The sequence below is a fragment of the Xenopus laevis genome, chromosome 8L (assembly GCF_017654675.1).
Source record: "Xenopus laevis strain J_2021 chromosome 8L, Xenopus_laevis_v10.1, whole genome shotgun sequence".
Classification (NCBI taxonomy): domain Eukaryota; kingdom Metazoa; phylum Chordata; class Amphibia; order Anura; family Pipidae; genus Xenopus; species Xenopus laevis.
Window position 1 is genome coordinate 90108650 of NC_054385.1, and position 144179 is coordinate 90252828.

Sequence of the window (144179 nt, forward strand, 5' to 3'; positions counted from 1 at the left end):
GAGACAAATTAATGTGTTGGATGACAGATGAAATACTATATGTATTTTGTGGCTATATATATATATATATATATAATAAATAAATATATATATATATATATTTAATGACCACCCAAAGTAACAAAAAATAAAAAATAATTTGCTGCATTTTGGGAGTGAACAAACAAGACTCCCCAAGGTTGGGTTCTGAATTTACCAAAATTGTGTCCACGGAGACACTGTGCATTTAATGGCTTCTATTTTATCAGGAGGGAAAATGAGAGCTTTATATTCAGCTTTAGCAGTTGGCTCATGACTGAAAGGATTCAGGCTTCTTTGCACAGGGATTAAGCCTTTCTCTCCACTAGTTGTGGGATTGTGTGGATCAATATACATTTCCATAAAGTTCTTCTCCTATGAGACGATGATATTTCTTTGTATTGTTTCTTTATTCGGATATGAGAGTTGTAATAGCAAACTGCACCCTCACTATCCAACATCAAAGCATTAGCCAGGGTCCAACTTCCAGGCTTCCAGCTGTAGTTGAACTCCCAGCAACCTCTGGTTATTGGCAGGTTTCCTACCCCTATTATATGTTTTAGCGTTCCCTCTGATCTGAAACTGCACCTCTAAAATCAAATATCCAATTCATGGCAAAATCGGCTCATTTGTATCTGCATCAAAATCAATTTGCTGAGAGAAAATGAAATTCTGCCTTTATCAGTCATCAGAACCCTCAGATATGTTTCCCTGTATTTCTAGGCTCTTACTTTATATTCAGGGTAGCGTCGGTTTTATCCGAAGATTCTGAATTTCCTCGCTCTCTTAATCTCTACAATCTCTGGTGGGAAACCTTTCTAGGAATATTAAACAAGCAAAGATTTAAAGCACATGAAAGTGGTTCTCCGTACAGTTTGGTAGCAGAAAGTAAATTGTTACAGTAAATATGACACTTTTTCAATGGTTTTGACTGTTTATTAATGTATAGTGTGTATTATTTATTGAAACACTGTACTTGCTCACTGTGAACTGGCACTAAGGGAAAGTACATGCAAATCTTTAAACTCATCATATATGCCAATGAAACTGCACTTATCACCACATTAAATATATAACCGTAGTCTTTTAAAGGGGTGGTTCACTTTTAAATGAACTTTTAGTACATTATAGAATGTCTAATTCTAAGCAACTTTTAAACTGGCCTTCATATTTACTTTTTTATAGTTTTTCAATTATTTGCCTTCTTCTTCTGACTCTTTCCAGCTTTCAAATGGGGGTCACTGTCCCCATCTAAAAAACAAAAGCTCTGTAAGGCGACACATTTATTGTTATTGCTACTATTTATTAATCTTTGTATTCAGGTTCTCTCCTATCCATATTCTAGTCTCTTATTCAAATCAATACATTGTTGCTTAGGTAATTTGGACCCTAGCAATGAAATTGCAAAACTGGAGAGCTGCTGAATAAAAAGGTAAATAACTCAAACACCAAGAATTATCAAACATGAAAACTTATTACAAATTGTCTCAGAATATCAATTTTCTACATCACACTAAAGGTGAAAAACCCCTTTACACACTTCCAGTGCACTGTTACACACAGCGTTGATAGTGTCTTTAGCAACCATTCCTTTGACAGACGTCAGTTGCTTATGTAGACACAAATTACTGAATTTACCACCAGCTCAAGGCAGGTTTTAATTCCAGTGCTTACTTGTGTTCCATTGGACCCTGTACGTTACTCTGCACCCAATTCATTGGAGCAGGCAATTAACCTTTATTAATAGTGTTTAACAGTGCGCATTTAAGCGACAGTTCTAGCTTGCACTTGTAAATCATTCTTATTGTTCAATTTTAGCCGTGCAGACATTGATGGCCATATTGAACAGATCTGATTGATCTGACGCATGGCCTGGACAATTGATTTTATTAGCATAAGAGTGCAGCCCCATCACATTCCTGGTTGGCTAGTGACTCCATATAGGTGCCAGGGTAACTCACTTATCCACCAAGGTTTCCTTTTTGGAGCTCAGAGTCAACTTTTTAATGGATTTATATTATATATCTAATACAGAGAATAATGATCATCCAATTAGTGATCGAAATTATCTCACTACATGATCTGCCACAAGTGGTCAGCATTTTTGTTTTTTTTTTATCTTCAATTCCCCAGAAGAAAAATCCCCATAGTCGTACAAGAATATAAATATATGATGTTAAACACCCCTGGGGCGTATAGCTGTCAGCAGTCATGACCTGCGGGTGGTAGATCACCATCAAACACCAGCCTTCCCCCAGCATTGGACAAGTCTAGTTTACTTACCAGTACAAACTACAATGATACGGTGGCTGTCATGCTGTAAGGCATATTTAAAGAGGCAGCCATTGTATTAAGGGCTCTTACTCACGAGCGGTTGTAGCTGCGCTCCCCTGCGTTCCGTTTTTCTGCGTTCAGCCGCAGGGGAGTGCAGGAATAGACGCATTACATTTTTTCCAATGGGGCTGTACTCACACAGGCGCCAAACGCAGGAAAAATGCAGCATGTTGCATCTCAACCTGCGTTCGGGGCCTACACGCGCCTGTGTGAGTACAGCCCCATTGGAAAAAATGTAATGCGTCTATTCCTGCCCTCCCTGCGGCTGAACGCAGAAAAACGGAACGCAGGGGAGTGCAGCTACAACCGCTCGTCAGTAAGAGCCCTAATAGCATTACTGTCCCCTTTCCGCAGTAAATCCAACTAGTGAGGAAAAAGACTTAAAACCATCAGTGATCATGGCAACACTATTAACTAACATAAATTCTCTATTATAAGCCATATTGCAATTGCATTATTGAAGGTTTTTGAGTTATTTAGCTTTTTAGTCTCTAGTTTGCAGTGTCAGCAATCTGGTTGCTAGGGTCCAAATTACCCTAGCAACCATGCATTGATTTGAACGAGAATATGGAATATTAATAGGAGAGGGTCAGAGCAGAAAGATTAGTAATAAAAAGTAGCAATAACAATAAATGTGTATCTTTAGATAGTGACCCCCTTTTGAAAGCTAGAAAGAGTCAGGAGAAGAAGGCGAATAATTAAAAAAACTATAATAATGAAGACCAATTGAAAACTTGCTTAGAATTGGCCATTCTATAACATACTAAAAGTTAACCTGATGGTGAACCACCCCTTTAATCACCTCAGCTGACAGTACTGCTCCCTAAAAAATTAAGAAAAAAGAGCTCAATAGCAACACACGTGCAACCAACTGAGCAGCAATAAAGGGCATCCCCCTCTGTTGGTATATAAATGATTCTCATAAGCATCAGTGACCGAAAACAATTAATTGTAAAGACTGGCAACGCACAAAGCTCCAGAAACAGGTGTATCCGAATAATGGAACTATGTATATAAGTTGAATAAACAACAGCGCTGCATGATACATGAGAGGAGCTAAAAAGTCCCCATAAAGTTCGGCCAAAGTGCCCCAGTGTGACTCCAGGGATCGCGATGGTCGCAGGCAGGGCCGAATGAGCGAGATGACAGATAGCAGCAAGTGGCAGTTGAGCTCGTTGCTTTCCATGCATTGATGCGCTACATGAGCTCAGTGATTTGCACGGAGCAGATGACAAGAAAGGGCTCGATTCCCTGCCAATAGGTGCGAGAGAAGCCAGTAAGTGTCTGCAGGGGACTCTGCTGCTGGTGCGACGGTGACGTCACGAGCTCAGGACACAGCCCCACTGGGATTGGCTCCTCAACTGAGCGTTGACAGGCAGCAATTACAGGCGCTATCAGTGGTGTTGAGATAGCGCTCCTGAGCCTGGGACTAGTCCCATCACACCGGGGACAGGACCCTCTCTATGCGGGATCACAACAGCAGCCTCCACTCGCTGCTCCTCACAAGCTCCCCTCCTGCTGCTTTTGTTGCACAAACACAGATTATAAGTATTGATTGATACCCACCTGCCTCTTATTGCACGGGCTGCACTTCCATTACCACGTGATTGACTACACGACTAAGTGCTTTCCTTGTAGCTGTTGCGCCTGACTCAAGCGCTTACTTTCCCCACTACCAAGTGCTTTTACTTTGCCTCTGTCTCAGGTGTAGCGATGGCTGCCGACCTTGTGATGGAGACAAGCCCCACGGGCAGAGGCAGGGGCTGGCAGAGCGAGGCACACGTTACACGTGCGAGCGAGTGAATGGATCTTGCTATAGGTGCTGCCGGTGTGCGATGATTTGAAGCGAACGGATGATGCTCTGCTCACGATATCGCACACACTGATTGTACTCACACGTTGGTGTGGCTGCTGATGGATGTGCCTGGAGAGTCGCTCATCGCTCGGGGTGTCCTTGCTGGAGTGGGCTGCAGCCCTGCTGGGACCTGGAAGGGAGTGCTGTTTGGACACTATGAGCTCATATCAAAGGTGTGATTAGGGGGGAAAGTGAGAGTCATCTCGGAGGATTCAGGCATTGCCTCTGGACAGAACAAAAACCCAATCCTACCCCACAGTTCAGCGCAATGAGGGGATAAAACGCGCGTTTGTATCGCTCAGGGAGCAGGATATCTCACACCTAACTATGGCTTGTGATAATTCATCCGATCAGTCTGCCCCGGCAAGGAAAAACCCCAGCCTGCTGGAGATAGGTGCCCTCTGCCTGGACTCAGAGATCATTTTTGGATTTACCAGTCATCTCTTGAGGAGAAGAGGAAAGGTAAGTAAACTCTCTCTGTGTGTATATATATAGCTCAGACCTGGGAGCATTACTCTCTATGCAGTATGTAAGTGTACAGAGCTACTGGGATTATCTGGGTGTGGACCTGGGTGCGTGTAGATTGTGCAGTTCCTGCTGGATTTCAGCACCAGGGATAGCGACTCTGCTGGATTTCAGCACCAGGGATAGCACTGACCCACTTTTACACTAGTAGTACACAAGTAGTGAAATGTAAGGGGCATGTTGGTCACCTGTACTAACCCTTGTAATTCTGCATCGAGGACATAATGCACTTAGTCTACTTCGATTCTCATTGCAAGGGTTAACCTTTATATCTGTCTGAGACCCTTAAAAGGATATGGTACGCTCAGAATATAAAAATTAACTTTTTTTTTTTTAAATCCATAATGATTCCTCTATGTGTTAGAAAAAACAGCAACCTCACAATTCTTCCCCTTATAAATTCATAATGTGTAGCTCTACCAGTTGTCATGTCTCTCCCACCGCTCATGTACTTTCATGCATATTATTATAGGGGCAGAGTGGGAACAATATAGGTGAAAAAAAAGTAAGAAAAAAATGTTAAAGCAAGTAGCTATGTAGGAAACCTCGGCATTAGCATAAAACCAACATTGCCTTGTGATTTGATCAGAGGACTCAGAACCATTACTAAAGGCCATGAAATATTTAAGCAAGTTAGTGCAGCATGGAAGGGCTGAGGTGGTGAGAAGCGTGGCTGCCCGAGCAGTCTCCATCAGGGGGATTTCTGTCTCTGCCATCCCATGGAGTAATCTCTTCCCTGCCACTTATTAATAAAGAGGAATATGTAACTCTAGAGAGAAGTCTGTAGGGACTTGCCCCGGGGGTTTATCCCCAATCATCAATCAGCACAAAGCTCTCTCTGAACTTTCTCTACAGCCACCTTGGGGAAAAGGAAGAAAGCCAAACACTCATTTACATTACAGTCAGGGGGACTATTGTACACACAGAGTTGTTTGTATAAGATGCACATAAATCCTCTTTGATCATACCTCTCTACTGTAAAGGTGATAAATGTTGAATGCGAATCAGCTCCGGCATCTAGAAATGAAGAGAGTTTTTGCCTCAGTTGCTTTATATGATTTATTCCAGTGCAAATGCTGCTGCTTGCCTAAATATAGGCTGTATGGATTCAGCACCTATAGTGCCAAGCCTATTTGCTAGAAGTAACCCTGCTGTTATCTAGTTGTCCACTTGGAGCGCTTTGTGCCGCCCAATCTTATCAGCGCTGCTGCCTGTAGCATGCCCTCTGCAGAACAAGTACATCACATGAGACTACACACCCTCTAGAGGGGTTTCACTTGGTATTTCAACTTTTCTCTCTCCCTGTCTGCTTCAGAATGCTCTTCTCATAGCTCAAGCTTCACTTGCGTTCATAAGTGTGCAACGACTCTTGCCTATTGTATCTCATGTCCAGAATATCCTGTGTTGTGTAATGGCTGCATGAACTTGCTAATAAAGCACTGTTATACTCTACTCATCCTCGGCTACCAAAACATAACACCCTGCACTAACCACGCCCCAAACAATTAACAACAATAATAGTGATTCTAATAATAATTATACCCTGGGGGGACTGGACAATAGTCCAAATGAAATACCTATTTTCAGGGTTCATGTAAAAGAGCCACAGAATCGCAAAATCGTGCACGTTTATTTTTGAAGTATCTCCCAGGGGAAGGCAGCCTTAGAGGACTCAACAGACCATGTAATGTGTGAAGCCATTATTGTCGCTCCGAGATGAATTTAACCTGTAGGGACCACACCACTTGAATGCTTTGTATTGCCTGTATGCAGGAAAATGCACAGGCAAGCTGTTCCTCTCTATAGCAGATCGTTAAATTCGCCCATTGCTAAAGAGATGGCAGCGAGTGGGTTAATAAGACAATGTCTGAGAAATGCACCCACACAGAGGCTGGGAACCCTAAAGATAACTGACGAATATGCCGGGAATTCATAGAAAGAAGTGAGATCATTAAAAAGAGACATTTCTTTTTTTTATAACGATACATAGATCTGAAAAATATCCACTTCTTGAATAATTCATTGGGTTTGAGTGAAAGAAAAGTGGAATTAGAAAGTGTACTGTGGAAAAGGCTGTCCTCCCTGGGGTTAGACTTCACACTGTCATCTTGGCTTAGCGTTAGATTGGATCAGTGGAGCACGAGGGGGGAAAAGGGGGCAGACTGTCATTTGGCCACGAGATGGCGCTAATGCACTGTGGCTTCTGCTTTTGATCCGAGTGGGTGCTGGTAGACTGCACCTACTTCTAAAATGCCAAGTAGTACACAGAGAGGTAAAACATGTAAAGCTATTTGTCTAAATTAATTAGTGTCTTTTTAAATATCCTCAGATGATGCATAATGAAACACATTCCCTATCAAACTAGGAATTCTGCAATAATTCTAGTGAAAGTGCGAAATACAGATTTTGATTGTGTTGTACTGAATCTTTTTTTCTCCAGGATGATTTTTCTTTGCTAGGTGCATCAACCCTGTACAATGTCATTTTTTCCCAGAGACTAGCCCTTACATTAAACAACCATAGATAACTTATGCCATTCACCTGGGCATTTGGGTTCTTGTTTAAAGCAAGAATAAATATTGTGACTTCTCAGTTATAAAGTAGCGCTATAACTGAAAAATATGTAGTAAACATTAGCAACAGCAGAAAACTGGAATTTGCAGTCAGAAATGCTATTTATCTTAGGAAGTGCATGGACGCTAAAACATTGGCAGATTGGTAGAAATCACATTAAGTGCATTATTTTCCGGCCAAACAAAGAAACCATCTTCTTTAAGTTTTTATCTTGGAAGCATGGAAAGAATAAAGTATTATGCTGAAGTCTAATAAGAAACAGTCTACCATGTAACATTTGATTGTTAAATGGTAAGTGGAAAAACATTTATATTAAAATAAAAATGTAATCCCTGCCTGCCAGAGACCCCAGTGTAATTTGCTACCTTCCCTAGAGAGCGAACAAATAGGCTGCACATACTATGTCCTATTCAAGCAGTCAGGTACCTCCAGCCCTTGCCATATGCTTGGAAATCGGCTATGGATAAAGTGATAAAGCTCATGCTGAGTTCATTGGAGTATGGGGGTGTGGCTTCTCTTTCTTGTTCTCTAAGCGCAGACAAAACACATATGATGCTTGTTATACAGAATGCACAAAAAGGACTTATTCACAATGAGTGCAGACATGCCTTGGCAAACAGGAGTGGGATCATTATTCATGGCAGCACAGAGTGGCTTACATTTTGCATGTAGTATATAGTCTTGACAACTGTAATCTACCATATTTGTATACGTTTAGTTTCCACTGGAAATTTGTTGGAAATCTGGGAAAGAACCCACATTTTGCTTTAAGAAGTTCCATTTTCATGGGTTATCTTCTAGGCTGATGCTTAGCCACTATATATTAAATCAAGGCCAGGGAAAAATGCTACTCAGATCCTAACCACAGACAGTTTGTTGTTACTGGGGCTCATCAGTGTAGTGCAGGGTTATCTGATCAGCATATGTGCATGCAGAGAATTGGTTTCACACAAATGGCATATTTGCAGTGAGAAGTACCCCCTGCCTAATCTGTATGCAAAACAGGAGGAATCCTGGGAAGGAAGCCAAGTTACCTTCAAGTTATTTTTTTCTGTCAGAAGCTCACCAACTGGGTTTTAAATCACAGCCATCGCATGTGTTAATCAGATCCTAACTACTAGTCACTGTAAATTCAATTTAGTGCCCCAAAATATTGATAAGTTGTCTTGTTCTACCAAGATATATTTAAAAAATATATGTATTAAAAATACTTAATTAGGGCCTTACTGGGCCCCAGTACTCCTACCCCCCTGCAACTGCTGTAGTTACACAACTGCTAACTAACTTATACGTTAAACCAAACTTAAACCTAGACAGTATTCCATGATATAGAGCTTAAAGCAAAACATGGCTTCCTTTCCAGGATTGTTTTTCTGTACTTTTAAATAAATCATTTAGGGATCTCTTCTGTACAACTCTGCACTGCACTGATGACCCCCAGCAATACCGTGTGGAAGTAGAAATGCAAATACAATATATTTAAAATGGCTGTAGGGTGATGTCTGGTCTAAAAGTGATAAAGTGCAACAAACATAAAAGGCAGTTGTGCATTAAAGGAAAGTTTGCAAAGCTTTATAATCTCCAACTCAGGCTCTGTACCCTTGGCTGTTTGTGGGATCCCCTTCAGTATTTTCAGCAGTGGAAACCTACAGCTGGTTTGTTTAACCTCAGTCCAGCAATGGATAAGGCAAAAGAAAATAAGGATCCCTACAGGTTGCATTCTAACATTCCTCTTTTGAATTAGATAACAGCACTTCCAACAACTATACCTTTTTTTCAGCTTTCCTCATATTCGGACTGTCATACTTTAGTCTTTCTTTCTTATTATGTATGGACACTTGCTTTGCACACCCACCTTTCACCTATTCTCTATCTCCTGGCTTCTGGTAGCCTCACTTAACATTAGAGACACAATAGTATAAAAAAAATCTGTGAACTTCCATGAATGGACTATGCACAGAGCTAATCTTAAAAAGATGCTGTACCAAGCCTTGGTCCTTTTTTTTGACATGCTCAGTATTTTTGGTGACCTTTGGAGCAAGATTGAAGGAAAGAGATGTATATTGACATAAGATAAAAAGATTATTCCTTTATCTCTGACTTTTAGATTTTATCATTCTCTAACATGAAAGGACCCAAAGGTGTAGGTATAGAAGAGCTGTTAGGGCTGCATCAGCATGTTTAATATACTGGCAGAAATGAACATTAAATTGTAACTCCCCATTAAGCCCCAGTATTCAATATAAACTAGAGTCATAAAGTCTAGACTTACTCTATTAGGTTCAAATCTCTCTACCAAGTCCTAAATTTGAGTTCAATAACAGGAACATAAAATAGTTATGACAAAGGTGACTGCAAATGAAAACTCCATGTGTCATATTCAGCATTTCCTCAATGATGACATAAAACCAGCTCATAAAGTTGAAACCTATAACCCTAAATCCATAGCAGTCAATGCAATATCTGCTTCCAGTCATGTGACAAAACTACCTACTCATTGGTTGCTAAGGGTTACAAGATCTGTTTGCAAACTTTGCTGCTTTTATTAATTCCCAAAAGCTCCTCCCTTCATCTTTCTAATAGAGTAAAACGCACAAGGAAAGAGGGACTGCAGGTCCCTCTTTTCACCCTAGCATGTAGGCCACTCCATTTCTAAATATATTGATTGGGGTGTAAATACATTGTATGTCATTTTTAAGCTATAGGTGGTTACTTGTTTACCTTTCCTTACAATTAGGTATCTTCTAAGAATCTTGGATTTTTATATTAGCAGCAAAAAACTATATACAGGTATGGGGTCCATTATCCAGAAACCCATTTTCCAGAAAGCTCAGAATTACGGAAAGACTGTCTTCTATAGACTCCATTTTATCCAAATAATCAGAATTTTAAAAAATTATTCCTTTTCCTCTGTAATAATAAAATAGTACTTTGTACTTGATCCAAACTAATATAATTAATCTTTATTGAAAGCCAAACCAGCCTATTGTTTTTTTTCTGTTTTACATGATTTTATAGTAAAGTTAAGATATGAAGATCCAAATTACGGAAAGATTAGGGGCCGATTCACTAAATTCGAGTGAAGGATTCGAAGTAAAAAAACTTCGAATTTCGAAGTATTTTTTGGGCTACTTCGACCATCGAATGGGCTACTTCGACCTTCGACTACGACTTCGAATCAAAGGATTCGAACTAAAAATCGTTCGACTATTCGACCATTCGATAGTCGAAGTACTGCCTCTTTAAAAAAAACTTCGACCCCCTACTTTGGCAGCTAAAAGCTACCGAAGTCAATGTTAGCCTATGGGGAAGGTCCCCATAGGCTTACCTAAGTTTTTTTGATCGAAGGATATTCCTTCGATCGTTGGATTTAAATCCTTCGAATCGTTCGATTCGAAGGATTTAATCGTTCGATCGAAGGAATAATCCTTCGATCGTACGATCGTAGCATTTGCGCTAAATCCTTCGACTTCGATATTCGAAGTCGAAGGATTTTAGTTCCTAGTCGAATATCGAGGGTTAATTAACCCTCGATATTCGACCCTTGATGAATCGGCCCCTTAGTGTCAGGGGGCCTATCGACTCCCAGCCGGAGTAGTCAGGACCAAGGAGGAAGCCCAGGGGTCAAAATCCAAGTTTGTGGTACAAATAGGTGAAATCGTAGTTCAAATTCAGGCAAAAGTCCAATAGGCAGGCAGATTAGAAGCAAGGTCAAGGTTCAGGCAGGGTCAAAATTCCAGTAATATAAATAGCATGAATTATGAAGCACCCAGGAATGCACCAAGCAAATCCTATAATCAGACATTGAACCCTTGACCTGGAAGAGCTTTTATCTTTGAATTTCGTGCGTCACGTGTTGGCTATGGGCGCCAAAATCTTGGACGCGATGCTGGAGAGACAGCGGTCGTGTTCCTGACAATTAGTTCTCCAGAAAACCCAGGTCCCTAACATTCTTGTTGACAGGTCCCATACCTGTACAATGTTTAACCTTACATTGCAGAAAAATGAAACAAGTGGTCCTTATGCTTTTGAGAGTTGCAGAGAGAACTGAGGCTGCCATAGTAAATACATTGTGGCGCTGGGTAAATGCTCAATAGCAGTTATGCAGCTGCTGCTGAGCGAATACACTTATGGCAAGAAGCAAATTGTGCATTTATTCAGGGGATAAAGTTGCTGTTGAGGAAATCTCTGAGCTTTGCGAACATGCACACATCCAATCTTCCAGGGGATTAGCTTTGCAATCATTGCTCCCTGTGTTTGACATACAGGCATGCTTGCACTAACTGATCATCTCAGAAAGCTAACATATGTACGTGTGTGTGTGTATAGAGCAGTGGAGACAGACAGAGGTGGAGGAAAGAAAACACGGCCTATCTGGGCCCCTTTGTATTAAAGAGAAAGTCTGTCTCAAGGGCAGGTGCATAGGCACAGATATACATTATATGAAAGGTGGTCTCAGCTGCCGTCTGCTACAGATGCTTTGTTTTAAGAGTCAAGTAATACAATCACGCTAAAATCTATCCCACCAGGAGAGCTGGAAGCTGTTGAAATGTCACGTTATCGCATGGCTAACGAGGGAATTTGCTGGTCTGAATTCTGCCTCTTTGAGTGGTGGTCTTCCCTTAAATGATGAGCTCAGAGAGCTTTAAAACAGCAGATTATTTGGGAAATGTGAAGGCAACATGAGATTTCACAAGTCATTTTGCTAAGCCGCCAGTAAAGATTATTCAGAAGCAAAATGTATTGGCTCTCAGCCGCACAGCATATATCTGATTTCTCCTTTTCCCCCCACTGTTTTGTCTCAACTATTTTATTGGTTGATACTCATCACAAATTCCATTATGTTGAATCACAGGAACATAATCTATTGGGAAACGTCTGCAGAATGTTTTAAAATATCCTTTCTAAATTTAGGGCAATTCACTTCTGTTTAGGTTACTTTAAACTGTCTATTCTGTATGAAGGCATTCTGTGCATGCATGTCTGTATACTAGATTAGAGAGTGTTGTCATATTGCTTGCCTTCTCCATAGACTGTAAAGGTAAATATTCTATTTGTGATCATTAGGGGGGGCTGTTTCTAAAGTCCCAACTGAAATCTATGCAAAAAAATCCTTCTTCAGACTGTTGGTTGTTCTGAGATCTAACAAGCAGTATACAGGCCTGGACTGGCCTTCTGTGGATCCTGGCAAATTCCAGAGGGGCTACTGAAAGATGCCCTAGACAGTCATTATTTATGGGGCTGGTGGGGGTTGTTTGGTGGTCATAACATAACAATTACAATTACAATCTTTCCTGCAAAAGATCTTTCCAGGAAAGATCGTTTTGTTCAATACATACGTTTGGAGCTGTATCATCGGGTATACAGGTAGAAACAATAGAATTCTACTTGTAACTGACAATTCAGCAGATTCAGCGGGCGATGCCTTTGAAGGCACCCGATGAAAATTTTACAAAAAGCCTGATCGACGAGCTGACTGATATCCAAGCCTTCCGCCGATATTGGTTGGCTCATCCCCTGCCATACACACACTGACTATTGTACAAATATTTGTTTCGTAGGATAATACTGATGAGTGTATGGCCACCTCAAGTGTACTTGAAATGTCAGGGCCTATCTTGAATCCCATTGCGGACCATAGACAGCAATTCTCCCTGATTGCCAGGTTTGATCTGCACCCACAGCCAGAATTTATGTGGCCATACAGGGACAGATTTAATCTGCCGAATCAGGCTCCTATTCCAATCTGATTGTTTGGATTTAAAGACAAACGATTGGATTAGCCCAATTTCTTCCACTTTAGTTGGGCATATCGAGGAAAGATCTGCTGGTTCGGCGACCTCACCAAACAAGTGAATCTTATAGTGTATGGCCAGCTTATGTCCTCTCTTCCAGTTAATCTAGCAAACAGTAGACCACTTTATAGGATATACACAACAAAGACCTGCTTGTTTGGTCATCTCACCGAATGGGTGGCTCATTTCTCAGCTTGCCACCCTAGAGCCAATGAATGGGCCAAATATTGGCATATGAGATTCTGTCCCTCAAGTGACTTCTGTGATTCTGGAGCCCAAAGCAAATGTCTGCTCTACTGAAACCTAAAACTGTCCATACATCTAATCATGCCACTGACCCCTATGCTGCATTTGGTGAGGCATGCTGCTGTCTATATTCCAAAAGCAGACTCCTATAAAGTTAGTATCACATGGGGTGCTTTGAGAATCTTTAAATGACACAATAGTATGTTTAACCAGGCAACTGACAAACAGTGGCACAGGTGATATCAGTTGAAGTCTATACTGGGGAAAGCTTTAGTGCTGTATTTTTAGACTACCTAAAAAGGAGGAACCCATGTGGTGTTACCCTAAAGCAGTGATCCCCAACCAGAGGCTTGCGAGTAACATTTTGCTTACCAACCCATTGAATGTTGCCCCTCAGTGGCCTCAAAGCAGGTGCTTATTTTTGAATTCCTGGATTGGAGGTAAGTTTTGGCTATATAAAAACCAGAGCCTCCTAAAGGGTGCCAGTCTACATAGGGGTTACCAAAAACCCTTATTTGGCACCCCCAGGACTTTTTCATGCTTGTGTTGCTCCTCAACTCTTTTCACATTTGAATGTGGTTTACGGGTAAGAAAGGTTGGGGATCCCTGACCTAAGGTATTCTTATGGAAACCAGGCATTTAAAGCACATGTATAAAAACAGTGGGGCTCATTTATCAACACTGGGCAAATTTGCCCATGGGCAGTTACCTATAGCAACCAATCCGTGATTAGCTTTTTGAAGCCATCTGCAAGTAGGACAATGAATGCAGCAATCTGATTGGTTGTCATGGGTTACTGCCCATGGGCAAATTTGCCCAGTGTTGATAAATGACCCCCAATATGTTTACCTGCAGGTAGGCCATGTCTACTTTTCCATTTGCTGTCAATTGATGTGTCACTTCCTCAGAGAGAAGCGTTTGAACAGCTGCAGTCAGTTTGTCTGACCCGTGGCCCTCCTCTGCTGAAATGTATTTTAAGGCCCAAGGAAAACAACACAAAACTCTCTTAAGTCCTAACCCATTAAACATATCAAATGAACAAAAGACAACACTGTCTGGCCTGCAGTTACCCGGGTCATCTTTGATTTTAGTCGGCTTGCAATATATGGGCTGCAGCCAGAGTGCTTGCTTAGAGGGATAGGGTCTGGATAACTTGGGAAACAGGTGTTTAACAGCCCCTAGAACTAGTGATCCAGCCCATCACTGAAGGGATACAGAGTAAAACATAGAAATCCTGCTATTCATGTATGCTACCCTAATACTAATACAGGTATGGGAGCCATTATCCGGAAACCCCTTATCCAAAATGCTCTGAATTACGGAAAGCCGTCTCCCATAAACTCCATTTTATCCAAACAATCCACATTTTTAAAATGATTTTCTTTTTTTCTGCAATAATAAAACAGTACCTTATACTTGATCCAAACTAAGATATAATTAATCCTTATTGGAAGCAAAAGCAACCTTTTGGGTTTATATCATGTTTAAAATATTTTCTAGCAGACTTAAGGTATGAAGATCCAAATTAAGGAAAGATCTGTTATCCGGAAATCCCCTGGTCCCGAGCATTCTGGATAACAGGTCCCATACCTGGGATACCGTACTAGATTGGTACAAGCTCTCAATGATATGAGGTGCCCCAGTGCCACAAATTCCTGCTGCAGAGACACACAAGAAGGGCCTCCATACATACTTTATCTTATTACCTACATTTCTGCTGGGCCGAACCGAATCCAAATCCTAATTTGCATTTGCAAATTAGGGGCGGGGTGAAATCACGTGACACCAAAATAGTGGATTTATGCATCCTTACTTAAAAGGGTTGTCCTAAAAATTAACTTTTATATGATGTAGAGATTGATATTCTGAGACACTTTGCAATTGGTTTTCATTTTTTATTACTTGTGGTTTTCAATTTATTCTGCTTTTTACTCAGTAGCTTTACAGTTTCGTTCAAATAAATTCCTGGTTTCTATGGTAATTTGGACCCTGGCAACCAGATTGCTGAAGGTGCAGAGACTGGAATATGAACAGTAGAGGGCCTGAATAGAAAGAGGAGAAATAAAAAGTAGCAAAAATAATACATTTGTAGCATTATAGAGCATTTTGTTTTTATATGGGATCAGTGACCCCATTTGAAAGCTGGAAAGAAAAAAAGAAGACCAATAGAAAAGTTTCTTAGAATTAGCCATTCTGTAATATAAAAAAAAGTGAACCACTCTCTGATGTTTTACTCTCCTCTATATACAGTGTAACAGGGTTGCAAGCCAACATTATTAATAGAGCATACATGGAAGAAGAAGAGAGTGTAGGTATGGGAAAGGACTGCTGGGAAAGGACCCCATATAATTCATATAAAAGCTTATGCTTTGCTGACTTTTGTGTCAGGGACAGTGATCAGCAGGTCGTTCATAGGGGCCCTTCTCTGGTGTCATTTCTTGTCCCAGTCCCACCTCAGTGGGGGGAAGTTTAAAGGGAAACCATGTGGCTGGGAAGTGGGAAGATGAGCTGCTGCCCCTCCCTTTTCTGCTGCTGATGGAGTCTCCCAGGCTCTTTCCTGAGTGATTAGTCTGTCCCGTCCTGGGCTGCTGAAAGCTGCCGCCTCCAGTCCCTCCGACCCTCACCAGGCAAAAGCCTCTGATTCTAAGCAAGGGAAAGGCTCATTATGGAGGGGAATATCACTTAGAGACCCACGTGCTGCACGGTTATATGGGGCGCACAGTGTCCTGAGCTCAGCAATAGCCTGTTTGTTTGCTATGGACTGATAGCCAAGGGCATATAGCGGGGCTGCTGCCATACAATCATGATACCTGTGCTGGCAACTAGTGCGTACTATGGACAACGTGTGGGACAGTCGGTAAGTGGCGCCTCACCCGCTGCTGCGTCTGATCCACTTGGGACGTTTGTTGGTTATTTAAGTGTCATCCTGAAAGTATTTAATGAAACACAGGGGTAGCGCTATTAGCTGTTTGTGCATGAAACCAATGTAACATATAGGTACCTGCTGCTGCTGCTATGGGACAGAGAGCTGTGTTCTATGTATGTATTAATGTGCATTCAGTCCAGTTGAGCTGTGTCTGTTTCTCGTGCAGGTCTCAGACAGACTGTCCGGCCGGGAGGTGCATAGGAAGAGGCTACAGTCCGCGGACGAGGTTGTGCGAGGCAGTCGGCCGCCTCCGGAGGGAGCAGGGGCATCGTCTGTATCGGAGGGGGCAGTGGCCCGAGAATGGTGCCCATATTGCCAGGCAAAGCTGGCCGAGTTGAAGAAACAAGCTCTGAAACTGGCGATACCCGGCTGCGCCACGGTAACTATACTCGACTTGTCCCCTCCTGCTTTATGTGATTGTCCGAGCACTTCTGAAGCGTGACCGACCCTCTTGCTCATACCCGTTTGATAACCAATATAATAACCAGTCTGATAACCAATATGATAACCAGTCTGATAACCAGTATGATAACTAATATGATAACCAGTATGATAAACAGTATGATAACCAGTATGATAAACAGTATGATAACCAATATAATAAACAGTATGATAACCAGTATGATAACCAATATAATAACCAGTAGGATAACCAATATAATAACCATTATGATAACCAGTATGATAACCAGAGCCTATTGCACAATATGCAACATTCAGTCTATGGGGCTTTAGTAATTTAGAATGGGTTTAGTGAATCTTGCCTTGGGATTGACGTGCTGTACCCCTGGGTTATTGACCTCCTCATCTGCAGGCAGCTCCAATGAATTCATGCTCAACTGATGGCATCCTGTCACTGCCTTTTACTGACCTTTTCATTCATTACCTAGGGGTAAAGGAGCTCACGTGTGAGGGGCTGCCCTCATTTCCCTCTATTATTTTATACAAGCCTTAATGAAGAAGTCAGCAAGGTGGCAATTAAGCCTTTACAGAGCTAGCTGCTGGCTGTCACAAGATGTTGAGTGTTGTAGTTCAGGAACAGCTGACTTCTGTATCAGGTCATGACTGGTGTAGATGGATATTGTATTAGAACTGTCAAACCGGAGACTCTCCAGTCTCCTTGGAGTACAATTCAAGGGTGTTACCGTAAGAGGCAGTGGAATTACCAACTGCTGTGTGATTGCCCCAGGAGGTATTGATTGGTGCACTCATTTAATATATATTTATTACAGCCTATATTCCCAAGGTTGGTGGGGTGGCACTAAGAAGAATTCGCAGCTCTGCTTATAATATTCTAGTTATGCAACTGCTACAACTTCACCTGTTAGGGTAGAGGCACACAATGCTATTTGGGGGGGATTAGTCGCCCAGCAACAAATCACCTTTTCTTCGGGCGACTAATCTCCCCGCAATGGCTAGAATCTAGGAACGCTTCGTTTTCCAAAGTTATCCGAACTTCAGGCGACTTCGGAAAACGAATTCAGTTCGGGAAGATTAGCAACAGCTGGAGGCCAACAGGCCTGATATTGAAAAAATTGAACTATGAATCTCTGCAAGCTGCTCATCATTGTCTTTGCTGCATCAAATGATGCTGTTTATTGTTCTTTCTTACAGTATTTAAAGGTTCTGGAAATTCTTCAATCAGATGGTATTCTATATGTTGGGGCATCACAAGGTCCATTTATATTATGTTTGGGGTTTCTTGGTACTTTAAGTTGCAATTACTACAGCATCTACATATCAAAAATAGCAGTTGCAGGCTGTAGGTGATTAGGATTCCCACTTCTCTCTCAAGAACAAGAGGCTATTGTGGAATTGAGATACAACCTATTAGGCCATTAAATCTCCATGGACTTGTTTCTGCAGGTTCAGGAGCTTCAGTCTTGACAGCTTGAAAACTAAAAAAATCACTTCTTTTAAAAGCAATTTTCAAGTATATAGATATATATATAGCTTCTTTTTTTAGTATTTTCATATGCCTGACAGCTGACTTGTGCACAAAGTAATGAATAGTGTGGTAGGTCTTCCACTTGTGGGGTTACTATCATAACTGAAATCTAATCTGTACCATGACAGGTTTAGGGAAATGTAGGGGTGGGGGTTCTTATCTCAGAGAGTGCCTTTAGAATATGCCTTTATATTACGAGGCAGCTACAGTAAGTGCACATACTGCTTCCAGAATGTATTAACTCTTAACTGACCAGCACAGACTGGCCTGAGACTCATAGCTTACAAATGGGAACGATTATAAAAATGGTATACGATAACCATAAAACTACAGTTTTTAATAATAATAATGATATTAAAGGGGAAGTTACAGAAAGATCTGGTCTTAGCAACTTTTTTTTTATATAAATACTTTTTGAATCTTTTGCCTTTCTGCCCTGTCTTTTTCCAACCAGGTCCATTCTTGTCATGAGGCAAGATGAAAAGTGTGGGGTCATTGGAGCCATTAGGCACTGGCACCCCCTGGATAACCCTTGTTCCCAATTTAAAGATAATCTGGATCATGAGGGTTACCGACCCATACAGCCAGAAATGTTTTTGCCCTGTGAGGCTACAGTTCTGTTATATGTGTTATTTCCTTTTAGGGGTGGTTCACCTTTAAGTTAACTTTTAGTATGTTATAGAATGGCCATTTCTAAGCAACTTTTCATTTGGTCTTCATTATTTATATTTTATAGGTTTTCAATTGTTTGCCTTCTTCTTCACACCAAAGGCAGATTGTCTCAGAATATCACTGTCTTGTTCATATTAAAAGCTACTTTAAGGTGAACTACCCCCCCTTAAATTGCAAGGTTCCTTATTGTGGTTTGTATAACCTATTAATACATTTTCCTGTCCCTCTGCTATATATGGGAATATGTGACATATTTCTCTTTTATTTTTGCGCCAGCCACACATGTCAAAATGTAAATGACAGCAGGAGAGGGCATATTTTGGAATGAACTGGCAGAATTGCAGTTTTAGAGTATTTGCAGTACAACGGGCCAGGAAACATGACTTAACCAAAGGGCGTCTATGAATCATTATCGCATTCTTAGGCAGACAAGCATAATCTAGCTCTGCTGTTAGGATTATCTCCTAAGGCTAGGGAAACTGGCAAATGTTCCTCTATAAAAGGCTGAGTAAAGTAAAGCTCATTTTATGGCTTTCTAGGTGCTTACAAGATTTGTACATTTTCCCAACACAGCACAATCCATTCTGCTTGACACTGAATGGTCTGCTAAGACCTGCACCGTTTCCCCATCTTTGCTTTTCTTAGCTTTACCTTCTTAGTTCACGCATACCTGTAGGCTAGAGCTGTAGGTAGAGCTTTGCTAGTAGATGCAATTCCATCAGAGCTTGAGTGGTGCCCATGTTGCAATCTAGCATCAAGATCTTCTGCATATACATGAACTGCTATTTGTAGTTTTATTTGGGTTTTTAATGAATTGCAATGCTCAGTTATAATATCCTTTGGAGTGTCAATTATCTCTCTGTTTGGACCCCATGGACAATTAATTGTGGGTGGTAGTTCCGCTCTAAGGCTTCTTTGTTATTTGCAAATTGCTTTTTATTCTTTGTAGCCTCAAATTATTCCTTTATACATTAGTATTTCATGTTTAAATTATGGCCATGGCTATGCCTGGGTTATTTAAGTGAGTTAAACATATGTCTGATGAGCTACAGTGGAGGAATTGAGGATGCCCAGAATGCAAGTTCCCAAACTGTATATTCCCTAGGGGGGCCCAGAACAGATGAGAATTGGCAGGAATTTCCTCTCCTACTTCCTCAAGGAAGCCTAACTTTTAATAAGGTTAATTATTATAAGATTTAGGGGGACCACATATTTTGTGCTCTAGCTCTTCAATGAACAGTGGCTGAAATAGTAAAGTTTTCATAAATCACCTTGTCATGAGTCGAAGGAGCTTTTTCACTGAAAAGGTCCAACAACCCCAGCCCTAATAAGACCAAGTGGGGAAGTAGAGAGCAAGTAAAACATTCTGGAATCTCATTTACCATCATATAGCTGTGCTAGAGTTAGGCCTAGGACTGCATTTGCAATTGCATATGAATTTACCATTACATCACATTGTAATCGTCTATGTGCCCTTCACAGGTTAAATAAGTGTAACATATGCAATGTTTACACGTGAAGGTTATACATACACATGAGTAGAAACAGCTGTATCCCTAATTATTCCAGCCCTTTAATCAGGTCAGTGCATTCAACCTTTGTTCGGTCCGTACACATTCACAAAACTGGGAAAGTGCTTTGTCAGCTCTTTTTAGAATTCATATATATCACCCAGGAACAACCAGTTCCCTTTACTCCTTGGCCAAGGTTCTTTCATTATCATTTTGTTTTCATTTCCATTATGTGTTGATTGGCAATGAGCAGTGGAAAGCTCACAGATTGGCTGGGTTGCAAAAGATTATACCTTAAATGACCCGATATCCATGTGATGATTTGAGAAAAGAAGTGCAGTCTTTCCATGTCTGTGCCAACAGGGAGAAATGGACCAGTGCAGTCTTTCACTATCTGTGCCAACATGTGGAACACAGGCCATGAGCAGGAATCCTTCAGCTTGGTCACTTTGCAGAGCTTGGAATGATTTTTAGCTTTGCATATTTTATTCTGTTTGCTAGTGTCTTTCTTTCTTCCTAAAGTATATCAAAACCTGTTGCAGTGTATACCAGAAGTGATGTTTTGTGATTTTGGCTCAGGAAGGAAACTAGCCTCTCCCTTTGACGTTGGAATAATCCATTTATTAAGCTAGTGCTTGCTGTGTACAGGGAGACGTGGAGCAAATTAATGATTAGAGCTTTTTCAGTGTCAAAGGAAAAAAAATATTTATTATGTGTTTAGAGATTTAGACCTGGAAGCCCCAAGCTGTCATTCTTCATATGTTCAATTCCATTCATTATTTGAGTATGCTGGTTAGCAATTCCATCAATGAAGGGCCTACAAAGAAACTTTGGTACTTTCCCCTGGTTGTCTCTCAGGCCAGAGCTATGAGTGTTGGAGTGCTGCTGCATTACAAGAACTGGACAAAAACATTTAATATAGTCTTACTATTTAAATACATACGTAATGCTCTCTCCTTTGATATAGAGAACAACGTAGGTCAGTAGGTTCATGTTTGCTCACGGAAGCATGGAACGACTGTTCCATAACTGCTGTGTGCAATCTTTCCTGTTTATGTTGTGCGCATTGAGGCAGAAGATATGTCTGATTAGTGAACAAACTAGATGATGCCAATCAAGAATCAATTATCTGCTTCAGATCTTATCATGTATGTGACACTTGTACAAGCTGGCACAGACAAATGTAAGGGAATATGGCTCTGACTCATTACTGCTGGCTGCCTGTGGTTTCATTGACTGTTTTCTTTAGGGTTTAAATTTCTTATATACCCATGTGATTAGCTTTTGTAGGAAGGTTTTTTTTTTTCTCTCTTCAGGATAGTCATTTGGAATTGGAAGTATCAAGTGACTTCCTAAGGGTGAATGGTGTACAGGATATATTGAGGTTTACTAGTAGCATTGTAGCTATTACAGAGCAGCAGTTCTAGCATCTTCTAGTCAGGGTGACAGCAGACTTTCTATAGGACAGGGCACAAGTCGAGTGTCAGCAGAGATAACTGTAGTTTCCCAGCAATGTTTGCTATCTATGTCGTCAGTACAATCCCTTAATTGCTGGTTGGATGATCAATGAAATAATTGTGACTAGAAAATTGTCTCCTTGCTATTCAGCTTGTAACTGCCAATCACTGACCCTAGTGCAGACATTGGCAGTGGTGCTGTTTCTCAATGCTGTACCCCTAGCGCAATTGCCAGAGTTCAGGCATAATGTAAGACTTCAGCACACTGCCAGGAATGTTACCCATTAGGCACTGGCCTTACCCCTGCTTGTCCCATGTGACTGATATGTACTTCAGAACATCCCCTAAGTGCATTCTAGATAATATTTTAAGACTGTTTGATGGTATCTGCTTTTGTTTACAACTCTTATCTCCAAGACTATACTACGTATCTCTTATCTGTGTAAAGAAAAGACATTCTGATGAAGGGGAGGGAGAGCTAGAAGCTCTTCTACAAAACTATGTAATCTAGTACCATGGAAGTAGGTTTGCACAGAATGATGTTAGCTCTTGCACAGGCATCATTGTGATGTTAGTAATAGTATATAAGGCAGGAATAGGTAATTACCTGCACATTAGCACATTTGAACTTAAAGAGGGTGGTGGCTTTGTGGTTCTTCATCAGCAAGAGTACAGAAAGCCACCTAGCCCTTTATATGCCACTATAGCTACTCATTGAAGCACCACGTTAGTTAAATATTTAGCTGCTGGGGCAGAGTTCATGGGGGATTGGCTACTGGGACCTCTGTTCTGATATTCCTAAAGTGTAATTGAGCAGACCTACCACTTTACAAGGTTTACTTGTGTTCATAGAATTATTTCATGTGACAAAAATGTGCTGCAAAAAACAAGGTGAAGACAACAAATAAAGCTGAGCAAATTATTTAATCTATAAACAACACTGTTTTTCTTGCAACTCTCTCTGTGTAAATAGCTGACATTCACTTTAGTCTGATGCATGTATCTCTATGCTACACAGTATGTAAATGGGCACAGTAGAATTACATTTTCTTCAATGACTTGACTGATTTTTTTCAGGTCTTTATCTTTTGGGTGTAGGCTTCTGTGTATCCTTTGTGTTCCAGCATATTTCCCTATAATTGTGCTATGGAAAATGCCTAGTGCTTTACAGTGCTATATAGTGTCAGTGCCTCAGTAACATTTGGCTCTTATCCACCCACCATTATAACTTCCTTTATTGTTCTTTTGTTTGTATTCCTGTTACATATCTCTATGGTAAATGATGGCACTTAACTATAGAGCTAACAAGGTCCCACTTTAGCAAGTAAATGAAAACAGCCAGTGTGATGTTTAACAGAATAAGAGTCTGCAGCACTAACTGGCTCTATCCATTTTTTCTGTGTGGGTGGGGAGACACAGGGTGTAGTACACTATCTGATTGGTCACAGATTATCTCTTAATATATGAATTTTTAAGACTCATTAGGCCCCCTGACATGTGCCAACCCAACCTGTATCTGTTGCACCAGTGGTAGTTCTGTCCAGAAACAGACAGTGGACCTACTTAATGTGGAACTGTAAGATATAGTTTGCTCTGATGAGCATCAAGCTTTTTTGGATAGGGGAGAATAGCAGCTACTGCTTGGGGCAGGGAGTAGAGCAAGCTGGAGACATTAGTGCTGATATCATGTTCAGACTTACTACAACAAGTACTGCAGTCATTGCTGTTTTTCTTGTATGCAGCAGGGGTGGTCCCCTAGGAAATAAATTGTCTCAGCTGATACAGTTGTATATATGTGGCTAAGACCAAGCAGATGCCATTGAGAGTTTACAATTCTAACTGTAGATAGTTATGTATTAGCTTGATGACCATGCTAATATTCCAGAATCAAAGAGTTTCTCTCTTACTAATTCCATGTTTGCTACAGCTCTAACTCTACACCAGGGAGAGGCAACTGTCAGAAATGTATCTCCAAGAACTCCAAGCCAAACTGTCAGAGAAATCTTATAACTGTGTTTACAATACACCTTTCTCTTTTGTGCTTTGTAACTGAGCTGGGCATCTGCATTATTATTCAGCAAAGCCCGTCGTTTCTAGCAAGTGCACTACATTATATTATATACAATAGACTCGCCATTGTTTTAACAAACAATGCCATTTTTCCTGCTAGCAAAAACCTGGGCAAAAAATGGGATCTGCAAAGGAAACCAGCACTTCTTGACCTTCATTTGAATTGAAATATTTCCTGTTCTATGATTCTAATATTCCAGTGAGATCTATATATAGTTTTTTATGGCATATTGTGCTGCAGGTTGTTGGATTGTAACGGTTTGGTTTAATTATCTGGCCGCGTTCAGGAAGCAAAACAAAGTTTTGAAGTGAAATGAAATGACCCTTCATTCATGGCTTATGAATAATATCAGTGTCAGGGTTGTATTTAGTACCTACTTTCATAGAGCTGAACAATGCACAGATTCTTTCAATGCCTTTTATCTGCGGATGGCTGTAATGGACCTTATCATGTGCTGGGTGGTCAGACATCTTTATCATGGGAACTCACACTTGCTTTCTAGGGATTTCCTGGGTCTTGCCCAGGTGCACAGTTTATAGACCTGTCCTGTGGGGTCAGCTTGTGTGGTCTTGATTGTGTGGGTCTTAAAGGAAAACTCTTTGATAAAAACCGATGATGGGTAAATTAATCCCCTCACCATTATATTTTAAGCTCTGCAACAAATACTTAGAATGTAATATCTGTCACTGAGTTAAACCCCTGACAGTCTTGTTCGGAGGTAGGGTTACAAATACAAAAACCTACTTTGTTGTAATAGGTAGTTAGTCTTCTAGGTAAGGGATAATGACTGTCATATGACAGAGGTAAGACAGACCTTCTCTGTTCTGGTTTAGAGCATTTGACTTTTCAGATCTTTCATTAACAAAGAAAATAGGAGGAGGGGTCTGCTCTCGATGTAGATACCCCAGTATTGTCAGTCTCTTGGTGAATATTTCAGTTGGGAGACAATTATATTCCATACAAATCTACTTAAGGGATTTCTATAGGGACTAAACTCAATGATATCTTTCAAGGTGGATTTTATGGTTTTAGTGCACCTGGGTTAAAAGTTTAACAATCAGATAATAGATGAAAGAGCCCTCAGTTTCTTTTCCTGTGTGGTTGACATTCACAGAATCCATTGATGGAGTACACAACAGCTGAGAATTGTATAATCTACCGGCATAAGTTTCCAAGATCGTTGTTGCTATGTGAAAGCAGTATATGTAAAGATTTAATTCTATTATATTCTACTATATTGTATCTTTATGAAACAAAAAATCATAGAATCATGAGCTTTTAACCCAGCTATTTATCATTTCATTGTTATGTACTGTATTTGTCCCTTTAAATGGATATTATTATTATTATCGGTAATTATATTACTAACCTATTATTATCGGTTTTATATTTGCCTCAGTACTCTGTGACCCTAATTTACTTACATAGGCGATATACTGTAACCATAGCAACTAGTTAGCAATTCATTTTGATCATCCAGAAACAAGTTGAAAAATATGATTGGCTGGTAGTTAGTAAATTGGTCCATTATGTAATACAGAGTTCAAAAACAAAAACACATTTACATTTTTCCGTTGTAGAGAAAAAGATTTCCCCGCGGAATATCTCTGCAGCATTATTGTGAAAAAGATCAGCAGTCCGGTCATGGTTTATGCCTGAATTTCTAATTATGTTTATAATAGTATACAATAAGACCTTTGTAGTAGACTATGGAACCCATATCTAAAAGGCTCAGAGTCTCTAAACTCTTTAAATTGCAATTTGTGCTGTGAAATTATATAACTTTGAGCATATATAATGGTAATTATATAATGACAATATTCAGTCAACAATCTTATGCCCTTGTATAGGTATAGGATCAGTTATCCAGAAACCCATTTTGCAGAAAGCTTTGAATTACGGCATAGACTCCATGTCAAATAATTAAAATTGTTTATGGAATAAAAAAACTGTACCTTATACTTGATCCAAGCTAATATATTATTAATCCTTATTGAAGGTAAAACAATTATTTTGGGTACAGGGTACACCAGCAGGGTTGGACTGGGCACATTGCAAATTTCTATAATTGTGAAACTGGGAACCCCCCTGATTGGGGCATAAAAGTTTAAGGTACATATGGGGGGGAGGGTTGCGTTGTCAGGGTTCCTGAGCGGATTTGGGTGCCCATGAGGTGGCACTGGGGTGGCTGCTGGTAGTGAAAACTGTTCTGTTATAATTCTTCAAGCCTTTTGTTTGAGTAAGGCAAGGAGAGACAGCCCACTTGCAATAATTGTGTCGATTCATAAAATATTATGAATGTATATGCTCAGTGCTTTCTGTCAATGGCTCAAGCCGGATTTCTTTTTAAAATAAACAGGTTTGTTTTCCCTACACAACCTGCAGGGAAATGTTTTTAATTTATAGTTTAATATTATATAGGTTTCTAGAGTCCACATGCAAATGCCACAATTAAAGTAATTTGCAATGTGCCCAGGGCCAGGAATAATATTATTAGTCCCCCAGCAATTAGTTATAAAATTATGAAAATTCCATATTTTATTCATAGACGTATCTTATTCCTGTAAATTTTTCAGCAGCTGAATAATAAATATGCTCAGAAGAGATATATTGATGGGATACAGTTTAATCGGGAAATGTAAGATTTCATGTTTTATGGATAGAAATGTTATATGAGTTTTATTTAGACAGATTTATGTTTTTTAATTACCCTTTAAGTTTTATGCCATGGCTCCAATTTCTGGAGGGATATTATGGCAATCTTCTATCCATACTCACCTGTAGCCTTGAAGGAATATATGGTGACCAGTTACATTTTTTAAAACTAATACATGTGCTGTATGGTCTTTCTTGTCTAGAAAATCAATGGCATTGCCCTTTTTAAAAGATTCCCTTTTCAGAAGTAATGGCATACTCTGATACAAGGATCCCCAACCTTTCATACCTGTGAGCCACACAAAAGTTGGGAATTAACACATCAATGGAAAAAGTTCCTGGAGGTGCCAAATAAGGGCTGTGATTGGCTATTTGGTAGTTCCTATGTGGACTTGCCTACAGGAGGCTCTGTTTGGCTCTACACCTAATTTGTATGCAACTAGAACTTGCCTCCAAGCCAAGATTTCAAAAATAGCACCTGCTTTGAGGCCACTGGTGACTGATGGCTCCTTCAGAAACAACAGACTTAGCGATTGTCTCGGGTCTGTATGGCACCATAATTTGTTCTTTGTTTTCCAGAGGTAGAGCCTTGGCCATCTTTGCTACATCTACCATCACCTATCATGTTGTAGGTAATGTACACAAGGGGTACTACATACATTACTTTAAGGTCCCCAAACTTATACCACTCATATATATTTATTTTCCCTGCCCTGAAATCGACCATGTTTTGTCAACTATATATTTCAGTATTATCAACGGACCACAGCAAAAAAAAACCAAGAACATTTGTAAGCATTTCTCTTAGTGAGACTTGATACGCGCTCTTTCATGGAACAGCATTCAGGTTCTTTCAGGCACCTCATATTCAACTCCACTTTATTTATATGTTGCCAAGTTCCTTAACAATCTAGGCTGTTTGCCCCCAAATTACAGCACTATTGTAATTAGGCACTTTAGTGTTCCCAGGCTATATTCTGTTTACTATTATAAAGCTGGCTTTTCAAAAGTTCCTTCCTGTCCTTGTCATGCTTTCTTTCCCACAGCTAATCATTCTGTGAAGCTCATTATGAAAACCGGTTAATTTTAAGGACACTTTTAAGGACACCGTGGCATCGAAATGAGCTTATATTGATATGAATTGATGCTCACGAACAGCAGTTTGCCTTTTATCTGAAATCCCTGAATATCCTGTCTTGCTTCTCACCATTGACTTTCTGCCTCCGGTTTGCATATATAGTTTGCCTAATTGAAGTGTGTCTATTGTTAGGGATATTTCAATTGTTGCGTCTCCAAAAATGTATGGTTCACCTTTAAGTTAACTTTTAATATGTTATAGAATGTCTTATTCTAAGCATCTTTTCAATTGGTCTTCATTATTTTGTTTTATAGTTTTTTAAATTATTTACCTACTTCTTCGGATTCTTTTCAGCTTTCAAATGTCGGTCACATAAAAAAACAAATGCCCTGTAAGACTATTGTTTATTGTTATTGCTACTTTTTATTGCTCATCATTCAATTCAGGCCCTCTACTATCCATATACCAGTCTCTTATTTAAATCAATGCATGGTTACTAGAGTAAAATGGACCTTAGCAACCAGATTGCCGAGATTGCAAACTGGAGAGGGAGAGGTGCTGAATAAAAACCTAAATAACTAAAAAATAATAAAAAATTAAAACCAATTGCAAATTGTCTCAGAATATCACTTTCTGCATCATGCTAAAAGTTAACTTAAAGGCGAGCAACCTCTTTAAATACAAAACCATAAGATTCTGCTAGAGATTTATTGGAATTGGTCAATTTCTGGATGAAAAGAGGTAACTTGGCTTATTTGATTAAGATATCAGGGCATGATAAATCTGAGCAAAGATAAATATCTAAAAACATGCAAGCCATATATCTGAAGAACACCATCTCTACTTTTAGTCTATACTGTATATATATATATCAAAGGTTCTCAAAGTCTGCAAAACTAGACTGTTACGCAATAACCCAGAGCCTGGAGTGCTCTTAATCGCTGTTTACTTCCTGCTGGCTGTATATTCCTGCAGACTAAATGCATCAAAGCAAGAGCAGAACTCATGTGGGGGTTACATTCTCATAATACACATTAAATATGGCTAGACACAGAAGAGTGTCTCATAAAAAGCAATGTAATGTGCTTGCTAAATAAAAAAGATGAATGCTGTGCTATTGCTAGTTTTATCTTAAATAGGAGGCTGTGACTTGGAGAATTGCGTGAACAAAGGATCAGCCAAAAAGAAATAAGAGGGAATACTCTGCTTTTGAAATCCTATTGTGATGTCAATATATTGCAAATAATCCATAAAGTTATGCAAACTGAGCATTTGCAGATTTTTATACAATTCGGAAAACGATTAGAAAAGCTGTAAGTTAATTTGTGTGTGTATGTTGGTGTCCTGAGTGAACTGATGCTAAAACTGTGAAGCAGTTGCACCCAAACGGATTGGCTGAAAATAGAAAAGTGGGCCAACTGATGACCTCGTAAGGTCCATGTATGCTGACATTAGACAAATGGGAGTTGCATGGGTCAACAGCTCTACATAGACCATGTCATATATTCATATATGTGTGGCCAGATTGCCAAAATATGTGATGATCAAATAATATAGTGAATATTGTACCCCCGGTTGTTAAATATAAGGATATTACAAGTCATTGATCACTTCTATGACCATATAAAGGCATGAGGCCAAAGGCCTTATTTATATAATACTATTGATGCTACTTGAGTTATTGAAGCTATAGTACAGGGATCCCCAACCTTTTGAACCCATGAGCAACATTCAGAAGTAAAAGCAGTTGGGGAGCAACACTAGCATGAAAAATGTTCCTGGGGTGCCAAATAAGAGCTGTGATTGGCCATTTACTAGCCCCTATGAGGATTGTAAGCCTACATTGAGACTCTGTTTGGCAGTGCACCTGGTTTTTATACAACCAAAACTTGCCTCCAAGCCTGGAATTCAAAAATAAACAACTGCTTTGAGGACACTGAAAGCAACATCCAAGGGGTTGGAGAGCAACATGTTGCTCACAAGCTACTGGTTGGGGATGCTATAGTAAGACATAATGTAGACTAATAAAAGTTTTTATATATTATTGCCTGCACTATTTTCAGGAAAGGCATAAAAACCTTAAAGTTTGCCCACTACCATATTTACCTTGAAATGTAGCGGACGTAAGGCTGGGTCTCAGAGACTCAGGGAATGTTATAGAGGAAATAGTTACGATGTTTTGTTTAAAATAAGAGGCAGTTTGAATTCTCTAACAGGTGTCAGACACAACACTTGCTAAAAATTCCACTTGCTGTTGTTGGAAAGAACCTGTGGTTACAGTTGCACATTGTGGCATTTTCCATTCTTTGACCTAAGTGTCAGAAAGGAATGCTGTGAAATGTGTATCCTGTGGCACAGAGCTGTCGGCCTCTTCTCTATACTGGAACAATAATCTCTTTTACCAACGTGTTTGCTGTCTGGGTCTCCGTTAAATGATGATGTCATATGAAAAAGTGTCTGTAAAGCTCTTAGGCAGTTTGGGACCATACACAGACCCTTGGGGATATCGCACCTGTCCCACAAACTCCAGTCTGACAGCCCTGCCTTATTGTAGCGTTAATAATCACCATATGTATTTCATTTCTCAATTCTTCTGTGGAGTACGATACAGATCTATCTTTGTTTAAAAGAATAATTATTTTGTAATTGAAATATTTTGCTTTCCCCAGTATAAGGACAGAGCTTTATTAACTGGTCGTAGGACCAAAATACATAAAGCAACTACATAACTCACTCTACAGCTGAACCAATACCAGGGATGCACGAGTTTAAGGTGGATACAACTAAAAAGTTTTTGACTATTTCTGATGTTCTTGTACTTTCTGGTATAGCCACCTAAATAAGATTCTTTCCATCGGGGGCATGTTAACATGATCAGACTCCATGCCAGCCCCTAATTCCATCTTATCTTTGCCGCACCATTTTCCATCCATGACATCACTGAAAAGGGAAACTGTCTGCTGGACAGGTTGAAGTTTGCCCAATCCATCAGTGTTTAACCTCTTGGCTGGGTTTCACAGAAAGAATTTCCTATTCTGTCTCAGCTCAGTGTGCTTTTTTGGCATTTGTTATATCAAACTGTTTAGGCAACGCTTCTCTTTCCTGATTCTGTTGTTAACTCAGGAAAAACAGTAGGTCATGATGAGAAACGCCCAGATCATGGCTTTTTTTAAATAGAATAACACACTCGAAGCACTGCGGGAGCATTTGACTACAGCTTTCCTCAGTCCCTGGGCAGCAGTGAATGGGATGTTTTTTTGAATAGAAAGGGCTGCTAACTGAAGAATTGACTATGGTCTTTTCAGCTTCGGAAGAAGTACTCAGAAGAATCTGAATTGTACCAAATTCAATGTCAATGTTATTTGTTCCTCCTTTATATATGCACCTCTTTTCTAACCATTTTTACTGGCCAAGGAAGATGATAGCTTAGTCCTGTAGGTTGTTCCTTCTCTGAAAAGTCATACCTTAACCTTAAACAGATTAAATACATTTTCAGATTGTAAGATCTCCAGAGCATAACCCTCCTCCTATTGTCTCCTATGCATTACTGTATATGCAGGGACGTACTGGGGGTGTGTAAGGCCCACAGGCACTGCTACCCCAGGGGCCCCCATACCCCCTCTGGATACCCCGCTCACTCACTTTCCCGCTCACCCACCTCCAACCCTTCCCCCCTAAATGCACCATATACTTCTTTTTACCACAATTATTATTTTTTAATCTTGTCCAGTATGACCTTGATTTGTCCTTCCAGCATGAAATTTTGTCTCTCTTCTGCAATGGCCCATCAAGTAGAGATTTTCAAGAGAGCAACTGGTGGTTTTATATATCTTGATGAAATCTAAAAGATCTTGATTGCATGTACTTCTTTTCTGGGGTAAGGCCTGTTGTGAATGATGAACAACCTCTATCAGCACTGTATAAACATGTCAGAGTTATATAAATAAAAGATAAGAATATATGAGCATGGAGTATAAGTTGCTTAGCTAATTTGACCAAACTACCCCATGCAATGATGTGTACCTGTATGTTATAGGAACAATTTGTTTTAGTGCTTGTAAACAAGACATAATACTAATTTGTAAGTTTGAAAATTCATGTAATACAAGTGGTAACATACATTTTACTAAAGCAATAATTAATGTAGTTGGTAAGGCATTTTCCTCTCTAAGTTGCAAAAAATTGCACAAAATCTACACAAAGAAAAGTAAACAGTGATGATAAAAATAGTTTTTTTCAATGTGTTGATGGTATAAACCAGATTATGAGTATTAAAGCAATGAATGGTACAATATTCTGCATAATAATAAGCATTCCTTAATTAACAATCATTGCTTTTCAGTTAATAGTTCATCTGGGTAACATTTTATCATATTTCACTGATACTGAAGAACATTTATGTGGCCTGCAGAAAATACTTAAACTCAAATAACTTCTGACAGCAGTTCAAGGCATCTTTGCACGTGGAATGTTCCCAAATTTCCTATGTGGCCTGACAGCAAAGATGAATTGCACCAGACATTCTGTTTTTTTTGCCAATTATTCAGTCCCAGACCTTATTTGATCTAGGACATTTTTATTCTGAATAGCCATGTCTAACCTACTGTACTTTTCTTTCATTCACTCCCTGTGCTGCTCTTGTATTACCTTTTCTGCTAGATTGTTGTATGGCTCCATTGTAAGGATAAAATCAAACAGGCAGAGTTGATTTTACCTAAGCGACTATAACATAAATCTATTTTGCTGGCAGAACAACTTTTGCTCATTGTGCTTTTTAAAATGTGTAAATGATTTTTTTTTAGCTATGACACTTCAAATTATAGAAAGTTACATGCATTCCTTAGAATAGATCCCATATCTGTGTATAATTACAGAACAGGCCCTATAAGCAAAGGTTTTGGGGCCTTAAAAAACATTCCTCCCCTAACACCTAGTTATGTCTCTTGTAAAGTAAAGGTTATCTATAGTCTAGGTTCACAGCTGTATTTTGTAAACAGGTATAGGATCTGTTATCCAAAATCCAGTTATCCAGAGAGCTCTGAATTATAGGAAGGCCATCTCCCATAAACTCAATTTTAATTAAATAAGTCATTATTTTAAAACATATTTCCTTTTTCTCTGTAATAATAAATCAGGATCTTGTGCTTGATCCAAACTAAGATATAATTAATCTTTATTGGTGGCAAAACAATCCTAATGGGTTATTTATCAAAATCTGATTTTTTTTGTAATTAAAAAAAGTCCAACCAAACTAGAATCCATGATTTGACCTTAAAAACTCGATAAAATTTAGAGAAAACCCGAATTGTACGATTTTTTCAGAGGTTTTTCCCGAATTGCTTGATTTTATTTTCGGGGAAAAATCCAAAATTTTTGGGATTTTTGCCTGAAAAGCCAGAAATAGTCGGATTTTTGGGCTAATTCCAGCACAGACCACAGAAACTTCCAAATAGTATAGGGACCTCGCCTATTGACTTATATACAAACTCTGCAGGTCTGAGATGATTCGAAAAATTAGAGTTTTGCCCCAAAAAGGCCTGACTGGAGTTTAGTAAATAATCCCTTAATGTTTAAATGATTTTGAGCAGACTTAACGTGGGAAGTTCCAAATAACAGAACGATCCTTTATCCAGAAAACCCAAGGTCCTGCACTTTGTGGATAACAGGTCCCATACCTGTATAGGGTGCCAGCATTAGGGAGGTGCTGGTGCCAGTTAGAGTATTTTTTTAAGCATTTTCTGTGCATCCCAGACTGCTGCTCGACACTTGTTGCAAAATATTGCGATGGAGCTGGGACAAGCGGGTGATTTGTTACAAGTATAATGTGTTCCTCAAATGAGGTAACCAAAGCTCCAAATCATATTTCAAATTGCAAAATGACCATGATCATTGAGCACAAGAAGCAACACCTTCATACTATATTGCCTAATTAATTATATTGTTAATTAGAAGAGTAATTAAATAATAAATCCTTTTTCAACAGAGTACAGTTGTCATTTAAGAAGCAAGAATTATTAAGGTAAAGTTTTACCAAAGTATAATAAGTGGTAGGTCATAAATAATCATTCCTAATAACAAGTTAAAGTAACATTCAGTTTAACACCTACATGCAGTATTTAACAATTTGGATCAACAAGCGAATGTGCTAATTGGTATATGGGAATGTACTCACTGTGACATGCTGTCAGCGATATGATGGCTGTGGATCGCAGGAGTGCAGAAGTTAGGGAAACAGACAGATGCCTTTTGAAACATTGTTTGCCAAGAGTGAGATTCCTGCTTAAAAAGAAAATACTTTCGTATGTAAGTTTTGTGCAGAAGTTTTGTCCGACTGGATACATATTACCCATATACAAGAAGTGAAATGTACACATAACATGTTAGCTTTACTCTGCTCTGTTACTAGTAATTTATAATTTAAATGTATGAGTGACCATCAGAAGCAATGTAAAACAACGGCGGCAAATCTGGCGTTCACATGGCGTAAAATAAAAAAAGAACACCTTGAATAATTCGCCATTTATTTTACACAGGTTTTTACACTATTGCAGGGGTTTCTCTGCATTTTTACTAACTCTGTAGGATCTTCTGGAATAAAAAAGTTAATAATGCCCTCTACCTCAGAACAATTTTTAGTACATTGAACTGAAACTTTCTAATATACATCCCTTTAAAAAAATTTTTAAAGTTTTTAAAAATGCTGTTGTTATTAAAAGCAGTATCTGTGTATCTGTTGACATTCTCTGCACTCTGGATCTGACTCCTGAAACAATGTTGTAAACTAGCTGATTAAAAGTTCTAGAAGAGACCTGACTCCAGTTATATTGTTACAAAACCCAGAGAATGGGAAAGGGATTAACAAACACTGCTTTAGACTGCAATGACAAATAATTTTAAAACTCCCGAACCTCTGTAATAAATGTTTATTATAAAGTTGCTTAGGGTGCTACAATTGCACAGGGAAGTGTTTGGAACTCCAGGGTAAAGATGAGGTGGGCAGATGATTTGACACAATAATATAGACAATCACTTATGGACTATTATAATATACTTTAGTATTATATGATATTTAAGTTTATAATTAAAATTGAATGTATGCTTGTTGGTCTGCACTAGACACATAGAGGATCACTGAGGTTTTAGAAAAAAAAATCAGAGCCCCTAGCATAAAATAGGCATTTATAAATGAAAATTGAAGTCAAATATTATTTGAAATATTATTAATAAATTCAAGATCATTTAAACTGTAACCTTCTTGCCATCTAAATACTGTCTCTAAAAAATCCCATTGTTGAGTCTAGTCAATGTGTTTTTATACATTTTACATGTGGGCAGCTGTCTGCACTTGAGGGCTAATGCCTTAAAAAAAATTCCCAATGTAGTTTCAAGATTGTGCAAATATATTCTGTTTAGGAAACCAGACACCCTAAGGGGGATGAATGGATGGGAAAAGAAAGAAATAGAGCGTTAGCATGACTGTAAATACCTTGAACCTGGGAAGAAGAAGAGGAGGGGAGGGTTGCTGGCCCTCTGGCAATTAAGCATTGCTTCTAAAATGACACCTTCCCATGGAAAGCATTTTGTGGATATGCTGGGAAACAGATGTTGCAATGATAGCTGCAGTAAAAGTGAAAGACAGGTCTACAGTGTTTTCACTGCCATTGCATTTAAGCAGTAGCAATTAAACAGAAGCTGTGATATACTAATTGGGATGCAGAATATTATTTTGCCACATAGACTGCCTGGTGTGCTAACAGTCTTCGAGCTGTGTATTACTGCTCCAGATATTAGCAAAATGTACATTTCTCTGTGCTGCAGCATTATATATCCCCCAAACCAACGGATCACTAATTGCACATTGAGGTGGATCAGGCTGTTTAAAAGAAATGATGATTCAGAATCGGATAATTGCCAGGATAGCTAAAGCTTTATGACATCATACAATATAAAAGCAGACATTAAGAAACCCTAGACTTTTTGCCCTTTCATTATTCATTAATGTATTTGACATTACCTAGAGAAGAGCTTGCAGTGTGTTACTTTATAAAAGTGCCATGTTGGTTACAATTAAAAAGAGATCTGACAGCGCTGAGAATTTAAACTTGTGATCTCTATCATTGCTTTTGCTTCATCATCATCATCATCACCATTATCATCATCATCATCATCATCGCAATCATTTGCTAAAGAGTTTGCCATATGCTACTCTAAATATGCATTCAAAATAAAAGATTTTTAGACTTTTTATTTACTATAGCTTATTACAATTGAGATGTTTCTTCTAAATCAGTTGCAATCCAGTCTATTGGCCCAATAATAGGGATTCTACTCAATGTATAAGCAAGCTTCCTTCCAAGGTTGTTTATATACATATAAATACAAGTATTTACTTGGCAGTCATTGACTTGCAAGCTTAGAATTAGAGTGCTTTGCCATAGTCCATCTGGTGCAATGAAATTGTGATGTGCATGATGAGCTAGGGTGCGAAACAAACAAATGTCTTAAAGCCTTTTTAGGAATTCAAACAAGCCAGATAATCTCTACTATATATATATATATATATATATATATATATATATATATATAAAGACATGCACATGTCTGTGTTTAGAACTCTTAGGGGCACATTTACTAAGGGTCAAATATCGAGGGTTAATTAACCCTTGATATTCGACCATCGAAGTAAAATCCTTCGACTTCGAATATCGAAGTCGAAGGATTTACCGCATTTAGCTCGATTGAACGATCGAAGGAAAAGTCGAACGATTTTCCTTCGATCAGTAATTGCTAGGAAAGCTTATGGGGAAGGTCCCCATAGGCTAACATTGGTGCTCGGTAGGTTTTAGGTGGCAAAGAAGGTAGTCGAAGTTCTTTTTAAAGAGACAGTACTTTGACTATTGAAAGGTCGAATGGTCGAATAGTCGAAGATTTTTAGTTCGAATAGTTCGATTCGAAGTCGTAGTCGAAGGTCGAAGTAGCCAATTCGATGGTCGAAGTAGCCAAAAAAAAAACTTTGAAATTCGAAGTTTTTTTCATTCTAATCCTTCACTCGAGCTTAGTAAATGCGCCTCTTAGTATTAAAGTGATCCATTGTTGGACATTTTACAAGGATATCCAGTCAATTTGCCAGTGGGCAAATGGAACAGATATTTATAATAAGTTTATTTTGCATATCTTCCAGACAGGTCTTTTTTGGGGTTGTCAATGCATTAATGCATTACAAATGCTTCTATCAGCCTCATCCCAAATGATCTAATGGACAGTTAGTCCATTTTAAAATGACCACAAATTTCAGCTTAGCTGATCTGTGCATGGGCAGCTGAAAGCAAAATCAGGAACGTTTAGCCACTTCCTATTTTGAGTCCTGTAGTTTTCCCCCTAAGGTTTATGGGTCCTTTTAACTCCCTTTTCATGTCAAAATCCCCTACAAATATTTTGGTCAAGCTCTAAAAGAACAATTCATTAGTGTTATTTCTTTATGTGGTTAAAGACCCGGGTTGTGTTCTGTGAGCTACAAATGCCTTCTATGAAGATAATTTGTGTTGTGGGTGAAGACTAACGATCCACTCACTGCAGGGGCTCTATAAATTGAGATAATAGGAGAGGAAGTTGTAACAGAATGGATGAAGCAGAGGCTGCTGAGAAAGTGTGAAATGTAAATAAGGCAGATTGCTGTGGCTTCCTGTCTCGGCTCTATTGTGCATTCCAGTGTCACGATTCATCTTTGTAACACAAGTCTATTGCTCGGGCCCAGTAAAGTATGCCAATAAAGTGCCTAGAAGGGAAGATTAAAATGCACAGGGTGCTTATCAAAGTCCAATTTTATCTCAACATTTTCTGCTGCAAACTCCGATCAAATCCGCTCAGGTTTTTTACGCTTATTTATAAATAAATTTTCCCGAAAATTAGCTTTGGTGGAAAAATATATGTTTTCACGATTTTTTTTGGATTTTTCATCCGAAACTCAGATTTCTTATGTTTTTTGCCCGAAAACGTCGGGGTATTGCACGAAACCCAGTGCACATCAAAAAATCATTGGGACTTCACCCATTGACTTATATGCAACCTCGACAGGTCTGAGATGCCGGATTTTCTGATTCTCGGGGTTTAATAAATTCCGAAAAAATTTAGATTTTTTTAAATGTCCGATTTTATAAAAAAAATTTTTTTTGTGATTTTTGCATTCAGAGTTTAGTAAATAACCCCCTTAATTTAGACTACAGAAACCTGTGCTGTTGGAATAATTATGTGTTTGGTATTTTATTAAAAAGGGGTGGTTCACTTTTAAGTAAACTTTTAGTATGTAATAGAATAGCTCATTCTAAGCAACTTTTCAGTTGGTTTACTTTTTTTTATAGTTTTTGAATGATTTGCCTTCTTCTTCTTACTCTTTCCAGCTTTCAAATGGGGGTCACTGACCCCATCTAAAGAAATAAATGCTCTGTAAGGCTACAAATGTATAGTTATTGCTACTTTATATTACTCATTTTTCTATTCAGGCCCTCTCCTATTCATATTCCAGTCTCTTATTCACTAAGGCTACAAATGTATAGTTATTGCTACTTTTTATTACTCATTTTTCTATTCAGGCCTCTCCTATTCATATTCCAGTCTCTTATTCAAATCAGTGCATGGTTGCTAGGGTAATTTGGACCCTAGCAAGCAGATTGCTTAAATTGCAAACTGGAGAGCTGCTGAATAAAAAGCTAAATAACTCACAGAAACCACAAATAATAAAAAGACAAGACAATTGCAAATTGTCTGAGAATATCACTCGCTACATCATACTAAAAGCCCTTTAAAGGAGCACTAGTACATGATGTGCCCCCCAGAAACTATACCCACACCTTTGACTGGGCAGTTAGTGAAGTATTTAAACAACTGTAACTATTTGGTATCACAATTAACAGTGTGACAGCTCCCGTCATTGTGCATATGCAAATATACAGAGAATGAATATTCTGAAGTACTCTATGCGCCTTATCTTTATTGCCTTTTGTACGGAAAAATATACATGGACAATAAACCTTACAGGGTCTTGTTTCCCATTTTTATTCTGAAATAGGAGCTGGCTTCTAATTGTGTTTGCCTGTGTTTGAAGTGCTGTAAAACCCCCTTCTACTATTCTTAAACTTTTAACCCAATAAAAGGGCCACAGGGGGGAGGGGGAGCAATTTGTTGAAGGGCCAGTGGCAACGTAAAGGTTAAAGACTTCAGTTCATTAACCCAGTCAGTTAAAGTAATATGGTGCATTGCAAGGAATAACCCCATCAGGTAGGTTCTCTGAGAATTTACCTTTTTTTAATTAACGTTTCTTTCCAAAGTCCTGAATTACAGGATGGCAGAGTTCCTCTTAATTAGAGACCGTCATTAGCTTTCATCATTTCTTCACACCCAGTGGACAAAGTCTTTGTGAGAGTATAGAGTTACAAAGGTATGCATTATTTCCTTGGTCCCATCCTCCTGAGCGAGAGAGAGCAGATGTTCCTAACACTTTCAGGGATGAGTTTCTCCTGTGGCACACACCAGTTCCACTAGCGCTAGGTAAGAGATCACACTCATCACTGCTGCCTTTACAAAGAATATAGGAACCTATTGTTATTTAATGATCAACAGTAAATCGCATGTTCTCCTTTCATCTGTATTGATTCTTTTTAGCCCTGTTGTTGCAGATCTGTAATTTTTTAGGAGCAGATGTATACGAGCCTTATATTGCATTGGGTTTAATGTGATTTATGGTTACCTTTTATAGCTATTGGATGGGAAACTATCTTTAGTATTAGTGGGATTATCCAGTGGCAAATTTGGATTGGTAGAATTTGATTGAGACTGTTGAAGTGATAGATGTACTCCTGGCATGTGCCAAGCACTATATATAGTTTAACCAAGCGTAACGCTTTATTCTTTATGCCGAAAGATGCATTTGTCTATTTTTATGTCAGCGAAATGGAAAGCATTTTACTATGGCTTCAAAACTTCAACAAGAAGGAGTTCAGAATCCTCCGCTGTCTGGATGCTTTAACCTTATCATATAACGGGCAATTGTTTGTCTTCTTTGACAGCTGGGAAGTGATGCACATTTTTGTACTTTGTAGTGTGTGTAATCTAACTGAATTTAACTTGGGTGCTTTGAACACCTATGTGCCCAAATCACTCCAATTGCATGCAGGCAACTGTCACCTTACAAGCATGCCCACAAGCGCTAGCACGCATTTCACATATAAGTCAGTTGTGTGGTTTTGGCAAATGTAATACCCAGCATTGGGTCGACTTAAAAACAAATGTCTTAAAATGTTCACTTTTAAGTTAACTTTTAGCATGACGTAGATAATTATATTGTTAGACAATTTGCAATTGGTTTTCATTTTTTATTATGGTTTTAAAATTATTTAGCTTTTTATTCAGCACCTCTCCACACAGTAATCTGGTTGCTAGCGTCCAAATTACCCTAGCGACCATGCACTGAATTGAACAAGAGATTGGAATATGAATAGGAGTGGCCTACATAGATAGATGAGTAATAAAAATTAGCAATGATAATACATTTGTAGCCTTACAGAGCATTTGTATTTTTCAATGGGGTCAGTGACCCCCATTTGACAGCTGGAAAGAGTCAGATGAAGGCAGCAAATAATTTAAAAATGATAAAAAAATAAATAATGACGACCAATTAAAAAGTTGCTTAGAATTATACATTCTATAACATATAAAAAGTTAGCTCAAAGGTGAACCACCCCTTTAATACACACGTCAATCATTTGTGACTGCTTACAAGTGCTATACCTTTTACCTGAGTGATCCCTCCCTGCTGCACTTATACATTAATATCCTGTAAACAGCATGAGAGTGCACATTGTAAATGATTGTGCTGCTCTTGGTGACTTACCAATACACTGGTGACATATGATGGACTGATTGCATTGACCTTAGTCTCTAACTGAAGAACAGCTGGGTTTAACGGATAAACATCCCTCCACGTGTAATAATGTCGGCAGTGATATAAATCGCAAAATGCTCCTTTTCCTTGTGAGGAGTCCCATATGCATATGCAGCAATGGCTTATTTATAAAGAAAAGGGTCTTGTTTGGTGGAAAAAAAAAGATTAAGTATAAACAACTGTGAAACATTTATTTGCTTCTTGTCATTTCAGACATTCCATGTTGAGATTTCCTAAAAAAAAATGATCTTTACTTGTGTGTCTTCAAGAGCCCATTAATGGCAAGTAGAGCAGCTGTGGCACTCTCTAGGCATCAGATGTCCATAGGCTAGCATTTTAACATACGGTGCAGGAATTTTATGGGTATGACTCATATTTCCTGTAGGTGATATCATATTATATACATATACATTACCTGTTATTTTATGTAGTAAAGGACGTCATCATCACTTTGACATTAGAAATGCTCTTGTCTTACGTAAAACCTGCCCAGGAAAATATTATAGTAATTGCAGTGTACCTTTAACTAAAGCTGGCCATAGATGCAAAGATCCGATCGTACGAATCATCGTACGATCGCACTTTCCCATCTCCCGACCCGCCACTAACCATTCAGATCAAAGTCTTACCAGTCAGATTAGTTAAAGAACAGATCAGTCGACGTTCTGCCCCTGACAGCAATCGTACGATATCTATGTCCAACCAAAGCTAGTGACAGTCTCCCACTGAAAATCGTACGATCGGCAATACACGCAGAGATATTATTGGCAGCCGACAACAATTTTCTAACCTGTCCGATCGACCAAACGACCGATCTCCGCCAGACGAAAAAATGTCGGGACTCTCCACACACGTTCTGAAAATCGTACGAATCCTCGATTCGTACGATCAGATCTTAGAGGCAAATTCACTAACAATCGTAGTTTCGCCAGGCGCAAATTCGCTGCGCTGCACTTCGCCGCACTTCGCCAGGCGTAGTTTCGCCAGTGCTCCGCAAATTCACTAAAATCTGAAGTTGCGCACAGGGGTAGCGTAAGATTGCGAAGTTGCGCTAGCGTTGATTCACTAAGTAAAGCGAAGTTACGCTAGCGAAGGCTAATTTGCATATGGCGCCAAATTCAAATTTCAATGGAGGAATACGTATCAGCACTACAAATGCCTAGAAAACCTTCAATATTTGCAAAATTCGGAGTGCTCGACCCTTCAAGAGAACCCTATGCAGGGTATTAGGTGCTTACTCTGGTTGACCCTTTCCTGCCCACAGGGTCCAGCATACAATGTAGAAAGTAATCCAGCAGCTAGAAAACCTTCAAATCAGCAAATAAAATTTTTATTTTGCCCTACACATGTGCCCACTGTCTAGGTAAGTTGCCATTAGTCAGGAAATGTAGGGGGGAAGGAGGGGAGCCCCAAAAAATTTTTCGATCTTTTTCAGCCTATCACCCATAATGTAGAAAACACGCCAGCGTGTTTTGGGACTTAGAAAAAATTTTGACTTTTTTTGAAACAATCCCTATCTACTCTATTGCGCTTCGCCAGGTCTGAGGTGGCGAAGGAAGTCTAGCGTAAAAGGTAGCGTTCAGTACACTGCGCGCGTTAGTGAATTTGCGTAGTTACGTTGCTAGCGAAACTTCGCCAGGCGTAAGGGTGCGAAGTAACACTAGCGAATCTACGCCAGCGTTCGTTAGTGAATTTGCACAGCAACGAAAATGCCAACCGCTAGCGAATTAACGCTAGCGTTCGGCGCTTAGTGAATTTGCCCCTTTGCGTCTATGGCCAGCTTAAGGATACCCCTCATTTAGTTACAGTTACTTCTTTGGAATGTAAATGGAATTGATGCTACTTTCTGACCAATCAACGCTATTGCCTAAAAGTTGTAACGGGCAGGGACTCTAATAAATCCCCTGGACACCAACTGCTATTACATTCATCCATTTGTTTTAGACTGGTCTGGCAAGAAAATGGCTATTGTGAAGGCATTGTAAAATGCAGTTAGAGAGGATGCGCACATTGACGTCAAACTGCACTTATCCTTTATGACCCTTTGTTTCATGTGTCTTTACAATAGGTCCCTTATATCACTAGATCCCTGAATAACACTCTATATATTAGTAACCTGTCGCTATAGCGTGCTCATTTGGCCTTGGCTATAGACATGATTGTGACATGGCTGTGCTGAATTATCTCATTGTCAGTGTTGCTCTATAGCGAAAGTCATTGCTTAGCTCATTGCAGGCTAAAAGCATGGTGAGCTCATTGCTGGAAGCAAACAGCCTATGATAATTCAGCTGCATCTGACTACTGGGCAGTGGGAATAAATGTATTGGCTGGCATTGCCTACTCATGTATCATAATGCTCAGCTATCACTTTTTCTTAATGTGTGCTGGCATGGAAATTTGCCATACTTGACTATAGTTTTGCATACGTATATGGCATTATATAGTAAAAATGCATTTTGTGTTTGTTATTTTGAACTCTTATACTAAGAAAAAAATTATTTTCCTAAATCTCACATTTATACATTCATACTGGCACTCTGACGGCCAGTGCATTATATGATGTGCTGAAAGTGTTAAGGACCACTTGAAGAACTCAGCGTTTAATAGATCTTTTCCGATTTATCATATTTCTTTGCCTGAAGGGTTCTTTTAAATTGCAGATGTTAGCAGGAAAAAGTAAAGGTGAAGTTACCGTGGTTTTTTTTAAAAATTTACTACAATGCCAGCATGATTGAGGCTGCACTCTAAGTAGCATCCGCTGCAATTGTCCCTGATGTGTCAAAATGGATGCCATTGTGCTAGCAATTTGATGCAAATAGGTTCACCCAGCATTTTCAGAGAGGTGGTGGTGTAGTTCTTGAGCTCACATTTAAAGAAGTAATTAAATCCCCTACCCTTTTATCTGCCCATTAGTAAACCTCGATTTTTTCTTGTCAAATTTTTAGTAGAGATTTTTTATACCCCAATTTGAAAATTCGCCATCTCAAACGTGTCGAGGTCATGTAGAAGTCAATGGCAGAAGTTGTTTCTTGAGCTGCTCTGGATAATCCAAAAAAGGTGGGGTATATGTCTGATAATCAAAAAATTTTGAGTTTTCCCAGCGAAAAATTCTATAAAATCGAGTTTTCCCAGCATCCATGGTACAGTACGAATTAGGTTCGATTTTGCCGCAACGTTTTGATGCTCTGATTTTTTCAAGACAAATTATTGATAAGTGAGTTTAATTCATGGAAGTTAATTTGGTCAGCTCTGTTTACATAAAAAATGAGATTAATATGAGTTTTAGTGAATAAGCCCCTTAATGTCTATCAGAATGCTTTAGATCAGGCGTCTTTAGAATGTGACTTTCCAACTGTTGTTTAACTACTAAAGAGGTTCCATAACTGGGGAGTTACAAGATATAATAACTGGGAGACCATTAAGGGTACAACTGGTTATTAACTACTAATGTTCTTTCATTAATTTCCCATGTATCTGTAACATTGTTATAAGATAAAGAAGGCTGCAAAAGGGGTTGAATATCAAGGAGAAACCTGAGCCCAAAAAAGACTAAACATCTCTTAATGACAGTATAAGCCTCAGCATTTTATTAACTCCTCAGCCACAGCTGTTTAAGACTCAAATGCTCAACAAATTTGCAACAAATGACCATGGGTCAATGGTATTGCCAAGTGCCGTGAGTACTTTGTTCAGATAATACTGCATTTCTGCCAAACAGTCATAGTCAGTAGTCAGATATCCTTTGCTTTTTACATGACCCACTTTAACATGGCTTCCTTGTTTTTCTCTTAGCTCTACCCTATCATTTTATAATCATTTCACTTCCGAGATTCAAAGCATTCAAAATGTGTTTGCTCAGAGCCGCGGTGAAAAAAACCATAGGTTTGCTGTCCTGTCACATAGCAGGCTGTCGGTGAAGGTCACTAATCTTCGTGTGAGGTTGCCCTCCTTGTTTTTCCACTTGGCTTTCATTTCCTCCGTCCTAGCGGGAGAGACAAAATCCTCGCTATAATCTTAACTGCCCTTAGGAGGTGACTGTGAAACAAAAGTTTACCACGTGATAATAAAACAGTGCAGACTTCACTTTCAAGTTTAACGAGGGTCTGATCTTTCCAAGACCGGTGTGTGTGTGTGTTTCCTTTAACCTTCGCGCCCATCCGCGCGACCAGGTGTTTTGCTACATTAAGTAGAAACACCACCAAGTAATCTGGTTGCACAGCTGGTTGATCCACAGACAGCAGGAGAAGTACAGCTAAAAATGTTAGAAAAGCTTGTTAGAAAAACTGGCTGAGTGTTAAATACTCTCTAGGAAATAAACCATCAAAATTCCAATACTGGGACAAAAAAAAAAATCTCACTCTGCAATATTGGAAGCTGTAAAGTCCATACTAGACCCCGGTTGTAGATCAAAGCAAATAAGTTGAATGCTTTGCATGTGACTACAGGGAAGGTACATCTGTCGGCATTCCTCAGAGCCATTAATGTATAGAAGAATCTGAAAACAGCATGCATGGAATGAGTTATTTTATTTGGTTGGGAATGAAGTAATATTTTTTTTTATATCTGGTTTAAAATTCAAGCCTTATTAATTTTTAGCCTCTGGTATCCTTCGGGTAGTTACACCCCCACCCACTTGATAAGCTAAATAGGTGATAGGTCCTACTGGATATTGAGTAAAATTACCCTTTCTTATTTTGCCTTTTTTTAAGGCTTATTATCTCTCCCACTCTCATACTTAATTGGCTGACTGTGCCTGCCCTGTCTTTTCTTTGTGGAAGGGTAATGTCTCATGGGCGAATTTGTTTTCAGTAGCTGAACCATGGTGACAGTGTGCAAAAAGAAATTCAATGTTTTCGAGGCAATTAATGACTTAATTTTATTCGTTTGACAGCAAAAATCACAACATCAAAAGGGCACTTCTGACTTTTCATAGAAGTATTATTTTATACAATAAAAATAATACAATATCTTCAGCTGTTATAAATAGTGATGGGCGAATTTATTCGCCAGGCGCGAATTCGCGGCGAATTTGCGCGATTCGCGCCGAGCGAATAAATTTGCGAAACGCCCGCGAAAATTCGCGGTAAAAATTCACCCATCACTAAAACGGGCGCCGGCGTCGAAAACGGGCGCCGTTTCGCGAATTCGCCCATCACTAGTTATAAAGCAAACATCTCATTGGTTGTTAAGGATTTCTACATACTGATTATAACAGATGACATCACTAAGCACTGTTTATAATTATATAACATACAAGCTATTCATGACTCTTGTGTATTATAATATATAACTTTTGTTTTTTTATGTGGGAGGGCTAAGCCTCTCTAAATCTTGATTTACAAAGCCCTTGGATGTACAAAGGAGTACTTTATACTTTAGTCCTGGTTTCCATTTAGCATTAATAAGGGTTAAATGTAAGACCAGATGGCAAGAAGGTGTCAGAAAGAAAGTGGGAAATTTTAAAAGGCTTTTGATCCCAGCCAGGATGTCGAATATGACAAGTTACAGCTTTTACATAGTACAATTTTAAATATATTAAGCAGCTAAAATGGATCACATGTATGGAAGGGATCATACAGTATAGACGCGATGTCATGCCATGTAAGCTTGGGTCAGAAAATATGTATGTTTTGAACATAGTTTAAAGTTTTTAAGGTTAATTATTCTCTTTTTTTTTTCAGAACCCACAATTTTCAGCTTTAATTTTTGACAAGCTTCAAGTGCCTGACTATTTGCAAAAAAGCAGGAATGAAGGAGAGAGCAGATGTGATATCTGCGCCACTCACCTGAATCAGTTAAAGCAGGAGGCAGTGCAAATGATTCAAGCTCTTAATCAAGGTGGCTGCTCGGAAATACTTGATCGCCCTCCAACCTCTGTGCCTGTGGGTAGCATTATTCCCAGGCTGTCCCATCAAAACATGATCACAGTTTCACCCCAGAAAGAGCTGCTGATGATTGCGGGGCAGGTGGGGAGACCTTCTGTAAAATCAACCAACCCTTTCCATGGTACAGAGAGGAAGAAAGGACTTGGATGGCCGCAAGGCGGTAGCAGCTTGCCAAATTCCAGTGTCCAAGTAACAGTGGCTCCCAGCAGCCTCGGTGGAGCCTTAAGTTCAGTAACTATTCAGGCGCAGCAATACCTGGAGGGTATGTGGAGCATTTCCAGAGTGAATAGCTTTCTACCATCAGCCTGCCTAGTAAGTATTGGTAATAATAATATCATCTACTGTATATGGTGCTTGCCTCTACATTGATATAACATTATTATAGTTACCTGTATTTATGGTTTTATTTATTATGCCTGTAAATTCTGCTGTGCTTTATAACTTTAATACAGTAACAGCTTAAGAAATGCACAGCTGCACAAACATTGACAGTGAAGAAGATTACAGCCAAACTATAAACATTTACATTGCAGTTAATAATGCCACAGATCACTAGTGCTCTGTATCTGACAATTAGAGCTGGGGAATATACATGATTATGGGGCTCATGAGGCGACTTCGGAAAACGAATCGATCCGAGTGCCATCCTGCCGGCTATTTACATTTTAGCCGACGGGAAGGCAGGGGAGGCAGTTCGGGAGATTAGTCACCCTGAGGAAGAGGAGATTTGTTGCCGGGCGATTAATCTTCCCGAATCGGCCTGTGTGCCCTGACCCTAAGGCATCTTATGGGTGGTGGAAAGGAACCCAGAACCAAGAACTGGATGCAAGGAGACTAAAACAAAGCTCCACAAGGTCCTAGACATCATGCCAATGTCAGTGCATCATAAAGGGAAATGATAACAAGTAGTGATGGGTGAATTTGGGGCGAAATTTGTGAAACGGCGAAAAATTTGCGAAACTGCGCTGGCCTCTCGTTTTTGACGCCGGCGTCCATTTTTTGGATGCCGGCACACACTCGCGCGAATTCGTGCCTGGTGAATAAATTCGTCCATCACTAATAACAAGCAAACTTTGGGCAAACAGTTGTAGGCTTCACTATATCAATATAGAATGCTCTCTTGGAAGTCTGTCTAGGAGACAAGTAAAACTGTATACATAACAGTGTAACTGAAACAAGCTTAAAGGCTGAAAATGGCAAGGTGGTAGCAATTAAAAACTGGGTATACATTCTGAGGCTTGGTAGTACAGGCATGGGATGTGTTATCCGGAAACCAATTATCCTGAAAGCTCCAATTTATGGAAAGGCTGTCTCCCATAGACTCCATTTTATTCAAATAATCCAATTTTTAAAAAATGATTTCCTTTTTCTCTGTAATAATAAAACAGTACCTTGTACTTGATCCCAACTAAGATATAATTAATCCTTATTGGAGGCAAAACCAGCCTGTTGTGTTCATTTATTGTTTACATGATTTTCTAGTAGACTTAAGGTATAAAGATCCAAATTATGGAAAGATCTATTATCCAGAAAACCCCAGGTCCCGAGCATTCTGAATAACAGGCCCCATACTTGTACCAGGAAAGGCAGAATCAATAGGAAAGGAAAATAATCTATTGCTGGGCACCTGCTGTTGATAGTTGATAGTCTCCCCCATTACTAATCTTAAAAGCAGCAAAATCAGCCTATGAGAGCTGAATTCCACCATTAGCAAATAACTTAGGCTACATAATATATGTCAAGTAGTTGCTGGAAAATGGGAGATTAACCCAAAAACTGGCAGTTGTCTGAATATTTGCATAAGGAATGTTGGTTGTACGTGACCTATTCTGAGGGACACAATGGAACAAGGTTAGGATTCTGGGAAAATCTAGATATGACAGCAAGGGCTCATACATACAGGCATCTGAGACTCAGGTTTGAGTGCAACTGAACACAAGAGCCTGATTGTATAATTGCAGTATATGCATTCATTCGAATAGACACATATTCCAACACCAGCATGTATGAGACCTTAAAGGTGATCTGGATTGTGACATTGTGAAGAGATGAAGGATGAGTCACATGACATACAATTACATGTTTATTGCATTTTGTAATAAAAAAAGCATGTAGCACTGTTGAATTATTAATAGCTAGGGGTTTTATAAAATATTTTATATCCAGTGCTGAAATGAGAGTATTGACTTCACCTTTGTGAAATCGCATTCAGCAGAGAAATCTCATCAGACCGACCTTTGGTTTCACTGGTTCTCATCATAGTATTTGGAGCAGATGCTTTGTTCAGAATCCCTTTTTTTTGGTCATGTTTTGGTCCTTAACATCTGCCGTTGTGTAGGAATCCTAATGAAGCAATGAATATTTAAATAGAGCTGAAATAGAAAATGTCAGAGGTTGTACATCTTAATTGGATGACCGGGGGTAGTGTGTATTATTGAAAACAGAAAATTGCTTTAATTCAGCTATGGCAAGGAATTAAAAATCTAAAATGCCAGTCCTTTTCAATAGATATTTTGCTTACACTTACCCTTTCTGTCACTAGCATATTCATTAAATTTTGCATTTTTTTATATAGGATTTACAGTGAATATGTAGCAAATGCTTGGAAACCATTTGGGATTACTGCAGATTGTAAGAAACTATTATCATAGTTCTTAAAATATAGAAACATTAATGTATTCTTTATAAATGGAAACACAAAGTCCAGGTTGTCTATAATGGAACATAATGGCTTGGCTACTGCTGAATGCATACATCTTATGCACCGTGTATTGCAAAAAGACAGCTAATGCAAGCATTACAGCCCATAAAAATCCATCACAGTAGAATAATAGTACCGTTTTGGGCATTAGTTTGCACTAGTGTTCTAGGCTAAACCAGTTCTGATGGTATGATTGATGATTGAATTTACAGGCATTCTGATCAGATCTATAGAGCTACTAACTGTCTAGTTTCCAACCACATCTCCTTTATTTGACTGGCAGCTACCCTGAGTGAATAGCCCAGCAGAAAGCTCCATGTGCTATACAGTGTCTGGCTGACCTATAGACATACAGGAAAAAATAGAGGCCAAATCAGTGAATGCATGGCTAAATACATCAAACTAATCATTAGTGGAAGAATAGTTTACATCCATCTAAATATTTCATCTTTGGGCTGAATTACATGTATGGGATCCATTATCCCGAAATCCATTATCCAGAAATATCTGAATTATGGGAAGCCCATCTCCCATAGACTCAATTTTAATTATGTTTTTTTTAATTTATGTTTTAATATATTTTTAGTTGACTTATGGACCTTATCTGGGAAAACCCCAGGTCCCGAGCATTCTGGATAACAATTCCCATACCTGTACAAAGAAAAGAGGCAGGAAAATGGTCAAATACCAATTCCAAGGTTGGCACAGGACCTCACATACTAGGTCCTTGGGTGACTGATCTTTTAGTTCTGATCAGATATTGCCTGATGAGAATGCACCCTATTTCTCATTCCAATAATTAATGGAAAGTGCACCAAATACAGGGCATTGAACTATAGATTTTGAAAAAATTTGGAGCTGATTTACAAAAATAGGTGCTATGCAGCACAAGTGCAGTTGCTCATAAATTCTAATTAGGTCTTTACTTTTATTTTGTGACTTGTAGTTGACTCTTTCAAGCCAATGGCTGATTGGTTGCTGCCTGTAATTCAGTGGCGTAACTGTAGTGGAAGCAGACTCCGCAGTCGCAGGGGGGCCCGGACTGTGGGGTCTGCTTCCTCTTTAGCTAATAAAAAACCCTCCTCCCCAGCCACTCTCTTACCTGCACGAGGAAGGGGGAAGCAAGTCGGGTGGTAGTGGGCGGGGTCAGGGTGAGGTGTGGGCGGGGTGGATGCTGGACATGGGCAGTGCGGAGGACGGAAGTGGGCGGGAGGAAGGGCATTGGAGTGCGCCAGGCACCTCTGAAGATTTTTTTGCAGGGGGGCCAGCTCACTCTTGTTATGCTACTGCTGTAATTGCACATATGCAGTGGGGGTAGTGTAATAATTGGAAATAGTAACATGTCTAGTAACCCATAGCAACCAATTGGCAGGTTCCATTTATTGATGTGGGCAAACATAAAACTATATGTAACCATATATTACGTTACCCTGTATATATTTGAATATCCGCCCCTACATTTTTAATGTGGCTTTGCCATGGTTTCTCCCATGCCTCAGAGATGCTTCATTCTCTATGTAAATACTGGTAAAGCCAAGCAAGCATAGACCATCTTCATGATAATGTGGGTGCAGCTTGGTTGGAATCTTTTCATTTTACAATATTTAACTTTTTAGCATTATGGTAGCTTCCACTACGTATACACAATGTTGGACAACTCCACGCTTCCCCCCCTGCACCAGATGTAACCCCTCTCTGCTCGTCTCCCTCTCCCCTCCCCTGCCAGCACCTTCCTGCTTTTCTTCTATCAATGGGGGTGGGGAGAGGTTAGGGAGCACATAGTTTCAGGTGGGGAGAGTGGGCCCACCAGGTACCGTGCCGGCCCAGTCCTTGCATATACAAACAAAAACCCACTTAGACAAGTCTCTCTGAGGAGAATAAGCCATTCAGTTCGTATTTATTGTAGTACATGGAAAAATAAATAGGTTCTAAACCCTGGTTATAAGTGAGGCATGTTCCCTCTTTAAAAACTTATTTTGCTTGAGAAAATAGATTTATTATAGGAAGCATTGTTTACAGAGCGGCGGCTGAATTGTTGTGACAAAGATTTGCGGTATATTTTACTAACTAGCATTTGCAGCAGCAACAATCAGCCTTTATTTATGTCTCCTCTCTGTTTATGCAGATCATTGATTTCATCTCAGTGTGTGTGTGTCTTATAATGGATTTATAATTAGTGCATAGCCACCATAATCAATTGCAAGATTATTAGGCATGTAAATAAACCCGCAGCTTTGAGGTGATGTAATTTCCCATTGTTACTGAGAATCGATAGCTGAAGCGGGCAGAATTGCTCCTGACAGATTCTGGAAGGTGGATCATTTGGGTTTTGTGAAGACTTCATCGATTGTGCAAACATATATTGCTATGAATTGGAGGCTGTATTGATATTTGTGCCTTTTTGTGTTTTGCCTGTACAGTGCAGGTATGAATGATCGCACAGAATTGCCTTATCAATTGTGGGCACAATCACCTACACAATTAAGGAAGCATGGTTTATCTTTGCCATATGATGACAAAAATATTTTTTTAAGGAAAGGTAATATTGGGGTGGGGAGAAATCATTCATGCCATGGGGTCATTCAGTTTAACTCTAGATTCTCCATCAGCTCATAAATAATTGCATTATCAAATGATGGAAAGATGATAAATAACTAAGGGATTCCTTTGATTTATCTCAGTAAATTTAAAGGGATACTGTCATGGGAAAAACATTTTTTTCAAAATGAATCAGTTAATAGTGCTGCTCCAGCAGAATTCTGCACTGAAATACATTTCTCAAAAGAGCAAACAGATTTTTTTTATATTCAATTTTGAAATCTGACATGGGGCTAGACATATTGTCAATTTACCAGCTGCCCCAAGTCATGTGACTTGGGCTCTGATAAACTTCAATCACTCTTTACTGCTGTACTGCAAGTTGGAGTGATATCACCCTCTCCCTCCCCCCCCCCCAGCAGCCAAACAAAAGAACAATGGGAAGGTAACCAGATAACAGCTCCCTAACACAAGATAACAGCTGCCTGGTAGATCTGAGAACAACACTCAGTAGTAAAAACCCATGTCCCACTAAGACACATTCAGTTACATTGAGAAGGAAAAACAGCAGCCTGCCAGAAAGCATTTCTCTCCTAATGTGCAGGCACAAGTCACATGACCAGGGGCAGCTGGGAAATTGACAAAATGTCTAGCCCCATGTCAGATTTCAAAATTGAATATAAAAAAATCTGTTTGCTCTTTTGAGAAATGGATTTCAGTGCAGAATTCTGCTGGAGTAGCACTATTAACTGATGCGTTTTGAAAAAAACATGTTTTCCGATGACAGGATCCCTTTAAAATACTATAATGCACCAGATGCATCAGAAGTAAATTACTGTGATTTCAGACACAGAGAATAGAGGAGTTTATATTATTATATAGCCAAGCAATGGACCACCCCACAATTCTCTACATATAAGATTTAGTTTCCCTTTATAAAGGCAGCTTTCCCACCTCTCAGAAAATGGAACGATGCCCATTATAGTTAGCAAACAACTAATTAATATATTTCAGACTTAAGAATACTTTAATATTAATTACCTACTCACTGGAGATCATTTACATACACATCTAATCTAGTGCAGTGCCCACAGCAGCCAATGAGCAATTAGCTTTGATCTGTCCAACACAGGTAGAATAAAGAAAGCAAATCTCTGATTGCTGTGGGTTATTGGCACTTGGACAGATTTTCTATATACAAACATTATTGCACTCTATTCTGGTGCCAGCCTTAAAGCTGATGCTCCAAGACAGTTTACACTGCCTAGCTCCTAGCAGATGTCATTTTCCTGTATTTTCCTCTGATTTCTTTTTCTATTTCACAGTAACTATGGCTGCACCTGAAATAATTACATCCAATCCATTAGCAAAGATTAAAAGCCAGGAGTTCTCTTTATTTTTGCTTCAGAATAATTTCCTTTTCCTTGAGAGCAAGCTGCAGTTGAACATAATAGCACATAAATAATTTATGACTAGACTCTAAAATTTAAATCAGTAGTGCGGGATGGCAGCGATGCAAACTGTTATTTTAAGCAATCCCGTCAGATAGTAGAAATCACTTTTATGGAGACACATAGATAAAGAATAAAAGGTAAAAAAATCAATTATCCAGATTGCTGCTTCATTTTGCATTCTCCTAGTCACCCATTAGCTATAGCTCCCATTAAGCATCCAAATCAGATCTCTATGTCCCAACCTTGTGGTTTCAAAGATGACGGGTAATGCTGCCCTGTAGGTTATCTGGCACAGAAGGTTTTATTGTAATGCCTGTTCTAAAATCAAGAACAAATGATACCTTTGGTAATACCTTCTGAATTTAAGAAATATTGTGAATGTTCTGTTAATTAGAGCTTTTCTGTTAGTCGCAAGAGGGTGAATAGCATTACACTTGCTGTACTGTATGAGAAAGCAACCTCAATGAAAAGTAGGCATGGATGGGACATGTGGGATGGTAAGAGACATTGGGGGTCAGATACCAGGTCAATGAGGATGGCGTCACTAAGCACATGACACTCTAAGGGGGTTATTTACTAAGCTCCGAATACGCGAAATTCCCCGACATCCGAAAAATTCGTTATTGTTTTTATAAAATCGGACTATTAAAAAAATCACAAATTTTTCGGAATTTATTAAACCCCGAGGGCTAAAAAGCCCGAATATAAAAACACGGCATCTCAAACCTGTCGAGGTTGCATAAAAGTCAAAGGGAACAGTCCCATTGATTTTTGGTTGTATCGGGGGTTTCAGGCAATTTCATGATGTTTTCGGAGCTTTCGGATGAAAACTCCGAAAAATTCTGAGTTTTCGGGGAAAATTCACTAAAAAATCGTGAAAATCGGATCTTTTCCCGCATAGCAAATTTTCGGGAAAATGTAATTATAAATAACCGTTAAAAACCCGAGCGGGTTTGATCGGAGTTTGTAGCAGCCGATATTGAGATAAATTCAGACCTTGATAAATAACCCCCATAGTATGCTGCAATGAAGTCATATAAATAGATATCAATAGCAAATGCCATCTATGAAATATATATCATATAGTCATGTAGAGCATACCTAGAGACATAATATAGATGTGTTGCTTGTGCCTATATAGCACATATGTATGACACAATGGCAGCTTTCTATGTCCTTGTCTCATTTTCAAAATGTTATTACGGTTTTTATCATTTAAATCAGCAATTCAAATACACAATACATATAAGTGTAGATTCAAATCCAAACAGACAAAGTCATGGTGAATGACATTGAACTAAAAAAACATATAATAAATTATAATAAAAAAACAAATAAAAACATGGTTAATTTTAAATATGAATTTCTGAACCCTTGTCTTAGCTTTTCCCCAGAGCTGTAGATGTGGAGGTCTTGTTAGGCACATCAACTTTTACAAGGGGGCAAAAAAATGGCCAAGAGGCCCAAGACTAAAGGCTTATTGATGGGGTAGTAGAGTATTCGTTGTTTATACATGACTGCTGTACATCCTGCATCGTTTGTACAGCACCGATATATGAGGAACAGAAATGCCTGGATAAAAATGATTTATGACTTATAGTTGTCTTTTAACCTTATATGCTTAATTATCCTAATTAGACTGCACGCTTGTCATGGCTGTACTAATTATACCCAGATCCACTCTGACTAATTAATAACAATATCTTAGTTTTGTGGAATCACACATGGCTGTTTGTATGAAGGGAGGAGATGGGAGGCAACAGAAGGGAAGGGTTGAGGCTAATTCAAAGAAAAGAAAAACAGTGTTTATATATATAACATTCAAAGATGTGCTGTTGAACATTGTTTCAAGGCCATTTTTCACACTGTATAAAAGGGAAAGCCACATACTGGTAAATCAGCACTGAAAAGAAGCCATCAAATAACCCACAGCCTTTCTTTGAGCTGTTTGCGGACTGTCACTTAAGATTTAGACTCATTTTGTCTTTGATTAGTTAACTCTGCATTTTTTCTCAGCACACAATGACACAGCCATAATATTTCAGGGATTTAGTTCTTCAAATCCCCACACTGTTGTGTACACAAGCAAAACCCATGTTGTTATTCTATTAGTTATGATTAATTCTGTACACATGAGAAAAATGGCGACAATGTTTTAGGACAATAGGGTAGTGAATACTATATCTAATTGATTGTATTTAGAAAGTTTCTTATTTAAGTATGATGAAGCTTATAATAAATTTTCATTTTCGCGATCGTTTATTGGAGCATTTTTAGACAAGTGCAACCAATCAGACATGTTTACTTTGCTAGATCTATCAAAATGAATTACTGCACCATGGTTCCACCATGTATATAAATGTTCTCCTGTTTGTAAGCTCCTGGAACTGGTGGTCCACTTGTGCTTAAACTCATTGAGCAACATGGGGAATGCCTAGCAGACCACCATACCCTCATTTGTTAGAAAACTGCAGAAGGAAATACTTTGTCATTACTTGGATTTAGGCTACCTAAAACATTTAGGTGCATTTACAAAATGTTACTATTTCTAATTTCCTTTTAAAGGGTAATGGATGAGGTGGAGACAAGTATTCCTTTAAATACTGATTCCAATCACTGCACCTTCCTCCACCAGGATAAAGTGGATGTGTATCCGAACCCACTTAGGCAGCCACAACAGATGTGACACAGGAGTGCAAACAAAAAGGAAACACATGACACTTTCTCCCTGTTATGGGGCCCAAACAGATCCTTTGTAAAAGTGGAGTTGCCTAACTGGATAGATCTCTCCGTGGTGCACTTCACTGCTCCTTTGTACTCCATGATAAACATTTTTTTTCAGCAGGTTTTGAGAATCATTTGTTTCTCAGCACAATGAGTGTGAGCAGGGAGAAACCTACATGGTAACCCAAAACCAATGCAAGGATTAAATATTAATGGAAACTCGTGCCTCTACACCAAGTGCAGATCCTTCTCATAGTTCTTCTTTCATAAGCCATGCATTTTCATGATTTTCCAACAAATATTTGTTCACAGCTATTTGTCATATGCTTAACTTGCATATACTGTATGTAAATTGGGAGAAAAAATATAAAAATCCATATAACTTTAGGTACCCATACTTGGATGATCATGGAAGAGTCAGGTATTGCTGACTGAGCTGCATTGTCCAATTAGAACTGGCATCAGAAGAAACTGTCTACTTATGGCTAAAAAAGGTGCTTTTTGGTGGTCAGTAGCTAGTGGTTAGAGAGGTCTCACCCTCCTCATATAATCGGATTACTGGTGGGCTCAGTGATGAGAGCACAAACTGCATGTCTCCAATTCCACTTGGACAATTTAACAACCAAATAGTAAATAAATAAATAATAAAAATAGTTAGGAAAAGTAAGTATTAAGGCAGTAAAGGAATCCTTGCAACCTCCAGATGTATGTATGTAGATTTTTTTTATATATATAGTGCTTCTTGTATATGGCTGGACTAATCTCCCAAAATTCCTTAACAGGCTTGCATGGCATGGTGGAACTGTAGTTCACAACAGCAGGAGTGGCGCAGCTTGGTGGTCCATGATAGAAAAGATTATTGGGACACACTATTAACTGCAGTTATTTCGCATTACATGCTGCATAAGTAACATTATTTCCAGTCCATAATGGCAAAATCAGCTGAATTTCCATGCATTTACTACAGTTAGAAGGTGTGTTCCCCCTGAGCAGAAAATAGGCTGTGCATATGATATTTTGATAAGGGATTATCCCTGACAGTTCTAAGTGAACCAGATTAAGAGCTCTACAAACCATAAAATATCACTGATTATTATTTTCTATTTAGTTCATGGTTGTCAATCTGTATAACTGTGTGATACCCATAACAAATGGTGCCCAACTTGTTTTTGTTTCTGGCTGAAGCACTTCCTAATACAGCAAATCTATCGTGCTTCAGTATGTCCTTTATTGTACTTACTGAGCCTTCACCGGGGCCTGCAGCAAGAAGCACACAGACAGATGGCTTGCACTGGTTTCATTTTGTTTGTATTTTATTTTAGCCTGATGCCCCATCCATGGACGGAGGAAGGGAAACCCAGAATGCTGAAATACCTTCAGGACCCAACAGCAATGAGCAGTCTGCAATGGGAAGCAGCCAGAGTTTATTTGAACCCCCTGATGTGTCTTCTGGGACGTCTGCCGCAGCCTCTTTCTTTATCAGGTAAATCAAGATGAAATACTTTAAATAATGGGCTACACTGGGAAAACTCTTCTTATGGTAATGTCATCAAATAGTCTACATGATGTGGAAAATTGATCCAAATGGGAAAATTATCTCCAGTACTGGATATTTAATGACATCTCTAGTATGGCAACTGTGTGACCATGTCTCTGTCTCATATATTCTAATTAGTGAACTGACTTCACTACCTAAACTAGATGTTCTCTTACTCTCCTAGATTATAGGAGTTGTTACTAGAGGTCCTTAGTTAAATATGCAGCATCCACTAGGATGAAAGAGTTAGGATTTAGTCAGGTTAAGGGATCCAGTGCATGAGTTGTTGAACCCACTGAGGCTCAGTTACACTGGACCCCTGCTACAGTAACCTGTACCAGCCAATAAGAGATTTGTTTTCAGTAGTCAACCACAGTAGACATATAAATCAGTGTATTGATTGGCTGCCATGGGATACTGCCCTGGAGCAAATGTGCCCATTGTAATTGATATTCACGGTGTTTACTCGGATCTATCCCAGAGCAGACTCCAACAGTCTTGCAAATGACTCTTCCACATGTCACGTCTCTTCTATACTGAATTCATCAGCCGGGCCTGCCAGAGATATACATCTAATGCATAGCTAGATTAATATGACAGAACTGTATTAATGCTCTCACTGGCTGTGGATTAAAGCATTTCATTATTTACTAATGAACAGTAATGTTATACATAATCTGCAGGTCACTATCCTATCAACGTCTCCTGATGGCTTAGTGGTAGGCATTTGGCCATTATGTTGGCCATAAAACAGAGTCAATAATTGAGGTTAGTCATACTGCAAACACCTTATCAGCTGCAGGCGTCGAGAAACAGCTTTGAATTACTCAGTGTGCTGATTGTGTTGTGACTGAGCATATGATTAAAGTATCGAGGCAATATGCTACTAATGAAACATTGGGATATATGCAGCAATAGCAGCACAACCTCTAAATGAATAATATGTCTTGTTCAGCACATCATACTCTTCAGTTAGTTCCAATAAATTGTGCCGAATATCTATCACTAGGGAGGCCAAATGTTTCCAGCTGGCACAAGTGCTCTTTTTGTGCAAACCCCCAAAAAAGGGGTTACTGAGCCACATATGTATACACTGTTTATTATTTGAACTTGCCCATCAGCAGTATCATTCCATACTATCAGACAGGTGTACTAGCAATGTCATATTTAAGAACTGAAGATGCCTAAAGCCTTCCATCCACATTTTCTGTGAAATGGCACCAATGGCAATCATAATTCCAGAATGCTTTGTCTGCCATTCATTACAGATGCATTCATTTTGCCTTCCTCATAGCTGCCTCACAGCTATATTTTCATGTTCCATCCACTTGAGTGAAGCACCTGCCCTCCATCTGCAGAGACCTTTTAATGGACAGGCTTCAGTTGTCCTTCAGTATGAAATGTTAAGAATATGCTGCATAGGATTAAATTACATGGAAAGGAGCTTCCATGGGTGTGCTCAGTTTTCGCATATAATTTATTACCAGCCTTCTGAAGAAGCATGTATGGCATGTATCTGACATGAAAGGAGTTTTACACTGAACGTGTCAGATATTTATGGAAACTCCATTTGTCTTGCTTTATAAAATAGAGACTTTTAGCAGGTCAGGTACCGGCGGAATATCCGCAAAGAGGGTACACTACCTGGGTATCTAATTCAGCTGTGGGTCTATCTCTCCCTCCCACCCTTGGCGATTTTGGAAATTCTTTCCTTTACCTGGTTGATCCACCTCCACAGTGACATCACTGAGTAACTCCTTCCGGGTGCGGGTTGGGTAGTGGGTTTGGGTAGGCGGTATAGCAGGATGACGCATGTGGGTTAGGTTGCAGGTGTGCCCAAACGGACCCGTGCAGGGCTCTAACACATAATCAGTTTTTATTAGGCAAAATATTGAACCAATTTCATAATTTGCATATTCAAATTTAAGAAAAAAATGTAATTACAATTTAAAAATAAAATTAAAATGATTTCAAAATAATTGTAGCATATAAAAATTTGTCAGTTAAGTTGTTCAGTACCTTAAAGGATTAGGTCGAATTCTGTAAAATGTTCTGAGATTCTGAACTGAATTCTGGATTTGGTTCATCCCTAATAATTCGAGATATCATTTTGTAATGCACTCCTGATTACCTTTTTGACATTGACACAGATGCCTTTTTGTATACAATGCTAGTGAGGAAGTTAAGTGCTTTACTTCCTATGAAAAGTAATTATTAAAACAATTCCAAAAAAGGAATGTATGTAATCCCCAGACAGGCCATACTCCAGAAAATGAAGATCCCTGTGGACTATAGACCACCAGCTTTACATGTTTCCAGTAACTAGATACACCAATAGGCAGCACTGGAAATAGAGCAGTAATTACAGCCCCAAAGAGGAATATAGATGGTATTCAGGTTTCAGATGGTTTCAAAAGAAAATAAACCCAATTTTTGACATGAGCTTATTCAGCTAGGCTGAAAAGGCACATAAACACTATCTGAATTTCCAAATATACTTATTAATTATTTTTTTTGTACACAGACATAGAAGATTTCACAGAATAAAGGAAACAATGATAGTGTATATTTGTTTGGATGAGTTCCCCACCCCCTGAAGCTCACAGTGTAATGCAACCCCTCCCTGACCTTGTTCCATTGTGATGTGATAGCTTTGCGGATGTAAAGTCCCTCTTCTTTGCATAGTGGGTGCAACACAGATTCCTCTATCCACAAGTCCGATATTATCTCATTGGCTAAACCAGGCTTTGCTAACCTGCTGACTGCCAGGTTTTCCTGATCTCCATTGACAGGTATTGGCAAAATATGCCGTGTACACCTGGGTATTTATGTGCTCTTCAATGCCACTATACCAAATGCCGCAACCAGAATAAAGCTGAAACAAGGTAGATGGCATTTGATCTCTCTGAACAGACATGTTTATTTTTGGGGTAATCTTGCACTCTGCCATCCATGGTTTATCTAAGAAATCCTTCCCTCATTGAGATGTCTCCACTGTTCTTGTAACTGTGTTATCAGCCAAACCCTAGTCTTTAGGGTAGGGACACACTGGGCGATTTGGGGAGATTTAGTCGCCCGGCGACTAATCGCCGCGACTTTCCACGACCAATCTTCCCCAAATGCCTCCCCTCGCTCTGCGCCTGGCTAAAATGAAAAATCGCCTGCGCTAATCACACGCGCCGATTCGTTTTCCGAAGTCGCCCGAAGTTTCCTCGCCGTGTGTGATTAGCGCCGGCGACTTTTCATTTTATCCAGGCGCAGAGTGAGGGGAGGCATTCGGGGAGAAAAGTCGATGCGATTAGTCGCCAGGCGACTAAATCTCCCCAAATCGCCCAGTGTGTCCCTACCCTTAATGAGCTGCAAATGTAACCTCCAATTTTCATTGCTTCTTTAGGGAAAGAAAGGAACTGGTGCCTAATAATCCTTCAGCATATGAGCGGTGAAATCAAGACAGGCTAATTATGTAAATGTTGAGATTCCTGGTTAATCACCAAGTCTCAATAAAAAACAGTGGGTGGAGGGCAAGCCTCTAACACTCTACTGAATTACCGCTGTAACCATAAATGATCACTAATTCCATAGAACAACAACAAGCTCTTTGATTTAGTAGTCAAATGCTTGTGCATGTATATGTATGTTTATTAAAGAAACATTTAACTAATAATGGATTTGAAATGTATCCAATGTAGTTTTGTTCTGCCTTACCACTTTAGTGGTAAATTTGTCTGCAGTATACAAAAGGTACTGTCCACTTGGAGTGAATGGATTACATAACTAGGTGTCTGCGAGTTACACTGCGGCAGCCATAGTGGCAGCTTCTTAGATATTTTCCCCATTCATCCTAAACACAGGAAGATTTTCAAGGAGCGTATTTGTCAGCCCTTCAGAATGTGTTCAGTTGGTTTGATCTGCCAAATGCCATTCTGCTCTGTGGGATGTTAGAGATCAACAGCAGTCCTGGGCTCTAACACCTCAATGAATGATTAATCCTTTCTGCAAAATCTGAAATTCCTGATAATATTTTTCACTGTTATCCTTTATTTATTTATTTAGGGCTGATATTTTCTGCTGTGTTTTACAGGGATTAAATATCACCCACATCAGTCCCTGCCCCAGTGGAGCTTACACTCTGTTATGTATTTGCATAAGCTGTGTTCAATTTTATAAAGTAAATTACTTTTGAAGGATGTTAGAATCATCAGATTCACACACTCTATGGACAATTTCAGGAGCCAGTTAACCTGATAGTGATGTGTGGGTTGACCCGAAACCCACTGTGACCTGTGGGTTGACGACCAATAGGAAGGGTTTGGGTTGAAATTTGGCCAACCATTAAGGGTTAGGGTTGGGTACAGCTCAAACTGGGTACACTCCTCCACTGCACTCGAAGATTCGGTGTCTTTGAACCTCTGAACCAGAGTTGTATACAGAAATAGCATACAGAGTGAGAAGACACAGGGATGGGATGGGTACTGGTCCTACAATGGCAACAATTAGTGGCTTAGTATTGGGTGCGGGTTAAGGCATTGCATGTTAGGGTCGTGTGCAGGTTGAGTTTTTCCTGATCTACACATCACTATTTTCTGATATTTTTTAGGACTGTTACTGCTGAAAGTTATAGTCACTTGGGGAGTCAAAATGTTTTTTAAAATGCTTCACCCTCATAACATTGAATTTTGCTTTATTTGCTTGTCTAGGACATATAACAAGATGTCATACAACTGTCATCCATACCTGTGTAAGTGCCACTGCAGTAGAGTTGGTACTCAGTGTCCCACGTGTATAGCCTCTCTTTAAAACCTCAAAGCTGTTGTGCTTCTAAAAAAAGGGCAAGCCTTCCACTTTGGTAATAGGAGATGATTAGTTCTAATAAAACGTCTTGTTTTCATTTTCTTGGCTGTCACCGGAAAGGAATATACATCTGATTGAACAAAGTGGGCTGTTAAAAAGTTCCCTTTTTTCGCTTGGGAATGCATCAGTGGTTGGGTAAATAAATAATCAGTGGGTGCCATCACCAGCCACAAAATGATTAATGAGAAAGACAGAGAATTCTTGTTTCAGATGATTAATTACCCCCTGCTTTACATACACACATATAAACAAACACAAAAGATTGGGCTAACATAATACATACATTTAGGCAAACTCAGCCATCTCTGTAATTTGTCAGGTTGCTTATTTAAATATTTAGAATCTATGGCATAAAGTATTTTATCTTTGTTTCAATCTTAGTAAGGGTTAAAGAAAGGATTTAAAGCCTAAAGTCATAAAGTTGTAAATAAAAAAATGCATACTTTTGAACTGAAACATTGACCCTGGTTCCTAAAACTTTTTTTTTTTTTACTGACTCTCTAAAGGTTTTTATTGATCCTACAAAGCTTCCATGTACCTTATTTTTAGCTTTGGGAATTAACTATAGCTGGGAAACAGTGGCTCTGTGAGAGCAGAAACGATGAAGATAAAACATATAGATCAGTCTCAAGGGCAGGGATACAGTTATTATCTCAGCCAAGTCAAATCAACTGGACTTGCTGTGTTTTTCTTGAAGACATTTCACCAGTCATCCAAATGGAAACACAGAAACACAGCCAAGTCCTGTTGATTTGACTTATTTCTACAGATATACCATGACGTGGATGAATGAGAATCTTCATAAACGTATTATCTTAGCATTTTCCGATGCCGAGAGGTGTTATTTGTATGGAAATAACAGAACTGGAAAAGGATGTAAATAGCTTACTGATTTCAACTCTGACTGACCTTGATCAGAAGTAAAAAGTCACTGAAATTACACAGAAATTATACGCTGGAGAGAAAGACAAGAAAGTGATGCTTTATAGCAATGACAAAATGTTGTGTATGATATTTGTAACTGGGGTGCAGGGGATGGTTTTTGCTAAGAAAGGTTGCCCAAATAATGCCCTTTCATTATGACTTAAAAAATAATAGTTAAGAAGAGTCTACATATTGCCAGCAGAGGCTTTTTCCACTTTGCTTTATAATGTAAAGATTGATTGATTGATTGATAAATGACCATGGTCCAAAAGCCATGGTCAATAGTGATGGGCGAATTGTGGCGAAAAAATTTAAAACGGGCCAAAAGAATCGGCGCAGCTCCCAATGACTTGTATAGGACCTCAACAACTTTTACCTGGCAAAGTTTTGTATTCAAGGTTTTTGTAGTTTTTACACTTAATAAATCTCGAATTTTTACAGCTTTTTCAAAAAATGAGAAAACCACTAATTTTTAGAGATTCGTGGAAAAAAAAATCAAGATTCGGTTATTAGTAAATTGGCCCCCATATAAAGGACTCCAATTTAATAATGTATAATAATAATGTAATAATTACTATTTTTATGTAGTAATTTTCAAAAGCTTTTTCAGGCATGTAGTTTGCTCAGAATCAAGGTTAAGAAATAAATTGACCTGGCAGTGTATCCAATGCCATGATTCTTTCAATCAGAGCACCATGTTCCGAAACCCAAATGGCCAACCTTGTCCCTTAATTTATCTTAAATTAAGGCCTGATCTGATCTAAAGTAGTTCTAGGAATTTCACCTCCAATGGCATCAGATCAATTCCCTAGCTGCTATTTTGTTTACTGTTATTGTTACTGGGCAGTCTGGAAAAATAATAATGTTGAGGTTAGAGACTGTCTATTGTCACTTTATATTTGAGTGCCTCAGGATATGTTATAAGTTTGTTTTATTTCTAGCGCTGACACTGAGCCGCAAGGAGACGAATCTCAGGGGTGCCATAAAAGACAACTTCCATTAAAGTGGAGAAGAGTTAAATAAAAAGCAGTCAGTAGGTTTTAAAACCAATGGGAAAAGTAATAAAATCCTATTCTGTAGTGCCATTAATTGGAAAGACGGAATCACATAAGTTTATGAACTGTCGCCAGGACATTCATAAATTTTTGCAAACTGTGGCCGACTTGAGATTTTTTTTTTCTAACAGATGGTGCAGGTCGAGAGTGGAATTGGCTGTGAGAGCAAATCTAGAAAGCAATTTTGAAAAGAGGTGATGACAGAGCTCTTTAACCCTATTTCATGTGGGTAACAAGGAATGTATTAAACCCTGTGGCATGTTAGCTTACAACTAAACAAATACTAATTAGTGAAACATTGAGAGCCAGGATCATGGCTATTGTGCACTTGTGTCTATCATGACATTAGGGTTGTAACTACAGGGGAAGCAAAACCTACTGCCACAGATGGCATAGGACACATCAAGTCTGTGGATCCATTGTTTGCCACCAAGGCCCGGGCCTAGGGCAGCAGGATTTTAGGGGGCGGCAAGCTGTCCAACCATACCCACATTGGTTCAGAAACACTGGGGATGCACAGGAGAAATTATAGTTTTTTAAACTTCCCGTGCTCCAATCCCCATTGCTCTGAAAATTTGAGTGAATAAAGAGGAGGGGACGGGGGCGACTAACGACAGGAGGCCTAGGGGCCCCTCTATGTAAATACGGCCCTGAGCATATTGTAGCTAATTTCTGTGAGGACTATTCCAGTTAAAGAAACTCTCAGGTCTCCATTTGCTCTTGAACATTCACCTGTTGGAGGATCTTGGGAACAGTAGTTCACAACATCTCAAGGCTTCTAAAGGTTCCTTTATAGTTAAAAATATAATAACACATTCCTTAATTTTCCTGTTATGTAGAAGGGAATTAATTTGCCACGCTCGCTGAAACAGAAGTGTATTTATTAGGGCACGCAAGCTCAGACACCCCACAAGACTCATAAAACTGAATGGACATCGTTAGCAGTGCTGTAAAGCATTCATTTTCTTCCCATCCACAAAGAATGCTCATTCACATGTACTTTAGTTTTATTGTCTTGGAATTTCCAAAACAGAACTGCCTTTTACTGCCCCTCTGGCATAATTCAAGGATCCTAAATTTTTATGGCGTTAGCCATTAGCACATTATCGCTACAGATATGAGCATATATTCACTGTGAGAAGTAGGGAAAGGAATGTGTATGTCCAGAATCATTCATTTAGATAAATCAAATACTGTGCCACCAATTTGTATTGACTTAAAACTCTTGCATATTTAATACTGCAGATATATGGAAAACATGGCTTTCTTTGTTATATGCAATAGGCTTAAGGGCATGCTATCTATACTCTTCCATTTATTATGAATATGACTCATTTCTTGGCTAGATGGGGTATCTTGGAATTGCATTGCGTGTCTATGCCTAGAAAGAGCTACAACAGTGGAACTGCCCTCCTATGGGGCACAGAGCGTTGGCTGCAGCGCCCGGTTAGGGTGAGATTACGGGAAGTAGAAGGGCAGAAGGGAAGAAAAACACCTTTTTGACATGATAATTCTAGAAGTCCTGCTCGAAGGCTATGGAAACGTTTTTGCCGCAGTTTTTAAAAAAGTTGACCAATGCATATAGGTTTCAACTTAAGGCACTTTTGCTAGCATATTTACACAGCGGTCGGCTTTTTTAAAAACCGCAGCGCAAACCAACTAAGTTATAAGTATGTGTGACCATAGCCTTGGTAGGGTGAGTTTTGGATGAATTTATTTGTCTTATAGATACTCTTACAACTATGGCTGCAACAGCAACAATGCTTTAATATATCTGTAATCTGGTTATGAGCCAAGGGAGGCCTTAAAAAAATACTGGACATAAAACAGGGGTCTGAACCAAAAGAAAGACCACTGAGGTAGGAGGAATAGAAGCCTCATGGATTTACTGGCGCCTGACTCATAGTGGTCTGAGCCTTGTTCTTGCATCAACTTTTGTTGTCCTTCATCAAATCATTTAAATTCCCTGTGTCTTGGGTTCAGTATCTTATGGACAGAATTTAGAAAAAGTTGTAAATGGAACCTGAAAAATCAAACAGAAAATTTTACAATGTAAAATTCTTTTTTTTTTTGTAAAAAACGTCAATGTATCTCCAGCAAAAAGAATGATTTTCATTAAGAACCAGATATCCGCTGGTGCCAACACTTTCCAAAATGTAAATAAGCGCAGAGGCAAATTTTTCGGATTGCACATATTTCCATTAATTACTTTTATTACATACTTCCAATAGATTTTGGACTCAGTAGAGCAGGTACACATTTACTAACTATGGTGGATTTACTGTGTTGTATTATACAATTTGCAGCAATTACCAATCATAATTTAACTTTGATCTGTCCTGTGCAGTAAGAAGGCAGTTTTCCGATTGGTTGTCGCAGCACAGATTAAATTGCACTTATGTTTGTAAATGAGAGCTACTAAAGTGATTGCTCATGAATGATTATGTAATTACAATAGATATTCACGCGTGGGCTCTGCCAGGGCCAAGGTCAACTTGACTAAAAACCTTTTTGTGTCCAAAAAACAACTGAGGAAAAGCAGGCTGGGCAAGATTCAATATTCCATATTATGTTTGCAGCTGTATACATATGCTTTATAAATAGATGAATACATTAGCATTGTCAATTATTAGGTTTTTAAAGTGATAGCATGTAGGTGCCGTACATGAACCCTGTAGCTGGACATATTGTATCCTTGCACTCAGCAAAGGTGCATATAACAAAGCCATAATTGAATTCTCTGCTTGCTGACAGATGGTTTGTCAGCTTGTTGTACAGTATTTATTGTTTGTGAGAAACAGCAAACAGCTCTCTAACCTTTGTGTAATAAACGTTAAGATAGAACTAAAACTATTCAGTACAGACAATTGGTTTGAGCTGCTGTGGATTAAATGCCATGCAAGTTTTCCCTGTCTTCCCGAGAGCCGCGACAAATTGTATTTCCATACAAGTACGAAAATCTCGCCTAGAAAATGACAGCTTGACCTTTTTTTTCCCATTGTTCTTTTCTGTTTTCTAGATAATAATTTTAATTTCGGCTAGATCATTATTAGCTTGGTTCAATTACCACAGGCCCATTAAAATGTGCCTCTGATTTCAGATACATTTTTAAGCCATTAGGGAAAGATAAGAAAATTGAAATTAAAGTATACCGTTCTTTAATAATAATAAAATAATAAGGACATTGATTCAATGCCATTACTGTATCTTCGACTGCCATGTAACTAGGCATTGGAAAATGAGGCTGTAATTCTCGAGCTAAATAGTCATTCTTTTTGTAATTTGTTACACCACATAATTGAATTTTACAGCTCTGTATTCTGTTTATTTGCTATGTATATTTATGATTGTTCTTTTGTGTCACTTTCTGTAGTTTAATAACTGCTTAAAAAATAGCAACCCCCTACTGCATGATGTGGTTATGGAAAGGACCATTATTAATCATATAGTTACATATACAGTTGCATAGAAGTCAGTTAATAAAAGGCATCTACTTTGGTTGAATACAGCTGCTTGGCTTACTTATATCTAGCACAGAAACTGCATTTAGCTGTTCAACAGCTACAGAGCTAACACTCTACATTCCAACCTTACATAATAATGTCTGTTATTGAATCCAGATCAGTGATCCCCAACCAGTGGCTCATGGGCAACATTTTGCTCACCAACCCCTTGTATGATGACCCCCAGTGACCTCAAAGCAGATGCTTATTTTTGAATTTTTGGCTTGGAGGCAAGTTTTGGTTGCATAAAAACCAGATGTATTGCCAAACAGAGTCTCCTGTAGGCTGCCACATGCGGCCACCCAAATAGCCACCCAGCGCCCTTATTTGGCACCCCCAGAAACAAGGTTGGAGACACATGATCCAGATTATAATCATTTGGAGGAGAGTTGTCAAGTAGTAACAGCAACAAAGGCAGCTTCATACATGCTTTTCCATATTAGGGTTTGGGAGCTGGCCTGGACTGAGATTCAAAAAAGGCCCTGGCATTTCAGGTACGCCCAAACAAGCCACACAGCAGCCCAAACAACCCCCCTCCACAGGGGCGCTCCACCAATGAGGCGAGTTGAGACACTCGCCTCAGGCGGCAGCGCCCCCCTGGTTGCCAGGGGCGGCAAAAATGCCGCTCCTGGTAACTAAGAGCCGAATTTCCGGTTTTCAGACCGGAAATTCGGCTCTTCTAGTGCAGAGAGCGCTATTGCGCTCTCTGCACTAAGCGTCGTGGACCGCCCCTGCCCTCTCCGGCGCTATAAAGGTTAGTGCCGTGGGGAGGGGTGGGGGCGGCGAAAGAAGGCCGCCTCAGGCGGCATTATAGCCAGAATCGCCCCTGCCCCTCCAGCCCAATAAATAGTGACAATTTGGCAACTATGGCAAACTAAATCAGGCATTTGCCAGAACAGATTCCCAGTATAGGCCTGTTTGGGAGTTAAGGAAAGAAGTTAAAAATGCTACAACCCCTTCTCAAAATAGAGGTACTTAGCTGTACTGCCTTAAACTGTTTGGGATTTTGGGAAAAAGTTCCAGCCACACTGGGTATACATCATCAGGACATTTTGGGATTATATTTTGACCTGTCTTTTTATAGCCCTTCATCTGCATATTCAACCTTTTGATTTATTTAATCTATATCTGTAATCTATTCTTCCACATTAAGACAAAGGTTATAAGATACTGGAAATGCTCCTATGTTCTGTACAGTTTCTCAGCAATATCAGTAAAAAGCTTTCACTCATCAATAAAAGTCTCGTGTCTGTCTACCTGTTCTAACATTTGCCTGCTAATTTGTGGTTTCTTGCATGAACATAATGATGCTTTGTTGACTGACTGGACAATAGAAAATTAGAAAATTAACCATGTCAACCCTCTGTCTACAAATCACCGCTGCACTCTAGGAATGTTGATGTTACAAGTGGCGCCCCATATACTACAGCGAATGTAAACATAGAAATGAATGTGAAAGCTTCGTCATTTGTGTTTATATTTGTGTTTCGTCTTCCTGTGTACCTGAGAGTCTCATGTATTCAGACTGTGAAAGAAACAATGTTGTGCTATTACAGTAGATATGATTGATAATAATTGTGTTTTGGTATAGTGATGCTGTTTGGAGTATTTATACTTGGCTGGAATAGCATTATTTGTGTTTTTTCTAGCATTAATACTTTTAAAATAGCAACTAAATATTTTCACAATATCAATACTTCAGCGTGCATTTTTCCATGCAGTCGCTGTGGCCTTTTTGTGCCGTCCTCAAATGTACTATTTCATAACTTTACATTAGTATTAGTTTTTTAATGCTCTGCTAGAGTTAACAGTTTGCTTACAGTAACAATCAGGTTTATAGTACAGTTTTGATGACCATTCTTTTCCTCTTCTCCAATGAACATCATAGATTAGGTTTGCACAGCTGGAGGCCTGGGAACCACATGTGGTGCTAAATTAGTTTCTTTTGCTCCCCAACTTGCCCAAGGACTTCATGAACTTTTATGTATATGCTTTTAGCATAGTCTTTAGAAAAATGTGTACCCCACAAACTATGGGCAGCCTTGGTAATACTCCTTTTGGAAATAGGGGAGCCTATATGTAGGACAATAATTTAAATGAGAGAAGCACAAAAGGGGAAAGGAGAAATGGTTCTTGAGCATTTGTGTCTCAGAGCAGCACAAATTTGACTGGATTAAAGTTAATCTTTTTGTGGAATACTAACAAAGGGAGCACAATAGAAGATGATTTAATAGACACAAAGAATAGCATGGGAGTGACTTATTATTGTGTTGAGGCAGAAGACCCATATAAAAAGCAAGAAATTTCATCCTCCTAATCCGTTCTTAAGTGTCAGATTCAACTATGTTTTCCCCTGCTAAGCAAAGGAAATGTCTGGAGCTGAATGAGATGTGCCAGAAAAGTACACACAATAATGTAAGACACTTCAACATGTTGTTGTGCTTTTGAGTCTATTCTCTGGTGACCTTTGTGCTGAGAGTATAAATAATGTCCAGGGTTTTCTTTGTTCAGCGCAGCAGTTTGTGACAGTTACAACAGTGGATAAACTTTAGCTAAGCTGCACGCTGCATGAGAAAGAGCCGACACACAAGCAGGGAGTAAGAGTTATAGGTGAATTGAGGGGGGCAATGGCTTATAATTTTGTGATAATTGGCGCCATGGTGGTTTGGTTGTAAATAAACTGCACACTGCAAATCCGATTGAAAGTTGTAGTTTACATACAGTACTTGATCAGGTACATGCACAATTGGCTAACTTGAGGCCCTTTTCATGATGCAGCCAGCAGCCCCAAAGGATTCTTCAGAAAGGGTCTGAAATTTGATGACTATATTCTAAATAGACGACGTACTGGAAGAATGACTGAGAACTTCTTCACCTTTGCAAAATAATTTTTTTCAAATAGTATAACATTACAGTAATAATGATTTTCCTCCATCACTTTTTCGCCATTTTTCTTACATTTATATTTTAAATGAGGCCCAGAGACTTGTGGCAGTGCAGTAAGAGCAGAAGCCAGTGTGCAAAGTGTGAATAAAGGGTGATTGTGGCCTGTTTTTTGCACTTTGCATGCTGCCTTCTGCTTAGTATATGACTCCTACTGACTTCCTGTTTAGCTAGATTCTGGCACAACTGAGACTGTGAACAAAAAAGCTTCCTGTATGTTTAGCTAATATATCTACATAATATGGTGATAACAAGTGTACATGTCCATGCAAATTATCATTGCTGATTACAGAGCATACAGTCACAGCACACAACCAGAGATGTCTCCTTCCTGGTGATAACTGTTCTGCAGGCATTTTTATCAACCCCTCAAAGAATATTCTTATCTTTTGTTGAAGTTTTCCTGATAAGATCGTTATCAGAACAGGGTGGTCAGCACAGAAATCGTCACACGAGAAGCAGAAATATATATATATATATATATATCAAATGAAAAATATAGCTTAAGTAGACTTTTTTGTATGCCAGTGTCCTGGTAGTATTTATGCGAAAGTGTTTTTTTAATAGTACAGAAAACATGTTATGAACATGTACAATATCTCGGTTACTGTTATCTCCAAGCAGCCCATCTGGTGTTCTGGTATTTTGGGGATCATTACAGCAGTTTTATGGCATCAGTTAACATTCTGCAGTCTGACTCAGCTGTCAAGCTGTTAAAGCTGTGAAAAAAGTTACATAATAATCTCAAACTCTGCCTTCAGAAAGATTACATTATGTTTCAGGCCACATCAACTTCTATAATGTCTCCTGGTGCCTCTGTATGAAATCTGATTAGAGTGAATTGACTGGTTTGTTAAATAGGCAGCGATGACAAGAAACATCTGTTCCATTAGTCTGACTTATACTAAACGCCTGTTAACATTGTTTTCCCTCTTACTGTATACAGAGCAGCGCAGAAGCTCAACTTGTCCTCAAAGCGCAAGAAGTATCATCCTCCTCTTCCTCACTCGCAAGAGTATTCCACGTACACCACCAACTTTAGTGGCATCCTTCAACTATGTCCACCACCAGCACCTCCATGTCTTATGAGAGCTGTGTCAAAAGTCAAGGACAACCCTGGCATTGGAAAGGTACAAATGTCTTTAAATCAATGTTTGTGTTTATGTATGGCATGGGGGATATTACTGAAACTGACCCCAAAGTAAGAGAGTGCTCACATTAAGTCAGAATCAGAATATCCACATCTCAGACCAGTCGAGGTCATGCATAAGTCAATGGGAGATGTCCCTATCCCAATTAGAAAACATCATGGTCTGCGATGGGTTTAGCCCTATAATAATTAAAAAAAAACGATAAAATCAAGAAATTCTGGAAAAAAGTCCAAAAAAACCCACAATTTGGGTTTTCGCTCGATTTTATAGTTTTTCCCCCAATCCAATTTAATCAAGTTATTTTATTAATGAATGAGACAAGATCAGGGATTGGAGTTTGGTCAAGTTTTTTTTTTTATTGAAACAATGAGATAAATTCAGATTTTAGTAAATAACCCCCTAAGTGTGTATTCAGGCTTGAAATTCATACATAATTCTTAATCTGCCTTTGAATTCTTAATTTTTTAATCATTGAAATGTGTATACACTACGGGGCAAATTCACTAAGCGCCGAAAATGCTCTAGCAATGGCTTTGTCGCACTTCGCCAGGCATAGTTTAGGCAGGGCTGCGCAAATTCACGAAGATCCGAAGTTACGTACAGGTTACCGAACGGTTGCAAAGTTGCGCTAGTGATAATACGATAAGCAGTCTGAAGTTACGCTAGCGATGCCTAATTAACATACGGCATGCAGTTAAAGTAGAAAGGACGTGTATGCTGTAGCAACTACATTACACTACACAAGGCCAGGGGAAACTTAATAAAATTAAATAGAGGTCTTTTATTGCCCTACACATGTGCCCACTGTATAGTTTAGGTGCCAAATGTAAGGGGGAGGAAGGGTATCCCAAAAATTTTTTCGATCTTTTTCAGACCATCACCCAGTAAAAAGTAAAAAAACGCCAGCGTTTTTTGGGACTTAGAAAAATGTTCAACTTTTTTTAGACAAACTCCTATCTACTCTATTGCACTTTGCCTGGTCTGAGCAGGCGAAGTAAAGTCTGGCGCAAGAGTTAACGTTCAGTAAAATCCGCAACTTAGTGAATTAGCGTAGTTACATCCCTTGGCCAGAGCACAACTTCACCTGGCGTTAGGGTGTGAAGTACCGCTAGAGTATGTCTACTTCGCTAGCGAATTTACGCCAGGGACCAGTAAATCGGCGAAGTGACAAGATGACATCACGCTGGTGAATTTTCACTACCGTTAGCCACTTCACCCTTTAGTAAATTTGCCCCTATATATGCTCAAGCCTTTAAATGTTATTATTGGTTCATTTTTTGAACCAAATGTGTTTGAAATCCGTTATCCAGAAACCCGTTATCCGAAAAGATCCTCTCCCATAGACTCCATTTTAATCAAACAATTCACACACAGTGGAGGTCAGCCTGGAGATGCCTCCTTTTGCATTTTTGGGCTGACCTCTGCATCAGCTCCATTGTGTGTGAGCGCACACAGCCTGTTCGGATCTTAATCAATGGAGCAGCAGATCTGCTTCTCTCAGCCTGCAAAAATACACAGGCTGACAACAGCCATAGCCTTCAGCCTGTGTGCCCATAGCGTTGTATGCAGAACCAAATTATGGAAAGGCCTCTTATCCAGAAAGCTCCATGCCTTGAGTATTCTGGATAATAGGTCCCATACCTGTATATTGTTAATCTTTTTGAAAAAAGATACATGTAGAAAGGCAAAATGAATAAAGCAAGGAAGTAGCATAAAAGGGGTACTCTACTCTAGGTCCTTTCGACCGACTTGATGAGCCCACAGGGTATGTTTTATGGATTTTTCACATTAAGAACTGATGGGTCAGTCAGCACTAGGGATCCTTCAAAAATATCCACCCATGTTCTGTACAACTTGGCTTCCTTTACACGTCAGAATCATATGTGCAGCCATACAATGAGAGTCTGGCAGACATTGCTGCTGGCTTTTGGAGTATCTTAATTGGCTAGAAAATGGAAATGCACAAAAACTCCCTGCCTGTAAAAATACTTTGAAGAGCCACATTTCTCCTATTGGCCTCCTGGTAGACAGTCTTATTCTAGTGGATCTCTCACTGTTGGGATATGAAACAGCCTATTCCAAAAGCACCGTAGCAGGTGGGAACAATATGAGCAAAACACTTATTCTGTCTCCTCTAGTACACAGTGACATTATGTTGCTCATGTTTTCTGAGGTTAAACACTATTTTACATAGCTAATGGCATCACAGCCCTTGCACAATCTCCCATCATTGATAAATATAATTGAGCAAATTACCCGCTCTGTGTATTAATGTGCTGGAAACATCAAACTGTTCCATCTGCTTAGATAAACTCAACCTTTAAAAGCAATGAGCCAATGCAGTTTGCTCCTTTTAGCTGCTATTTTTTTTTCTCCTGTGGTCTCTCTGGATGTTATTAAATTTAATGTTGGAATAGTACAAATGATGTCTGAAAGCCGTTTTATGATGCCACTGGAAAGGAGTTGGATTATGTTCAATCTCTGCCATTAATGTGCTACTTAAGGTAATTTATCATCTCCTGGCATTAAAAAGACATCCTTTTCTGTGAGAATGCCGCAGAGCATCTTCATTTGCTATTTCCTGACTAGCTTAGCATGGCGCTGAGGAATTTTTATGTCAAATTTTTTTTTTTCTGCTAAAGAGGGTCTCTATTCAAGTAATTGTGTAGCACTTACAAGAACAGACTTATAGTGCCTGATATTTACTAAGATCCTGACAATTTGCCTACATTACTCTGACAGAATCATTTTTATCAAAGAGATGCAGTTGTGCATTAAACACCCAGACTGTGCTTCTTATTTCAACATCTTTATTTTCTACTTACTCATTGTTTCCTACCTTTATGTACCTTATGTGTAAGCTCTACAGTGCTCTACAGTAATATTTTAGTGTAATAATGTATTTATTCACTGATTGAGTTGTTTAAATTTTTTAATTCAGCAGCTCCTCGGTTTGCAATTTCAGCAATCTGGTTGCTAGGGTCCTAATAACCCTAGCAACCATGCACTGATATGAATAAGAGACTGGAATATGAATAGGAGAGAGCCTGAATAGAAAGATGAGTAATAAAAAGTAGCAATAACAATACAAAATAATTACAAATCTGTAGTAGTGATGAGCGAATGGGCGTCAAAATAATTTTGACGCGACCGTCAATTTTTAGACGCGTTACTATTTGGTACAAATGCATTAAAGTCAATGGGCGTCCTAATAATTTTGACGCACACCTATTTTTTTTTTTGCCGGTCAATTGTTGCAGCAGTTTCGCAAATTAATTCATTTGTGACCCACCTTTTAAAGATTGAAACAGTCAGAAGAAGAAGGCAAATAATTAAAAAAATATATAAAAAATAAATAATGAAGACCAATTGAAAAGAACTAGCCATTCTATAACATACTTAAAGAAAACTTAAAAGGTGAACCACCCCATTAACACTTACTTAAAGGGGTACTTCACCTTTTGGTTAACTTTTAGTATGTTATTGAATGTCTAATTCTAAGCAACTTTTCAGTTTGTCTTTATTTTTTATCGTTTTTGAATTATTTGCCTTCATCTTTTGACTCTTTCCAGCGGGGTCACTGACCCCATCTAAAAAGCAAATGCTCTGTAAGACGACAAGTTTATTGTCATTGCTACCCACAAATGAAAACCAATTGCACATTCTCTCGGAATATCATTCTCTACATCATAATAAAAGTTTTCTAAAAGGTGAACAACTTAAAAGCATTATAAGGCTTATTCATACAGGTTCATTGTTGAAGGCAAGCACCTGTAGCAATGTATGTAAATCCCACTCTTATAGACCTTATAGTATTAAAATAGCACTTGCCGCTTAGTAGCACAGCGTATCTGCAGTCCCAAGGCTATGGCCCTAGTACCAGTATCAGCTGCTCTCATTCCACTCTGCCTCATAATCATGGGATCAATGTCGGACTGGGACACCAGGGGCCCACCCAAAAACCTTAGACCAGGGGCCCACTCTCAGTACTATTACTCTTCCTCTCCTCACTCAATCGCTATTCTCCTAGTCTCTTCTATTTACATACTATAATACTATGATCTATTATTAAATCTATTTAGCCTTTTTGTTCTCATAGAAATAAAGAATGACCATGAAATAGGTCAAATATTTAGCAGCACAAGGGCCCACTGACACCTGGGCCCACTGGGAGTTTTCCTGGTATCCCTGTGGGCCAGTCCAACACTGCATGGGATTCTCCATGCAGAACTACCAAGGAGTTATTGATAGTCTAACACTAGAAGGCTATGCGTAAGCATTTGGCCCTTGTTAGTGTTGGCTTTAATACAGTAGCTCCAAAGATTGTACATAAATGTCTCCTATAAGTATCAGATAACATACTGTGAGTGGGATTCATATTAGCATTATTGGGTAATGCACTCATTCCCTTTGGGTAATTGATATTCAAGAGAGCAGTTGTTAAGCTGCCCAACAGTCATTAGATATTTTTATTGACACCGAAACCTTATTGACATCCTCTCAATGAAAACAAATTTTTTTTTCAATTCCTTACCTAAGACAGAATGAGGAAAATTCAAGGGTTTCTGAAATAAAAATTGCCAGCTACGGGTCATAGAAGCAAATAAACAACTTGTACGAAATATCTTCCATAAACCAATTTTGCAAAGGTTATGCATATCTGTCAGTTTCAATTAAATCCAATGGAACATATTGGCACTGAGCACATAGTTGCCTAATTAGATTTGCCGTGCTGCGAAGATGCTAGAAATTTCATTGGGAAACAGGCTGTGAGATTAGGGAATGAAACATGCTCTCAAAGCCTTACAGCTGATACATCATTGCACATGTAAATACTCAAGAGCTTGTGCTGGGAAACTGAAATAATATCTATTAATATGGGATTTTTTTTACCACTGAGGGCTTTAATGCTGGTTTTTAAAAGCCTGTTACAGGGATGCGAGTGCCTTTTGTGGCAATGGCACAATCACATCAGTCACATCACCTGGACAATACAATGGTAGGAACCACTGTCAGCAATGGAGTGCCAGGGGCCCACCAAAAAACACTAGACCACAAGCCCACTTTCCATACTATTTTTAATTCTCTCTTCAATCACATTCTTTATTCTCTTAAAGGGGTTGTTCACCTTTGAGATAACTTTAAGTATAATGTAGACCAGTGATCCCCAACCAGTGGTTCGCGAGCAACATGTTGCTCCCCAACTTCTTGGATGTTGTTCCCAGTGGTTTCAATGCAGGTGCTTATTTTTGAATTCCAGGCAAATTTTAGTTGCATAAAAACCAGATGTACTACCAAACAGAGCCTCCTGTAGGCTGTCAGTCCTCATAGGGACTTCCAAATAGCCAATCATAGCCCATAATTAGCAACCCCAGACTTCTTGTATGCTTGTGTTGCTCTCCAAATATTTTTTATATTTGAATGTGGCTCAAGGGGAAAAAATTTGGGAATCCATGATGTAGAGAGTGATATTCTGAGACAATTTGCAATTGGTTTTCATTTTTTGTTATTGAAGGTTTTTGAGTTATTTAGCTTTTTATTCAACAGCTCTTTAATTTGCATGTTAAGCAATCTGGTAACTAGGGTCCGAATTACCCTAGCAGCCATGCACTAATTTGAATAAGAGACTGGAATATGAATAGGAGAGGGCCTGAATAGAAGGATCAGTAATAAAAAGTAGGTTCTATTATTTGGACTTTTGGGGTGCAGGTGTCAGTACATGCTGCAGATTGTACAAATAGCTCTTGCATAGTTAATAAAGCAACACAAGGCCCTTTTCCCCTTGACAGCTCCTGTTATAATAATGTGGGTGACCTTGATGCATTGAATTGGTGTATTCTAACGTGCTTCCCATGGTGAAAGAGCTGAGGGTTTGTCAGAGCTAAAGGAGAAAAACAGAAAAGCTGACGTTAGAAATATAGATGCATGGATGTAGTTCACATTTTCACATTGGGTGGGGGAGAGCTGCGGCTGATGGAAGTGATGACTGAGGTCAGGATCAATATAGTTTTCTTCTTATTTTTGTCCCGGCAGCTGTAATCTAATAATAGGTGTAAGGGGAATGAAAGGAGAGTAGATAGATGCATTTATCTTGAGTCGGTTAGCATTATTTAGCTCTGAGTGCTGCAATTATATAGAAAAGATATTGAAGAAATGGACTAGTCTACATCCTTGAGCCAGTGTTGATGGATTTGCAGTATGTATTGTACGGCAAGCTACAGGCCTTGTGCACAGTTCTCTACATCACCTCCACTGTGTTTTTAGATAATGGCTAGTTAAAATGTTCTGAAGTTTTTTTTTCAGATTATTAACCCCCCGTGTCTCAGATGGACCCCAGGCATTATAGTACCTTAACTTGGGAGTGGTAACTCAACAGCGGCTGAAAAGAACAAAGACTATATATCCCTCATGTAAAAGTGTTATTAATTAAAGATAAGCAATGTGAATTAGTTATTAGGTTAGCACAGACTTGCCTTGTAGATTGGAAATACTTTGCGAATCTGGAGTCCAAAGCCTAATTGGAAAGCAGAATAGCGGTTCTACAACTGAATTCTTTAATATTAACCTTCAGGTGCAGAACAAAGCAAGTTTTCCCTGCATTGCTCAATTGCACTTTGCTTGACAACACTGCAAAGTCTTCTTGCTACTAAATAAACATGCCAATGACTTCACAGAAGGAGGGGCCAAAGAGGGAAAAAGGGTTCATAAGCTGTCTGCAGTCTAGACACCCCACCCAAGATGAAACCCTAGCTGAAATCTGCAGTCTAATCAGGCCAAATGCAGTCTGATTTAAATAAAGACTGATTTCTCAATAGTAACTCCTGAGTTTCATTCCATGTTCTGATGATCAAAGTCTTCCAAACTCCCAGACCAAATCTGTCCATGTACAGATACCTTAAGATTTACATACAGCACAAACATGCCTAACTCTCAGGTCCCTCAGAATCTCAAAAACTGTACGTCAAGTAGTATTGTCCTGCCTTACTAAATATTCATATCTACAGTAGAACTGATAGTCCTTAAAGCAGTACAGTCAGGGCCGGCCTTAGGCCAATTGGACCAATTGGGCCCAATTGGGCCCCGCACCTCTGGGGGGCCCCGCACCACAGGGCAGCACAGATAATATTTCCCTCAGCACATGATGCTGCCTGGCCTGCCCCCAACTTTGAGAGTCCAGCCCATCCCCAAATCCATAGGTCTAGCCTGCCCCCAACTCTCATAGGCCCAGCTTTCCTCCAACCTTGATAGGCCCTGCCTGCCCCCAATCCAACCAAGCCTGCTCCCAAGCTGAATCGGCCCAGCCCCAAACTAATTGGCCCAGTCCACTCTCCTATTTCCTCCCTCTCTCTCTTACCCTGTGTGCCCCTATTATGTTACCTTGTCTGCCCCTTTCCTTTCTATTTTGTGACTGTATGCCCTTATTTTCCTAAATACTTGGTGTGTCAGTAGCCAGCAACACTTTGTCTAGGGGCCCCGCCAACATGGTCCCAATTGGTCCCCACATTTGATAGGACCAGCCCTGAGTACAGTACGGTAACAAAGAGTCAACACTGCAGGTCTAGGGTCAGATGTTGATCACAAAGTAATTTTTATGGCCCCCAGTCTAGCCATGGCCACTGAAAAAAACTTATTTTTAAACCCAATTGAATTAACTGATCTAACTACATACTGTATGTAAGGGATAATTGACCCACGGCATGGAAAAGCTTGGACAGCACTTTAACAATAAGCTTGCACTCTGAAATACCCATTACTATTAAACGGTAAGGCTTAGTTAATAATGCATTATTTATTTTAAAAAAGTTGCTAAAATATTCATTGTCAATAATTAAAGGGGCCATATGGCTTCTTTAATGTAATGTAAAGCTTATTGCATATCATTATAATAAACATTGTGGTTGTGCTGTTTTTACATGCGATTCACTTTTTAAGTGGCCATCTGGTCACTAACTAGATTTATGGAAATCCTTACTTTAGCATCTGCTGCATCTGTATAAAGCGTGGCCTGGGAACATGGAGGTAGGCAGAAATAATACGTGCCCAAATGCCTTATATCTCACTTATGGTTATGGTGCAGGTAAGGAAATGGATGTACTGTAAGTGGTACAACACAAATCCAAGCACGCTTATTCAAGCAAAAAAGGTTTTGCAGCAGAAAAATACACACAAACATTAATAATGAATGTGTCTCAACAATTGCCTGTGTTAATGGTACTTGGCATTGGGGAATGTATTGTCACTCATTTGACTATGCTGCAAGCTGTTTATTTTTGGTGGGGTGCAGAGTTCGTAACACTATTACAGCATCATAGGGCAGTACAGAAACAATAATAATAATAATGACTCAATGCAATAATTAGAAGGGTCAAAAAGGGGTGGTGTCTTAGCAAACTTTTACTATACAGGTATGGGCCCTGTTATCCAGAATGCTCAGGACCTGAGGTTTTCCTTTCCTTGATGTGGATCTCCATACCTCAAGTTAAAAATCAATGACATATTAAATAAACCCAATAGGATTGTTTTAGTTCCAATAAGGATAAATTGTATCTTAGCTGGAATTAAGTACAAGGTACTGTTGTTTTAGTACATAGAACAAAACTTGAGGCTAGATAATGTATCCCATACCTGTATATGATTAATCCATAGTAAGGCTGGATATATCCAAAGAATAAGTAACAAAGCTTACACACTTGCTGTTTTTTTTTTTTGGGAGGGCAGACATTTTTGGGTTTAGACTTGCAGGAATCTGTTAGTCCCACAAAATGCACAAGATTTTGTGCTGTTAAACATGTGCGCAAGGCTGGAAATAGCAATTATTGCTATTAAGTCTTCTTAAGTGCCTCTCACGGCTGAAAGGTGAAAATTAATTTTAATTAGTTGTTTTAAAAACAGGTTTGATTGACTTTTAAATGTCTTCCTGAGTAGTATCTCAAGGTTAGAGAAAGCACTCAGGGAAGCTAGAGAGAAGTCAGATGAGATTCGTGCAGCTTTTCTAAGGATACAGCCTTGAATGTATAGCCAACAATGCACAGAGGTTTTTGAAGTAGCTATTCCATTTAATTTAAGGTTCACTTTGTTCTAAGTCTTTTTACATTTATCGCACTAGCGCAGTTAACAGAATACATGGCTCGCAGAAATGCAGTGCCAGGATCCTGGATTCTTTTATGGAACCTTGTATACCATGCAGGTGTGATTTAGCAAGGAAGTGACACTCACTCACTCAGCTCTTTATTAGGTGTTCTGACAGATAGGAACAGCTGCAACCATTTTAATTTTCTCCTTGATTATTATTTTGTACAAGACATGATTTCAAGATAGCTAGCTAGTTGCCACAGTCTTAATACCCCTACACTCAAAGCTGTGGCTATAAATCCCGTGGTCTTTGCCAGTGAGCTGCGTTATAAACCATTTTTTATTTTAGTACAGCCATTTTAGTAGATTATATTGATGCTGCTAGAAATCATAGGCTTTCTTTAAGTTTAGGTGATGTAAAGACATCACTATGTCCATATCCTTGGGCCACTTACAAGAATATCATATTGGCATTCCATGTTTCTAAATTGGTACTAAATGTTGGGTTGTAGGTCTATTTCCATGTGAAAGGGCTTAGTTAAAATGTTTGCATACCCCTAGGCTGGCCCTAACTACTGACGTTAACAACAAAGGAGGTGCAACTGGCAAGTTAACACAAGGTGTGAGCAAAGACGATTGCAAGTAGGCACAAGCGCAATTCCTCGCCCATTTTATTGCATTGTGCTAGGTTTAGAAAACCTTAATGGACTCAAGGGTAACTGGGACATAAGTGTCACATAATGACCCTATAATTGCCTATTAGTCTAGGGCTCATCAGTTGGAGGCCTGTGGACAGGATGTCGTTCCCTAAAGGATTTTTTGGTCCGAAGTTTTATGAAAGACAGTGCTGTCGAAGATTCACTAAGAAATGGACATTATTTGACATACCACATATCTAAGGGCTGATGATCTAAGATGATGATTTTTTGCAAAGAAGTCTATGGAGATCTTGAGCAGGCTGGTCGTTATAAAACTCATATCTATAAAGGTATGGGATCTGTTAGTGTTATCCTGAAACCCGTTATCCAGAAAGATCCGAATTACGAAAAGGCCATCTCCCATAGACTCCATTTTATCCAAATTTTTCTCTGTTATTTTTATTATTAACAAGTATTTTTAGAGCGCCTTATGAGTGTACCTTGTGCTTGATCCAAACTAAGATATAATGAATCCTTATTGGAAGCAAAACCATCCTGTTGGGTTTATTTAATGTTTACATGTTTTTCTAGCAGACTTAAGGTATGAAGATCCAAATTACAGAAATATCCCTTATGTGAAAAAAACCCCAGGTCACTAGCATTCTGGATAACATATTCCATGCCTGTAACATGGGCCTCCAGTTGAACAGCCCTGCTTAAGGACTTACAATTTGTATATAACCTGACCATCAAGCATGTGGTATGTCAAATAATAAGCCTACTAGAGCCTAGCTAGAGCATCTGGAGTGGCAGATGATTTAGGAAACCAGTGAAGGTATTGTTTGTAATGGCACTAATCCCAAAGAAAGTTAAATAATCTTGTTCCATCAACTGGAAGTTTCTGTTGTGTAATTAGTATTTGGGTCAGTGGACTAGTCTGAATATGTCAGAGAAGTCACAAAAGTATTTATAGCAATGTGTTGTTTTCCTTCTCACAGCCAAAGGTCCAGCACTAGTATTTAGATTTGGCCAAATCAGTGTGTAGTGACTAATTCCTGGATTCCCACTGAAGAATTTCCTAGCGTCACTCATTTTTGCTAGCATCAAAGCTTTAACAACATGGTTTCTCACACCTCCCAGGAAATGAGCTATAGCTTTTCCCCCCCAGCGATATGCTGTAATTACAGGAGGTCTACACTTTAAAAGACCATTTCCCACTTACTGTGGAACTTCAGCGACATCAGGTTGAACTACATGTAGAGCTTTGCATCTCCAGGAAAAGCAAAGAGCATGTTTAAACAGGAGCACTGTAGTGAAAACATGTATAAAAAATTTTAGCAGAAGAGCAAAGTGTGAATTTTTTAAAATAAAAAAAAAATTACATTTTTGATGGTTAAACTACTGTTTGTTGGGATTTTCTATTAAAGTAGTATTTCACAGTTAAATTAATTTTGGTACGATGCAGACAGTGATAGGCTTAGATAATTTGCAATTTTTAATTTTTTTAGTTTCTCCAGTCTAGAATTTTAGCATCTATCTGGTTGATGGATCCCTTTTACATTTATTTTTTTAGCTGCTGGTTTCAGTAACTCCCATCTATTAATGGGCTATGCCAGTGTTGAAGCAATGTAAAGCAAAGGCATCATCTTGTGGCATTAGACTAGCGTCAATGAAATGACACATATTTATATGTACAGCTATCAGAACCTTGTAGTGAATTATGTGTGCAATTGTTAACTATGCAGTTGTATACCCCCGTGGAGCACTAGCTTTCCAGAGCTTATCCCTAATGGATTTTTTAAGTTGAATTCCTAGGGTTTATTTGATTAAGTTGGCTCATCATATCTTCAGCGATCTTAATCAAATTAAGTCCTTGGGATGTAACTTAGGAAATCAAAATATTTGGCATATGGCAAGAAATCAATAGGGATAGCTTGCTGAATTCTAATATCCATATAAATCCAGTTGCAGTTATTTTATGTAAAAATGTATTGTCTACCAGGTAGATGTGTGAGCTCATTGCAGGGCCACACTCGGTGATTGGAACAAAAACCACCCATCTGCCTTATCCGTACAATTCTAGCTTATGTCAATTTGCAGGAAATCTAAGGTTCTTCCAACTCATTTTAGCCGGAGGCAGGCAAACGGAGTAGACACAATTGTTCTTTCCGAAGCCTAAAATCTGCTTAGGAGAGACATAGAGGAGATCACCCCTGTAACAAAGTTAAAAAATACAGAAAACACATTTACCATAAATTAAATATGATCTACACCATGACTATGGATAAGGTTCCAGGTTCTATTAGCAGACAAATGCCATTTGTCTATATTTAGCACCTGTCCGACATTGAGCCTGGATTTGTCTATTGCCCTGTTCCAAACACCCAATTCCATGCCAAAGTACTGGCAGCAGTGGACAGATTAACTCCTTGGTTACCAGAACAATTCATGAAAACTGTTCCTGGCAGCTATGAAGTTAAAAGCAAAGGCAATTAACGTGTCCATAATAAGAGGATTCGCACCCAGGTAATAACCATGAAAGATAATCAATGTGCCTTCTTCCTTTGTCTGCTTTGTTCAGAGCCGCTATACCCTGTCTTTTTATTTTGTGTGCTGCTAAAGGTTAAGCCCCAGGCAGAGAGTTGACAGTACAGCACAAGAGTACTTATTATGCAATCAGCTAATCAGATGCCCAATACAGCCATGCCTTGAAAGCTGGCTGCAGGGACAGGCTTTGTTTGCGTTACAGAAAAGCTACATTTTATATCATTTCTTGGGAAATCTACACTTTATATCTCAGGACTAGACAGCCTCTCTACAGCCACCTGGATGTTTCAGAGTATGATCACCTTTACTCTAAACTCATCTTTGTGAGCATAATGTAATTGTAGCATGTGATTGTCCCCCTGGACATACATATAATAAGAATAAGCAGACAATGCTAAAATGTTATTTCTATGTGCTGTATTTCCACCTTTAAATCCCTTACAAATACAATCAAAATCATCTGTAAAGTCTGGTTTACTGACCACAGGTGGCATGTACTCTAAATCCTGCCTGTGCATTTACAGCTGTTTTATGGCTAAATACAGACCATTCAGAGCTCTTTGTACCTTGTAGTGTAATCACTATAACTATTCTCTCTTTAGATGCGTAAATAATCACACAAAGTGCAAGGCTTCAGCTCTTGGCAACTTTTCTATAGCTTCTTAAGTCAATAAAATATAAAGAACTTTGGGATGTGCCCATTACAGCAATTTCATGTCCTTTTTTTTGTACAGTAAAGGTTTTTTTTTTTTTTTAAAGGAAACAAAATGTACTTTTTAGTTTTGTGTGACCCAGAGAGCCTTGCTTCTCTTTGAAGTGCTTTTTTCATAATACAAAGCAATTTTCACGCTCTGACCTTTTTAGGGTGAAACATTTATGTGTTCTGTTTGGTGCATGAGAGGTACAGTACTATAGCTTTTTGGATTTATCAGCCAAAGACCTGTACAGAATTCCATTGTTACTTGTTAGGTAGTATCAAGATGAATGTGTCCTAAAAAAGTTTTGGTACCCCTTAAACTATGGGGGGTTAAGCAGAAACGCCTGTTTTCAAGTACTGTTTGCACACCAACCCGTGTAGATAATTGGTAGATATTAGCCTTTAATACAGCATTACAAATGCCTGACGCATTTCATACATCAGGGTGCTAAGTCATATATGCAGAAAGTGGTTGCCATGTGTTACTGGACTAGACTCTGCCTGCATTTCTCCACCTCTTTCCAAGAATATTGTGGTTAGCATGGAAGGGCAATGGCAAACATGGCATTTTGTCACAGACAATTGCCATATCTGGGAAAGAGTAACACCTATGTGCAATCAGTAGCGCAATCCCAGTCATTTCCCAAGTGTCATTTCATCTTAAATCCATTTGGCTCCAACTCCCCAGGCTTGTACCATTGTGTAAATATTGTGGCTGCTTCTTAGTCTCCCATTGTCACCCAGAGAAAAGTTTGCTTTGCTCATTCATCCTTCTCTCTGGGTGTGAGTTGCTGAAGTATATGTTATCTAAAGCAATTCAGTGGCAGCTGTATGTTCTGTTGCACTAGCCTCTGTGCTTGAGAAGTGGCTTCCTACTGTGGGCCAGAATCATTAAAATCTTAGCAGCCACCAAAAACAATGGCCCCCTGCCAACTCCACTAGCCAGTCTTTGTTCCTAAATCAAGCTTTCCAAAAATAACTTCTATTAACAAGGTCTTAAGAAAACTTGTATTTTTTTGTCTGCATCAACAAAGAACGCAAAGCATCGACAATGAGCTAATGAGGGCACAGCTATGAACTAATGAGAACAAAGCCACATAAACACATATACACTAAACAAACACTTCTTTTGATTGCTTGATTACAATTTTAATTATGTTTCCAACTGAAATTCTAAAATGCACCGGTCCCTTCTGTTTTAGGTGAAAATCATGGTGAGAATCTGCCCATTCCAAGGACTTCACAATGCATCTGAATCAATGTCTTTCCTGAAGGTTGACCCACGGAAAAAACAAGTGACGCTATATGATCCATCTACTTGTGGCCCATCTGTCTCAGTTCATAGAAGAGCAGTGGTTGCTGTTCCAAAGATGTTTGCTTTTGATTCAGTGTTTCCACAAGATGCTTCTCAGGTACAACGAGGATATGATTACCTGTTGCAATTTCATTCTGAACTTCCTTAAAGGAAAACTATACCCCCCAAACAATGTAGGTCTCTATTAAAAGATACTGAGTAAAACAGCTCATGTGTAAAACTCTGCTTCATGTAAATGAACCATTATCATAATAATATACTTTTTTAGTAGTATGTGCCATTGGGTTATCATAAATAGAAAATTTCCATTTTAAAAAATAAGGGCCACCCCCTGAGATCGTAAGATTCACTGTGCACACATACAAACCACATGTAAGGTCACATGAGCCAATTAACAGACAGAGTTATGCCTTTTGCTTCCTCACTTCTTCCTGTTACAGTTAGTGTTGTAGTATTTCTGGTCAGGTGATCTCTGAGGCAGCACAGATAGAGTCACGAAATGGTGGTTCAAGGCAAGAGATGTAAAAGGGCAATATTTATGTAAATATATATTCCAGTTTGGTAAGATTCTTTAATATGTCATTCAATTTGATATCAACTATCTGTTGCTTAAGTATTCATTTTGGGGGTATAGTTTTCCTTTAAACTAGACAGTTGTGCTATTCAATTTTAGACATTTCTGAGAAATGGGCCCATGCCGTAGTCTGTTGGATATTGTTGGCGACATGTAGATCACTGGCTATTGGTCCCATTAGCTGAAGCCTAGGCGACTGCATTTCTATGGTAGCATAACCCCTTCAGATGTGGCATTAATCCCCCATACACTCTTCTGTGGGGATCATTGGCTAATCAAACAGTAAATTTGTTCAAAATATTAGATGGAGGCCCCACGTTAGGTTGCAAATTGTATAGTCAGACACTGTATGTAGCTGGCTTTAAATTCCTCCTGCTATAAGACACACACTTTTTTTTTGCCTTCGCTGTATTATGTTATCCTTGCAAACACATTTCGAAATTAATAAGGCATAAAAAACCTATACCAAAGATTTATGAACTGTACGGCTAAAATTACCTGTTCAAGTTGTTCAAATTATTAACACACACACTCAAAAACAAACACACACTCCAGTTCACAAGTAACAATGACAGTCATTGACTTCCAGTAGCTGAATCATTTAGAAATCCATTTAAAGATGTTTTGAAGGCATTTCTTTGTTCCACTTTCCCTTTAGGCCGAGGTCTGCTCTGGAACAGTTGCCGAAGTAATCCAGTCTGTTGTGAATGGTGCAGATGGATGTATATTTTGCTTTGGTCACGTCAGGCTTGGTGAGTTCCTAGATTCGTTACATTTAATTGCTGTGTCAGCTTGGTAATTACATGCTGTCAGTTTCTGGCGCAGCAAACATAAAGACTGGAAATAGATTATTGTTTTTAATTAGCCGCAAAACTTGTTTGGATTAATGACTTCTTCTACAGTTCAGATAACAAATCATATGCGCAAAAACAGGAAATTCAGCAATTATTTTCAGCAAAGAGTTGATAGGAGGTTGATTACCTTAATGGCATGATTTATTGACAACCAAAACTAAAACTAGCAACTTGAAGTGGCATACACATAGACGAGGCAGTTCCCTATTAATATTTATGTAACTTGGTCAGTGCACTGGTCCTACAAGTTGAAGGCAGAAAATTCCCAATGACAAGTGGTGTTGTTTTACATTATTTGGTTCAGCAGTGAATAACGACTAAAGTAAAACTGAAGATGAAGCAGAACTTAGTGATACCTAGGTGCACAAAATGACTAAAGTTTTGTGTAACAAATGATTCCATGATGCCAGCTTCCTGGATATCTTAATCTCCAGATGGGACTTTGTTTATCAGTACATTGAGATAAGTGGGAATACCACATTTTTTCTTCTGCTAAAATATTGGGAAATAATATCAATAAAGAAACAGTGGCTCAAACAGAGGTGCTTGCTTTTACTAAGCAATAACCTTGGAACTAAACATGTCACATACACAAAAATGCCATTTTTTAACCGCATTTTTCAAAAGCCTCAGCGGGTCAGATAAGTCCAGCTTTTCACACTGTATCATTACAGTGAACTATAATTATTTTCAGGAGAATGTTCCTAAAATGTTTAGAAAGAAATCAGCCGTATCCTCAGCTGCACGGCACTGCATTTTAATCAGTTTGGCACATTCTAAAACACAATAATAATTCATTGTAGAAGTGTGCATTCTCTTATAAGAAGCAAAATGAATTCTGTTTGTTCTGTATAAATGCTGTTAAATAGGGTGCATTCCATATTTATAGCCACATCGTCGGACATTAGTATGCAGATTGAAGGCAGCTTGTGTTTGCTAATGACTGCATTGTTTGAGAAGACAATTACAATCTAGCTCTGCTGTCACTGTAGGTAAATCCTACACCATGATTGGCAAAGATGCCTCTACACAAAGCCTTGGCATCATCCCATGTGCAATCTCCTGGCTTTTCAAACTAATCAATGAACGGAAAGAGAAAACTGGAACTCGCTTCTCTATTCGAGTATCTGCTGTTGAGATTTTCGGCAAAGATGAAAACCTGAAGGATTTGTTAGCTGAGGAAGCCACGGGGAGTCTTCAAGATGGCCAGTCCCCTGGGGTCTATCTGCGAGAAGATCCGATCTGTGGAACTCAGGTATAATGAAACATTTTGAATCATTTATCTATTCTCCATGAGGCTGTAATTGTGTTTCCATATGATTCGCTTCTCGTCAGTCTTACATTGTAGACCTGCTAAAATGCTCTCTTTCCTTTATCCCAGAATCCCTTTTCCCTTGGCTTACATATTTGTTTTCTTTGATTTCTCATGGGGGATCATCAGTCAAGGAGGAAAGTTCACCCTCATCCTAATTAGTAACCTTGCTTTCTTTTTAATGTATTCAGCTTCAAAACCAGAGTGAGCTGAGAGCCCCTACAGCAGAGAAAGCGGCTCATTTCCTCGATGCGGCACTTTCGGCCAGGAGCACAAGCCGACCAGACTGCGATGAAGAAGAAAGGAGGAACTCGCATATGCTTTTCACTCTTCATATATATCAGTATCGCATGGAAAAAAGTGGAAAGGGAGGAAGTATGTTGTTAATAAAACTTTCTAAATTATTTTTTTATACAGACAAGCGGATTTCCCATGGTTCATTCATCAATGCATATTTGTATTTAAAAATTGAGGGAGACTGATTTTTACTGAGGCTGTCTCCTTGTGACTTAAGATCAATTAGATTTCCCAGTATAAACTACTCATGATTGACTGTTTTGAGAATACAATAAGCTATATGTTTTTACCTAAACTGTTATATTTGCAATACAAAGACCACAACCCAATGATGTACAATATTATGAGGCTACGTGTTCATTAATATAGAGCAGTGAGTTAAAGCTGAATTATGTATAAATATATCCTATGTAGAAAATGAGTATGCTATGAATTCATATAGCAACAATGAGGAAAATATGTACAGGGGATATTGTAATATACAAATACATTTCTGCATAACCAGCTGTGGTGTAAGCCAAATTATTCTTTATTATATAATGTAACAAAATCATAACCTGTATGCACATACCTCTGGAGAACCTCAACTATAGTAGCAAGGTGCCTTGTATGACCTTCAAGCACTAACTAAGATGTTAACATAGGGAAACAGATATGTTTTTAAAAATAGTTTGGTAATTAACCTTTTTTTACCACAACCGTTCAATAATATAAATTACTAAATTATTGTGGAAATTTCTTTCTAAGGTTCAATGATCAGGATCAAAGCATGGAGTGTGTTCCATGTAACTCTTCAGTGGATTTATGCTGCATTCTTAGTTGTGGACCATTTTTATTCAAATTAACCTAGAGAGAGAAATGGTTTGCTATACCCAGCATGAGTCTTTTGATGGTCCTCTCAGCTCTGAAGAAAGCTACAATGAATGGGAATTATAATTCTGAAGTGAATTGCAGATGGAACGTAGATAGAACTGGATGAGAGTAGATGGCTCATAGACAACAATAGGGTTTCCTATTATTACTAGCATAAATGTAGATTCAATGAGTGTGATGAATGTCAAGGGATTATGAAAAGGAAGGAAGTTGCAAAAGGCTTGAATTATAGCAAGATTGTGTATAACTGGGAAGCACTAAAACTGTGATAACTGAACTGAAATTGTATTCTTTTTGTTTATATTTGGTAAAAAAAGCTTTATAAATGAATGAGCTGATGGTGTAATATTATTGGGGAGGTTTATCAAACACTGAGAACTTTACTTTACTTAAATTTAAAACAAAATTGCCAGCAGAAAAAAGGTTGAGAAATGTTACTGATTTCTTCTATGGGAATTCATTGCAGTAGGCTAACCCACAGTGAGTTAATAATACCACAAGCAAACTAGGCTGGTGCAAATTTGCATATTAACGTCATTTTCATCAAATATTCTAAAGTTATTAGTAGTAACACTAAGGAGCAGATTTATCAAGGGTCGAATTTCGAAGTAAAAAATACTTTGAAATTCAACCATCGAATTTAAATACTTCGAATATCGAATTCGAACTTTTTTCATCGAATTTGGGTATTCTGTGGTCGAAGTAAAAACAATTAAATCCTTCGAATCAAACGATTTGTACGATTTCATCGTACGATCGAACGATTTTACTTCGACTTCAAAAAACTTAGCACTTCGCTAGGTTTAATTTGGCGAAGTATTGATGTCGAAGTTTTTTTAAAGAGACAGTACTTCGATTATCAAATGGTCGAATATTCGAACTATTTTACTTCAAATCGAAGTCGAAGTCGTAGTATTCTATTCGATGGTCAATGTATCCAAAAAATTACTTTGAATTTCGAATTTCTTTACTTCGAAAATTCCCTCGAATTCACAGTGATCCTTGATAAATCTGCCCCTAACTGTATAATGCAATACAATTACTTAACATGCCAGCTATTTCTTGTACCAGTGACTACTAATAATATGTTATTATTTAGAAGTAGAATATGTATTTAGTATTTGCCATTCTTTTTTTAGTGTCAGGAGGAAGGAGCAGACTGCACCTTATTGATCTGGGCAGCTGTGAAAAAGTGCTAAGCAAAAGCCGAGATGGAGGTGGGGGTCTCTGTCTGTCCCTGACAGCACTTGGAAATGTAATTTTGGCTCTAGCAAACGGAGCAAAACACATACCATATAGGTAAGTGTATGGCACAATATATGAAGTGCAAGGGCGTGGCTTCATTTGTCACTTTAATAACAATTAAATGCTATGCCCGTGCAATGTCACTTTTGAGCAGGCACTTTGCCAGGCCTCGCTAACTGGAGCAACTAGTCCAATCATAATGAAATTTTCTTGGCTGGTTTGCTTATACGTCATTCATTGGCCAGTGAATTGGCTGTGATTAAATGTCCTTCAGATGACAACCCAAATTAAGTACTGCAGATGATTAGGCTAGAAATCATGGGTTACCATTGGTATCAGAGGTGCAGATTATGCATGCACTATACAGTATACATAAGGCGCAAGACAAATTGTGTAAGTGGATTCCATTTTCGCAGTGAATCACCATTTGACTGAAGCAGATAATAGATCAGGCTTAATTCCTTACACAGAGAATGGGCTGCAATGCATCAAGCTACTTTGTAGAAAAGTGAGTCCTATTGTTTATGCTTTGAAGTCATTTTTCTCAAGGAAAAGTGACACCCCAGCTGTTCCAGAACTAAAATTCCCCATAACCCAAAATCCACATGCAGATGGCTGTTAGCCAGCCATGTAGGAGAACTGTTCCTTTGACCTCAACTGTTATGGCCAAGTGTATCCTAGAAAGCACCTTTCTGGATATTTTGTATGGTTGAGGCTGATGAACTTGTATAATTGTAAATAGAATAGCTCAAACCATCCACGTGGGCCATTTAGGTGCACAGGTCACCAGCTGGGACGCTAGGCTGCTTTAGAGAATTGCTGAGTTAGTTAAGTTAATAGGCTAGTTACCAGATATAGTTTCCCATCAATATTATGATTAGTGATGACTAATTGCATCATTCTTTGAATTGTTTGCAAATTCTGATGTCAAAATTGGGAATAATTAATTCCTTCACTGCCAGAGGGACATTAAACACATTGCCTTACTCTTTATTGCAGAGTGGTTGGGTTAAATTACTGCTAGCTGTCATTTATAGCGTTGCTAACAGCTGCTATTTTTTAATGTAATCCCTTTATGTGCTTGTTGGCATGCTCTTTCAGTACTGAAATACCAAGGATAAATGTTTTGCTTTCTAGCAGTGCAAATGCCCAGTGCAAGTTTTTAATTCTGCTTTCCACTTGTTAAATAGGGATAGCAAATTGACCATGCTCTTGCAAGAATCTCTGGGGAATATCAACTGCAGGACTACCATGATTGCTCACATCTCAGATTCTCCAGCAAATTACCAAGAAACCCTTAGCACTGTTCAGCTCGCTTCTCGCATTCATCGAATGAGAAAGAAGAAATCCAAGGTTAGTAATTGTATTCTCTTTAATGCTTGTAGCAACGTATTACATTGCAAAGCACGTCAGCCCAGCAATACAAGAGTACTGAATTCTGCGGCAGACTTTAGTACTGATCCAACATTTTTAGCTATTTAAATTCCAGTCATACTTTTACTGTTCAGGGAAGATTAATCAGTGTTGAAATTGATTCTTCCTGTTGAAATATGCAGTGTGTGTAATCCAGTAGTCATATACGTGTGAATGGCAATACAAATTAAGCATTCAGCATTCATATTTACATGCCTGACTCTGCGCATGTGCTGTAAATGTTCAATTAAGTGGTCACCTGTTTGGATCTATGGAACACTAGGATATACTTTATATATGTATTCAAAATCTTGAAAACGTATGCGTTGTGTCCCTCTGTCAATTAATTATGTAAATGACCATCACAGATACAGCACAATACTGGTCTTGGCTAGTTCAAAGATGAAGATGGTGGCATACTGTTCAGTGTTATAACCCTGAAAGAGTTAATAGCTCTGGAAATAACTATCCCTGTCATTGTGTTTCTACATATAGCTAACTGAGGATGCTCCACAATTCTTAGCTGCAATGTGAAGAAAGCTTGTGGATTTGATATGTCTCCCTTAAAAGGGTCATGCGTGAGACGGGAAAGCCTGCAGCTGTTGTGCTATAAACACTCTTTCTTTTTCTCTTTTACAGTATGCCTCTAGCTCATCCGGGGGAGAAAGCTCTTGTGAAGAAGGCCGTGTTCGACGACCCCCTCATATAAGGCCTTTCCACCAAAGAACAGTTGTACTTGACCCGGATTTTCCAGCTCTGGGAATGCACAGTGATCCTGACTATTCCTCAAGCAGTGAACAGTCGTGCGATACTGTTATATATGTTGGGCCAAATGGAGCTGCTTTATCGGACAAGGAACTGACTGACAACGAGGGGCCTCCTGAATTTGTTCCTATAATACCATCACTCCTCAAGAAGAGAAGTAAAGATAATTTATCTAATATCAGAAGTTGTGATAAAGATCATCTTAAATGCAACACTTTTGCTGAACTTCAAGAGAGGTTAGAGTGTATTGATGGGAGTGAGGAACCTGCCAAGTTTCTTTGTGAAGAACTTGTTGCAGCACATTGTACTAAAGCCATGAACTATGAAGACAATGTAAATTCTAAGTCAACAAAGGAAAAAATATTACTTTCTGGACTTTGTAAAAGACCCGGCTTTCAAGATATGGTTTCACCTAAAAAAAGTCAAAACATTACTATTTCAACTGCTTTTCAGCCAAATATTTCAGATTCTGAAACTAATGCACCTCAGTCTGCACAAGAACACCCTCAACAACATGCCAAAGCGGAAACTGTAAGGCTGGAATGCATCTCAGATGGAAACCAATTGACAATCATGGATTTACAAAAAACGTTAGCACCGAGTGTGTGTATGGCCCAGGAAAAACCAAAAGCAGCCACAGAGACATCAGTGAAAGAGAAAGCCTTAACGGCAAGAAGACATCTTCCCAGCCCAGCTCCACCTCCTGTTCAGGCCACTCAAGTTGGTTCACAGTCATGTAGCAGTAATAATGTTGGGGTCAGAACTCCCCCAATTGGAATGAGCAAACTGAAATCCCAAGATAAGCACAAGTTAGTCGGCAGCACATTACCAGTTAGCAGCAGCATGCCAAAACAGCCTGGCCCAATAGAGGTTCGTAGGTTTCGATCAGCTGTAAAAGCTAATTGCTTTGACCGAGACATAATAACCACTACAGTGACACTGCAGAAGCCAGTAGAGCTCAATGGAGAAGATGAACTTGTATTCACTGTTGTAGAAGAATTGTCTATTGGAGGTATTCTTGACAATGGCAGACCTTCCAGTATCATTAGCTTTAACAGTGACTGTTCACTGCAAGCCCTTGCCTCTGGCTCTAGACCAGTTAGCATTATTAGTAGTATTAATGATGAATTTGATGCATATACTTCACAGGTTGCAACTGCCGGTGTAAATATTGACATTGTGGTTCCACTGGCGGAGGATCAATGCACAATTAGCAGCAGACGTTCATCTATTAGTTCATGGCTTAGTGAAGTAAGCATTTGTACAATTAAAAGTGAAAGAGCTGAGACCTATGACAGTATTATTCCTCACTCTGCTCATAAATCTGATGAACTTTCAAAGTGTTTAAATGTGGGTTCACAAAATAATGCCGATCAAATAAGTCAAAGCTTGAAAAGTTCTTTGAATGACAGTGGCTTCTGCTTTTCAGAACTGGAGAATGAAAGCATGAGTTCAAGTCCTTTATTTTCCAGCAATGAAAAAAGCTTCAAAACCTCTGAGCTCAGCAAAACCAGTCAAGTTGCTCATCCTGCAAGTATCAAGTCCAAGTCTAGTGGCATCCGGGGTACAATATCGTTTGAGACCATCCATTCCAGTCTTCCTCGGAAACATAATACTACCTCAGTCACCACACATGGTCATGCAGCGAATTCCAAGGAACCAGTATTTGGTGACCCGTGGTTTGCAAAAGCAGATACTTCCTTGGAAGGAAGGTCTGATAATCAGATACTGTCCCCAAAATCTTCCATTTCTGGTACAGACAATCAGCTTAAACAGGGCTTGAAATCTGCACAAAATATTAGCTGTGCATCCAAACCCTTGAAATCACAAACATTAGCATGCTCTCAGCGTGTTGTGGATGGATGTGAAGTGGATGCTAAATCTGCCCCCAAAAAGACTGAACCTTTAACTAAAGTGCCGCAGCTTAAGAGAGGGGCCACAACATTGGGAGTAGTAACTACCTATAATTCCCAAACTGATTATGCACCCAAAGGCATTTCAGATGGAAGTCTGAAATCATCAGGTGGTAAAAAGAATTTAATGCAAAAATCTAGCATGTTGCCCAGGCCTGGTGGGACGGTCCCACCTGCACCTCCTGTACGGAAATCAAGCTTGGATCAGAAAAATGTACCTCTACATGCAAATAATCTTGGTAAACTAGATGGATTAGAGGGAAACTCGTCTGAAGAAGATGATGCAGAAAAACAATGTAGCAACACAGTGTTTTACAAAGGGGACAATTCATTGCCTAAAACAGCATCAAGCTTAAAGGCAAAAGTGAACAAAAGTGAATCTGTTCAGCGCTATGGGAGCCATATGTCTCTTGAAAGATGTGATAGCGTAACATCCATTGGTTCAAAAACAAATGGGGCTCGTGATAATAGCAACTCTTGCATTAACAAGGTAGGAAGAATAGTTCCCAAACTTGGGAATCCTACTGGGTCTTCCACTGTTACCTCACCTCCATCATGTTCAGCGGTTGCCAAAACCAATCAGGCCAAAAGTTCTCTGACTCAGAAAGCAACAAATTTAAACAAAAACCGCAGTCTGTCCACAAATGGCTCAAAGTCTCTTAGTTCTTCTGTTAAGTCACTGAACCAACCCAGTGGGAAAAATTCTAGCATTCCACCAAGCGGAAAGGCAGGCTCACGATCAGTTCAGTGCATGTCTACCAAGCCTGCTAGGGGAACAATAATGGGCACTAAGCAAGCACTGAGGGCAGCCAATAATAGGGTCAATGAATTGGCCTCTGGAAGCTCTGGAAAAATGAATCATTTTAGAGGTTCTACAGACTCTGATAGTGGAAATGACAGTGGTATAAATCTGAATGATGAAAAGTTGCAGACTCCAGTTCTACCATCACCTTATAGCAAAATCACAGCACCAAGACGACCTCAGCGATATAGCAGTGGTCACGGCAGTGACAACAGTAGTGTTCTGAGTGGCGAGTTACCACCTGCTATGGGAAGGACAGCTCTGTTTTATCACAGCGGTGGCAGCAGTGGGTATGAAAGCATGATTCGGGACAGCGAGGCCACCGGAAGTGCATCCTCTGCGCACGATTCCATGAGTGAAAGTGGAATGTCATCATCTGGACGCATGAGGAGCTTAAAATCCCCAAAGAAAAGAGGTAAAGTTTGACAGATAATGATATTCCTTTGATGGCAAATTGTTTGTCAGTCTCACTTACCTCACTGTTAGGCATCTGACATCCCACCAGGTGTTGTTAAATTACAAGAGGTTTGCCTATTGTCCATATACCTGGTTTAAAATCCCTGTGCATGCATTGAGAGGCCCATCTAGCCTGTCCAGCAGCCAAGTTATTTAGAGACAAAATTCTTGTTGATTCTAATTGTTACATTTAGCCTCTATCATTTTCAACTTGAAAGACTTAAGCGCTGAAGACTGACCTTGCCCACACTTTGGACTGGGAAACACAAGCTGTTCTCAGTCGGGGCACAGCATCAATATCCATTTTAAACTTTGCACTTGAAGCCTCCTCCATCTGATGCCATTTGGTACACCACCAAATATTTTATAAGAGTAAAACGTATGGCAGGTGCACATGTGTATATATGCTAATTGCCATATCTCTATAAATAAATGTTTTATCAGACAACCTTTAGGGCCATGCAACTTTTATTAGTTCTCCATAGGGATGCACCGAATCTACTTTTTTGGATTCGACCGAACCCCGCCCCTAATTTGCATATGCAAATTAGGATTCAGATTCAATTCGGCCAAATCCGATTCCTTCTGAAAAAGGCCGAACCCTGGCCGAATCCCGAGCTGAATCCTGGATTCGGTGCATGTCTGGATAACACTGTTTGTCTGTGTTTGCCTGTTGTGGCACCTGTGGGTAATGGTTATGAGCAGTGGGGATTATACCTGTTAGCACCTAAGGTCACATGACCCCTTATCTCTTGCAAAACAGTTATACAAAAAGTCATTTGTAGCTTTCATAACGTATCTTGTTTTTCTTAAAGGTCTTCAGCGTCGGAGACTTATACCAGCTCCATTACCGGAAACAGCGAATGTAACTGGCCAGTGGGTGGATCTGCCACCTTTGCCAGGCAATTTAAAAGAGCCATTTGAAATCAAGGTGTACGAGATCGATGACGTGGAGCGATTACAGAAACACAGGCAAGAGGAACCCGAGGTCAGCAGTCATTTTGTAACACATTAAGTATAGCTCTCGTGTACCCACAAATTGTACTCAGGTTAAAGGGATGGTTCACCTTTAAGTTAACTTTTAGTATGTTATAGAATGGATAATTCTAAACAACTTTTCAATTAGACTTAATTGTTTCTTATTTTATAGTTTTTGAATTATTTCCCTTCTTCTTCTGACTCCTTCCAGCTTTCAAATAGAGGGCACTGACCCCATCTACAAAAACAAAAATTCTGTAAAGCTATTGTTATTGCTACTTTTTATTATTCATCTTTCTACTCAGACCATCTCCTATTTATATTCCAGTCTCTTATTCTAAGCAGTGCATGGTTGCTAGGGTAATTTGGACCCTTGCAACCAGATTGCTGAACTGGAGAGCTGCTAAATAAAAAATGAAAATTGCAGATTTGTCTGAGAATATCACTCTCTACATCATACTAAAAGTTATTTTAAAGGTGAACAATCCCTTTAACAAGCCATTTAGAGGAGGTGACTGCACTGAAATTCATACATCAGGGTTTCCCTTGTCAGGGACAATGAGACTAATTGCTGCACGCAATTAATTTGCTTTAACATGATTGATGTGAGAAAAGAATATCCATTAATATATTATGAGCAGATTTTATCTTGTGATCCAGCTGGATACAAGTTTATAGCTCATGGATTGTACTAGGATCATTGACTCTTTATGTAAAGTGTATAAAGTAATTTGTTGAAACAGCTATTAAATGAGACGTGGTTAGCGTAAACTTACTGTTCTCTAACATTGTGCATGTGTATTGCATGTGTATGGCATTCCTAAACTCATTTTCTTTTCTCTCCCAACAGCCCTTTCAAGATGTTGAAAAGGTAAGCTATTTTACATATTCTTTAAGGAATTTAAAATGATTGCTAGAATGCATTTCAGAAGTAATCTGAGTATTTGGTTGGTTATCTGGGACTGTTTGGGATTATCATGGCACAAAGGTTGTAGGCATGCTATGTGCATTGGTTGTGGTTTCTTTATGTTCTTCCAGTGGGTCTCTGTATGAATCAGTGTGCATAGATCTATTATTGTAAGAAAAAGTGTATCCTACTGCCTGCTTCTCTGCTGAATCTAGGGAGATATTTATATGTATGTATCTGATATACTCTACATACATTAGGCCAGAATTTTATGGCTGTTTTTAAATGAATTAGACATAACGGATTTCAGACATACTTTGCATTTAGCTTGGAATTTCACATTTAGCATGCTAATGAGGTTCTCTCCCTATGCTTAATTTATGCACCCCATTCAGCTGAATCCTTTCTAGTCTTTTAAACAAGCTAATATTTGTCATTCGCATGTTTACCACTGGCTAGTCCGTTAATTGGAAGGGAGTAGTGCAATCTGAAGAAGTAGCTGTATTGTGGATTATCTGTAAAACAACTTACATTTTCTACTGTTGATTGTTGAATGAATTGGACTGTGTTCAGTAAGCAGCAGTTCATGTTAGTTCTGTTTAGGATAAAAGGGTAATTAAAGTTCGGAAGAGAAGTGGTGCTTTGGCACACCAGATACTCTGACTGCTTCAGTGCTCTCGGGTCCAATCGGGACGAATCGGAAAAATTAACAGATGGGCAAGAATTTTTTGTCTGCTGAGGTTCCCCTTAGAGCATTGCAGCAATCAAATTGACTGGTCTGTTAAAGCCTTTTGACTTGTGCAACTGCTATATACAGTAGAGTGCTGTACCAAACCAGAGGTACAGCAGACCCATGACCTTTCCATGGCAAATTGTTCCCAACTTGTGCTAGGTTTGCCACCTTTCTCTGCTGAGAATACTGGCCTTTGGGCTGGGGGCGGACAGTGATGTCATTGATGATGTAACAGGGCTGGATGGAGCAGGGAAATCAGTAGGACAGAAGCATGCTCCTGATATAAAGGGAGTGATTGGCCACAAAGAGGGACACAGAATTTATAGCTAGGGGTGCCATCCTTAAAAAATTTACCAGCAAATATATTGCTGGTAAATTGCTAATACTTGCATCCTTCATAGCTGGTGACTTGCTGGCTAGGCCGCCCAAATACCTGCCGGCAGGTGTGTAAGTATAGAGGCAGCAGACCCTGTGGTTGCGGGGTAGCCTGGGGAACAGGGGTACCGAACTGCTGGGTCTGCTGTATTGAAATGACTGCCCCCCAGCCGTGGTCATGGAGTAAAATAGGAATGCCCAGCCATAGCAGGCCGCTCTGAAGTTTTTTTTGGCAGGAAGGGCCTGGCAAAGGCTAGTTACGCCACTACTTACTGGGTGGCAACCCTAGCAACGGCAGTTTTTTTTTAAAGGTTACCCTTTTACTTATGGGTTATGTTGATAAAAATTGTTATGTAACAAAATAATGAAAACTTCATAGTTTCCATACAATTTGGATTTTCAATAATCAAAAATTGTTCATTTGCAAAATCAATTTGCATATTTATCAAAAATATTTTTTTCTCATATCTGCTCACAGAAGGCCAGAAAAGAACATGCATTGTCTGTAGGCAGATAATTTGTGATGTTTAATTCTTTTTTATTTTATTTTCAGGGCTTGATGTACTTCAACAACAAACTGAGTTTATTAGAAAGACGTCAGCAGAAAGTTAAAGATGTTAAAGCAAAATATGAAATGCTGAAACAGGAGTTGGAGGAGACTAAATGCAGGTTGATGATGCACCCACACAAGTGGAGAGGACAATGTATGTATTACCAAAAACCATATTAACTTTTTTCAAATACATTTATATTGGTAATGTGATCAAGCACCTAATTTTTACTAACTTGGCTGGAAAACGCTAAACAAACAAACTTGATCATATGGAGAACTGCAAGCATAACATCTAGACCAGTGATCCCCAACCAGTAGCTCATGAGCAACATGTTGCTCACCAACCCCTTTGGATGTTGCTCCCAGTGATCTCAATGCTTATTTTTAAATTCCAGGCTTGGAGGCAAGTTTGGTTGCATAAAAACCAGGTGTACTGCCAAACAGAGTTACCTGTAGCCTGCCAGTCCACATAGGGGCTGCCAAATCACAGCCCTTAACTTGCACCGCAGGAACTTTTTATGAAAATGTGACTCACGGGTAAAAAATGTTGGGGCCCATTGATCTAGACGTTGCATGAAAGCAACCACAGTTCCACAGTTCAAATTATTCTCAGCTGTCGACTGAATATATAAACCCTTGAATACATTCAAACACACTATAGTTCAGAACAAAATAAATACTCTGTTATGTCTGCAGGTAGTTGTAGCAGGAAGAGTACTATCTATCTCTGACACCTACCTTTAGACACACAGTATTTTACTGTACTTCATTATGTAATTATATTTTACTGCACTTCATTATGTAATTTATAGGCCTTGCTTCTATTGTTCCCTGCACAAATGTAACAGTATTGCTCACACAGCATGCACAGAACATACAATTTATTTGAGAAGGAGAAAAAATGATGGTTTTGTGGGGCAGAACCCTACTAAAATGTGTACTAACTGCCCTTATCTGGCTCTAACTTCCCAGTGCATACGTATCCATGGGCTTGGATCGGTAATGGCTTCTAGAGTTACGTGTAAGGGAAGAATGCTTGGTGTCAGAGCTAATGAAAAAAAAGGGGAAAAATGCAAAAAGTTTTACAAGAGGTTAATGGAAATTGGAATGTGTCAGGCCTTGTTTAATTTAACAACAAATGTACACATGAAAAGTAGTCTATCCTAACATCTCAGACTGTGATGGCCAGAGGTTACTGCCATTACTAAAGCTTTCTAAAACAGACACAGCATCTCCATTCCAGTTTGCTGTAATATAGAGTAACATTTACAGGTATGGGACCTGTTATCCAGAATGCTTGGGACTTGGGGTCTTGCAGATAAGGGATTTTTCCATAATTTGGACATCTGTACCTGTAGGTATACTAAGAAATTATTTAAACATTAATTAAACAGGATTGTTTTGCCCCCAATAAGTATTAATGATATATTAATGGGGATCAAGAACAAGGTACTGTTTTATTATTACAGAAAAAAGGAAATTATTTTTAAAATTTAAAATGGAGTCTATGGGATATAGCCATTTAGATCCCATACCTGTATCATAATTGTAAGGTTTTCTTTGCTTAAAATCAAATGGCCCACAAGCTGTGAAAATGTAAGTTTAATGCCATGTTTATGTGGAGGTGTCAACATCCCTCTATAAAAGTAACTATTACCAGGGCCCTTAAAAACATTGATGTTTTGACCACGTTGTAAGTCTGGTAATGGCAGCCCCTAAATACTTGACACAGTCTTTCCATTATCAAAGAAAATCTCAAACAGGGAAATTAGAAAATATATCCCAAGTTTCACAGAAGGTTGAAGCAGTCGCAGGAGTAGTCACATTAAGCTTCAGAATTGTTTGTGTGTGTCGCTGGGTGTGATTTTAATCGCTTTTACTTTCTGCTTGACTGTGTCTGTGAAAAACAACTTTGGCTTCAGGTTAGCGTTAAATAGATATTGTCTTTTGGAATAAACTAATGTCTACTAAAATGCTGCCTTGCCTTCAACTATTTTGTCCTTAATTCTTTTCTTCTGTTTTAAAATCAACAGTTGAGGTGGATCCCAGTCTTGATAAGGAGTCACAGGAGTACCTGGAGGCATTGGAACAAGTCACAGAGGAACTTGAACTATGTGTAAATGTGTGCAAGTCTCATGTCATGATGGTGACCTGCTTTGACATCGGAATGATCTCTGATCAGCAAGATGGAGGAAGAGAAGTGGAAGTCTGAAGGCGGACAATAGGAAGAAGATACAAAGATGGCTGTGCAGTGTGTGCAAAAATTGTAGATTAGAATGTGAAATTATAAGCCTGCAAAGAATGTGATTGGATTTATACCGATGAAGAATTGTAATGTTTGAAAATTAACGCAGTGCCTCAAGACCTTAACGATACAGAGAGTAAAAGGGAGTGTCTAGCTCTTGGTTCCCAGAGAAGCAATGACCTCTCCAGTACCTAAGGGATTTTAGCCAATCGCAACCTGAAGCTCATAACAACCCATTATCACGTACTGCAATGGAGGACCCTCAGGAAGGGAAAATGGTTTATAGGAAAACAAAAAATCTCACAACAGAGAGAGAAAAAATGAAAGTGCCTTCTTTTTATATGACTATTTTGTTTTTAAATTTCATTTGGTGCTAGAATAAAAGCCAGCAAACCTAAGCAGACCATTTAATGTATCGCCATTAAATATTTTATACTGTACAGTGTATGTATGATTACCTGTAAAATGTTTTTTTTTTTTTAGCTGGAGCAATAAGTAAATTATGTTTTCATACCTGAATTTGCCTTCTGATTTTATGGAAATGCTGCTTTGTGCTGCAGAGCGAAACTGTATTATACTTTTCTTGAATGAAAAACAAATGGAGATATTTTTTATGAACATGTATCTAATGAAAGTTTATAAATTTATCATAACTTTTTTGGTTTTTATAGATTTCCTTTCTAAAACTGTTCTCCCTGTATGTCTTACACGCTTACTGACCGCCTGTTGAGAGAAAAAAAAATGACATAGGCTCTTTTGCCTAATGATCCTCATTTCCCTCAAAGAACTCAATTGTTGGACATCTTGATTTTTCTAACAGCACAATGCAATTTCTGAATTTCCTTTTTTTATTTCCTTTTTATAATTTTTCTAAGGAAGGCAAACCCTCAGGAGAAATCTATACATGCTGCATGTAATGTGTGCATTTTTGTAAGGGGATCACTACGTTGTAACTGTACTGAATGATTGCCAAACACCTTTCAAAAGGTTTTTTTTTGTGTGTATGTAATATTACATTTCATAATAATTCATATTTTAAAATCATTTTGTTTTTATATGAGGTTTACAAAACCTTTGTATAAATGTAAAGTATGTTCAGCTTTTATCTGTGAATAAAAGATGAATTTATTAGTATATTATTTCTTTGTGTTAAATTTGCTTTAAAAACTCTCTCTCTCTCTCTCTCTCTCTCTCTCTCTCTCTCTCTCTCTCTCTCTCTCTCTCTATCATCTATCTATCTATCTATCTATCTATCTATCTATCTATTTGTTATGTCAGTATATTAATCTATCTCTCTCTCTCTCTCTCTCTCTCTCTCTCTCTCTCTCTCTCTCTCTCTCTCTCTCTCTCTCTCTATCATCTATCTATCTATCTATCTATTTGTTATGTCAGTATATTAATCTATCTATCTCTCTCTCTCTCTCTCTCTCTCTCTCTCTCTCTCTCTCTCTATCTATCATCTCTCTCTCTCTCTCTCTCTCTCTCTCTCTCTCTCTATCTAACAATGCAGCTCTTATTTGTAGGTCATGTCAGCGTGAAAGACAAGTTATACAGGGCAGTAGATCAAATAAAATATTTTGTATTGTAACCTAAAAATGGGTCCAGCAGGTTCCAAACTTTGGTGCTACCTCTGGTGCTCAGTCTGAAGGCCAGTTAGAATGAGATTTGGGGAGTAAGCCTATATGCTATCTTAGATATTCTTGGAAATATGGTTAAATAACTATTCTTGGAAATATGGTTAAATAACTGTTACATGTAAGGGAGCAGTTATCCTGAAACTCATTATTAAGAAAGCTTCTAGATACAGGAAAGACATCTTCCATAATAATCCCAACAATTCAGATTTTTAAAATTGATTTCCTTTTCTCTGTGTTAATAAAACAGTTTATTGTACTTGATCCTTACTAAAATATCCTTATTGGATGTTTAAATGATTTTTAGGTATGAAGATCCAAATTATGTAAAGAATCCTGATGCAGAAAACTCCAGGGCTCAAGCATTCTGGATAACAGGTCCCATACCTGTACAACAATATTTTCCTACCTGTAACCATGTAGTTAAGGGGCCCAAAATAATGGACAGCCAAGGGGGGGCTGGATCGGAAAAAGTCTGACAACCATTGATATTGACAGTAGATAGGTGAAGGCAATGTGTATCTTTTTAAGAGATAACAATACACCAGTTCACCAGATTTATCATGAATTATATAAATGTAATATAGACAGAATAGTTACACATCTCAAAATGATAGGCCTGCTGAGCAAAGGGGTTAAACATTGATGTAATCACACTTCCTTATTATAACACAAAAGATAGCATTTTTTTCAAATTTAGTTCTATATATGTGTTTTTTAAACATTTGGATGCATTTCTGATCTGATCCTAAGGCTCCTGGGTCATTTGATGCTTAGCATCTACATTGCAGTCTGTTAAAAAATGCTCTTCTGGACTCTGTACCTACAAAATATTTATCTCCCCGTAGTACACACACACATTCTACTGCAGATGGCTAGTCATTTATATTTTATGATGTTGTAGACTGTATATGATTTCAGAAGTCTTTTTTGCACAATATTTTATTTATTTTTCATCCTTCTGGGTTTATGATCGCTAAAACAGAAACTGGATGAGTTTCTACCTAGAATCCATAAAATGCCATAGCCATATATCTCTCTCTGCAGAATATGCCTCTTACAGTGCTAACCTTCGTACTGCTGCCCTTCCCCGTTGCTTTGATACATAGCTTGGCTACTTTCAAGTCATCAGGAATAATGGCTCCCTTGTCCATTTCCTTTAAAACTGTCATCAGTGAGAATAATCCTGTATTCTATCTTTCTCTTTCTGTATCCCGAGTGCATTGCTGCAGCATTTTTGGTCTAAAGTCGGGTTTCATTGAACGCAGATAAGTTAAAACTTAATTTTACCTATACAAATAAGTTTTCACTTTTAATACACAGTGGTTATATGCTATTGCATATTTGATGTATCATTTAAATAATGAATTTATTTAGACCTTGCTATGTCGTAATGTCCAGACAGAATCCTTTAGTTGACAACAGCAGTTCCCCTGGATCCAGAAAAGATATGTATCATAGTGGTAGTTTGGGGGAACCAAGTCTTTTTTTCCAAGTTTAGTTCTGTCCATTTGGTCTGTGATGTCTGTATCTTGCATGCAACCATAGGCCTGAGAAAGTATTAATTTACAGCTGGAATAAGAAAATATTTGTTTTTCCCACCGAGGTGCATTAGGATAATCTACTAGTCCCAGAATTCTAATTACAATGACATAATTGCTGAAGCTGAAAAAACAACATGCCATTCAAGTTCAGTCTCTGCCAAATATGATCCAGAGCAATGCAAACATAATCCACCCCTGAAGCTATTCACCATTTCACAATGGAGAAAATGATTTCTTGCCCGATTGTTCATATTACAAACAGATTTCCTCTTGCTTCTAATCAAAACTGTTGTTATCTTTTAATGACATTTTCAGTGTATTTACTTCATCTTTGCAGTCATTGGTTCCCTTGTCTGAATTACAGATGTCATAATGTTCAGTAATGCAAATCCTACTAATGGGATCTAAATATAAAACATACACACACATACATTGCAAAAATGCCATATGTTACCTAGAAGAACAGTTCCATCTAATCCTAATTTTGTGGATTTAATGATCACCACATATTGTACATTTACATATAGGGGCAAATTTACTTAAGGTCGAATATTGAGGGTTAATTAACCCTTGATATTCGACTGTCGAAGTTAAATCCTTCGACTTCGAATATCGAACGATTAAATCCTTCGAATCAAACAATTCGAAGGAATTTAATCCATCGATCGAACTATTTTTCGATAACCAAAAAAAGATAGCAAACCCTATGGGGACCTTCCCCATAGGCTATTATAACATTGATAGCTTTTAGGTGGTGAACTAGGGGGTCGAAGTTTTTTCTTAAAGAGACAGTACTTCGACTATCGAATGGTCGAATAGTCGAACGATTTTTAGTTCGAATTGTTCGATTCAAAGTCGTAGTCGAAGGTCAAAGTAGCCCATTCGATGGTCGAAGTAGCCAAAAAAACATTCGAAATTCAACGTTTTTTTTCTTCTATTCCTTCACTCGAGCTAAGTAAATGGGCCCCCTAGAGTATTTTGTAAAAACATTTTCACAATTCTGCATTCAGCTTTCTCAGTGGCTAAATCATAGAAAACCATTGAAGCTCCCAATGTAACTGTTGTAACAAACTGCATGTGTGCTCAATCCTAACATCAGTAGCTTTAATACATAGAGATGCTAAACTCATTTGCTAATACTGGGCACACATTCCCCACTGCAGTTACCCATTGGAATTAATCAATAATTAGATTTGATTTATGTACTGTGGGTAGAATTATGAAAGCATATCTATGATTGGTTGCCAGAAATGTGTTTATTATTCTCTCTGCAGTAAACTGAACAAAGCTAAGGGCTGACTGGTTTCAATTGTTACTGAATCCTTTGACTGTTCTTTCTGTATGTAAATATTCTCTTTAATCTTTATAGACCAGACACGCTAATGGCACTGCATATAGGTGAAGAATGAAAAAGTGAGAGGGACTTGGACTCTGAGACACCCAAGGGAATTCAAATAGTCAGCGGTTGGCCCATTGTGGTTTGGGTTGTTCATTCCCTACACTGCCTAACGCATTAATTTAGTTGCAGTGTTTGGGTAGATTATTTTTCCTTTGCAGCTATTTAACAAAGCTTTTGTGAACCCAAGTGTTTGCCATATATGAACATTAAAGTGGATTCCATACAAATACATATTTGTACATTCATGCTGACATTATTATGGATACTTAGTAATTTCTAATTGATACATTTGGGGGTTTATTTATTAAAGTCTGAATGCCACAAACTTGAAAAATATGAAGTTTTTTTCACTATGAAATCTAAATTTTTAGTGTAAAAAAAACGTTCAGAATTTTGAAACCCCAGGAGTGTTAAAAGTCTGAATAAAAAAGTAATCCAACTCAGACCTGCAGAGTTCATGTAGAAGGCAATGGGAGAAGTCCAGAAGATATTCTGATCTGCTCTGGGTTTTGTGTAATAATTCGAAGATTTTGTGGTTTTCAGACAATAATCTGAAAAAACCGGGCATCAAATCTGAAAAATTTGTACGATTCAAATTATTCCACTATTTTATAGAGTTTTTCGGCGCACAGGAAATGTTCAGGGAAATTTATTGATAAATAAGGGGGAAAAATCCGTGCGGATTTGGTTTAAGAATTTTTCAGAAAATTATGGGAAATTTTTGGATTATGATAAATAACCTGATTCTGATCAAAAACATTTATATTACTAGACAGTTCCATAAATAAAGCCAATAATTTCAGCCAATAGCTACCTATAGCTCTATTATTTTATAGGGATAGTTACAAGTTTCAGGGTTTAAAGAAATGTGTCACTATGCCTAATGCCCACCCCACCTCCCCCCTTTCTAAACCCTGTCAATCTCCAACATGATTGAAGTTGATCAGCTTTCTGATAGGTTGGAGGGCAATTGTAAACAGCGCCCCAGCAAATGAGATCATTGTCCCTCCCCAAAAGCACAACATAAACCAGGAAGCTGCTCAACTTCAAGCTGCATTAGATAGTGAAAGAGGTTAGTAAGTGTTGAGCTGGGGGATGCATGGGGGAACATCCATTAGAAAGGAATAGCAGCATTAGGGATTATGTTTACATACTGACACGTTCACTATCCCTTTAAGAGTTTTATTCAACAACCTATGTTACATGTAATGAAATATTAAAATACATTTCTTTCTGATAAGGGGTGTCTACCATAAATTTTGTTTGGGCCTGGGTAGGAAATCTTATAAACTAGTATAAAATAGAGTATAAAATAAATTCAATGAGCTCTAAATTACTGTAGGTAACTGCACAAAATAGGGTCAAACCCTGAAACCTTGGTCAGCCTACTTTGCCAAATTTCGCCATGGAAATGATACCCATAGACTTTAATCGATTTGCACAATGTGTCGCGCATCAAAAAAAATGTTGTCGCCCATAGACTTCAATGCATTTCGGCAAATTTTCGCTGTTTTGCCAATTTTGAGCGAAGCGAAACAGGACACATTTGCTTATCACTACTACAGACTATTATGGTTGGTTTCGAGAAGAGCTACTTTTTGTATTATAATTCTACTTTTTACTATTACAGAAAGAGCATATTAAAGATAACCATTTTTATCATCAAATTCACTTCTTTCCTTTCAGCTGTTTCACGGTGACTTGTAGTAATGGACTTTTAATTTAAAATGGGAAATAGGAATTGATGAGTTATAAGCTCTAGTTAAAACGGGTCGAAAAAGAAATTTATATTTAACAGGGTATTCCCTATACAAAGCATACATGCATGGAAAATGTATTTATAAATCATTTGCTATGTAGCAAAAATAGAAAATGTTATAATTACATGACCTTTATAATATTGTTTTACTTACTACTTTGTTTCTAGGTCTGTGGTACTGAGTGGTCTTCCAGGGGGCTCTACAGTATCGGGGGCCTGCTGTGAACAGAATATGTTATCTTGTGTAAAGGGGTTATTTATAAAAGGTTGAGTGGTGTTTTCCCCAAAAATTCTAGTTTTCCAAGGGTAGTTTCAGTAAAAACTCGAATTTTCTGGGATAAATGTTTTTGAATTTTTCGATATTTATTATGCCCCAAATCTGCAAAAAGCCTGCATCCAATGGCAGAGGTCCATTTGAAGATGTTTTTAGCCTTCATGAATTTCTGTTTTTTTTGGTGGTTTGCTCTCAAAAACTTGATCAATTTGAGGTATTCAAGGTTTTTTCTGCCGATAACTTGATCAATTTGAGTATTCGCATTTTTCACCCGATTGCATTCAATCTTGTTTTTTTACATACATTTTTTTCATAAATAAGCAAACATTCAAGTTATGAGTTTATTCGTGGTAGAAAAAACTCAACCTTTGATAGATAACCATCATAATGTTTTTATATATGGAGGTTTTTGTTAGTAAACTAAGTATGTTGATTGCTCAAGGTACCTTTAAAAGGGTATCAGAGAAGGGGTATACACCTTAAAGGCGATGTAAAGTCAAAAAACAAAATATCCTTTAATTAATTTTGTACCGTTTTTATAATAAACCTGACTGTATGCAGTGAAATTCCCCTTTGTTTTACTTGCTCTGACAGCTGCAGATAGGAAACTTCAGACGGTCCCTAATTGCTCTGCAGGGAAACGATCATACTTTCAAGCGGCAGGGAGGAGGCCCCCTCACCTTACTTCCCGAACTCGAGCAGCTTTGTTTGTTTCCCTATAGAGCAGGTGGCGACCATGTGAAGATTTGTACCTGCAGACCCAGTGCAGTCTACATATTCTGATTATTAATCAGTCTTGCTAAATCGGCTTCTGGCAGATATTATTTGATTTGTGCTATTTTGATAATTTATGACGATCCCTAAGCTTAACATCCCAACTGAAGCCCAGACCACACTGAGCATGTGCATGGTCTAGGTCTTGCAAAGATGTTTTACAAGATGATGACCCCCTGTGGCTAACTTTGAAAGCATAAATCATTTGTTTAAATTTACTGGTGCAGTAAATTCATGTTTATGTTTAGTATACAAAATACAGCATTTCTAGCATTATTCTATTTTTAGACTTTAGTTCTCCTTTAAGTCCTGAACTACAAGTCCTTTCTATGAGTAACTGGATATTGCAGATGAACAATAGCTGGCAGATATGGGCATAATAAAATTAGAGCACTCAGATGATGCATTCGCTCCATGTGGACCCATCTCAGGTGATTTATACCAGTAAATTTATAGTGGAGAGAAAGATACAGTGTAGAGGAATTTGTGTTTAGTTCTTAACGACAGGTCCGCCGCAGCAGGGCCGCCATTAGAAATCACGGGGCCCGTACAACCAAATTTTTTGGGCCCCCTGGGGTCCACCTTCCCCATCCCCCAAGACCCACACCAGATCCAGCCCACCCCAGTTAAAAAGACAGACATCAGCGCTAAAAATGGCAAACCCCCCACACACAAGTTATAAAATGCAATTGATGATCAGGGCCCCCCTATAAGTAAAAAAAAACCTGTGGTGCCAGGACCCCCCCATAAAAGTTTTTTGTTTAAAAAAAACTTTGGCGCCAGGGACCCTCATAAAAGTTTTTTAAAAATCATTGGTGGTCAGTGCCCCCCATAAAAGTTAAAAAAAAAATCAATGGCAGCAGGGACCCCAATAAAAGTTTTTTAAAAATCATTGGTGGTCAGTGCCCCCATAAGTTAAAAAAAAAATGTTGGCGCCAGGGCCCCCCTTACAAGTTAAAAAAAACATTGGCGCCCCAGAGAATATTTTAAAAAAAAAACCCATTGGTGGCAGGGGCCTGTAAAGTATTAAAATAATACATTGGTGGCTAGGGCTTTAAAAATATTAAAAAAACACACATTGGTGTTCAGTAGAACTGACCTCGTGACTTCAGGACTTCAAGTTCATCTGTTTTCGTGACTTTGGGTCTTTTCGTGGCTTCATGACTTCAAGTTCGGGTCTTTTCATCCCTTTGGGTCTTTTCACGGCTTTGGGACTTCGGCAGTTCGGCTCTTTTTGTCACTTTGGGACTTTTTGTGGATTCGGGACAGTCTGGTGGACTCTGTAAAGAGTCTTGCTTAGTGAATTCTGATCTTAGATAAATAAGTGTGTTGTAAGAATCCCAAAGAGATCATTATAAGCAAAAATAACTGAATAAGCCTGCTTGTGCTGTTTCCCATCATGCTGGCTGAAGCCTTTCTGCTATACTGAGAACAGAGTATAAAAAGAACTGGCTTCACTCAGTCTGCAGATACTTCCCATACATCTATTCTAATACAGAAGTGCTTATATTATAAATGTTATATGGTGATTTCTACTTGGTATAACATGACCAATCTATGATAACATGTTATACTTTGATTTTATGGAATGTGTTCATTCAGTATTTAGATGACAGTTTCTGAAACTTTTGAAATGTTTCCAGTATATCTAACTTTTTCAGAGTAGGGGGGTTAAGATACAATGTACTCTGCATTTGAGATTTGAGCTATACTAAAACAGTTATTCCATACAAAAAAACCTTTGGAGCCCTTGGGCAGCCTGGGAGGACACAAACATCCTTCTCTATCTGTCTCTAAATAGACAGCTCTGAAGTATATTATATAATTAATGCACATTGTAAATTGGTTAAGCATTGCTTGCACTGTTACAAACAAAGATTCCTTTATCACTGCAGTTTGCCACAACAGTTATTATGTGCTGAAATCTGTGCCTGCAAGGCGAGATCTACATTAAATTTAGATACCTATATTAATTATATATATTGTGCTGGCATTTGGCAGTCTCCTAATTAAAATTTCTATCATATAAAGAAGGTCTGCAGCGGTTTAACTGTCATTTCTTACTTATTGGGGCAGAATTGTGCAATGTAGGTAGTAAAGGAGAAAATGCGCTTGATGAAATAATAAAAAATGTGAATTAACAAGTGCAAAGTGAACTTCATCTTAATTTGCAGTTCAGGAGAGAGGCATTAAAACACAGTTATCAACATAGTTATCAGCTGAACTACTTTCTATTGTTGTACTGTGATAAATAATTTAGCGAGTTTGTTGTCTTAAATAAACCCTGTTTATAAACTTACCAAAAGTGTTCTTAGCAACTAGCTCACTTTACAGTAGCAGCTGAACAGTAGCCAAAGGTGCAAGTTATTCAATCTTCTTCAGTGCACCATGTGCAACTCAGTGACCTTAACAATGGTAGGAAGGTTAGAAGTAAAGCTGTCTATGTCAGCATCATTTATGTGGATGAATTTCAATTTCACTTTATTCCTGGCCTTACTGAAAAAGTGATTTTCTTTATTTCTAACAAACAATTGTATAAAGCAGTTAAAATAATTGCTGCGTTTACTCTTCTTGCCAAGGTCATTAGACGTTCACAACCAGTTAGTAGGGAGCTGGTAATGGAGAAAACCAGATATGGTAAAGCCCAATGTCCAGAGGAGGGGTCAGGTAGAGTTGTAATGCAGATATCAGGCAGAAGTAGGTCACACAGTGATCAAGAATAATTAAAAAACAGGGCAGGAGTCAGGAAACCAGATGATCAATACACAGTAAGTTGCATTTAAGAAGCTGCAATAGAGCAACATTACATAGCATTATTTTGAATTTAAAGTGAGTTATGAGTTCTTTTTTATTTTTGGGCCAAAGTGGCCAATGATGACATTGTGACAAACTCCACAGTCTCCTGCATCATGGTGTCAGTGTCACTGGATCATGTGGGAGCATCACAGGCACACATCTCAGGGTGGCTTGGATACATTGCAACACTGCGATCTACAACATACAGAGGGGTAGGTGTGCTTATTATAATTTTGTACTTAACCTCTGCCACTTTAATATTTATCTCCACCTAAATAATGAAAGAAAAAGAAAAGTTTAAAAGTAATTGCTATTGAAAGAGGTAGACAGATATTAACAATTATATTTATAAATAGCATATTGAAAATTTGTAACAAATGGATATTGGAAAGTCACTCTCTTAGACACTAATTTACTCTAAAAAACCATACCTTTGTTAGTCTACTTACCATTGGCAATATCAAACTAATAACATTTTTAATAACATTTTTGAATGACTTGGACAGTTTTAAAAGAAATTGGTGGGTAACTGGTCATGTACTTGGTCCCCCCGTTGTGGCTATTGGGGAATTGCCAAGAACCCTTTTATAAACAAGGTATAGCAACTGGGTGAATTTGACACATTTTGTTTCGCCGAAAATTCGCCACCGGCTAAATGTCGCCGACGCCCATTAAAGTCTATGGGCATCAAGATTTTTTTGACGTGCAGCGCCATACAAGTCTATGGGCGTCATTTCTGCAGCAAAACAAGGCGAAAAAAATTCACCCATCCCTAATAGCTACTTACACTAACACAATTACTACTTTGTTCATACAGCACTGTCTATTTAAGAACAAAAAAACTACAAGTAAAACAATACTTAAACCATATAACATTTATAAATGGCTGGTTTTCAATGGTACTTTGAAGTCTGATTAGGCCTTAACATGATATCAGAAATAACATGAGTCGTCGCCTTCACCTTTAACTGGCTGATTTCTTGAACACACATGATATCCAAGGCTGTAGTCATCTCAAGATCTACAGGTAGCTTAATAAAGGTGCTGGTATATATTTATATTGTTTGGAGGGGTTGAACTTAATGAACTTTGATCTTTATTCAACCCAAATTAACTATTTAATCTGCTTGTGTACCTTACATTAGAATGGGTACAGTTCAAGGCTGAAAAAATTAACTATAGCTAAAGCAGTAACTCTAGAATAGTATTATGCAGAACTGACATTTGAGTGGGGTTAGGGGGTACTTTAGAGGGGGGCTGAGAGGGAAAAGCACAGGGTGTGGGAGGATTATCTATCGCGTTTTGACATAATTATGACAAAAGAATATGGACAAAATGGATTAGGGACATGGCCATGCATGTCAGGGGGAATTTTTATTCATTGGGGAACCATTGTTGGAAGGGCTCACCAACCTGTGGAGACCAGAGGGCTAATAATTGGGGCCCAAGGGCCCTGCTAAACTAGTAGTATGGAGCACAACAATTCCTGATGGTGGCCCTGGCACTAAGCACTGCATATTTACTTAATGTTACAGTGCCACTTCATATGAAGGGAGCTTGTTTTTATTTTGGGGAAAGACTGGCATGTTCTTGTACATCTACAAACAAATGAAACCTCAGAGTCAGATTACACTCACAGTCCATTCCCAGTTGCTGTTGCATTAGTGTGATCAACCGTTTCAGCAGCGCACTCAGGAACCACCTTGAAGAACCACACTATTCCAGATCTCAGGTAAACGTTAACAATCTTTATTTTCACATCTGATTTACAAACATAGCGTCCGAGGTCTGACGCATTTCGTGGCCACGCACTTCCTCAAAGACCTCATTTCTCATTAGCATACACAACATTTAAACTTCCCATGCTAATTAATTAATTATTCATATTCATTGTATAAAAAGGACATTTTCAAAATCAATTCATATAAAAACAATTGAATAATTCAGATCCATTCAAAGCAATTAATTTACACGTTTGTCAAATTGTATATCTTAATTAATTCGTTAAAAATTATATTTCATATCATTCCTCACAGCTGTATATATACTTTGTTCAAACTTTAATTAAATGCCAAGCTTTCCTTCTAGTGATCAATTTGATACTGTAACAAACTTTCGATACTTACAGACATTTAAATTTTATTTACCATGTAGCAATTCAAAGGGGCTATAGTATGTTTGGTCTAAAAGTAACAGCTAATGTTAAAATGTTACCGAATAAATACCCCTCAACCCTCTTAACCACTCCTGTAAATCTCTTCTAAGGAAGGGCGGGTGGGAAACCTCTCTTCTCTCTCCTACTATCAAATGGTGGCACTTCCTAATTAGATTGGCACTAAAATGGCCACCAGTGCCCACCCTTAGGCTTAACCACCCCCCTTTTCCTAACCTCTCCAATAGGGTCCTGCCTGTGTTAAGCCCGGGTCATGATGCCACTCCTCCTATCCTTGTTGCTATCCGTGGCATTACTTTCTGTCACCTTGGTTGTTTTCTCTCTCTTCCCTATTTCCTTCTATTTTTCTTCCCTCAATTAGTTCTATTCTATCGGAATCCAATGCTGACTTGAACGCTCTCTGCAGGACCTTCATGTCATATACCTTTTGTAGAAATGTATCACGCAATTTGTATGATTCCTCTATAAACTTGCTCTCCTCACTGCAGTTCCTGTGCAGTCGCAAGAACTGTCCCTTCGGGATACCTCCATTTAAATGAGGTACATGGCAGGAGTCTGCTCTCAGAATTGAATTCCCTGAGAATAGTTTGGTGTAAACAGTAGCCACAACCCCCCTATTTTTCATACTGATCCATAGATAAAAATATGCAATATTCCTTGCATCAAAGGTGGTGGTCCGGGCACTAAGCACTGCATATTTACTTAATGTTACAGTCCTCTGCACTCAACCCATTATCAATATATTTAAGACAGAGACATTTTGTGCATACTGCTACTGAAAAATGCCTTACCCTTTAAACAAAACAGGGATGTTTGTCCATATTCCATATTCTATTGCTTCATTATATATTTTGTTAAGGGACTAAATATATAATGAAGCAATAGAATTCTTAATGAATCAGATGAAAATTAAGCGTAGGACTGGCCAGATATGGGATGACTTTGACGTAGTTGGCCAGCTTAAATATATTGCAATATATGGACAAACAATCCCTGTGTTGTTAAAAGGGTAAGGCATTTTTTAGTAGCAGTATGCACAAAATGTCTCTGTCTTAAATATATTGATAATGGGTTGAGTGCAGAGGACTCTTGTATTTGACTATATGTATTTTGTGGTCACAGCCTCATTGCACCCCCGCCTAATGTTTTTAAAAATCAGTGGTGAGCACAACTTTCCCTTGTTTCTTAATGTTACAGTGCCACGTCATATGAAGGGAGTTATGAGTTTGTTTTTATTTTGGGAAAAGACTGCCATGTTCTTGTACATCTACAAACAAATGAAACCTCAGAGTCAGATTACACTCACAGTCCATTCCCAGTTGCTGTTGTATTAGTGTGACGTGCTTGAGGGCCTTATGTAATGATGAAGTGCACATAGTTAAACTAGTTATCCGAACAGCTCTGAGTTTTTTTAAAGGGCAGAGCTGGATGATGATCAGGCCATTCCTAAATTAAAAGGAAAATCTCAATGGAACTTTAACAAAACTAATACCTCCAAGCATTTTTTTTCAAAATAGCAAAGGCTGGATGCAGTTCATCCAAATCTATTCAATTACCTTGAGAAATAATGCTAATAGGAATTTCAGGAGGCAATTGGTTACCACTGTTAATCCTTTCATACTAGGAACTAGCGGCACAATAGAGCTGCTGGAGGCACTAATAGGTTTTTTTTCCCTTTCATATATTACATTTTATTTGTGAAGAAAAAAAGAAATTGTTTTTCTACAGGAAATCAATTCTGAGCAGCAGTAAATCCTGAGCTTTTTGACATGGTCTGGCTTAGCTCTGTAAAGATGAAAATGCAGCCAAATGTAATGTACTGATATGCATGTAATGTATATTGTAATATTCATTTCCATTAACATTGTTATGTGTCATTTCCAGTTAATACAGGAAATTATACAGTTTTACTTTTACTGATATTGAGGTATCCATATTTATATATAATACACAAGAGCCATGAATATCCTGTAAATGATATCCTTAGAAACAGTGCTTAGTGATGTCATCGGTTATAATTGGAGCTTAGTGATGTCATTTCTGTCACACTGAAACTTGTGTAATACGATAAATAAAGTACCCCCTGTTGCAAAATATGAGGATAGCCTGTATGAAAACACTCGTGTTTTATATGGTCATGGAACTCCTCATTAACTTATAATATCCTTATATTTTACAAGATGGGGTACTTTATTCACAATATAATGCAATGAAGAAGATATTGCAGCCAATGTGTATTTTGGAATCTGAAAATTGCTTATAAGAAGGTTTGTGCGGTAAAATTGCGAATATTTAAATTTATTGGATTTGTAAATAGAGTAATATAGGAAAAGCTGCTTTTTGACCTAAGTCTGCATGTTCATTTTTATGTTTCTTCATGCACAAAATCCAATTTTCTTGGATTGCTATTGGAAGGCACAGGGTAGAGATTCTGAAGTGATTAAGCTGAGGATGACAATACATACAGTATATAGCAATGTAGTAATATTATGGATAGGAGGCAGTCCCATAACATATGGAGTTAGGTAGCAGACTATTGTAAAAAAAATGTATTTGCAAAAAAACCCAAAAAACATACACCAATGCTTACTCATTTCAATATACTCTGTTTTCCAAGGCCTAACTTTACGTAATTCCTTAATGTCCTGCCATTGTGGCTTATGGTTACCCTGAAGCATAATATGTCTTAAATTTATACTTTTTATTCTTCACAATAATGCTATCGAAACTTTCCCAGCTGCAACTTTACTACTGCTTATAGATACTCTATGGGGACAATTTATTAAGCTGCAGATTTTGCGGATCAGGCTTTTTGATGCCAAAAATCCCAAAAAGTTGCTGAAAATAACATATCCGGCATTTATTATGCTACAAAACTGCGACGATTCCAAATATGAAAATTCTCCAGCTAAAACCTGTTGAGAACATGTAGAAGTCAATGGCAGATGTTCCCTTTACAACTGGAAGATCTGTGGCTTTAGAGGTTTTGTGTTTTTTAGAGTTTTTGACACTGACTGTTGTGCGACAATACAAAAAAGTCATAGTTATTGTTCGGCAACTTGAAAAATTTTTTTTTTGTGACTTTTCTCTTTTTTATATGGATTTTTTAAATAAATGTCATGACATTCATGGTTTTAGAGAAAGTGAGTTTAGTCATGGTTTCATAAACCTCAAAAACCACTAAAATCCAACCTTAGGCCTCTATGTGTATTTATATTCATACAATACAAATCTCTGCTGTGATTTGTGATATATATAAACCATTATACTTTTCTTCTAGGTCTCAGTACTTATTGCTTGTTATCTCCCTTTGGGATTATTGGCACTATCGATGCAATTAAAATCAGTGTATAAAGACACAATTAGCTGCAGATAAAAGACATTATGCCAGTCTGGCTTTTCATTACTGGTTTGCCTGCAAGTGAGTAGAAGCATAGAAACCCTTTATACTGAAACAGCTAATCAAAAGCACATCATTTCAGTCTTATACAGAATATATTTGCTCATTTGCTGAAGTATAATATATATATATATAATATATATATATATATATATATATATATAAATTCTAATTAAAACTTATACATTTTATTAAAAAAAATATATATATGTATAAATTGACTTTCTTCTAACATCAAGGAATGCACTTCTACCTTCTCAATGATCTGCTGGCAGTAAGGTTCATTCCAAGACTTTATTATATATATTTATATATAGTTATTATATTCCCCTATAAAAGCATCTTCTGTGAGAAGCATGAATATCCCAACTTGGCCAATCTTTCTTCATAACTGAGACCTTCCATATTAGATTACTCCTTCCTGAAGTCTCACTACTTTAATAATGTCCTTTTTAAGTACTGGAGACAAAAGAATTTATACTGGCTTTTACTGCTGCCATTGCTTGTTAAGGCTCAGTTTATTAATACCCATAGATCCTTCTCCAGTAACCCTTTTCTTTTTTCCACTAAGGGTACAAGTAGCCTGCTTATTCTTACATTTCAAGTGCATAAACTTATATTAATCAACATAGAAGTTCTCCGGTTTAGTAGCCTAGATCAATGGTTGGTCAAGATCCCCCTGCAAGGATGACACATCATGGATGCATTGAAACATTTTTGTATTAATTTTGTCATTGCATAACATATTGAAACCTGCTGTCTATATAAACATTAAAGCAGGAGAAGAAAAGTGTGTCCCATGTCATTGCACCATCCCATTATTTTATCTGAGATCCCAACTGTACAAAGTAAAACTTAACTTTTATTAAATAATCCAAATTAACACGAGAAAATATATCTTAAAAGCAAGGTTAGGTAGGGTAGCTGTTTAGACACGAGGTCATCAGCTAGTATACGATACATAAGATTGAGACTATGATGTGGGTTTATACTACAGTAACAACTGTTGCCCAACATCAATCCCAACTGCTGTAGTGCTGGCGTGCCTCAGTACATGTGAGGGATGGATGGCGTTTGGAGTTGTGTGGGCATATAAAAATCAAGCCCAATGCTTACATCGTAAGCACAAATGCCGTAACTAGCAACTTCCACCTGAGAGGCCCAGAGTCGACTGCAAAAGTACTTTCACATCGCCCCTCGTATCAAAGAAGAGGTAGCGAAGTAATGGGAGGCGGAAGCGGACTTCCGATATCGAGAACACACCTCGTTCCCTCCCACACCAACCTTCCTTTGAGGTTAGTCCAAGGTTTGGACACGAGTAGCCGGTTGGCAAAGTGCCATTGAGTGGATATCGGCGAGCCGTAGTGCCCCTCTCCAACCCTTCCACCATTCCTCCCTTCCACCAAACCACCAATCCCAGCTAGTGATCGTCCCTGCCTAACAGTTAAAAATAGGATGCGCCTGATGCGCTTACGATGTAAGCATTGGGCTTGATTTTTATATGCCCACACAACTCCAAACGCCATCCATCCCTCACATGTACTGAGGCACGCCAGCACTACAGCAGTTTGGATTGATGTTGGGCAACAGTTGTTACTGTAGTATAAACCCACATCATAGTCTCAATCTTATGTATCGAATACTAGCTGATGACCTCGTGTCTAAACAGCTATCCTACCTAACCTTGCTTTTAAGATATATTTTCTCGTGTTAATTTGGATTATTTAATAAAAGTTAAGTTTTACTTTGTACAGTTGGGATCTCGGATAAAATAATGGGATGGTGCAATGACATGGGACACACTTTTTTTCTCCTGCTTTAATTCTATGTATCATGTGACCCTGCACACCATTAATTTGCTATATCTTTATCAATGGATGGTGCTACCTACTACCTTTTGATGCAATTGTCTATATAAACATCTTTAACATGTTTAATATCCATTCATAAGAAGCACCACCAAAACCAACAGACATTAGTCTGGTCTTTTAGGGGCAGATTTAATAACTGGTGAAAAGTCGCCAGCGACCGCTTCGCACCCATCGCTACACTTCATCAGACGAAAATTAGCTCAGGCAACACTAATTCACTAAAATACGGAGTTTCGTCCCAGGTGCGAACGATGGCGACGTTTCGCTAGCGGTACTTCGGCAATGCGAGCATTTCAAAGTGAAGATACGCTAGCATTCATTTCTGCCTAGCGAAAAGTCTTGCGCTCAGGTTAATTTGCATATGGCGGGAAATTTAAAGTTGTATGACCAGTGCTACGAAATATGTTGGCGCTATATAAATACATGTTAATAAAATAAGAATAAATACTTTTCATTTACACTGTTCATTACACATGTTTAGGAAACCTTAATAAAGACAATACAGTTGTTATAATGCCCTACACATGAGCCCTCTGTGAAGTTAATGTTCCATATGTTAGAAAATGTATGGAGAAAAGTGGTTACAAAAAAATTTTTTTAAGGACTTTTGCAGACTAGTCGCCAGCTTTTTTTGAAAGTGGATGCATTTTCCACTCAGAATATGTAAGTGACAGAAGAATGAGGAAGATCTAAGAACTCCATTGCACTTCTCCTGGTCTGAGCTGGCGAAGGCAAGTCTGGCGAAATAGGTAACATTCAGTAAAATCCGCATTTTAGTGAATTTTCAGAGTAATGTCCATTCAACAGAGCGAATTGTTGCCTGGCTATAGAGTGCAAATGAGCGCTATCACCTGTTTCTCTCGCTAGCAAATTGGCGCATGCGCCCGTTAGTAAATCGGCAATGTCCTTGCAGGTGGCAACGCTGGAGAAAAGTCACAATAGTTAGCTACTTTGCCCTATAGTAAATCTACCTCTTAGTCTTGGTGATGCTATTTGCACATGGGTATAGTTGGCAAAAGTTGGATTCTTGTACAGAAAGTTTTATTAAACTAAACATGGAAGCAGTGTTTCAAGCACTGAGGGCTTCTAGGCATTGTTGGTTTAAGGCAAAGCTTACACAAGGCCGTAGCAGGCTCCAGGGTAGGAATATTGGCATCAAGTTCTAAGGCTTCCTTGACCTTTTGTAGATTATTACAATGCAAAAATATTCACATCAGAGCCCTCCAATAGTTGTTCCACTGGGGCTGGAAGAGCAAACAGTACTATATAAAGACTACAGAAGGGCTATATTTTTGTAAGAGAAATTATTTCTAGATTGTAGCAGATGAGATTTTCTTGAGTTTTTTTTTCTTTGAGTTTTTCTTATAATATTTCTGGGCTATTCCTAATGAAATTGTTATTTTACAGTAATTGTTATTAATGACATTTATCTATAAGTGTCAACATATTCCACTGCACTGTATGATAAATATTTACATACGGTATATACATCAAACAGATTCACATACAAAGCAACCATTAAATGATAAAAAAGGTAAAGAGGGCCCTTCCCCAAAGAGCTTACAATTTAGAATCATTCTATATTCTAGTTTGGGATTCAAAATATAGAAAAATAGCTGTTCTGGTCTGATAAAAGACCATATGCTATCTGAAATATAACATAAAAAAAGACTGTCTGGGTGTTTAGACCAGAGAATCATTATAGCACAGATAACTCTTTCTTTTCAATTAGGCAACCAACCTAATTATTTTTTTTCGCCATTCAATTTGAGGATCTGAAGGTCATCACTCTTCACTCATCATCATCATCGCCTTCATTATAAACTTTAATTGGCGGATATTGTCAAGTGAACTACTTGTTACTTTTTGAAGAGAATTTAATAATAAATGGCTGCTGTAAATGGAGATCATGCAGCATTAGACTGCTTTCCACGTTTTTGGGTGCAAGAGGAAAAGTGTCTTTTACAATGCATACATTATCCCGACTACAACAGTATATTAACTTTCCATCCTCATATCCTCAGCCTCTTATAAAAGAGAAATAATATATATCCTGGAATACAGAAAATTCCTTCTAGGATATATCACCTTATTTATTTTTAAATTATTTCTGTTCATGTCTCCTGATAAATGACTCAAGCAAGGCTATTACTTCGCCCTATCAAACAGTAGGACATAAACTACTGGAGGGGATCACTGTCCATTCTACACTGTTCACAGCAGCCTTGTAGGCAGAAAGGGCTGGATCTATCATGACAACCAATTTATCTACACCTAAGGCACCATGTCTATCAGATAGGATTTCCTTTTGGCTTAGTGCAGTAGAGTATTTGTATCCTAATATGTCAGTTGCTCTATAATGGGATGATAACTTGCCTTCCCTTTCTCTTTTCTTAGAAAACAACTTGTTGCTCACTCTGGTACCCCATCTAGTGATTGAGATAAACAGTCATGTTCTATGAAGGCATAGCTGCCCTACTGCTTTCCCAAGAGGATGCAATCCATCCTTTAAATGTAAATAGAATCTGCTGATGGATAAAAATCATTGAGTTGTTCTACTACTGAGATTTGTTGTTTTTCACTAAATGCCTACAATATTCCCAGAATGTGAGAGTGGAGGAAACAATAAATCACAATGCTTTATACCTTGACAAGGAATTGTGAATCTGAGATGGCTTCTGCTTTGTGGGTAATTAAGCACAGGAGCAGGAAATTGACTTATTTATGTTAATATTTTATGCACCACAATCTGCAAAACAATTCATGAATATGTGTGGATATTATTCAGAATGGGATTTTTGTCATACAAAATGGTTAAAGAAAAATGTCATCATGTGGTAATAGATGTGCTGTGACTGTCTACAACTGAAGAGTGTATGCCAAGACCAGTTTGGAAAGGATTTCATAATACCAACCCTGTTTCTAGAATTCGAGAAACTTCACAATTCAGCTAAAAAGTAACTGGTCTCGAGGATATACAAATCTAACCTTATGTTTTTTGAATCCCCTTTCCCAAAAGTCTATGCAAAGTGGAAAAGTATGTTGCCCAGTTTAAATGAGGACATTTGAGAAGCAGATGTAAAGACCATGCATGGAGGGTTAATCTCATATAGAGATAAACTAATACATTTTTGCATATATATTATAATACTCCGCAGAAGCTATCAAGGATTTTTGGGGATAGGGAGGATAAATGCCCTCCCTATTCAAATTTGATACACTTGATATACAGCTGCCCATTAATTGGAGTGATGTTCTAAATTACATCTCATTAAGAATTCAGCTATATGTTTACTTGGAATAGTAGAAAGATTCACAGCGTCAACTAAAGCAAGAATGCTCTTGAAGGTGCTATTTTTTTATGCATGTAAAATATAGTTAGATAGTTAAATTGGGTTGAAAAAAGACAGAGTTAAATTGGGTTGAAAAAAGACAAAGTCCATCAAGTTCAACCCCTCCAAATGAAAACCCAGCATCCATACACACACCCCTCCCTACTTTCAAATAAATTCTATATACCCATACCTATACTAACTATAGAGTTTATTATCACAATAGCCTTTGATATTATGTCTGTCCAAAAAATCATCCAAGCCATTCTTAAAGGCATTAACTGAATCAGCCATCACAACATCACCCGGCAGTGCATTCCACAACCTCACTGTCCTGACTGTGAAGAACCTCCTACGTTGCTTCAAATGAAAGTTCTTTTCTTCTAGTCTAAAGGGGTGGCCTCTGGTACGGTGATCCACTTTATGGGTAAAAATATAGTTTATAATTGGATTAGACTAACTACACTGACGGTGGGAAATTGGCTAATGTTAAACAATCAAGTGCTGCCTCTGCCTAATTTCACTTTTGAAAAGAGAGTTTGGCCTCTTAAATGTACCTCTGTATAGATCATATGGTTGCAGAAAGAGAACTGATGGCTACAGTATGTTATCACTGACTTTTATAAATCAGTGCAAAAAATGGTTTTGGGTCTAATGAAATATAAATTGGAAGATAATAAATTAAACTGTGTTGGAAATGTATGTTTTTGTTGTTTAAAAAAAAGTATTAAAAGAAAGAAAATGTATCCTTCATGCATAACATTAGTAACTGATTAAAGGCAGTTCTTACAGAAGTACAGAAAGCACATGTAAGCTGAAGCAGATATACCACTGCAGTAATCACTTGTATTTTCCTGTAGTGAATCTTGTCCATAGTTGCTGGATGGATAAGAGGATAAGCTCAGTCCCACTTGTCTTGCTTACACTGTCAACATGTAATTTGTTGTAAAGTGAGTTAATTGAACAGCTGGCTTTGCTTACTTAACAACTCAAAGTTATTTTTCATATCTTCGCAGACAGATTTATTTAGCCAAAAACATGAACATAAATCACTGTAAACATGTTGTGTTTCTGACTTGTATATATAGTAGGCAGTAAAGGGAAACTTGTTATGTAATGTTTCCCTAACACCTAGTTTTAAACTACTACTGCCATAACTATCTGAGGCAGAAAAAATAATAATAAAAAGAAGTCCTAGGAAGGGGAAAATATGCTGACTTTTAGCTTTTGCAGTGTAATCAAATCAAATGGGAACAAAAAGTGCTTGTTTTGGCTACACTAGGTTCCGTTCAGAAATCACTGTTTTGTCATTGAGCAAATTATGGAAGTTCAAGTAGCAGGAACTTTGGAATTATCAAGGAGTCTGTCTGCGTTTCAGAAAAGGAAGTTGGATAATTAAAGTTCCTCTATTAACTTGCATTTTTCTGCAAGATTGTACATAGTACAGGAGAATACATGTAAGAGCAGAGTTTTATATTTGGCAGTAAGGATGTGGAATGCCCTGCTGGGTGATGTTTTGATGGCTAATTCTATGAATGCCTTTAAAGGAGAACTAAAACCCCACTGTGATAAATCCCCACTGACCCCCCTCGGCTGGCCCCCCCCTCCCTGCCTCCCCTCTGCTCAGTGTTAAGCGTAGCTCACGGGCGACATCTTCAGTAATCCTCATAGAGTGAGCGGTGTATCAGCGCATGCGCAGTTGGAGCACTTTTCCCGTTTGTTACAACTGCGCATGCGCCGGAAGTGACGGAAATGGCTGAAGCACCAGAAGAAGACCGAAAGCACCGTAAGATGGTGCCCTTGAGCACTCACTCTGCATTTGGCATCAGTAATACTACAGGGAACACAATTCTGGGGTAACACTTAGCAGGAAGGAGGAAGGGAGGGGGGCTAGTGGGGAGTTATCACAGTGGGGTGTTGAATTCTCCTTTAAGAGTGACTTTAAAATTTCTTGTACAAGTTTAACATCAAAGTCTATTGTGATATTAAAATGTACAATTAGTGAAGATATTGGTGTATATATAATTTATATATGAGATGGTATAGATAGGTTGGAAGGTATAAGTATGTGTGTGTATGTGCACTGGGGTTCATTTGGAAGGGCTGAACTTGATGAACTTAACTATGTAACTATATTATCACTCAGTGGCAGCTTTGAGAGATGAGCAAACACATCTGAGAAATGTAAAAATCTCAACGAAAGTTAAAAGCTACAATATCATACAATTGTATTTTTTAGCAGAGATCATGTTCACATTTACTTCTGAATGCAAGAGTTACTCAGCAAGTGCACTTTTTGGTGTCACTCACCATATTGTGGAAAAGCTGCTAAGTGCCATACTGTACGTGCAGAAAGTATGTATTCCCTCACTAGCCTTTATCACCCATTGACTTTGAAATTGTGAGTATGATATATATATTTATAATATATTCATATTAACAACCATATTTCTTTATTTGACTTAGGAATTTCCTCACTGCTGGCTGCTCTGGTAGAAAGTAGTTTTTACTTATCTGTGATTGCCCCCCTTCAGTGTAGAGTCTAGAGAAACCTGGGGTTGGGGTTGGTTGTTTTTTCATTAGCCTCATTAATTTAATGGGAGTGTCGTTGGGTATAAGACTAGGAGATCATTAAAATTCTGAACCTTTATTAAAAAGCCATCAGTAGCTTTAGGGTATGTTACAGGACATATTTTAATAGTATACAGCATGAAGAAAAGTCCCACGTCTGATAGTATTTACAATATTTTTCTCACTGGTTAGCAATTACAGATAAGAATTGTACTCACTGGTTAGTTCTTGTAGCAGCTGCATGTCTTCTGGTGACAAATGAGCATTCTGGGCTTGCATACCTTTCATATGGGCCTCTCGTCCCTAACAGTTCTGAGCCCTGCATAATCTGAAGAACCTAAACCTGAGTTTAAAATACACTGTAGTTACACATGAATGGGAAAATGTATCAAAAGTGTAAAATCCCAAGATTTATGACCCTTAGCAACCAATTGGATGTTTTCTTTCAAACAAGAGACAGATAAATGCTACCTGTTGATTGGTTGCTATGTTCTTGCTGCACATAAATCATCAGTGCTCCCCACTAGGCCAAAAATACACAGACAGTAAACAACAACAACAAATTCATGGTGTACAGGTATGGGACCTGTTATCAAGAATGCTTGGGACCTGGGGTTTACTGGATAAGGGATCTTTCTGTAATTTGGATCTCAGTACCTTAAGTCTACAAAAAATTTAAACATTAAATAGACCCAATTGGATTTTTTTGCCTCCAATAAGGATTAATTATATTTTAGTTGGGATCAAGTGCAAGGTACTGTTTAATTACTACAGTGAAAAAGGAATATTATTAAAAATAAGAATGAATTGCTTATAATGGAGCCTATGGGGAAATGGCATTCCCATAATTTGGAGCTTTTTGTATATCAGATTCAATATCTGTATATCTCTTTAATCAATCATACCCACAGTCACCAGTGATTACAAAAAATCCAGATATATTTATTCTTTCGATTACTTTCAGGCCCGGATTTGTGGAAAGGCCACCTATGCCCGGGCCTAGGGCGGCAGGATTTTAGGGGGGCGGCATGCTGCCCAACCACACCCACATTGGTTCAAAAACACTGGGGATGTGCTGGAGATAGAATCATTTTTTTAATTTCCTGTGCGCCAATCCCCATTGTTCCAGTCCAGATGATGAAAATTTGCACAAATTAAGGAGAGGGGACAGGGGTGACGAATGGCAGTGGGCCTAGGGGCAACCACACTTTAAATCCGGCCCTGATTACTTTGCCGCAATAAACCCCTTAGCAATCAAAGGTTGACAGAATATACTAAGACCTATAGTTCAGTTGCTATATGACTGCAGGTCCACATCATTACCTCAATGATCATCAGGCCCCCATCCATCTGTTTGTCATCTACAGCTCCTAATTGAAGAAGGCTTTAGAAGTTCACAGGGTTTCTCATGGCTTAAAACATGCAATTTATGTTAACTGTCTCACTATTGCCTGCAGGGGTACTGTAAATCACTAAACAGAAACAGCTGACAAAAATGTCAGACTTGTAAAGGAATTGCATGCAAATTATTGACCATAGTACTTTTTCTTTTTTTTTATCATATAATCAGTGGATGGACATCTGATTTTTGCAGCGATTAGTTCCAGGTCATTTGGGTGCTACTCTGTTCTGACTTGGCTCAGAGTGCAGGTGATAATGTCCTAGTAAGCTGCAACGTTAGTCTGATTGTGTGTGCCATAAAACAATATTAGATGGGATTGACAAGTCAATGACTCAAACTGAAATGGCACCCAATAACACAGATGTGCATGAGATGTTAATGTGGCCTGTGAACTAATTTCACTATAGATGTTGATTGACTAATGTTATTGGGAATAAACCAGACATAAATTAGTTGCACAGTGTAGAAAATTGCTTTTTGCCCATTTTTAGATTATGTGCATTATCCAACCATGAATGTAGCTGCATTTCTATTTTTGTTTTTCCATTTGAAACCATAGTTTCCCCGCATTACATTTTCTCACTCACAACCAAAAAATGGAAATAATGACTAAAAATGACTGATAATTTCTGGCTCCGAGGGATTGATGGTATAATTTACAGACACACGGCCAGTAGAGGCTATGGACTAACAAGTGCAAGTCACTCAGGTCAAGCATATCTGGTGTCAGTTGTTCAGCCATAAATTATTTACGAGCATGCCTTTATAGAATTTCTGTGGAGCTTAAAAAAAGAATCAAGATGGTGTCTCATGGATGCAGTATAAAATAATAAATGGCTATTACAATTAAAAACAATAGAGAAAAATTCAAGCAAGTGTTGAATGCAGTATTGGGCTCAGTGCAGAAAAAGTTGCAGTTCAGAACGTTATGGCATAATAGTCTATCATTATTAAGATTCATACAATAGAAGACTCAATATACAATTGCCTGGGGCCTTTTTAAAACTAGCATAAAGCACGAATGGTTTGCTTTTCAGTTTTGTACTTGATTAGAAGGAGCACTAACACTAAATAATACATTATTTCGGTATGAAATGTTTTATTGATACCTAGTAAGTACCTGAAGGTGCCAGTGAGCAGATAGAAATAAGCCATTAGAAGTTATCTTAAGCCATTAAAGGCACTCTTTATGTCTTGGTACATTTTCTTGGCACAGTTTTCTTACTAGGTGGTGCAATTTAATTTGCTCTTGGCAAGCTGCTGAAAGCTATTGGAGGTGTATATGAAAGCATAATGAGAAACACAAGGGCCCTGGTGCAAAGTCTTTGCTTCACTATGCTTTCTTGTATCCTTAATTGGCTGAAGATCCAGTTATTGTTCCTTGGCTTTCCCTCTGGATCCCTGGCTCAGCAGTGGTCATAGTCTTTATCTATGCTGGCACCTGTTTGGCCTGTGAAACCCTCAGGTTTCCATTAAATTACTTAACTACCTCAAGAACAAGGATATCAAAAACAACTGCCATATTTATAAGAAAAGCAACCTCTGCAGATCAAGGCAGGCCCTAGCGTTTCACTAATCATTTGCTCATCGGTTCTACATCAAACCTTAATCATCACATTATGGATATGCATTTACATTCATTTCCTTTAACCCACTTCTGAATCTACTTCCTGGGATAAATATACTGAAAACCAAAGTTGTACCTTATTTTTCTGGATTATCAGTCACCACTCTAACAATAACCAAAATGAATCAATAGGGCTCCATTTTGAAGTACACACAATGTGCAAAATGCAAAATTCAAAATGAATCCAAAATGTATATCTTATATGTAATGCAGTGTTATTTTTGAGAGTTCCAATGTAATGTTATGTGCCAGTAAAACAGTGTACAGCTGTGTGACTGACTAATGTGTCCGCACTGGTATAATGCATGCATAAAGTGATTGTGTCAATGTGTATGTGAATTGCAGTACAGAGATGAATAGTGTGCATTTTATTATGTGCAAGTCAAGTGCATGTTTAGGTTCAATGTGCAAAGGGTGCCCTTGTAGGAACACCTACTCAATGCAGGTTTCAGTGTACACCTAAGTCAACAAAGTGGATGCAGCAGGAATCTTGGTGAAAGTACAAAAGAAACTGTAATTTTGAAGCTATTCTAGCACTCTGCACTGCATCTGCATCCCGGACCATCTTCATAACCTTTTCATCAATAAAGCTTCTGATCTGTTTCATGTCTGGAGTAGGGGCAATTCTAGAAACCCAAGCAGTATCCTTGGCAGTTTTGCAGGCAGACGAGGTGCATTTAAATATTCTAATGACTGTTACAGTTTTTTATAAAGACATACTTAGTATTTGTGACTTTTTATAACATGTGTGAATAACAGTTTCAGAACAGTCAGATGCCAGGGCCTAGCTTAACAGAATATAGATAGATGGGGCTTTGTATTTGGTGTACATATTTACTATAGATGTCAACAGGGTGGGGGAACAAATAATAGTTTTAATAAATCCAATACAAGTCAAGAAAGTCAGGATAATGGGTCAGAACACTAGTTGTGTGGGCCGTAACTAAACCGGCATGCTAACATAAAAGCAGAATCTAGTAATGTACCTCAAGAGCTGAAATTTCACTAATATGTTTTTTGAACTTCAGCTCTCATTATCCTAATCCCAGTCCAACCAATGGATAACTGAAGATGGGGGGGTAATAGCTGCCACCAACTGTTTTTGCGTCACGGTTTTTGATGCTGGCTTTTATGCAGCAATACGAAAAAGTCGTAGTTATCCTGCGATTTTGAAACTTTTCTGCGACTTTTGCTTTTTCAGTTCAGATCTTTTGATAGATGACTGTGGAATGGGCCTCCCTGTTACTGCACTGCCACCAACAGATGTACACCTACAAGGTGGCCAGGGTGTGAGTCTGCACCACGGTCCCCGTGGGCAGATATGATAGATCTTTCACTTCAGAAGAGAAATGCAGTATGTACAGGTCATAAACAATCATACATACAGGAGTTTGTGGATATGAGTAATGGAAGGCGTGGGTTATAAGAAAGTAGTAGTGATTTGGGTCATAGGTAATTAGTAGAGGCAACAAGGTCTAGACTTGGTCCAGATCTTGCACTGGGAATTCCAAATACGCTATTGCCCATGAGCAGTCATCAGCTGGAGGACTCAGCGCTGGACATCCTTAACAGAAAAGCATTAAACATATTTTACTCAATGTATTAATATGCAATGTGGAGCTTTTACCAAGTTAATTTTCTTGTCAAGTAGCCCCCTGTGAAGACCTACCCTAAAACTTGTCTCCACTGAGCCCCATTTACAAGACAAACTGGATTGGGGGAAAAGCGCTTGCTCCATATTCTCTTCCGATACGTTTGGAGTGAGAATTACACTTTAAATATATTTGTAAAATAATGAAAATTTGTCAGTTTTAGAGTTCTGCCACCATTTATTTCTTTCCAGTGTGCTTTGTTCTCCCACTCAGTTTCTATATCATTGTTCTAGTACATTTCCTACTTCAAGAATTCTACACAAGCAGCGTTCTTCTCTGACAAGTGTAAATGTCACAGTCTTAGCTACTTGACATGTTCATTCTCAGAGGATGCTGTAGGGATTTCTATCTTGGCCTAGTCTGGCTTTATAGGTGGAAGTGTAAAAACATGCAGGATAAAGCAAACACGACAGGATCTTGGCAAGGATTAAGAGTGAAAGCCTTCCTGAGTACATATTTACATTTGGTAATAGGCTGGGCTCCTTGCTGTGTATTTATTTGCTCAACAGATCCAGGTATTTTATTGCATTATTGTATGGTCTAAGCAGCCTTACAATACAATACAATACAACAATGCAATACATGGTCTCACAGCTTGTAAAACTACCTCTTCTATCATCAGGGTATGCTGGGAACTGTAGTTCCCAAGGTTGCATATCCACGGCCTAAGGTTAAAATTGTGGGTAATGACATGGAAAGAATTTAGAAATTTTGAATATGGCTGCATTCTTATTTGTTTTTAAAAAAGCTCCAGGCATAGTTATTTGCATTTAGTCTGGCAAAAGGCCCTTCTGGAATTATGGTCTGTCATTAGACGTGCAGCATCAAGCCAAGTGCTCTGTTTACGGTAAGTCATTGTATTTACCACACACTTCTAATTATATTGTTCTAATTATATACTAACATTAACACAGTTAGTCACAACACGGGGCCAAATCATGATTTCTTTTGATATTCCTTTGTTTTACTGAAACTGGATTCACAGAAAGAGGTAAAACCAATGTATTTAGTCTGATTTTATGTTTGGACATATTCTTATGTTCTGATATAATAAAGCATATTTGCAAGTGCAACAAAGTAACATTAGTTGAAGCTGAAAATATATGCAAGTACACCATATTCAACTGGCTTCTAAATGACACAGAACTCACATGAAGCTGTCCCTGGTTTGCCACAGGAATCCTTCCTAACCTTCAATGGTAGCCACTGGTAACATGGTCGAGAAAAGTGCAAAGAATCTTTTAAGTGTATGCAACTAATTGTATCATTTAGATATACTGTATAACAATAGGGATACTTAATTATTGCTGTGTCTAGGGATGTTCCACCCTCCCTTCCTTCCTTATACTTATAAATATACTTACATACAATACAATAAATGAAAAGTTAAATCCATATATATGTATATGGCACCGTCCTGCAAGGCCCACAACACAAAACTATATCTATCTATCTATCTATCTATCTATCTATCTATCTATCTATCTATCTATCTATCTATCTATCTATCTATCTATCTATCTATCTATATATATATATATACATATACTGAACTAAACAAATTAACCCAGCACTATCATTATACAACTTTAAGGAACAATTGGATTAAAGAGAACTTATCTGAATTTGGCAAAAAGAGACACTTTTGGTTACATGGTTTGTACAAAGTATGCATAAGCTGATGCGCCCCGCCACAGCCTTGGCGGGGCGCATCAGCTTATGCATACTTTGTACAAACCATGTAACCAAAAGTGTCTCTTTTTGCCAAATTCAGATAAGTTCTCTTTAATCCAATTGTTCCTTAAAGTTGTACAATGATAGTGCTGGGTTAATTTGTTTAATTCAGTATATGATATAAGCCACACACCCATGCACCAGACTGATTTTAATTGCAACACATGGATGAGCTGCATTTTTTGTTTTTGTATATATATACATATACATATATATATATATATATATATATATATATATATATATATATATATATATATATATATATATATATATATATATATATATATATATATATGTCCAATAGGTACCCGCACTCTTACTCCAATATCTGTTTGTGGTCCAATATCTGGTGCTGGGTCAATGGTAATTGTATAATTCTAAGAGAGGGACCTGCACTCCAGATTCTTGTGTTCGGTTCCCTCTATAGCCCTATTCTGCTACTGCAGGAAATCTAGCACCAATCTTCCTTGTGGTGTTACAGGAGTCCTGTGTCTCCGCTACAGGGGAGAGCAGCTACACTATGATGTGCCTTCACCCAGAGTCAGGACAGACTGGGCTGAGATACCCCCAATCAACAATCGCATACAGAGGAAAGGATGATGGGGTTATTTCCAGGACATTGTTGCCTTAAATAACCATGGTACATACATCAAGTCAACCAGGAGCAACATAATATTTCAGACGGTTTTATCTCTGAGCTGCTGAGAAGGAATCCCTTTGGCTTTCTGTGCCCTGAGAGGAGCTTGCTTTGCTCTTCAGTCCCTGACAATGACCCCCTTTCCTTCTGCACCCTAAATAAAGCACACTTTTCTGCCACTGGGTTCCCTACTGATTTTTTTTAAACACAGAGTAATATCTGGGACCTTGCAGCACCTTGCTTTCACTCTGCTGCTTCTGTCTCCCAGCACTTCCTGTGCAGCACTTCCTTCCTGTCAGCTCACAGGGGTGGGGACTCCTCCCTCTCCTTGCACAAAACAATAAAGAGGAGAGACAAGTATACACAGCTCCTCAGGGCCGGATTTACATAGCAGGCGCCCCTAGGCCACTGTCGTTCATCACCCCTCTCCCCTCACTTTTATATATTAAAATTTTCATCATCGGGACCTGAGCAATAGGGATTGGTGCACATGAAATATAAAAAAACATTTTATTTCCTGAACATCCCCAGTGTTTATGAACCAATGTAGGTGTGGTTGGGCAGCATGTTGCCCACTAAAATCCTGCCGCCCTAGGCCCGGGCCTTGGTGGCCTCTCCACAAATCCGGGCCGCAGCTCCTTACATAAATATGGCTGTATATACTCATATAAGTACAATTTTACAAAGGTGTGTATATATATATATATATATATATATATATATATATATATATATATATATATATATATATATATATATATATATGTGTGTGTATGATGTGTATGATGTGCTTGTATATATATATATATATATATATATATATATATATATATATATATATATATATATATATATATATATATATATATATATATATATATATATATATATATATATATATATATATATATATATATATATATATATATATATAAACACACAGTCAGCAGAACCTGAGAGTCTTAAAATAAGAACAGGATAAGAACAGTAATTCATAGTGTCAATATCCAGCCACAGACATCTCAAGAATGCATGTACAAGGAACTACAGCATTACAGTGTGGTGTTCATGTCTGAGTGAAGTTCACATTTACTGCAACTGCTTTATGCAGTAGGAAAAATTTTGAAATGCCAGAGCTCAGTGGTCACGTTTCCCATCCACTACTACTCGAGACTACTTATTAGCCATATCTCTGGGCACACAGCGATATAGGGACTAATGATTCAACGTATGCTCTTTATTGAGTGGTTCGGAGATGATGGGTTAGATTATGCTGTCCAAATCAGAAGCATTGCAAGGCAATTTCACCTGCTTGTTAAAGTATATACAATAATGGAGTAGACAAAAGTGCAAGCAGTATTCACAGTCAGCATGATTTGATTGTATTGCTCTAAATGTAATTAAATGTAACCCTTATGTTATTTCAGTATCTTATTCACTTGACATACAGTATGCATGCATGTGCACAAAGCAATTGTGACACTGTGCAGCTGGTCCGAGGATGCAAATATGTTGAAGGTCTCGAAAAAACCCAGAAGAGGCAGATAACAAATTTGAGACAGATTTAGAACATGGAACCACAACAAATTGCCATAAATCCCCCATTCCAGTAAACTTACAACATATAGGAATTGGTCAATAAGTTGTGTGACAAAATATGACTTTATTCAATCTGTCAGTAAAATAAAATATCCCTAAGGCTTATGTCACACATGGAGATTAATAGCTGCTATTTGAAGCTGGCTAGGACATTTTTATTGTGGGGTCAGCAGTCTATAATTCTAGCCAGTAGCAAGTAGCAGCTCCTTGTGGGATGGGGTGTTTAGATATGGTTGCATGGGAAGGACATCGAGTCATCTTGCAGCAGTGATTATTGGCAGAAAATATGCACCAGCATGTTTCACAGTAATATTCATGGGAACAGAGCCACTTGTGGATTTGATATCTACATTTTCTAGTAGACACATTCTTTTAAAGGCTTTTATTTATTCTTAACACACTCATGAGGTTATGTACAAAAACGCACTAAGTTTGCTCAGATGCAGTAACCTATGAAAAAAAACAAAACCTTTAAAACCATTACAAGCAAAAATCTTATTGGTTGCTATTAGTTACTGTACTGCTCCTGGGCAGACTTATGTAACATATTACATATGATTATTTTATCACACAAAGGGGGAATGTAATGAAAAGTTGCAAGCGTCATTTATAATAGCGTCTTTGTGAATGTTTAGCACTGCTTACAGCGAATAATCAGTCGCTAGCGGATATAATATTACTCATTTTCGCTAAGCAAAGGTTAAGCATTAACACCTGCTCAGGAGTTTCGTTAAATATTTTTGCAAAAAAGGTTTTGCGATTGCAAAATTTTATTACATCCACTGTGAACGTTCGCAAAAAGTATTTGTTCGCAAACTTTGAGATGAAGCCGTTGAGGTCTTTAACCAGTCAAAAAGGATGCAAAGACAAACGGGGGAATGTAATAAAAATCGCTAACGGAAAAACTATTCGCAATGCGAAAAGTTATGCCTTTGCGCGAACAAATTTTGCTTTGTGCAAATTTAATATAGCTTTTGCGAGCCCGGAAACTGTTTAGCGACCACTTCCGACAGTGAAAGACCGTTTGCGAATTTTATAGTTTGCGCCAATGCGCAGTCAATGTAATAAAACTTCTTACTGCAAAAGTCGTTATGTTTGCTCCAAAAGATTATGACACCTTCACACACTTCTTATGAGTGCGCAATTAAAATTCGCAATGCGCAATTAAAATTCGCAATGCAATAACAGTTTAAGGAACAATATTACATTGCAAGATGTGGATTTTTAGTCTTATTGGTGCGAATTGTTTGCTCTTTGCGACTTTTATTACATTCCCCTGAAAGTGTCTTTGCGCAGGTTTTTTGCACTTGCAAAACATATTACATCCCCCCCACAGAGTCTAGTAGCAGTTACAGGTAGTGGAGGTCAAAATGCCCTGTTCGGCAATGCCTTCATGTTTGTAGGGATGAAAACCAGAGACTGCCCTATGGGAAGCGGACATTTTACACTGTGGGAATTTCTCAGTACAAAAAAGAACAGGATTATTACTCAGATTGTTTCCAATAGAGTAGAGCTATGGATTCAGCCACATGGGTATGGGTCCTCACCTCCTGTCCCCGTCCGATTTTCAAGACGGGGAAATGTGGCATCCCTAATGCTGCCTGATTTGACTCTAGGCTTCTTAAGTGAACCAGATTACAAAACAAATACTTATGCCATTAAACTATTCCCAAATGAATTTTATGCCTTGAAAAGTAGGTGAATGTAGCTCATTGTAATATAAGCCACACAGTATCTGTAAATTTGCATGGACATGCATTTCATATAGGGATTTCATATAAGCACTACATGTGACATTGTCCTTTGATTTCAGTAGAAACATATTTTTATAAATGTACTATAGTTTTTTATTCTAATAAAAATGCTGCTGCTTAGGTAAACAGTGTGGATGTACATATTTATATGTATGAATATGCAAGTAACAAATGGCGTATAAACAGAAACTATGTGTTCATAATTCACTTTCTAAATGAGAGAAAAATAATTGCAGGTTGATCTGAAGAATGTAGATATGGTTTATTTTCCCTCTAAAGGTGACCACACCTCTAACTACATACATTGAAAATGTTTAGATACTGTCAGGGCTGGATTAATGGCATCCTGCGTCTTGAACGAAAGACAGTAGTGGGCCAATCATGCCTACCTTTTTAATTAAATATGTATTTTTTTAGTATAGTATGTATTTGTAACATAATTATAAATGGAGTAGAATGGGAAACTTTATCAGACTTACTGTATTCACAGTATACACAGTATATACAGAGCTCCATAATAGCACCACTCCTTCTAACAGCCTGGGTTATAAATCACATCAATTCGGTTAATTGTCACCCCTGTGTTTCAAGCAGACAATAGACTGAGGGCGCACTTTATTAGGGAACTCTGAACAAAGGGACTCTAGTAGATTGGGGATCCTAGGAGAAGTACCACATCAAAGCCCACATTAAATAAAAGCCACAAATGTAGTGAATTAAGAAGATTCCTAGAGACCATATCTATTGTTATTCTACTCACAGTTATAGAAAATGCTTTAAGAAGAAAACATGCTTATTTCTCAATATTGTCATCACCTTTTTTAGTTTTCCAAGAGGTCCCTTGTTTAACAGATGGTCTACTTTACTAAAAAGAGCCATTTTAATGATTGATTCTAAAGGCGTTTATCTCATACTGGTGGGCTCTCTATAAACTTTCAATGACCAGAATTAGAACTGCCGGCTTCCAGCCGATGCCATCTGCTTAGAGGTGGATGCTGGCATTAAAATGATTGTTTGCATCTCCCACTTCATTGACTTGGAACCAGCTTTAGAATGTACATATAAGTATTGGCTTAAGAATGCTCTGCAATGCCTCTGTGAGTCACTTTAATGTGGGATACACCAGCTTCCAGCACTAAGATTACAAAGGCTTAACCTTCTATCTGTTGAAACAACTGTTTCTGAAATCAGCTATTGTCACGGTGCTTATTCCCTTAGGCCGGTATTTTAGAATATATCTGCTTTTTGTGTTTGTAAAACCTTTTTTTCAAGTTTATTAACATTTGTAAGTCTTGTTGTCAAATCCTTGGCGTTTTGCTGCCCACGGTCAGTTACAAATAATCTCAGACTCAACTTGTTTTGAATACTAAGGAGCAATTATAACTAACCAGGAGCAGTAAAAAACAAATTATACCATTGATACAGATTAAAACTTCAATGTTCTTGCATTGTGAGCACTGACATCACAGGACATCACGTAAGACAGCTACAATGTTACCTTTCACATCCTGGGTTTAGTCACCAAACCAGTTAAATACAATGACACACATCACACACCCAGCTTTGTAAAAGGATAATTAACTGTGCTGAGACTTGCTCTGGTGCAGGAAAGATTAAAGCAATTGTTCAAACATCACTTACCTTCAGATTGTAATAAACATAACCTGTCACAATTATATGCTAAATGCATGATGAGTCTGCAAGTGAGAATCTATGAGCACATAATATCAAATTGAGGTTTTAACAGAAGAATGTATGTTACCAAATAAGAAGATCTTCGCCCCATTTTGGCAATCCAAATGGGCTAATCTAATTGTTTAATTGTGGGATCATACATTGGGACCATTCAGATGCACACTGCTTCTGCAGCCAATCAAAGTTCATGGTCATCAGGATTTTCCTCCTAATCTTGAGACTGATTGCAGATTCTGAAATTTTTTATAGTGATTAATGTCCTTTCCCTTTTTTAAAATCTTCAAAAGAAAAGGTGAGGCCTTGTAAATTGTTTTATCAGAGACAATGTACTGGGCAGGGCACCCTGCATATGGCTGTGTGGTCTCATATCATTGGGGTGGAGGGTATGGCCAGAAGCAAAGAAGCTGTTCATGCTACAGATGAGTCATAGGAAACACAGGCACACAGACTCCCTCTAATTCTGTCATAGCTTCAAATGAAGTAGAACATTCAGCATTGGGAGAAAAATAGTAAAAGTCATTAAATGGGGCAAATAAAAAAATATAACTGTCTGTTTGCACCTGTGTTTTTACCTTATATGGAAAAAAGGTGCAAAACAGGGACACATTTTTTTGGTTCCCATTAACTTGTTTTTTTTCTCAAATAATGCAATTTTCCCTTATGCCTCTTATTAAATAACATAGGTGTACATACAGTATTCTCCAATGCACAAACCACAGCAAACTACTCTTCGAAGGTCAATTTATCAACATTCTCATGTTAGTGGTTTTAGAGATTTTTGAAACCACAAATAAACTAATTTTCTCCAAAACCACAAACGCCATGTAATTTATTACAAGATCCGAATATAAAAAAGCACAGGAAAAATAAAAATCTCAGAAAAACCCATGTTTTTCTGACAATTACTAGCAGGAAAAAAAATCACAAAACCTCTAAAAGTCCAAATAGCTAAATAAAATTCCAATAGGACCAGTGCAGCTCCCATTGACTTCTATAGGACCTTAACTGCACGTGCTTGGAGTTTTGCTTGGATTTTACACTGTATGAATCTTGAATTTTTAGAGAAATAAAAATTGATTTGTGAAAAATAGAAATTTGAATGTTAGTAAATAGGCCCCTTTGTCTAGTTAGAAAAGTAAAACAAAAATTCCTATGTCAACTATATGCCTTGCTCTTTGTAACAACAATTAAAAGTTAGTGTACCTTTACACAATATAACATTTTTTTAACTAACCCATGATGGTATAGGCCCACAACCCCCCATGACATATGATGCACCATATGCGTAATAGATCTTGCCAGACTAACTTAATTTCTTTTTACGAGAATGTAAGTAGAGACCTCGATTCTGGGATGGCAGTGGATGTGATTTACTTAGACTTTGCTAAAGCATTTGATACAGTGCCACACAAAAGGTTACTGGTTAAATTAAGGAATGTTGGCCTGGAACATAGTATTTGTACCTGGATAGAGAACTGGCTAAAAGATAGACTACAAAGAGTGGTGGTAAATGGAACATTTTCTAATTGGACCAGTGTTGTTAGTGGAGTACCGCAGGGCTCTGTACTAGGTCCCTTGCTTTTCAACTTGTTTATTAATGACCTGGAGGTGGGCATTGAAAGTACTGTTTCTATTTTTGCAGATGATACTAAATTGTGCAGAACTATAGGTTCTATGCAGGATGCTGCCACTTTGCAGAGTGATTTGTCTAAACTGGAAAACTGGGCAGAAAACTGGAAAATGAGGTTCAATGTTGATAAATGCAAGGTTATGCACTTTGGCAAAAATAATATAAATGCAAGTTATACACTAAATGGCAATGTGTTGGGAGTTTCCTTAAATGAAAAGGATCTAGGGGTCTTTGTAGATAACACGTTGTCTAATTCTGGGCAGTGTCATTCTGTGACTACTAAAGCAAATAAAGTTCTGTCTTGCATAAAAAAGGGCATTAACTCAAGGGATGAAAACATAATTATGCCTCTTTATAGGTCCCTGGTAAGGCCTCATCTGGAGTATGCAGTTCAGTTTTGGACTCCTGTCCTTAAGAGGGATATAAATGAGCTGGAGAGAGTGCAGAGACGTGCAACTAAATTGGTTAGAGGGACGGAAGACTTAAATTATGAGGGTAGACTGTCAAGGTTGGGGTTGTTTTCTCTGGAAAAAAGGCGCTTGCGAGGGGACATGATTACACTTTACAAGTACATTAGAGGACATTATAGACAAACAGCAGGGGACCTTTTTACCCATAAAGTGGATCACCGTACCAGAGGCCACCCCTTTAGACTAGAAGAAAAGAACTTTCATTTGAAGCAACGTAGAGGGTTCTTCACAGTCAGGACAGTGAGGTTGTGGAATGCACTGCCGGGTGATGTTGTGATGGCTGATTCAGTTAATGCCTTTAAGAATGGCTTGGATGATTTTTTGGACAGACATAATATTAAAGGCTATTGTGATACTAAACTCTATAGTTAATATAGGTATGGGTATATAGAATTTTAATTAAAAGTAGGGAGGGGTGTGTGTATGGATGCTGGGTTTTCATTTGGAGGGGTTGAACTTGATGGACTTTGTCTTTTTTCAACCCAATTTAACTATGTAACTATGTAACCTCACCCATGACTACACATAGTTATATAAATGAACAAATAAACAGTGTTTTACTTTTACTACCCTCAACCCTTTCCTCAGACAGGGAGATTTTGTGTAGAGCAATAGAGTAGTATGCAATTAATCAGGGAGTTTCATGGTTTTCTCCATATGTGCAGCAGTCACAGTAGGAAACACACAGACTTCATAGTTGCAGACAACTACACGGATAGATTCCAGCAGCGAATGAGCAAAGTGGGTCACTTAAAGGATTCAATCAAGCACTAAGCTGAAATGTGTTGTAAAATTGCTCTGAAATGGGCTGAAAATGTTAATTTACCACTGGGGATCTTTCCAGTTCATTTCCCAGTTCAGGGCAATTTAGTGTAGTTCTTGTTATAGGCATAGTCATGTTTAAACTAGAATTGATCAGTAACCCTGATTATTGCGCTAAGATCTTCAATCAATATAATGTGCAATCGTTAGGGTTGACTTTCCATGTGACTTAACCTGTGCTGTGTAATGTGTCTGCCATTGTCCTTGAAAACAACAAAGCCCATGGTTATGCACTACTTATCAGCCAATAGCACATATTTTATTTTAAATACAGCATGCCACCTACAAGCATCCAGAGACTGGCTGACTGTTGAACTGTAATGCCCTGTATCCCCCAAACAGCCTTTAGCTGGAAACTGTAGTCTAACAATAGCTAAGTGGTTTCTTTTCTTGCTCTACGCTGTGTAGTACAAAGAGAAAGACCATGCACTTGCACCATAGAACTCAACCTTACCTTTGATATACTGTTCAGGTATGGGACCTGTTATCCAGAATGCTCGGGACATGGGATTTTCCGGGTTAAGGGATCTTTCTGTAGTTTGGATCGTCATACCTTAAGTCCACTAGAAAATCATTAAAACATTAAATAAACCCAATAGGCTGGTTTCACTTCCAAGTAAATTTTTTTGTTTTATTATTACAGAGAAAAAGGAAATTATTTCTAAAAATATGGATTATTTGGATAAAATGGAGTCTATGGAAGATGGCCTTTCCATACTTCAACGTTTTCTGGATAACGGGTGTACGGGTAATGGATCCTATATCTGTATATATTATTATTGGGTTAATCTGACAATAGCTTCTGTTATCCTGCAACCTCTATCTCTATACAGCTTCTGGTTGGAAATCCATGATGTACATAAATGCTGCTGCACATGTTTATGTGTGTTCATCCAGTAGGGTGACCAGATCTTTTACAGAACATGGGAACACTTCTAGAATGCTAGAAGGACTGCATTTATTTAATTTTTATTTCAATGAAATCAGTTTACAATAAGTGCTTCCCAGTAACTTGCAGTGCCAATTTTGTTTTGGTATCCTTACTCTACATGCATAAAATAGTGTAAGCAGGGCATGCTTGAGTGGCAAGACTGGGCATGGCTGTTCCAAGAAGCCAGTAGTGAAGACTGTAGTCGTCTATATGTGGCCAGCTTTGTGGAGAGTAGGGTCAATTACTATTACCCCAGAAGAAGTGCAAGTGCACTAAGGGGCACAAGAGTATGTTCGTTAGTACTCATGCATATACACTTCAGATATAAAATCTAGTGCAAGATACTGTGACAATTCTTCAATTTCAGGAGGCAGTGGGCAAGTTGTAGAAAATGGGTGCATTGCCACAAGTTTTTGCACACTAAGGTTTAAATGACCACTTTGTTGTCTTCCCTATATAGCTCAAAGTCTTATCCTGAAACTACTCCTAATAAAAATATAGCAATTCCCTTGGGAAAAGTAGCAAGTGTTGCACCTTAGTGTGCCCCTTAGTGCTCACACGTGGAGCACTTCTGCCAGAGGTAATGCAAAAAAAAAAACAATGTGCATTGTGCCTTTTTATTTGCACACTTCCCAGTTGGTTGTAAATGACCCTATAACATGCAGTTGAGGGTTATAATGAAGACCTGCATCCCTTATGTGAAGAAAAAGAGGCACACATTGAGGGAAGAAATGGCAAAGGTATTCAATGCTGCTGAACACATAAATTAGACATAGGTTAAGACAGAATTTAAAAATAAAGCCTAACTTGGGCATGTCAAGCAGCTCCTTTCTGATTTCACCATTTGCTCTCTTCTCTTTCTGTCTGTGTCCAGCTGTGCTCTCCACGTTAAATCTCCCCCCTCATAGCTTAAATACATTTCTAACCACAAATATGTGCAGCATTCTGGTGGACGTCTTTGGGATGGTCATCTTTCAATTATACCATATCCATGTTGTCAGTATAATCCTTCAGCTACTGATTCCATTTCATGCTTCATTTGTGTAAATACGTTATGTTTATTTACACAAAAATATGCATGATTGCAGATTAGAGTACATGAATACAATGTATTGAATGACTCATGAAGTAAAATACTCCCTCACTAATATGTTTTCATTTGAAAGAGTTGGCTGTGCGCTCTTTAAGAAATGTGTACTTCAATTCTTCTCGTCAATAAAACATAAATTTGTACATCGTTTTTCAGAGGCTGCATCAGCACCATCCAGCTGCCTGGAATGATTTATATGTGTTGGTTGGGCCAATGGCGATTGAGAAGTGCTGATATGATTAAGTAGCCATGGTTTGAATGTAACAAAGAATAGGATGAAGGCATGAAACTGGTGGGACATGAAATACTGGGCATCACTATCTGGGCATCACTAGCCTGCCTGGATGAAAGCTCACCTTCTGTATCTTATATCTAACATGGTGCTAGGCCCTCAATATGCAGGTTTCTTTGGATTTTGTGGCATAAGAACGGAATATGATTTAGAAATCCAACGTGTAAGCACATGTGAATATGAGTAAAATACAGGTGGAAAAAGACACCTGTTTTTACAAGCAACTGTTACTTAAACCAAAGATTGCAAAGAAGATACATGTAGGGCTAAAAGGAGTATGGAATGTGCAAGGACCCAGCTTTTGGAGTCAGAAGGAGAGTGTTGACAGGTCTCAAGTTGTGGTGTCAGCCAGAGGTAGTCCCACTGTGGTCAAAGAAGCTAGCAGTAAAAACATCAGAGAGCAGCTGCACTCTTAACCAGCAGTAAGGAGGCTGTCAGTACGTGTGATTGCATACGCTCTCACTGCCCTTTGACCCCTATAGCTGTAGTGGTTCATTCTCTGCTTCACTTATTTATTATCCCCACTTGCAGAAGGCAGAGATGGGCAGTTGCAGCTTATTAGCACCAAATGTTCTTGAAATGTGCAGAGGCTCAATTTTCTGGAGGGTGGGCATGGCACAGGTTTGAAATTCTTGGTAATGTAAAATTGATGTCTCTTGCCTAAATGAGAAATGATCCATTCTGCAATGTAGAAGGTACAATTGGGTAAATTAAATCCCTTGTAATCCTTCTGTCTGGTTTTCTAAGGTTCAGAATAAATGAGCAATGGGTTATAAAGATCATAGTATGATACCAAAAGATGACTATTTACTTTTAAGAATCTTATGATACACAAGTCCCCTGACCCGCCACTGATATTTGTGTAGTTACAATGTGAGTAGA

General features: G+C 38.4%; 1 protein-coding gene across 4 annotated transcripts; it reads left to right on the forward strand.

The window, feature by feature from the left end:
• Positions 1 to 3776: 3776 nt before the first annotated feature.
• kif26a.L (kinesin family member 26A L homeolog) lies at positions 3777 to 103566 on the forward strand. 4 transcript variants are annotated; one of them, XM_018230605.2, is made up of 16 exons: positions 3777 to 4669; positions 16440 to 16652; positions 46284 to 46799; positions 57227 to 57387; positions 71664 to 71847; positions 86025 to 86234; positions 87370 to 87463; positions 88558 to 88820; positions 89069 to 89252; positions 91187 to 91346; positions 92483 to 92645; positions 93345 to 96600; positions 97457 to 97629; positions 98470 to 98490; positions 100188 to 100338; positions 102221 to 103566. In XM_018230605.2, exons 1-16 carry the CDS (start codon positions 4535 to 4537, stop codon positions 102397 to 102399), a joined length of 6063 nt encoding a protein of 2020 aa, XP_018086094.1. In that variant the 5' UTR covers positions 3777 to 4534; the 3' UTR covers positions 102400 to 103566. The 4 variants fall into 4 exon arrangements, with proteins under 4 accessions (XP_018086094.1, XP_018086095.1, XP_018086097.1 ...); XM_018230606.2 differs by lacking the exon at positions 3777 to 4669 and adding an exon at positions 15858 to 16204; XM_018230608.2 differs by lacking the exons at positions 3777 to 4669; positions 16440 to 16652 and adding an exon at positions 38860 to 38939.
• The last annotated feature ends 40613 nt before the right edge of the window (positions 103567 to 144179 follow it).

Coding starts and splice junctions, on each gene's coding strand:
- kif26a.L (XM_018230605.2), top strand. CDS start 4,535: ATGGCTTGTGATAATTCATCCGATCAGTCTGCCCCGGCAAGGAAAAAC. Junction 57,388..71,663: donor GCAGCCTCTTTCTTTATCAG/GTAAATCAAGAT, acceptor TACTGTATACAG/AGCAGCGCAGAAGCTCAACT. Junction 98,491..100,187: donor CCTTTCAAGATGTTGAAAAG/GTAAGCTATTTT, acceptor TTTTATTTTCAG/GGCTTGATGTACTTCAACAA.